The sequence below is a fragment of the Molossus molossus genome, unplaced genomic scaffold, assembly GCF_014108415.1.
Source record: "Molossus molossus isolate mMolMol1 unplaced genomic scaffold, mMolMol1.p scaffold_m16_p_17, whole genome shotgun sequence".
NCBI classification, from domain to species: domain Eukaryota; kingdom Metazoa; phylum Chordata; class Mammalia; order Chiroptera; family Molossidae; genus Molossus; species Molossus molossus.
In genome coordinates this window covers 2907070-3048293 of record NW_023425352.1, presented here as the reverse complement: position 1 = coordinate 3048293, position 141224 = coordinate 2907070, and the positions used below count along the sequence as shown (strand labels likewise).

At 50.7% G+C, this 141224-nt stretch overlaps 3 protein-coding genes and 1 non-coding gene across 9 annotated transcripts in view; 2 read left to right on the top strand and 2 right to left on the bottom strand.

The window, feature by feature from the left end:
* Nucleotides 1-36976: 36976 nt before the first annotated feature.
* On the bottom strand, nt 36977-71643 carry ABRAXAS2 (abraxas 2, BRISC complex subunit). Of its 3 annotated transcripts, none has more exons than XM_036265844.1 (9): nt 71557-71643; nt 64741-64831; nt 56854-56890; nt 54632-54698; nt 47521-47711; nt 46215-46334; nt 45653-45737; nt 44065-44179; nt 36977-38079 (listed from the first exon to the last, which is right to left on the bottom strand). In XM_036265844.1, the coding sequence occupies exons 1-9, from the start codon at nt 71626-71628 to the stop codon at nt 37613-37615; spliced, it is 1245 nt and encodes a 414-aa protein (XP_036121737.1). In that variant the 5' UTR covers nt 71629-71643; the 3' UTR covers nt 36977-37612. The 3 variants fall into 3 exon arrangements, with proteins under 3 accessions (XP_036121737.1, XP_036121739.1, XP_036121738.1); XM_036265845.1 differs by lacking the exon at nt 71557-71643 and adding an exon at nt 68137-68152 and having other exon boundaries at nt 37419-38079; XM_036265846.1 differs by lacking the exons at nt 64741-64831; nt 71557-71643 and adding an exon at nt 63020-63036 and having other exon boundaries at nt 37411-38079.
* A 1734-nt stretch (nt 71644-73377) lies between these two features.
* LOC118632847 lies at nt 73378-73519 on the bottom strand. Its single transcript, XR_004960097.1, has one exon. It is a non-coding gene; the product is annotated as a U4 spliceosomal RNA (small nuclear RNA).
* A 2276-nt stretch (nt 73520-75795) lies between these two features.
* EEF1AKMT2 (EEF1A lysine methyltransferase 2) lies at nt 75796-102219 on the top strand. Of its 4 annotated transcripts, none has more exons than XR_004959995.1 (7): nt 75796-75929; nt 77509-77574; nt 78780-78894; nt 84811-84918; nt 88325-88541; nt 93232-93420; nt 102108-102219. XR_004959995.1 is itself a non-coding variant. In XM_036265272.1 (6 exons), exons 1-6 carry the CDS (start codon nt 75796-75798, stop codon nt 93324-93326), a joined length of 735 nt encoding a protein of 244 aa, XP_036121165.1. In that variant the 3' UTR covers nt 93327-93990. The 4 variants fall into 4 exon arrangements, 1 of the variants encoding a protein (XP_036121165.1); XR_004959994.1 differs by lacking the exon at nt 102108-102219 and adding an exon at nt 94010-94347; XM_036265272.1 differs by lacking the exon at nt 102108-102219 and having other exon boundaries at nt 93232-93990.
* Nucleotides 102220-138962: 36743 nt separating this feature from the next.
* The window catches only part of LOC118632670 (protein FAM53B-like), a 24656-nt gene continuing 22394 nt past the window's right edge, over nt 138963-141224 (top strand). Inside the window, exon 1 of the mRNA XM_036265902.1 lies at nt 138963-139224. Within this exon, the coding sequence (XP_036121795.1) occupies nt 139147-139224 (78 nt within the window). The 5' untranslated portion in view covers nt 138963-139146. The remainder of the gene's footprint in view (nt 139225-141224) is intronic.

Sequence of the window (141224 nt, the reverse complement as noted above, 5' to 3'; positions counted from 1 at the left end):
CTGGGGCACAGAGCAGGGCAGGATGGGTCTGCAGGGACAGACAGAGGCTCTCAAGCTGACAGACACCACGGCAGAGCAAATGTAAAAGAATGGACATTTCTAGCCCTGGCTAGTTTGGCTCAGCAGTTAAGAGCACCGGCCACGAACCTGAGTCTTAGGTTCAATTCCCGGTCAAGGGCTTGCACCTTGGTTTCGGGTTCGATTCCCGGCCCTGCTCTGGGAAGGTAACCAATCGATGTATCTCTATCACATTGATGTTTCTCTCTCTCTCTCTTTGTTGCTCCCTCCCACTCCATCTGGAAAAAAAAAAAAATCAATGAAAAAATATCCTCAAGTGAGGATTTAAAAAAAAATTTTTTTAAAGTATGGACATTTCTCCCTGACCAGTTTGGCTCAGCGGTTAAAGCGTCAGCCTGCGGTCCTGAGAGACCTGGGTTCGGTTCCCGCTAAGGGTGCGTACCCCGGTTGCAGTTTGTCCCCGGCTATGGTCAGTCGTGCGGGTGGCAGCCACTTGATGTGGTCCTTTCACATCGGTGTTTCTCTCTCTCTCTGGTCCTCTCTCTCCCTCCCACTCTACCTGAACAAAAAAAAAAAAAAGAAAGTGTGGATATTTCCAGAACCATTACCTGGAGGCAACAAGTCCCACCACTGCGCCCCTTCGCCCACGGCACCGGCCCCACTCAAAGGCGCTTTGTATCCAGAGACGATGCTTTTGGAACATTCTGATCTTCCGGTCAGCACTGCGGCCTGCTTGTGCGCCATACAGAATACTTATGCTAATCCACTCCACAGCTAACACTCAGAAATGACGGGCGTCAGAGGTGCCATCGCGACATGGCTCCCTCTGGCCACAGGAAGCAGCTCAAGGCCACGACCCGCAGCTCCCCGGCTCGCCTCCGGCAGAGTCTGGGACGGATGACGGGCGGCCGCAGGGGCGAGCGGAGCCCACACTGAACGGAAGGCCAGCCGCCCGCGCGTTAGACCAGCGGCCTCCACCGCCTCCGTCCCACGGCTCCCCTACCAGTTACTACCATTGCACGGCACACGGAAAAACACAGCTTTCCACACATTTGTACAAGGATAACTTTGATTCATTCACACCAGGCCACTACTGCTGTGTTGGCTGTTGTCATTTTTTAATTTGACAGTCTAAGGGAAAAGAGGCCAGTGCCCTGACTAAACAGGTATTGCATATTTTTAAAATTCTTTTGGTGCCCCTCCGGTGTGGCTCGGTGGTTGAGCGTCGCCCCAGGCACCAAGAGGTCCCCAGTTCGATTCCCAGTCAGGGCACATGCCCAGGTTGTGGGCCCGATCCCCAGTGGAGGGTGTGCAGGAGGCGGCCAATTGATGTTCTCTCTCATCGATGTTTCTAGCTCTCTCTCCCTCTCCCTTCCTCTCTCTCTAAAATCAATAAAGAAAAAAAGAAAAATTCTTTTGGTACAATGGTTGAAAATCACTGTGTTGCCCTGGCCGGTTGGGCTCAGCGGTTGGAGCGTTGGCCCATGGACCAGAGAGGCCCAGGTTCTGTTCCCACTGAAGGCACGTACCTCAGTTGCAGTTTGTCCCCGGCCCTGGTTAGGGTCATGTGGGTGGCAGCCACTTGATGTGTTTCTCTCACATCAATGTTTCTCTCTCTCTCTCCCTCCCAGTCTATCTCAAGATAAATGCAAAAATGTCCTTGGGTGAGGATTAAAAAAAAAAATCACTGTGTTAAACAATTAAACTTTCCCACAGCTAGGATACATTGTAGTTTTTCCTTTTATGATTTTGTCTTACAGCACAGTTTTGCGTCTGTCTAAAGGATTTCCATCACTGAAATCAGTATTAGAGACAAGAAACCTCTTATATGATGAAGTACGAAAGAAATACATTAAGAAGCCAGCCCTCACTCCGATATAAATAAATTGCAATAAAGCTCAGAGAGTCATAAACAACATGTAGCTTTGTGTTAATGTAATATTCCTGAAGTCTTCTCCGATCGGAAGGGAAACCCACCTCGAGGGAAAGATGAGCAGTTTAGCGGCCAGGTTGCCATGGTCAAAGGACAACTGACCTGTAGTGGCCATAGTCATGGTGACTGCAGTAGGACTTCTTCCCCGTGCTGTGCTGGGACGCTGGCAGGCATCTGTCACCCATAGGAAGACAGACAGTGAACCCTCGAGAGGAAGGCATGCTCTTGCTTCAGAGCTAAGAGAGCCCCTCCGCCCCGTTTTCCATCAAAAAGCGGAGTATCAACAGCGCCTGAGCAGACACTGCATTCGGTCGACAAGAAAGAAGCTTGCTTTGTTGGAGATCATTTTCAACAGAAGAAAAAAGTAAAATGCCCATTTGGAAATGCATTTTTAGAGCCTAGAACTTAAACTAACAGCACTGCAATCACGCCATTATGATTTTCTTTCTCAAATGCATGTGAAAAAATTGTGTCCTATAAAACACAAAGTTTTGAGCAAGCACAGAGAGACCCCCCTTCATCTGACTTGCTTACCTGTGCGATTCCAAAGCAGGTGACCTGGTGGACGACAGAAGTAACATATGCAAAACATAATTAAGAGGCCTTGGCCGGTTTGGCTCAAGTGGTTAGAGCGTCGGCCCGTGGACCAGAGAGACCCGGGTTCGATTCCCACTAAGGGCACGTACCTCGCTTGCAGTTTGTCCCCGGCCCGGGTGGGGTCATGAGGGTGGCGACCACTCAATGTGTCTCTCACAATGATGTCTCTCTCTCTCTCTCTCTCTCTTCCTCTCTCTGTCCCTCCCACACTATCTGAAGATAAATGCAAAAATGTCCTCGAGTGAGGATAAAAAATAAATAAATAAAAATAATAAGAGGACAGAATCTAACTTAATACCCCATTGGAGTTTCTCATCTGAATTTAAAAAAACTAGAATGAAGAACACTTAAAAATGTAGTTTCTCAAGGTCCTAGAGCTTAGGTATTGATTTATTTTCCTGAGATTTATAGCCTTCTTAAACTTCAAAAGAAAATGAGGTTAGCACCCTGGCCGGTTTGGCTCCATGGTCAGAGCGTTGGCCTGCGGTCCAGAGAGACCCGGGTTCGGTCTCCGCTAAGGGCTTGTACCTCGGTTGCAGTTTGTCCCCGGCCCTGGTTGGGTTGTGCGGGTGGCAACCACTCGATGTCTCTCTCTCTCTCCCCCTCCCACTCTATCTGAACAAAATATGGAAAAGTGTCCTCGGGTGAGGATAAAAAAGAAAAGAAAATGAGGTCTGCAACTGTGACAGAAACTGCTAGAAACTCTTGCCAGCGTCCATTCTCCTGTCTCCCCCAAGCAACAGAATGTTGGTTTCTAACAAATGTATCATTTAACTGAATGCCTCCACGGAACTTCAGTGTCTGTTACAGGTGCGTGTGGCGATGTGACTGAATTGTAGTCATGATGGATTTGTAGGGGAGAAATAGACGAGAGTGTTTGAGGGGCTTTATGGAAAGTTTCCTTAAAAAGGAGGGAACAGGGAGATGGATGAGATGAGCAAAGAACTCATATGCACGTATGCATAACCAATGGGCACAGACAACAGTGCTGGGGTGGGGGAGGGGGCCTGGGGGGGGGGGAGAAACATCTGTATAAAAATCGGAGGAAAAAAATGTAAAAAGGAGGGAACAGAGCGTTCTGGTCACCCTATCTTCGTTCCTGGAGTAAGGATGTGATGGCTGGGCCTCCTTGGGCCATTCCGAACCACGAGGTGACTTTGGGGACGGCAGAGCAGTAATGTGGGCCCTGCGGGGACTGCCTCCCCAGACCTCTTGTCCAGGGGAAAGGTCGCCTGCCTTCTTAAACCACCACTGTCTGGGGATTTCCTCTGTCCAGTAGCCTGGCGGAGCCGCAGCCTGCTTCCTGATGTAAAGGATTGCTCTCTCCTTTACATTTTCCTATTGAACACGTTCCTGTGCTTTTGTGGGAAGGAACCTACTGAGCAACTACAGGAATGAGAGGGAAAGTGTTTAGTCCTAAAATGTTAGAGATAACTTTCCCAAGCCTCTAAAAACGGGATGATAAATGAACTACGCTTCAAAGGGAGCTGAATTTATAAACATGACAGTAAAAGGAGGGATTCTAACCAGCATGTTTTTACATGACATTTCCAATGTTTGAAATAACTTATAACTAAAGTGGAATATTATGCAGGCAAATTTTGACTAAAAAACGTTCTTCTATTGCATAACACTCCCAAGTCCTTACGACTCTGAGAGACCCTTGGGTGGTGCTTACAAGGAAGAGAACAGAGCGGAAGGCAGGAGCTGGGACCTGGCGTCTCCCTCCCTCACCTCAGGTTCTTGCTCAGTGAGACCTTCCCAAACCCCGACATTGAATATTTTAACTCCCCCCCCCCCCGTCCCGGCAGCATCACCCCCAGGGACACTTGCTCTCTTCCATGATTTAACTTTTCTTGTTAGCCGCTCCCAGTATTTGCCACACCACACATAGTGCTGTTTTCCTGAATGTGGGTACCGTATGAGTGGCCGGCCCCTCCTGCAGAAGGTGAGCTCCCGAGGGCAGGATTTCCCTCTGCTACCCTCAGGCTGAAGGAGTGCCTGGCCCATAGCATTTGCTCAATAAACGTGTGCTCAGAGGAGGACCATGAAAACACACCTGCTCTCTGACTGCAGCCTCCATGGAGTGGAGTGTCCAGCTTCACAGTGCTGGAGCCCAGGGCGGGGCTGGCGGCCGGATGCCACGCAGCACTGCAGTGCCCAGGGCACAGGGCACGACCCGAGGCCGCACCCACGGGCTCTAATATGGCTTGCTTCTAATAGGAACCCAGGTGGCTTGCGTCTCTGCTGGGGACTGGGGAGTGACATCCAGCAGAGTGATCAGGGGAAGGTGGGTTCAAAGGCCAAGGTACTTCTGTGTGCTCCGCAGTCTGCTTAGTTTAGGAGGAGTGTCTCCATGTCCCCGGGGACATTGTTCCTGCTCCCTACCAGACACAGCAGGCTGAAGGGACCGATTTTGAGGTCACATCGAATCTGTGCTGGGTAATCAGCTTAATGGATAATAAACGATGCTTACACACGGTGCTTACACACTCCCGTGTAGGTAGGGGTTGCTCATCTCCCCATGTCTCCCTGGAATATGATACGTTATCACCATTGTTGGAAAACATGTGCCTGATAAAGTTAACAAAACACCAGCTGTCTAAGTAACCAGACAAGGGGCTTTAATGACAGTGGCCCTTGCTTGCTAAATCCACTCCCAGCTCTAAAATTCTGTCTCAGCCCTGACGGGTTTGGCTCAGTGGTTAGAGCGTCGGCCCACGGACCACAGGGTCACAGATTCAATGCTGGTCAAAGGCACGTACCTGGGTTGCAGGTTCGATCCCTGGCCCGTCAGGGTCGTGTGGGAGGCAGCCAATTGATGTGTCTCTCTCACATCGATGTTTCTCTTCGTCTCCCTCTCTCCCTCCCTTTCACTCTCTCTAAAAGTGAATGGATAAATACTCTCAGGCGAGGATTAACAAAAATAAGTAAGTAAAAAAAATAATCAAATAAAATCCTGTCTCAGTGTCATATTTCACGCTGGAGAAAGTTACGCCAACAGCCGTCACTGTCCAGGTTGTTTATCCACACCAATGAAAATAATTCCCCTTTCCAAATTTCTGCTTGGCTCTGTGCTTTGTGGAAGGGGCTTTAGAATTTCATTTTAATCTGAAAATAAACGGGCCAGAGATTAAAAAGTGGAACAGGGAAAATACGAGGCGCTTCGACATTTCCGAGACGACGCAGCTAAGCCCCAGTAAACGCTCTGTACTGCGTCTCCCAGCAGGTGCTAGCAAGCTTCCAGAACACAGACAGAACATTCTCTCCACGTGGAACGTGGCTTCATCATACCAACACCCTGCACACAGTTCCTCAAAGCTGGTTCCTTATGGGCTTCCACTCAGTAAAAGGTCATTGCTGACTAATTCGATCTTGAGCAGCGCGGAGCCGGTGGGGAAGGGAGGAGAAAGTTAGACAACAACTGGCCGGTGTGGCTCACTGGTTGAGCGTCGACCCTGCACCAAGAGGTCGCCAGTTCGATGCCCGGGTTGTGGGCCTGATCCCCAGTGGGGGGCGTGCAGGAGGTGGCCAGTCGATGTTCTCGCTCTTCGATGTTTCTATCTCTCTCTCTCTCCCTTCCTCTCTCTCTAAAAATAATTAAATAAATAATAAATAAATTTTAATAAGAGCAAAAGCACGGTGGTTGGCTGATTAGACATCCTATAAACCTACCTTTGCCCACCCCTGCACCCACACACACACATCCTGGCTACTATTATAAACACCACCAAAATGAACATCTTTGTGCTGAAATCTTTCTCTGGACCTGCCTTGTCAAAGGTCCTTTATCGACATCCAAGCTCTGCATGTGTGACTCTGCTCTGCCCGTGCCCGCCTCTTGCCCCTTGGACGTTCCCATAGGCGGCAGGAGGCGGCAGAATCCACGCAGAATCCAGACCCAGTCTCCCTGAGATGGCTCGGCAGCATCACCTGCTCCCGGTGACTTGGGCAAATCACTTCCTTTCCCCACCTTCCTCACCGGTAAAATGCAAACTGAGTGATGCTAATGGTCCACTGGGCCTCCCACACCTCGGGGGGTTATAGTGAGAAGCAGACATGGTCACAGCTGTTATGAACTTTGTACGGGTGGGTGATCGGGCCCATTGCTACACTTTGAGACAGCAATGTACATGTTTTTCTCTATTTTTGCTCAGAACTTTGGTCTCTTTTTTTTTTTTTTTTTTTTATCCTCACCCGAGGATATTTTTCCATTTTTTTTGTACAGATAGAGTGGGAGGGAGAGAGAGGAAGGGAGAGAGAGACAGAAACATCGACGTGAAGGGACACATCGAGTGGCTGCCACCCGCACAACCATCCAGGGCCGGGGACAAACTGCAACCGAAGTACGTGCCCTTAGCGGGAACCGAACCCGGGTCTCTCAGGACCGCAGGCCGACGCTCTAACCGCTGAGCCAAACTGGCCAGGGCTGGTCTCTTTTTTTTTTAATCCTCACCTGAGGATATTTTTCTATTTATCTTCAGATAGAGTGGGAGGGAGGGAGGGAAAGAGAGAAATATCGACATGAGAGGGACACATAGACTGGTTGCCTCCCACATGACCCCGACCAGGGCAGGGGATGAACTGCAACCAAGGTACGTGCCCTTGGCTGGAATCAAACCCAAGACTCTTTGGTCTGCGGGCCAATGCTCTAACCACTGAGCAAGGGCAGAACTTTGGTCTCTTGAAAAGGTGTGAAATGTCTCCACACACACAAAAAGGAGTCCAAAAAGCCGAAAAGAAGAATGATTCCCTCTTCATCCATGGGACACGGGGGCTCCCTATTCAAATAGGACACGAACAGAATCCGGGAGTGAATGTTGAAAGCGCACGATTCCCCTGGTCTTCCTCTGTAATCTGCTCTGGGCTCTTCTTGGCAATTAGGGCTCCGATTCCTCGCACCCCACGGGGCCCCCGCTTGCACTCTGATTCACGACAAACATACGTGACTCAGCAGTGTCCCCTGAACCTCACACAGGAAAACCCAGTGAGAATGCGCCTGCTCTTCTAGCCGACAGCCCGGGGACGGCCTGGGACGGGTGGGGGTCCTTCCGTCTGCCGTCGGGGCTGCTGGGTGGCTGGCTGGAAGCCGGTGTAGAAACGAGTGCAGAAGCGGGCTTGCAGCCTGAGGTCTAACACCATCAAGAATTCTCTTCTACAAACTCGCCTGTAAATGTCTCCTCCGGACAAAATGCGGAGACAATAGTGAAGCTGTTTTGCTAGAACTTACCTCTAGACGACCCTGTTACACCCCCTTCCTTCCTGTATTAACACGACAAACATGGCTGAGCAGTCCCATGGGCCAGGCTCTGCGCTGGGTGCTGGGCTGAGGCCCGGCCCTGGCCCTGGCGGCCACAGGGGACCAGGCCAACCCCTGCCCCGCAGAGTGAACGCGAGTCCAGTGTCCTGAAAGGTTGCACAGGGCCACACAGTCCTCGCCTGGGAGGGCTCCTGGGGGGGGGGGGCTGAGCTGAGCTGTCAGGATAGGCAGGAGGGCTGGAGGGCTTTCTGGCACATTCTCTCACAGAGGTGCAACCCACTTCTTGAGCAGGACTTGCTGCGATTAGGAACCAGCTGTGTGCTCCTCCCCTCAATGCCTTGCAAACCTCCGGCTGGTTCTTCCCCTCCTAGATGACATGTCCCATGATGCGCACCTTCTCAGTTCCTTCCAGGTACGACCAACAGTCTGCACTTCCGGTCCTCATAGAGTGTGGTCCAATGTAAGTCAGAACCTCAATTTTTATAATGAACTAAACAAACTGATGAACAAAACTGACCCAGAGACGGAGAAGTAGGGTACAGACTGACAAGCCTCAGAGGAGGGGGGTTTGGGGGGGAGGATAAATTACAGAACTTACATGTATGTATGGACAGACAAAAAAGCTGGGGATGGGGCGGGGGGATGGGGAGGAGGGTGTCAATGGGGGAAAAAGGAGAAACATCTGTAATTAAAACAAATTAATAAAACAAAAAAAAAAAAAAAAAACAACCCTCAATTTTACTTCCAGTTCAAAGCTTCTGCCCCCTCCCCGGGTGAGCCTGGAGAGGGCGCTTCCTTCTGCCCCCCACCCCGCCCCCTCCTCCAGGTCCTCTGCCCACACCGAGAACTGCGCCTGCGCTCCTCCAGGCTCAGGGCAGGGAGGAGGGGGATGGGAGGGACCTGACCTGCGCTTTTACTTCCCTTGTTCCTCTCCTCCGAGGTGGAATGCCTCTGTTCTGGTAGCTGTCTAAATGCTACTCCATCTCTCTTGGGGTACCTGCGGTGGGGGTGGGGATGCGGGTGGGGGTGGGGTGGGGCTAGAGACCCGCCCACCGCTCCAGTGCCACCCCTGACAGCACCCCACCTGGTGCGCAGGTGAGGCCCCGTGAGGCCCCCTGGAACCCACCCACGAGCTTTTCTGTTTGCCGCTAGGACCACGGCGGGGGAGCTCGGCAGGATCACTCGGAGGGCTGAGCCGGCAGTCCCCCTGTGCCAGCACCCCACTGCCCGGGGTGGTCTGCTCAGTGCCCCTCCCCGGCTTGAAGGGGCGGGGTGGAGAGACCCCGTGCGGCTGGGTGGCACAGGCAAGCGTGCAGAGCCAGTTTGGCCCTCTCTCCGAACTGCTGCTGTGAGGTCCCCGCTTCCTCCAGAAGGTGGGGACACGTGTCACTCGCTGACCTCTCTGCCTGGACAAAAAAAGTCACATACGCAAATGAGACTACGTTTCAGTCAGCTGCTGAGGTCGCCCAGCTGTGCCCTCTGCAGAAAGAGGCTTTGTTCTGCTATCATTTTGAGGCTGTTTTAATAACTGTGCGTGAAACACAGAGGACAGCCATACATTCTTGTTTAAGTTTAAGGATGTAGGGCATCTTAATTTTAATGGGTATTGCCAAACTGCCCTCCGTATAGGTGGGACTGTCCACAACCCCACCTGGAGATGAGCACTGCCCTTACTCTTACTAATGCATTGCATTATTTTTATATTTGTCAGCCTGACTGGTGAAAAGCACTACCTGCCATTGTATCTTAATTTTGATTTCTAAAATAAGAGAATTTGAAGTTTGTAAAAGTGTTTTTGTGTCAAATATTTGAAAACAACATGAATAACAAAATAAATAATATTGGACTATAATTCAAAGAATGAAATAAATATCCACTCATCCATATTGATATAAATTAGTAACTGAGTAAGTAAACAAGTGGGAGAGAAGTGACAATTGCTCTTACAGAAACACTCCAGTCAATCAGTGTGGAGGAAGTGGGGCCCTGGACCTAGGTCGCCATCACAATGCCATCACGTCCGCCCTGGCCGGTTTGGTTCAGTGGTCAGAGCGTCGGCCTGCGGTCCAGAGAGACCCAGGTTCGGTTCCTGCTAAGGGCACGTACCTCGGTTGCAGTTTGTCCCCGGCCCCGGTTGGGTCATGCAGGTGGCAACCACTCAATGTGTCCCTTTCACGTCAATGTTTTTTTTTCTCTCTCTCTCCCTCCCACTCTATCTGAAAAAAATATATAAAAATGTCCTTGGGTGAGGATAAAAACAACAACAACAACAAAAAACCCACAATATCATCAGGCCCCCCTGCCAATGTGCTGAGGTGGGAACTGGTCCCGGGTCACCATCACGACATCGACATCACGCCCTCCTGCCGATGTGCTGAGAAGGGCACCTCACCCTGTGTGTCCTTCCCAGTGATGCATGACCTCTACCTCACCAGGAGAGGACACCAGACAAACCCACATGAGGGACATGCTCCCACACATCTGACCTGTACTCTTTGGACGTGCCCCGGACACGAAAGGCAAGGACAGATGGAGGAGCTGTCATGTGACATCGGTGGCCTGCCCAGGGTGCTTGAGCACAAAGCAGGTGCCAGGCTGCTCAGGAAGGATACAGGGACTGGAGAGCCACAACTCTTCCGGCCGGCACTCCCTCCCAGGCCTGGTGCTCTGTGCCACAGAGCAGAACTGCCCTTTGGAGGCGAGGTTCTCACTCAGTCGACATGCTCACAGCTGTTAGGGGAGAGGGTGGTGCCAGTGCAGTGAGCATGATGGTGGACATTAACATCGATTTCAACCACGGTAGCCAAGGAGCTACAACTGGTGGAGCAGTTCATCCTGCTGCCACCTCTTAGCGGACTGACCGGCTTGAGAGTGGTCTGGGGTTCTGCTAGGACCGTCTGACTCCTCGGAGCCCTCTGACTAGAACGAAAGACTAAAAGGAGCCCTGTCTGGTTTGGCTCAGTGGTTAGAGCGTAGGCCCACGGACCGAAGGGTATCGGGTTTGATTTCTGGTCAAGGGCACATACCTCGGTTGTGGGTTCGATTTCTGACTCTGGTCAGGGTCATGTGGGAAGCAACCAATAGATGTATCTCTCTCAAATTGATGTTTTTTTCTCTCTCTCCCTCCTTCCCTTTCACTCTATCTAAAAATCAATGGAGCCCTGGCCGGTTTGGTTCAGCGGTTAGAGCGTCGACCTGCGGTCCTGAGAGACCCGGGTTCGGTTCCCGCTAAGGGCACGTACCTTGGTTGCAGTTTGTCCCCGGCCCTGGTTGGTTGTGCGGGTGGCAGCCACTCTATGTGTTCCTTTCATATCGATGTCTCTCTCTCTCTGTGTTCCTCTCTCTCCCTCCCACTCTACCTGAACAAAAAATGGAAAAATGTCCTCGGGTGAGGATAAAAAAATAAAAAATAAAAAACTAAAAATAAAAATCAATGGAAAAATATCCTTGAATGAGGATTAACAACAACAACAACAAAATGACTAAAAGGAAACGGTGTTTGGGAGAATCTAGAAGTGACTATTTTCTACTTTTTAAAATTTTTGTAACTTAATGTACATTATTTTTATCATGAAATAGTATTTTACTGTGTGATGTTAGAAGACACAATTTTTCATCTTCTCTCTATTTTCCATCATTGTTTAATTGACATAGTTATTAACCAGTTAGTCATACTACATTGGTTTCATTTGCTAATATTCTTAAGGAAATGTTCTTAAAGTCCTTGGCTTTTATTTAATAATTTTAAAAAGCTTCATTTATCAAAATGACACATTCATTACAAAAAATAATAAAGAGCCCTGGCCAGGTAGCTCAGTTGGTTGGAGCGTCATCCCATATACTGAATGCTTTTGGGTTCGATCTCTGGTTGGGGCACGTACAGGAGACAACTGATCAAAGTTTCTCACATCAATGTATCACTCTGTCCCTTCCCTTCTCTCTAAAGAGAGGGGGGAAATTCCTTAATAATCTTATTCTACAATTAACATTTTTTCTCATCTGGTCCCATAAAAAAATAATAAAATAAAAAAGGGGGGGGATCGATAAACATATCCTCAGGTGAGGATTTTAAAAAATAATAATAATAAAGAAACATACAAAGAGGAATGTGGAAATTATCCAAAATTCCATAACTAGAGATGACCTACATGATTGTTTCAGTGGACATCCTTCGCTTGCACAAAGCTTGTCACTTTCTAATTGATTTTATTATATTTTTTAATGAATTGTTTTTTGAATTGGTTATATATTCACACGACTCAAAATCAAACTTCAAAGTGTACAAAAAAGTGCATCTTCCTTAACTATACATCTTGCTACAGATTGGTAACTATGTAGATGTGCCTAGTTCTTTGGACAGGCGGAACGTATCCCTGGTCTGGGGCGCCATCCCTCATTTAACTCGTGCTGGCGAGAGGACACTTTGCCCGTATCGCGTGCGGATGGCAACCTCTCTGCAACCCGCCATCCGGGCCTTTCTTTCCAAACCTGACTGAGGATGTCCTATCCACTCCAGCCCCGAAACTTCACCAGGCCCGGCCTCGTGCATGCCAATGAAATGCTGTCTTTCACGGGATTTCCATATCCGCTTTCCAATCCAGCACTACGTTGGGCAATAAGTTGGCAGGAAAGACAAGGTCCATCGTGGACACACATCAAAGTTTTCCTCTCTCCCCATGTCCTGCTAGGTCAAGGCCAGTGAGCAGCCCCTGTGACAGATGGTCCCAACGTACATTTTCGTTTTGCCAGTTCATGACAAAGTGGATGAGGGACAAATCCAGTTGGGACTGGGTGTGCCTGACATTGCTCAAACGTTTAGCACGTCCGTGACCATCTTTTTGGAATGCTGGCCCTCTGGTTCAACAGCGTGGGATGCTGTGGCTTTTTTGGCCTCCTCTTGTTTTTCGAGCTGATTCTCCACCAGCACCACCACCCCCAGGCAGCAATCTCAAGTGTTTCCTTGGCTATTTCTTCCTTGCTTCCCCAAGGGTACATGTATCCACACACATTTGTATTTGAGGGCACTCCTGTGCCCAGGCTGGGTTAACTGTGATCTGGAAGGATCAGATGAGAACAAGAATAATAACGGGCGCAAAGATTCCTTGAACTTTCCAGGGCTGATAAAGGAGCTGAGGGGGCCTTGGCCGTGCACAAGGTCTCCTGCGTGGCTGGCACAGCAGAGGTGCCCTGCCAGGACCAAAGGCAGGACCACGGGCAGGATGCGGCTGAGCGACAGCTGCCTGGCCGAGAGACAGGAAATGACAGCCATGCGTCCACTTCTGACGACTCTGTGATGTGACCAGGCTCCTGTCTCCCCTCTCCCATTCCTGCAGCAGGTGCTTTCTTTTCTTTCTTTCTTTTTATCCTCACCCGAGGACACTTTTCCATTTTTTGCTCAGATAGAGTGTGAGGGAGAGAGAGAGAGAGAGAGAGACATCGATGTGAAAGGGACACATCGAGTGGCTGCCACCCGCATGACCAACCAGGGCCGGGGACAAACTGCAACCGAGGTACGCGCCCTTAGCGGGAACCGAACCCGGGTCTCTCTGGACCGCAGGCCGACGCTCTGACTGCTGAGCCAAACCGGCCAGGGCTGCAGCAGGTGTCTTCCAGAGCCACGGGGAGAGGGACAGGTTGGGGGACCCCCCACTGAGAAGGAGCTGGAGGTTCAGTCGCGTGGTTGGGCCGCAGACTGAGAGGCCCCCACACGCCTTTCAGGACGCCAGGCTGGGAGCGGGAAGGGCCTGCTGCTTTGGGGAAGGTCACTTTGCAGCTCTCAGGGCGGCCCCTGCCTTTGACTGGAGGATGGAGTAGCTCAGGCCACAGGCTTGGAGCCCAGCTGACCGAGTTCTCATCCTGCCTCCACCACTTTGGAACCCTGCACCCTGGTTCTTGCCGGTCACTCAGTCTCGTGGTTTCCTTCACCGGACGCAGGGCTGGTAACAGGAGCTGCTCCTAGTCTGCTCCGAGGGTTGAGTGAGGAAACTGCACGGCACGAGCCTGACCCTCTGACAGCGCTTCGCGGGCATCAGCTGTGGTTACTGTCCCGCGCACCGCCCACGGACGAACCAGACCCTCTGACCGCGCTTCGCGGGCATCAGCTGTGGTTACTGTCCCGCGCGCACCGCCCACGGACGAACCAGACCCTCTGACCGCGCTTCGCGGGCATCAGCTGTGGTTACTGTCCCGCGCACCGCCCACGGACCAACCAGACCCTCTGACAGCGCTTCGCGGGCATCAGCTGTGGTTACTGTCCCGCGCGCACCACCCACGGCACGAGCCTGACCCTCTGACAGCGCTTCGCGGGCATCAGCTGTGGTTACTGTCCCGCGCGCACCGCCCACGGCACGAGCCTGACCCTCTGACAGCGCTTCGCGGGCATCAGCTGTGGTTACTGTCCCGCGCGCACCGCCCACGGACGAACCAGACCTGCTGCGATCACGACACACCGGGGCGAAGTGGGCCAAGCTCGCAGGCCAGACGCCCCGCACAGCCAGGGGGCTGCTCTTTTCCCCCAGGCGGGGTGTCACCGCGAGAGGACTGCGCTCCGCGGAGCTCCCTAACCTGGTGCGCCTCAGAAGGGCCCGAGGAGCTTAGAAAGCCAGCGAGCCAGAGCAATCCAGGTGATCCTGATGGGTGGCCCGGCTCGTGGATGCCAGGGTCCAACTCGCTCCCCGGACAGCGGGGCACGGAGGCACCGGGTGGGGAGGGCCTGCCTGTGCAAGGTCCTAAGTCAGTCGGTGGCCAGGCTGGGGCTGGCACCTGTGGTCTGGTGGTAGGAGCCCTGTGGCCTCTCCTTTGCCGCAGGGATCCCCGAAGCCACGAGGCCACATGGGAGAATCCAGGAGGAAGGTGGAAGGATGCATCTCCTGCCGACAGAGTCAAACGCTGTCCTTTCAAAGAGCCACCCTCGTGATGCCCAGACTTCGAGGAGTCCGAGTAGGAGCCTTAACCAGCCTGTGGACAGAGGGCCCGGTGGTTGTCTGGTAGGCTGGGTTGGTCCCTTTTTAATTGGAGGATTGTCTCCCTGCCCGTCAGGGAGGGCGTTCTCAGCTGTCGGTTTTAGAATCCGCTCGTTCCTGGAGGGTAAACATCAGTCTGTTGTTTTGAAAGGGAACATATGGGCATCAAATGACCATCATTTTCTTTAATGGCAGACATGTGTTAATGAATATGTAAATGGCCAGAGGTCAGGCTGCTAAAGCTGGGCAGGATTTCTTCCAATTCTTTTTGCACTGGGGACTGGATGGCACTCGGGCTGCCGGAGACGAAGGCTTGTGGGAGCCGCCCCCCCACGAGGACGGGGGCTGACTTCCCGAGGCAGGAGGGTTAAGAGGACACACGCAGGCTCTGAGCCGAGACGATTTCCCTCACGTGGCCTCGGCCAAGGGGGTCTCCCCAGCACCACCACGGTGTAGACGATGCCACCTCTGTGGCTCATGTACACGCCCAGAGCCCGGCGAGCAGTGGGCATGCTTGAGTGACAGCAACTGTGGTCACCCAGACCTGGGCCCCGCCCACGGCTGCCTGGTTCGGGGCCCTGCTGGCTGACTGCCATGCTGTCCCTAAAACGGGAATGTTCATCAGGCCACAGCCACAGAGTGGCCAGCGCAGGGGCAGAGCCTGCTGGCCACCCTGTCATTACCGGTCCACGTGCTCCTCCCGGCCTCCGTGTCCCCACATGATGAGGGCTGGACAGGGGGACCCTACGGCCCCTCCTGCCTCACCCACCACATATGTGATTGGGCAGACTTGGACTGGCCCCTTTAACCCTGGTGATCACCCAGTGAGGTCTTACACCAGACCAGGGGCCCCGTCCCACTCTAGGCCAGCTAGATGAGAGCCCAGACACGGGGCCTGGGTGTTGGTATGTTGCTAAGGCCCCCAGGAGATGACAGAGGACAGCAGGAGAGAGAGCTACTGATGAGAGGAACATCCAGTCATGGACTTGATACTTTAGCCCACAGGCCTGAGGCCATTGGCTTTACATTCAAACTCAGCCCAGCCGAGCGAAAGGGTCTCTCTCAACTAGTCCCATGCCCACCACGGGGCCAGGACCTGCTCCACCACCCTGTCTGGAAGAGGCAGGACATGTACGCCAGCATCTGTGGGGTCAGAGGTCAAGCCTGACCTGCCATGCCTGAGAGAGTCCTGGTCCAACAGCACATCCCCCAGGGGCTGGAAGGGGCCCGCCTCTTTCTGACAGCAGCTCACACCCTCCCAGGTCTCGGGTGGTCTGTCAAGGGCTGAGGGCTGAGGCCCAGTAATGTTAACAACTTCGTCACGTTTCTTCTGAGCCACCTCAGTGTCCGGCTGTACTACCTACTCGGTCTGCATCAGCCAAATTCCAATTCTCACTGCGTCTCAGTGAGGTAGGAGGGATGGTCCCCATGTCACAGATCAAGAAGCTTGGGCCCTGGCCGGTTTGGCTCAGCGGTTAGAGCGTCGGCCTGCGGTCCTGAGAGACCCGGGTTCGGTTCCCGCTAAGGGCGCGTACCTCGGTTGCAGTTTGTCCCCGGCCCTGGTCGGTTGTGCGGGTGGCAGCCACTCGATGTGTCCTTTCACATCGATGTTTCTCTCTCTCTCTCTCTGTTCCTCTCTCTCCCCCCCACTCTACCTGAACAAAAAATGGAAAAAAAAAAATGTCCTCGGGTGAGGATTAAAAAAAAAAAAGAAGCTTGGAAAGTAGCTCAAGGTCTTACCGGGAGTGAAACTGTTCAGCCAGAATTCACTCTCTAGTCTGACGGGCCCAATTGGCCTGATCCTTCTGCCCAGTCCCACTGCCCCCTGCTCTCCACGTCGGCCCAAGACTGCGGGTGGGACCCGCTGCGCAGACTGCATCTGCTCGGTGCACGCGGAGCTGGGGTCCAAGCTCTTTGCCTCTCATCTTCCAGCCCTGATGCACTCGCAACAAACCTGTTCAAGACACTGCGGGGAATTCTGCTTCCAGCTAGGGTGCAGCACCTTCCAAGACACCGATTTTCCCACTGGAAGCAACCAGAAAAAATGGGTCGAAAACACACACACACTCCAGGTGCATTTGGCTTCACCAGAGAATTCTTTCGAACGATCTAGGAAGAAATAACTCCAATCTTGCAAACACTTCCAAAAGATAGAAAAAATGGAACACTGCCCAACCATCTTGTAACCTGGATTCCAAAATCTGACGTGAGCATTACAGGAAGGGAAGATTACAAGTGAATCTCTGTCATGAGCACAGATGCAGAATCCCTTAGCAAAATATTAGCAAACTAAATCCAGTGATATTTGAAAAACATAATACCGCACAAGAAAATGAGCTGGTTCTACAAATGAAAGAATTTTTTAATCCTCACCTGAGGATGTTTTTATTGATTTTAGAGAGGAAGGGAGAGAGAGAGAAACATCTATGTGAGAGAGAAATATCAATTGGTTGCCTCCCGTATGTCCCCCCGACCCAGGATCGAACCCAAAACCTAGGTGTGTGCCATGACTGGGAATCAAACCTGCAACCTTTTGGTGTATGTGACAACACTCCAACCGATGATCACAACACAAGTCGGTACAGTCGGCCCTCGTTTATTGCGGTTAATCAGTTCCAGACTCTACTGTGATAAATGAGTTTCTGCGAAATAGGATTATTTATTCAAATACTAGACTATATTTGAAAAGGCCGCGTTAGAGTGAAGCCCCGAAGGTCGAAGCGCAAAGTGGCGAGGGACGACTGTATTGCAAGAAATTAGTAGAGACCTAAATATAGGGACAGACATATCTGGTTTGCGGATTAGAAGACTTCGTATTGTAGAGGTGTCAGTTCTTCCCAATTGACCTATACGTTCGTGGCTGTTGACAAGCTGATTCTAACATTTTTATGGAAATGCAGAGAGCCAAGACTGTCCAAAGAGAACAAAGCTCAAGGATTTATGCTACCAGACATCAACAGTTATTATGAACTTACATTACAATAAACAGGCCACTAGAACAACAAAGAGCTCAGAAATCGACCTGCACTTAATTTATGGCCAATGTGACAATGGGGTGCTAGTCAACTGGATATTCAATAGAGAAAAAATAAACTTTGACCCGTAGATCACACAAATGCAAAAATGTTGGCCCTTTCCTCACACTATATACAAAAATCAAAACACAAAAAGTGCCCTGGCCGGTTTGGCTCAGCGGTTAGAGCGTCAGCCTGCGGTCCACAGAGACCTGGGTTCGGTTCCTGCTAAGGGCATGTACCTTGGCTGCAGTTTGTCCCCGGCCCTGGTTGGGTCGTGTGGGTGGCGGCCACTCGATGTGTCCCTTTCACATCGATGTTTCTCTCTCTTCCTCTCTCTCCTTCCCACTTTGTCAGAGTGAAAAATGGAAAAATGTCCTCGGGTGAGGATAAAAAAAAACCCCCAAAAACACAAAAAGTAAAACAATGAAGCTTTTAGGAAAAAACTGAGCAGAAAATTTTGATGACCTTGGAATAGTTAAAAATTTCTTAAATAAAATGCAAAAACACTTAACCATAAAGAAAATCAGTAAATTGCATTAGATTAAAATTTTAAATTTCTGTTCAGCAAAAAACATCTTTAAGAGAGTAAAAATATAAGCCATTACGTGGGAGAAAGAAGATATCTGGTTATATATAGGTGTATATTCACACACACAGACATACACACATGTGTTTTTAAAACTCATGTCTGGAATTATGTATACAGTCTTACAAACCAGTAAGAAAAAGGCAGCCAACATCCAGGCCTACCTCAGAGACACTGTGGGCTCGGTTCCAGACTGCCACATCGCAATAAAGGAAGTGGTCATCTTCTTGCTGGAGGGTCTGGCCTTCAATTTGCAAAGAGCACCTCAGCGGAGCGTCATGAAGCCGGACGTACCTGTGACAGAAACAGGCTCAGACAGGAACTTGACAAAACAAGTTATTCGGCCGATAAACACACAAAGGTGCTCAACCTCATTAATTCCCACAGCAGCCCAACTTCCAGTCACAGTGGTCACCACTCACGCTGACCAGATCGGCTGAAATGTGTTGAACAGACAGCAGGACACCACCACGCGCGGGGAGCATGCGCGCCTGGAATGCTCCTACTCCGCCGGGGGGCGTGTGAACTGGTGTACCAACCGGGGGAAACTTTGTAACTAGTAAAGCTGAGCACTTGCACACCCGGAGACCAGCAATTCACTCTGAAGATGTGTACCCAAGAGAAACCCAAACACACGACGCACGTCCAGCCTGCCTTGCCTGCACCCCTTCTCCCATCCACAGTTGAACAGTTGCTGTGCTCAAAAACCTGGATGAGTCTTAGAAACATAACACTGAGTGAAAGAAGCAAACAAGTTTATAAACAGACAAAATGAATTCAGGGTGCCAGAGCGTGGGCCGCTGAAGCACAATGCCATAGAGTGGGTGGCTCGTGAGCAACAGAAATGTACTTCTCACGGTCTGGAGGCTGGGAGTCTGAGATCGGCAGCGGCCGGTCAGGCTGCGGAGGCCCCTCTTGCTGGTCTGCAGACAGCCGCCTTCTTGCTGGGCCCTCTCGTGACAGCGGCTCCTCTTCTAAGGGCCCTAATCCCACGGCGAGGGCTCCACCCTCATGACCTCATCTAACCTAATCGCCTACCAAAGCTCCCCTCTCCAATCCCATGGCACCGGGGGTGGGGGTGCAGCATAAGGATGTTGAGAGGACACGAAGGAACGAAGGAACGGCCAGTGCTTCCCAGCCAGGGGTCTGAAGGGTGGGTCATGACTGGGAGGGGCTGGGGAGGGGCATTCTATGGGGCAAGTATGTTCTACTTATTCTTGTGCTGGTTTCATAGGTATGTTTGCTTTGTGATTTGTTTTATGATTTGTTCCCTTTTCTGCGTGTGTTACACTTTGATAAAAATTTACTCAAATAGGCGTCATCCTGTGCACCGAAATGTTGCTGGTTCGATTCCCAGTCAGGGCACGTGCCCGGGTTTCCGGCTCTATCCCCAGTGGGAGGCAGGCAGGAGGCAGCCTATCAATGTTTTGTTCTCAAACTTTTTCTCTGTCCCTTTCCCTCCTCCCTCTCTTTTTTTTTTAAAAAGAAAATCAATAAAAAATATTTTTTAAAAAATATACTCAAACAAAAGAGAAAGAAACAGAAAAAGAGATAGGGAGGAAGGAGAGAAGATGCCACAGCCCCCAGGAGAGGAAATCGGCTGACAACTGGTCCCACCAGGTCTCCAGGTGCCTAGAGCAAGATTTCCCAGCATCAGCTGCGGCCAAGCACACTCCTACTGGATCAGGTTAGGCACAGATGGCCAGAGAAAGATGCCAGAGATCTCTCCCGCCATCCCCTTCTCCGGAGGGCTTGGATGTCGCTCAGCCTCACTCGGAACTCTGTGCCCACTCTCCCTGGGTGGGTGGAAATTTGAGTGCCAGCCTCCAGAAAAAGAATGAGGATTAATTTGATCCTCCACCTGGGTACCTGCAGTGGGCAGGCCTGGCGAGCGAGCAGGCGGGATGTGCTCACAGGCTGCGGAGGCATGGCTGACCTCCACCTGGATCGGGCCGGCAGGGAGGGTGGAGGGGTGGGTAGCAGAGCGTGCTGGTCAGGAAAGGGGCCGCTGAGACTGGGCGATCCTGTCCCTGGCCGACTCTGGCTTGCCTGCATCGGTGGTGCAGGACCCCACGAAGGCTTGGGTTGCTGAGCCGAGGACAGTCAGGGCTCCCGAGCTGGGTGCCCAGCCCCGTGGGGGCTCCGGAGCCCGTGCTCCAGCCTGCTTTTGATTGTAGTTTGGGACCAACGGTGCCTGAGATGGTCTCCAGGGGGCTAACCTTCTCTGAGTCTGCCGTGGTCTGGAGCAGACGCGGCTGAGACAGGAGGCAGGAGGCCTGGACTCTGATTCTTTCACAGGCTTTGCCACCTGGGGCACGTCACAACGCTGCCCTCGCCTCAGTTCCCTCTTGGGGACGTCTGGCTTAGCACCCTGAGCTGCCTGACACAGCAGCCACTGGCCACGTGGTGTGTGGCCCTTCACATCTAGATTCAGATGATTTGAAAAGCATGCAATCTAAAACGCAGTGTTCCAGCCCACACTAAGTGCTCAGCAGCCACACGTGGCCAGTGGCCACTGTATGGGCGGTGTGGAGGCGGGGCACGCGCACCGTCACAGAACGCTCAGCGCACAGTGCTGGGCTAGGCCAATCTGTGCTTTCAGGACTGTGCCGATTGGAGATGGCTTTCTTCCAACCACCGCTCACCCAAAGGCCCATGGTCAGCGAGTGAGGTAGGTGGGACCTGAGCCCCGAGGATCTTCAGTTCCCACAATGGCCCTGTTCCCCCTGGGGCCGCATCTATGCCAAAGCCCCCACCAGCGCTTTCTGGCCTATTCCGGACCTGGTTCTGGGACGGAGGGAGCTCTCGGCCCACAGCAGCCACAGTTACCAGTGTCTGCTTTCTCCGGGCTTTTTTTTTTTTTTTTTTTATCCTCACCCGCGGACATTTTTCCATTTTTTGTTCAGGTACAGTGGAGGGGGAGAGAGAGGAACAGAGAGAGAGAGAGAAACATCGATGTGAAAGGGACACATCGAGTGGCTGCCACCCGCACGACCAACCAGGGCCGGGGACAAACTGCAACCGAGGTACGCGCCCCTAGCGAGAACCGAACCCGGGTCTCTCAGGACCGCAGGCTGACGCTCTAACCGCTGAGCCAAACCGGCCAGGGCTCTCCAGGCTTTATTCTCAGGCCTCACACTCTCGCACGAATCCCCACAGTAACTCACCTGCAGGCGGGGAAGGTATTGCTGCTTCTCCACCTACAGATGAGGCTCAGACTGAGTAACGCGCCGCAGGGCGGACAGTTAAGGAATTCAAACCCGGGTCATTGTAATTCCAAAGGCTGGGAGAGGTGGCCAGGAAGCCCCGAGGTCATCACTCCCGGTGGCTCTCCATCACCACCGGACACGGACACGAGTGTGTGTGCAGGAGGCCTCCCTGGGAGAGGGAGCTCAGGAGAGGGGTGGGGCGGAATGGGCACGGACTCCTGCTAGCTGGACTAGAACTGACGGCCTGGGCGGGTGGGTGACGGCAGAGATGGTGCCCGCCTCAGAACAGAAAGGTCCCTGGACGGAACACCACAGGCAGATGACAGCGTCGGCCCCTGGCTGCTTGGAGAACTCCAGCTGGCTTAAGACAGCCCTGCTGGCCAGAACTGTTGTGTGCACTGTCATAGCCCTCGGCGGGTTCTCACCGTGGGCTCGTCTTGAACTTAATCCACGTGTGCTCATTTCTTTTTGCCTATGTGCAGCCTACAGGTGAATTATTCAACGTCGTGTTTTACGAGCGCAGATGGGCCCAGGATGCTCCGAGCTTTGCCAACTTCTCCCCGGGAAGAACAGGCTATTCCGGTGGGCAGGGCGCTTCCTGCACAATGACCTTCCCTCGAATGTCACTTGGAGCCTTGGGTTCAGCCTGGACTTGTAGTAGGATGACCAAGCATCTCGAGGAGTCCCCAGGATGCAGGATTTCAACGCTGAAACCTGAAAGTCCTTGGCAAACGCTAAGCGGTGGCTCCTCTCCAGGAAACTCGCCCTCACTCTGTAAATGCCGCTGGTCCCGTGTGACTTCAGCACCTGGAGGCACTTCGAGAATGTCAACAGGAGGAAGACCAGGGAGCTTTGGTTGGCGCACACAGGGGCGGTGAGTGCCAGGCCCGCCCAAGCCCTGGGGAGCTGTCAGCCTCCCGGTCAGTTGCTGAACCAGGAGGAAAGGGTGGGGCTGCGGGCCGCGCGGGGCTGGCTTGGGAATGGAGGCCCGGTGCTGTCTGATGGCAGAGGCCTTGCTGTTCTGTTCTGAGAGGCTGCAGGAGACACCCACTGACCTCAGGTGGAGAGGGACAAAGAGAAAGCCCTCGGGTAGACCGAGTCCACAGCTGAGTGGGAGACATTCCATCTCTCTCTCCTCTTGGAAGGGAATCTGCTCGGGATTTTGACCCAAACCCCCCCCATAAACTAGCGTAGCCTTCATCTCAATAACTAGAGGAGAATAGAGGGTGAGGAGGGGCGGGAAGGGGTTTGCGGGGTTAACAATTCCATCTGGGCTTTTCACAAGCCCTTTGTTGGATCTATTCAGCCAGTCTCGTGGCAACCCTGTGCTGCAGGCTAGGCTGGGTATTAGCCCAGGCCGTGCTAAGGGTGAGTAACTGAGGCTCAGAAGATTGCATAGCTAATTGATGGAACCCATACCTAGTGACTTGGTCCATGTGTGGTCTCAGGCCTGGTCTCCTCAAACCAAGACTCAACCCACATTACTCCCTCAAACTGAATCTCCCTGTCGGCTCCTTGCACCTGCTAGACAAGGCCCCATCCCACCCCACGCGCCGTGGAAGAGGCCTCCAAGTCCCAGCACCAGTGGGCCTTGCCCACCTCACTTTCCCCCTGCACACTGTCACAAAACGACTGGTCGCCATGGATACAGGAACGAGTACATCCGTGAAATGGAATATTATTCTGCACTGATTTTTATTTATTTTATTCTGCACTGAAAAGAGATAAGCTATCAAGCCACGAAAGACCCTTAAATGTTCATTTCAAAGTGAAAGAATCCGACCTGAAAGGCTACATACTGTGTGATTCCCGCTACAGCCAGGTGCGGTCAACCGCATATAAGAGGGTGGACCCATGAGATCATGATGGAGCTGAAGATTCCTAGGGCCTAGTGACATCCCAGCCATCACAGCGTCACAGCACAGCGTGCTCCTCACCTGTTGTGGTGACGCGGGTGCCAACAAGCCGATTGTTGGTCATGTAAAAGTGTGGCACATACAATTATGTGCAGGGTGCAATGCTTGGTAATGATGAGAAAGGACTGTGCTGTGGCTGATGCATTCACTATACTGTGCTTTCGTGGCTGCTTTATTTTTATTAATTTATTTTGTTACAGATGCTTCTCCTTTTCCCCCCATTGACACCCTTCTCCTGATCCCACCCCCACCCCCAGCATTGTTGTCTATGTCCATTGGTTACGCATGCATGCGTCTAAGTTCTTTGGTTTATCTCTTCCCTGCCCCCACCCGTCCCCCTCTTCTGATGTTTGTCAGTCTGAACCCTACTACTATGTCTCTGGGTCTATTTTGTTCATCAGCTTATTTTGTTCATTATAGTTCACAAATAAGTGAGATCATGTGATATTTATCTTTCTCTGATTGGCTTATTTTGCTTAGCACAATATTCTCCAGGTCCCTCCATGTTGTCTCAAAGGATAAGAGATCTTTCTTTCTTACAGCTGCATAGTACTCCATTGTGTATATGTACTACAGCTTTTTTATCCACTCATCTACTGATGGACACTTGGGCTGTTTCCAGATCTTAGTGAGTGTAAATAGTGCTGCTCTGAACATAGGGGTACATATATTCTTTCTGATTGGTATTTCAGGCTTCTTAGGATATATTCCTAGAAATGGGATCACTGGGTCAAAAAGCAAATCAATATTTAATTTTTTTAGGAAACACCATATTGTTTTCCATAGTGGCTGCACCAGTCTGCATTCCCACCAGCAGTGCACTAGAGTCCCCTTTTCTCCACACCCTCACCAGCACTTGTTGTCTGATGATTTGTTGATGGAAACCATTCTGGCAGGTGTGAGGTGATACCTCATAGTCGTTTTAATTTGCATCTCTCTGATGATTAGTGACAATGAGCATTTTTTCATATGTCTCTTGGCCATCTGTATGTCCTGTTTGGAGAGGTGTCTATTTAGGTCCTCTGCCCGTTTTTTAATTGGATTCTTTGCCTTCCTTTTGTTGAGTTGTATGAGCACTCTATATTTTAGAAATTAACCCTCATCTGATATATCATTGGCAATTATGCTCTCCCATATAGTGGGTTCCCTTTCCATTTTGATGATTGTTTCTTTTGCTGTGCAAAAGCTTTTTAGTTTGATGTAGTCCCATTTATTCATTTTTTCCTTTGTTTTTCTTGCCTTAGGTGTATCTAAGTGAACATTCTGTTGCGTGTGATGTCTGAAATTTTGTTGCCTACATTTTCTTCTGGCATTTTTATAGATTCATGAGTCACCTTTAAGTCTTTTATCCACTTTGAGTTTATTCTTATGTATGATATAAGTTGGTGGTCTAGCTTCATTTTTTTTTCATGTAGCTGTCCAATTTTCCCAACACTACTTATTAAAAAGGCTGTCTTTACTCCACTGTATGCTCTTGCCACCTTTGTCAAATATTAATTGGGCGTAAGTCTTGGGTCAATTTCTGGGTTCTCTGTTTTGTTCCATTGATCTATCTGCCTGTTCTTGTGCCAGTACCAGGCTGTTTCATTACTATTTTAGAGTGTACTCTTTCTACTTATTAAGAAAAGCGTGTGTTGTAGGTCAGTAGGCTGCGTGACAGACATAGACACTGCCAGCAGCCTCCTGTATCTTGCAGTGACTGCAACATTGTATCATGTGCTTGGTTTTACTCTTGTGTGGTTTTGCACAGGAACAGGCTGTCCAGGCGTGTAGCCGTGTAGCCCGGGAGCAAACAGCCAGGCCATAGGGGTGGGGAACCTTTTTTCTGCCAAGGTCCATTTGGATATTTATAACAGCATTCTTGGGCCATACAAAATTATCAGCTTAAACATCAGTCTGCTATATTTATTTGGTCAGGCTAATTTGGTGAGGCGTGTGATGTTAGGGGTATTGATTTCTCAGGCCTTATATGGCCCATGGGCCAGACGTTCCACACCCTGCCTGGCATAGAGCCCAGGTGTGTAATAAGCTGTCTCATCTATGTCTGTGTAAGTGCACTCATGATGTTCGCACGATCTCCTAAGGACTCCATTCTCAGAACACTTCCCCATCCCCCCTTATCCACGGGAGATACTTTCCGAGACCCTCTGTGGATGCCCAAAAGCACAGATAGTACTGAACCTTCTACAGAGGTTTTTCCCATACACACATACCTATGGTAGTTTAATTTATAAATATGGTACAGTAAGAGATTAACAACAATAATTAATAATAAGTTAGAACAATTAACAATATACTATAATATTAGTTATGTAAGTGTGTTATAAAGTTATGTGGTCTTCTCTCTCTCTCTCTCTCTGATTATTGATCTGATAACCAAGATGGCTACTAAGTGTAGATACAATGGACAAAGGGATGAGTTGGTTGTACAAGAAGGAAATGTTTTGGTTATTGAAGCTGATGAAATAATAACAGACATCAAACATACAGAACTGATAACGAAACCATGAAGCCCTGGCCGGTTTGGCTCAGCGGCTGGCGCGTCGGCCTGCGGACCAGAGAGTCCCGGGTTCGGTTCCTGCCAGGGGCAAGTACCATAAAAAAAAAAAAAAAAGAAACCATGAAAAGGAGCACAGGTATTAGAAGAACAGAGACATATAAAATGCCTTTTGAAACAACAAAGTGGCAATTCCTAGGAAAAAAATCACTGCCCTGCCTAATAAACTACATGATGATGTTTTGCTGTTTTAAACATAATAAACTTTGGTGTCTTTTAATTTATTTAATCCTAAGAGTAGACTAGTTGATACTTGCCAAACTCTGTGGATTTTAAATAAATAAAAGTAACAAAATCTAGCTGACTTATGAGATATTCTAACAAAGTATTTTCAAGATAGTTGCTAATAGGTCCGGTGTGGCTCAGTGGCTGAGCATTGACCCCTGCACCAAGAGGTCACCAGTTTGATTCCTGGTCAGGGCACATGCCCAGGTTGTGGGCCTGATCCCCAGTGGGGGGCGTGCAGGAGGCAGCCAATCGATATTCTCTCTCATTTATGTTTCTCTCTCTCTCTCTCTCTCTCTCCCTCTCCCTTCCTCTCTCTCTAAAATAAAAAAATAAAAAAATAAAAGGCTAGAAAAATTCTACTTGCAGGTGCTCTGGCTTCAGAAGCCGAGAGAGACTCAGGGCCCCAAGCAAGGCGGATACTGACGGTGACTGTGCTCGCGGAGGCTGTGCCACTCACGGCTGCAGCTGTAGTGAGAGGGCCACTGAAGAGCTCGCTGCAATTCCTAAGTCAGGTCGTGGCGTCACTTAGCGAGTGACAGCTGTCCCAGGCAAAAGACCGCACTGACAATGTCTAAACACCAGGAAATGACTTGGAAGTTATTAGAATAACATGATGAATCATTTACACTACGGTCCAAACCCCCTTGTTATGTGTGAAATATCGTTCAGTTATTTCAAGAATAAAAGAAGATATTACGTTCGTTATTTCTATATTAATTTATATTCCATAGCAGTCACTGATGTTTTTAACACCACCCGGCCCGTGAAACAGTGACTCGAGTTCGTCAGGCTGTAGATTCTCAGACACGCACAACAGGGGGGAGCAGGGCGCCGCCCACCCCGAGGCGGCCTGGACCCGGCGCTCACCTGCGCACTGTCCCTGCGAGCCAGCTGAGCCATCTGAAGGTGCGACATCGCGACCTTCACCCATAAGCATACAGCCTGGATTTCCTAAAAATCAGGACATTCTCTCACATCACCATAATATCATTTTTGTGCCTAACAAATCTCACAGCAGTTTCTTAAAACCACGTCCCTAGTCCCCAGTCAAGTACCCCCAGATGTATCGTTTCCCAAAGCCAAAGCCGGTCAGCGCTGTGTTTTCTGTAATCTCTCCGTCAGAATGACCCCTCCACCTCCCCAGCCCTTTTCTCTCCCCTGACACTGGCTCCTGGGAGAAACTAGGCCACTTATCCCACAGAACGTCCATGTCCTGGATCTGTCTGCTTCCCCATGACACAGTTTAACTTGTGCCTGAGGCCTAAAGACCCGGCTGGGTTCAGCCAGAAGGCAAGAGGAACACTTCCTGGGACGTACGCTCGTCATTGTGTCACATCAGGGGCCATGACACCATCTGTGTCCCTGTGCATGATGCCGAGACCGACTGCTGGATTACAGGGGACAGTGAGACTCTCCCCCGTAACAGACATTTTTGAGAACCAAGGAGAACGGAAAGTGGACACAGTACTAGATCATATTAAGAAATTATTCAGACTTCCAGTCACAATGGCGGGTAGGTAAACGCGGTATCACGTCCTCCCACAACCACATCAAAATCACAACTAAACTACAGAACCAACATCATTCAGAACCCCCCGATATCGACCTTAATGAAGTCCTACAACTACGAAATTAAAGAAGCCACACAGAGGCTGGTAGGAGAGGCGGAGGCGGACGGGCTGGTCCCACACCCACGTGAGGGTCCTCCCTGAGGAGTGAGGGGTCCCTGTCCCACACCAGGCCCCCAGCTCAGGGTTCCAGTGCCAGGAAGAGAATCCCCATCACTTCTGGCTGTAAAACCAGCGGGAACTGAGGCTCAGGGAGGCTGAGGCTTCTGGAACCCCAGGCAGCTCCTCTTAAAGGGCCCGTGCACGGACTTACTGGGACTCGCTCCCTCTGAGCACCAGCATGGGGGAGGCAGCTCGAAAGGCACCAGAGACATACGGGGAAGAACTGAGTTTTTTGGCATCAGGGCAAGGGTTGGAGAGACAGCTTTCTCCAGGACAAACATGCTGTCGGAGGCCTTTGTTCCTTTGGTGAGCCCTTCCCTGGGCTGGCAGACAGCCCCCATATCTGGGACTCCGGCAACCTGGCTCACACTGTTTGCCCCTCCCTGAGGCCCTGCCCCACCCAACCTTCGGGCCCACCCAAGCTTTTACCAGTTGCTTTATCATAGGATTGGCCTGTCTTGGATCCTGATTCAGATTTTCCTAAATTCTCTCAAACAAGCAGCATCTGGTCTCAGCGAGCCTCATACTTTTCCTTAAGTGGCCCCAGGCCTGGTACTAGAAGCAGCCTTGGTTCACAACTTGGCTTCACCTGGGTACCTCCAAGCCCAGCACAAGAAGCAGCCGTCTGGTGGCCCTGGGTAGAACACAGGCAGTGGCTGACCTTGCCCCAGAGCCAGCACACCCAGTGGACAGCTTCAGACCACGTCGAAGCATCACCACCCAACCACCTCCACAAGTGACACACTTAAGGAGTGGACTCAGTGGGTACCAGAGCCCTGCTGAAGTAAGTCTTGCTCTGTGTGGTGGGCCCTGCACAGCTGATCCTCCAAGGTAGCCAGAGGCCAGTGGTCAGTGGGCACAGCCAGTCCTTGCAGCTGATCAGCCTGAGTAAAACCCTGTCATTGACGTGCCAACAGCAATCAAGACTCAATTACAACAGAAGGGCGTAAAGTACACATGAGGGGTGCACCTTGGGGGTCCAGCTGGGAGATCAGGGAGGCTGTGCCACTGGCCCTACAGGACACCTACTGCAACAGGCCACCCTAGGAAGCCCAGGAGTCATAGCAACTCACCTAATACATAGAAACAAACACAGGGAGGCAGCCAAAATGAGAAGACAAAGAAACATGTCCCAAATGAAAGTACAGAACAAAACTCCAGGAACAGAACTAAACGAAATGGAGATAAGCAATCTAACAGATGCTGAGTTCAAAACACTGCTCATAAGGATGCTCAATGAGCTTAGTGAGAACTTCAATGAAATTAGTGAGGGCCTCAAGAGTGTAAAAAAGGACCAGTCAGAAACAAAGGAGGTGCTACCTGAAATAAAGAATAATTTATAGAGATTCAATAGTAGAGTAGGTAAAGCCAAGAAACAAACCATTGATTTAGAATATAAGGAAGCAAAAAACACCCAATCAGAACAGCAAAAGAAAAAAGAATCCAAAAAAAAAAAAAAAAAATGAGGATAGTGTAAGAAGCCTCTGGGACAACTTCAAGCGTGCGAACATTTGCATCATGCAAGTGCCAGAAGTAGAAGAGAGAGAACAAGAAGTCGAAAACCTGTTTGAAGCAATAATGACAGAAAAGTTCCCTAACTTGGTGAAGGAAACAGACATATGAGTCCAGGAAGCACAGAGAGTCCCAAACAAGATGAACCCCAAGAGGCCCACACCAAGACACATCATCATCAAAATGCAAAAGGTTCAAGACAAAGGGAGAATCATAAAAGCAGCAAGAGAAAAGCAGTTAGTTACCTACAAGGGAGTTCCCATAAGGCTGTCAGCTGATTTCTCAAAAGAAACTTTGCAGGCCAGAAGGGAGTGGCACGAGATATTCAGAATGATGAAAAGTAACAACCTACAACCAAGATTACTCTACCCTGCAAAGCTGTCATTTAGAATCGATGGCCATATAAAGAGCTTCCCAGACAAGAAAAAGCGCCCTGGCCGGTTTGGCTCAGCGGTTAGAGCATCGGCCTGTGGTCCTGAGAGACCCGGGTTCGGTTCCCACTAAGGGCGCGTACCTTGGTTGCAGTTTGTCCCCGGCCCTGGTCGGTTGTGCCGGTGGCAGCCACTCGATGTGTTCCTTTCACATTGATGTTTCTCTCTCTCTCTCTGTTCCTCTCTCTCCCTCCCACTCTACCTGAACAAAATATGGAAAAATGTCCTCGGGTGAGGATAAAAAAAAAAAGAAAGAAAAAGCTAAAGGAGTTCATCACCACCAAACCGTTATTATATGAAATGTTGAAGGGTCTTCTTGAAGAAAAAGATAAAAAATATGAATAAATAAAATGGCAATAAATACATATCTATCGACAATTGAATCTACAACCAAAATGAACAAGCAGAACAGAAACATTCTCATCAATATAGAGAACATTTTCTTGGTTGCTAGATGGGTTGGGGGAATGGATGAAAAAGGTGAAGGGATGAAGAAGTACAAATTGGTTGTTAGACTGACAAGCCTCAAAGGGAAGGGGGGTGGGGGGGTGGGAAGAAATAAACCAAAGAACTTATATGCATAACCAATGGACACAGACAACAGTGTGGGGAAAGGCAGGGTGGGGGGGGAAGAAGGGGTCAATAGGGGGAAAAGGAGGAATATCTGTAATACATTCGACAATAAAGATAAGTTTACTTATTTATTTATTCTCACCTGAGGACACTTTTTTTTTTTTTTTTTTTTTTTTTGCACTTCTCTTCAGATAGAGCGGGAAGGAGACAGGGAGGAAGAGAAACATCGATGAGAGAGAGACACATTGAGTGGTTGCCACCTGCACGACCAACCAGGGCCGGGGACAAACTGCAACCAAGGTACGTACCCTTAGCGGGAACTGAACCCGGGTCTCCCTGGTCTGCAGGCTAACGCTCTAACCACTGAGCCAAACCGGCCAGGCAATAAAGATAAGTTCTTTTTAAAAAAAGAAATTATTCATTTCATTAGGGAATGACATTGCTGTGATTGTGTACGAAAATGTCCTACTTTTTAGGCATATCCACAGAAGTACTTAGGAGTGAGTGAAAGAAAGAGATGTTAAGAGTATGGATTTTTTATTTATTTTTTCCTTTATTGATTTTAGAGAGAGAGGAAGTGAGAGGGAAAGAGAGAGAGAAACATCAATGAGAAAGAACATCAATTAGCCACCTCCTGCATGCCTCCCATTAGGGATCGGGCCCACAACCTGGGCATGTGTCCTGACTGGGAATCGAATTGGCAACCCCTTGGTGCAGGGTCGACACTCAACCACTGAGCCACACCGGCCAGACAGGAGTATGTTTTAAGAGAACATAACAGCCTGGCAAGTGTGGCTCGGTGGACTGAGCAATGTCCTATGGACTAAGAGGTCCTGGTTCGATTCCTGATCAGGGCACATGCCTGGGTTGCGGGCTTGATCCCCAGTAGAGGGCATGCAGGAGGCAACCACTCGATGTGTCTCTCTCACATCTATGTTTCTTTCTCTCTCTCTTCCTCCCTCCCTCTCTATCTGAACATAAATGCAACAAAGTGTCCTTGGGTGAAGATAAAAAATAAAATTAAATTAAATGGAAAAAAAAGAATGTAACACCGAACCATGCTCAGGATGGGTGCACGGTCGGCCTGGAGAGGATGAATCAGACAGCTGAGTGCTGAATGGGTCTGGTCACTAGCTCAGACCCACAACCCGAGATGACTGTGGCCGCGGTCGTTGTCAGTTGTCTTCCTGCTCACTCAGCACACCGAGCAAATGCCGGTGCAGACGGCTTTCTAGGACAGCAGAATAGGCTCCAACTTTTTTAAAGGGGAAAAGACTTCACTTTCTAAGGTTCACTCACACTTGTTTGCCCAAGTAATAGTCACAAATACTTTTCCAGAATGGCCAAAGGATGGAGTCGGAGACCACAGCTGTTCGTAGCAGGTGGCTTGTGCCGAGTGACAGTCCACTTCCTTCGTGGGCACTGGTGGTCCTGCCGCCGCAGGCCGTGCTGTGCACAGCAGGCTCCGGTTCGAACGCGGCGGGCAGACGTCTCCTGGCCTTGGAGCTTGGAGGAAAACCCAGTCACGGAAAGAAACGAGGCTCAGGGGACTGCTTTCCAGGCCCTTCCCGGTTCCTCCACGGGACCGCGTGTAACTCTCTTTAGGGCACTTTACCTAGGAAGACAGTAGAATGAAGTCTGGCCGGATGCAGGGTGATGGCCTCTGTGGTGCTTTCCAGATTGCAAAGATGTTTTTGTTTTCCAGCAATTCCCGCAGCCACCGTCAGGACAAGCAGAATCACCCTCAAGCCCATTTCACAGGTAAGAACATGGAGGTCCTAAGGCGAAGGGACTTCACAAGACCACACAGCCAGGACAGGGCGGAGCTGGTGCTGCACGGAAACCCGGCTCCCGCTCCTTTTCTGGCCTCTGCACGCGCTGAGTTTGTGCCTCTCCTGGCGAGCTGCAGCACAGCGCAGCAGGCCTGGCCTAAGAAATCGTTCACCAAGGTTTTCAGTACAGGGCAGTTCCAAGAAGCCAAACTTCTTTTGAGTAATCTCTCCAGACGATAATCTTTCTCTTACGGCCTAATTCTTCAGGAACAAGTATATTGACGGGGCAGTTTCATTTGGGTCCCTCTCCATTCATTCAACATTCAAGCAGCGAGCGTGTACTGACACCCCCCCCCCCCCCCGTGCCAGCCTGTGCTGGCGCCGGGAATTCTGGGATGCCTCTTCCCACCCTCGAGGGCTCACGTCCTACTGAGGAGGCAGACAGGTGAACTCTGTGCAATGTGCTGGGTGCTAAGCCAAGACATGCGCAAGGCGCCCAAGGTCTGAGCAAGGTACTGAGGCTGTACCACCTTTCCCGGTAAATCAGAACGTGTTCCTGAAGGGGACATTGCAGCGGGCTTTAAACCACGAGTACAACTGTGGTTGAGTGACAACGACCCTGCACCAAGAGGTCCCGGTTCGATTCCCGGTCAGGGCACATGCCCAGGTTGTGGGCTTGATCCCCAGTGGGGGGCGTGCAAGAGGCGGTCAGTCGATGTTCTCTCTCATCGATGTTTCTCTCTCTCTCTCTCTCCTCTCTCTAATATCAATAAAAGGGAAAAAAAAAAAAAACTCTAGTTGTATAAAATCTCCCTCTTAACTTCCCACCACACACATGCCAGGGATCCACCCTGGCCGTATTATTTCTAGAGCGGTTACTAGCTGTCCCTGAATTCCTCCCACACTTCCAGAGCCCAAGCTGTCTGAAAGGCCTTCTGGATGATCCACATCTGAGTACCGCGAGACCACATCTGTCTCTAATCAGTCGAGATGAATGGCTAATGGTCCCCAGCTCTACCAAGCAGTGCCCACAACTGGCTGGCCACAGCAAACATTCCAAGCAAGCATATATTTGCTTTGAAATCCAATACTCCCCAGACTTCTGTGTGTGTGTGGGCTGGACCATCACAGGTCCACACCTCCTAATGCGCCGTACTAGGGAACACGAGGAGGCAGAACACACAAACCTTGCAGAGTTATCTGCAAGATCAAGGAAATCATTCCTATATTTTAAGACTCCAGCATTCCATTTTGTAGTAGGCACTGTTGCCTGAGAGAAATAGCATCAACAAGTGCTCCAATTTTGAATCACTTCCAACCTCAGAAGGCATTTCTGAAGTGCTTCTTAGAAATTTAGGAAATGGATTCCAAAGTAAGAGAAGTTGACTTGGCTCTAGATTAGGGAAAAAAAACCCAGCCCAGCCAGTGTGGCTCAGTGGTTGAGCGTCGACCCTGCACCAAGAGGTCGCTGGTTCGATTCCCGGTCAGGGCACATGCCCAGGTTGTGGGCCCGATCCCCAGTGGGGGGCGTGCAGGAGGCGGCCAGTCAATGTTCTCTCTCATTGATGTTTCCATCTCTCTCTCCCTCTCCCTTCCTCTCTCTCTCAAATCAATAAAGGAAAAACAAAAGCCGTGTCAATGCAAAGCAAAACCGAAGCACATGGTTTCAGCTGGAAACAAGACAAACATGAACACAGGGAAGTTGGCAGCGCCAAGGCTGGTCTAACGTTGCCCACAAACCTGAAAAACTGAAGTGTGGTGGGGAAGACACCCCAAGAATCAAGAATGTTTCCAGAACCTCCCCTAGGGTGGTGTGCATGAACTAGTTCATGGAGCCGATGGCCCACCAGTTCTGAATCCTTTCCTTATACAAACACACTGCAGAAAAAATGAGAAAATGTGAGTACACGGTAGAAAAAACCAACAATCACCCGCACTGCCATGACCCAGGGACAACAGTGTTGACACTCTGGTGAATATCTTTCCCGATGGTGTTCTACCAACTGCAAAGTTACACACAGGTCACACCTCATGTCCTGTTCAGAAACCAGGCTTTCCTCTCTTGGTACCTGGCAACCAGCCTTCCACGTCGAGAAATCTTTCTGACTCCACATGTACAGTGGCTGCAGTCTGTTTCTTCTGTGGGTGTAACAAGCGTCAATCCTTCTATCGTTACCATCAATTCCCAGGGTTTTGCTACCAGAACAAGGCCGCCATGAACTTTCTCTTGCTGAGTCTGCACACACAGAAAGCTCCCTCGGAGCACGACACTCGGGATCCTGGGTGGCATCTGGCATCCAAGAGGACGCCTCCCTGAGGACATCTCGGTGCTGGAAGCTGCCCCTCCTCCGACCTCTGGGGATCCGAGTGCCCTGAGTAACCCAGTTCGGATGTACTCTATGTCCCGACTCTCCTGCCTTATTTAGGAACCACAAAAATCACGGTAAAAGGCAGGCAGTGAAGCTAACTCCCAGAACGTTCCCCCAACCTTTCTGTTGCAAAGTTGGAAATAAACATTCTCTGTCATTTATGAGTGCCACACCTGCAGAACCAGCTGCCTCCAGGCTCCCCGTCCAGCAGAATTAAGGTTTGTTGTGGGAAAGGATGAAGCGGAACCTTGTAAAAGAGGGAAGATCTTTTAGTGACTGAAATGAGACCTACGGTCGAGGCAAACCAGATCCGGACACCGTTCATGACCATTACTTCTCCTGCCTTTTTACTTTATATTCCTCGACATTTGACCACCTTGACGTATGGATTCACAGACTGTGTAAACCTTTTCATTAAAGCGTTATTGTCAATACTGTGTCTGGAGTTTTATTTATTTTATCCTCACCCGAGGACATTTTTCCATGTTTTTTGTTCAGACAGAGTTGGAGGGAGAGAAACATCGACGTGAAAGGGACACATAGAGCGGCTGCCACCTGCATGACCCAACCAGGTCTGGGGACAAACTGCAACCGAAGTACGTGCCCTTAGCGGGAACCGAACCCGGGTCTCTCCGGACCGCAGGCCGATGCTCTAACCGCTGAGCCAAACTGGCCAGGGCTGTGCCTGGAGTTTTAAATATATATCCTCAGGGTCTGAATGTGTGGGGATGAGATTTGTCTTTATGTTTTGACCCTTCTCCAAAAAAGCCAATTACATGTAATTAAGCACATCTAGACTTCGAAGTCAAAAGAATCCAGTCTTCTTCTCCCCAAACAGTTAGAGACGTGGCGTAGATTCTTAAAAGGCTACAATTCACATTTTAAAACCCTCCTAAGACAGACCGTCCCCTGGACTTGGGAAGGGATGCATCACGCTCCTGCAAGGCTCCCAGAGAACGCAGAATCCACGCCAGCCAGCAGCTCCCCGCCCCAAGGCGACCCGGAACCCTGGGACCCTCACTCGAGGAGCGCCCCATGCACTCGGCGATCCGGGCTGCGGAGTCTCTTCCAGCGAGATCAGCTCTTCCGTGAAGCTGCCTCTGGGGAGCGGCCTGAGATTCGGTTTAGCCTCCCGACACCCAGCGCTCGTGGTCACTCGATACTCAGCACTTCCCCCTCGACATCAACAGGGATGTTTCAGTAAGTTGTGTTCCTGGGTTTCCCGAGTCCAGTCTCACATAAACAGTCTATGCGGAGATGAATTTTGATGCCCTTTAAAAACCTGTAATAAGTCTACTGAGAACTACCAAAAAGGGTAAACTGAGGCCAGACCTTGTCGGGTGCTGAGACAGACATCAGAACGATGGCGCCATGATTAAATAAGTTTTATTGTCACATTGAACTGCTTTGTCAGATACACAGTGTAGGTTTCAGTATGGCATGAAATAAAAATATATTCCTGAATGTCAAAACATGAACAGAGATGGCAATGGCACTTTAAAAAAATCCACACGGGGCTGAGGCCACTGGCGGGGGCGGATCAAACGGAACACGGCCGCAGCGCGGCACTGGCCGAGGCCAGCAGACAGGAGAGGACAACCCAGACCTCAGGACGGGCACCGAGGCCGTCTCAGCCTTTCTCTGCAGTCCAGCGCCGAGCTCAGGACTGGAGCTGGAGCTCAGTGAGCAGACTTCTCCTGCACCGCGGAACTACGTTCCAAAACCTGGGTTTCGAGTCCCTGACAGCTTCCTTGTTCTAGGTTTCGCTCATCCGCAGGCAAGGCAGCTATGTTCCCAAGCGTTCTCGGGGCTGACCTTGTCCTGCACAGTGGGTCTTGTCATTCCCAAACCAGGAGCCTAAAATGCTCTTGAACGTCATTAGTGGTTTCACACATTCTGGGCAAAACTGGAAAACAAGCAGGAATTAAATAAAAACAGAGGTGCGCCCCAACAGGAACGCTCTGCACATTCCGCAATTACCTCCAGTGGCAGCTTAAAGAAAAGTACGGTTATTCAGACTTAAAATAAATCTTTCTCCTCCAAGACTCTAAATCTTTCCTCCACAAACAGAACTAACAGTGGGACCTGTCAGATGGTCTAAGTGAGCTCTGTCCCTTCTGCGTGAGATCAGCCGAATCCGCTCTGCCCCGGGTCTGGAGCAGAACTCCCTGCTGTGACCCCCTGTTGCGTCCTTCACCTAAGACCAGAACAGAGACCATAAGTGCGGTTGGTGCAACACAGCAGTCACTGTAATTTCACAAGAGAAAATAAGTAGTTTATTTTATGACATACTTATTTGGATGATTACTTACTGGTAATTAGTATTTCTACGTTTTTGTTAAAGGCAACCATTTTAAGTGACAATACATATCGGGCTAGTAGAAAAAGGTTAAAACAAAGCCCTCTCTTTTGATCTTACAAAGTCATGCAGACGAGAGAAGGTACATCCGATTTGTTCCAATCAGGCTTCTTGGAATTATCAAAATTTCTTTTCTGGCAAAGATGAATTTGGCTCATCATAGAAAGAAGGTTCTTTGAAGGCTGCTGCTAAACTCGTTTCCCTTTGAGAAAGTAAATTTCAAGGCATGATAGTGCAAGAGGTAAGTTTTGATTTACAGAACATTTATAGACTAATTGTGCTTAGTCTCTGATTTCCAATGTATTTTAAAGAACAGAAACTATGTTGATAAGTTTCTCTTTGCCTAAATTTACCAGTATATCCATGAATCGCACCAGAATTAGGACAATTTGATTATCTGAATGATTCTGTCATGAACCTGCCCACGGCACCCAAGGGTGAGGCCAGTGGATGCGAGGCCTCTACCAGGCTGTGCCCGGGACTCTCGGGAGTCCAGCAGTTCTCCCTCCAGATTAAATCCTCAAACAACTCTCTCAATACGTGATTAAGAAAACAGTGCTAAGTGAAGAGTGTCTTCTGCCTGTTAAATCTGGGAGGTCTGCGTGTCCCTGGAGCCCCCGTCGGGCTGTGCCGCGGGCCGAGAATCCCTGGAGTGTGAGCGTTCCCTATTCGAGGGCTCTGCAGGGTCGATCAGATCTTCACAGTCGCTGTCGTCTGACCCCTCCACGCTGTCTGCAGCCGCTCTCTGGGGAGGAAGGTCTGCTGCGCGTCCAGGACGCTTGAGTCCAGCGCTGCTGGGAGCGAAATTGGAAGAGCCCACAGCTTGAGGTCGAGGCATAAAGACGCCCGTTTCCATGCGCGAATGGCTCAACGTACTTTCTTGATTGTTCGGGTGAAAATCAGAGTAAGGGGGAGGGGGCCCAGAGGCCTCTGCATCTCCCAGTGTACTTCTACCTTCAGCCGCAAACCCCGAGCAGGGCGTCCGAGGGCTGCACGCGGGTTCCAGGCTTTCAGGTGGCACCTGTCTGCTCATCACTGCCTGCTGCAATCCTGGGCGAGAGAGGGAGGAAACGGTGACCCCGTCTGCATTTTCCCCTCTGTCATCAGTGCACTAACTGTGGCCCTGTCTGCGTTTTCCCAGCTGTCATCTCAGTCCACTAACTGTGGCCCTGTCTGCGTTTTCCCAGCTGTCATCTCAGTCCACTAGCTGTGGCCCTGTCTGCGTTTTCCCAGCTGTCATCTCAGTGCACTAGCTGTGGCCCTGTCTGCATTTTCCCAGCTGTCATCTCGGTGCACTAGCTGTGGCCCTGTCTGCGTTTTCCCAGCTGTCATCTCAGTCCACTAACTGTGGCCCTGTCTGCGTTTTCCCAGCTGTCATCTCAGTGCACTAGCTGTGGCCCTGTCTGCGTTTTCCCAGCTGTCATCTCAGTCCACTAACTGTGGCCCTGTCTGCGTTTTCCCAGCTGTCATCTCTGTGCACTAGCTGTGGCCCTGTCTGCGTTTTCCCAGCTGTCATCTCAGTCCACTAACTGTGGCCCTGTCTGCGTTTTCCCAGCTGTCATCTCAGTCCACTAACTGTGGCCCTGTCTGCGTTTTCCCAGCTGTCATCTCAGTCCACTAGCTGTGGCCCTGTCTGCGTTTTCCCAGCTGTCATCTCGGTGCACTAGCTGTGGCCCTGTCTGCGTTTTCCCAGCTGTCATCTCGGTGCACTAGCTGTGGCCCTGTCTGCGTTTTCCCAGCTGTCATCTCAGTCCACTAGCTGTGGCCCTGTCTGCGTTTTCCCAGCTGTCATCTCAGTCCACTAGCTGTGGCCCTGTCTGCGTTTTCCCAGCTGTCATCTCAGTCCACTAGCTGTGGCCCTGTCTGCATTTTCCCAGCTGTCATCTCGGTGCACTAGCTGTGGCCCTGTCTGCGTTTTCCCAGCTGTCATCTCAGTCCACTAACTGTGGCCCCGTCTGCATTTTCCCCGCTGTCATCAGTGCACTAACTGTGGCCCTGTCTGCGTTTTCCCAGCTGTCATCTCAGTCCACTAACTGTGGCCCTGTCTGCGTTTTCCCAGCTGTCATCTCAGTCCACTAGCTGTGGCCCTGTCTGCGTTTTCCCAGCTGTCATCTCAGTGCACTAGCTGTGGCCCTGTCTGCATTTTCCCAGCTGTCATCTCGGTGCACTAGCTGTGGCCCTGTCTGCGTTTTCCCAGCTGTCATCTCAGTCCACTAACTGTGGCCCTGTCTGCGTTTTCCCAGCTGTCATCTCAGTCCACTAACTGTGGCCCTGTCTGCGTTTTCCCAGCTGTCATCTCAGTGCACTAGCTGTGGCCCTGTCTGCGTTTTCCCAGCTGTCATCTCAGTCCACTAACTGTGGCCCTGTCTGCGTTTTCCCAGCTGTCATCTCAGTCCACTAGCTGTGGCCCTGTCTGCGTTTTCCCAGCTGTCATCTCAGTCCACTAGCTGTGGCCCTGTCTGCATTTTCCCAGCTGTCATCTCGGTGCACTAGCTGTGGCCCTGTCTGCGTTTTCCCAGCTGTCATCTCGGTGCACTAGCTGTGGCCCTGTCTGCGTTTTCCCAGCTGTCATCTCAGTGCACTAGCTGTGGCCCTGTCTGCGTTTTCCCAGCTGTCATCTCAGTCCACTAACTGTGGCCCTGTCTGCGTTTTCCCAGCTGTCATCTCAGTCCACTAGCTGTGGCCCTGTCTGCATTTTCCCAGCTGTCATCTCGGTGCACTAACTGTGGCCCTGTCTGCGTTTTCCCAGCTGTCATCTCAGTCCACTAACTGTGGCCCCGTCTGCATTTTCCCCGCTGTCATCAGTGCACTAACTGTGGCCCTGTCTGCGTTTTCCCAGCTGTCATCTCAGTCCACTAACTGTGGCCCTGTCTGCGTTTTCCCAGCTGTCATCTCAGTCCACTAGCTGTGGCCCTGTCTGCGTTTTCCCAGCTGTCATCTCAGTGCACTAGCTGTGGCCCTGTCTGCATTTTCCCAGCTGTCATCTCGGTGCACTAGCTGTGGCCCTGTCTGCGTTTTCCCAGCTGTCATCTCAGTCCACTAACTGTGGCCCTGTCTGCGTTTTCCCAGCTGTCATCTCAGTGCACTAGCTGTGGCCCTGTCTGCGTTTTCCCAGCTGTCATCTCAGTCCACTAACTGTGGCCCTGTCTGCGTTTTCCCAGCTGTCATCTCAGTGCACTAGCTGTGGCCCTGTCTGCGTTTTCCCAGCTGTCATCTCAGTCCACTAACTGTGGCCCTGTCTGCGTTTTCCCAGCTGTCATCTCAGTCCACTAGCTGTGGCCCTGTCTGCGTTTTCCCAGCTGTCATCTCAGTCCACTAGCTGTGGCCCTGTCTGCATTTTCCCAGCTGTCATCTCGGTGCACTAGCTGTGGCCCTGTCTGCGTTTTCCCAGCTGTCATCTCGGTGCACTAGCTGTGGCCCTGTCTGCGTTTTCCCAGCTGTCATCTCAGTCCACTAGCTGTGGCCCTGTCTGCGTTTTCCCAGCTGTCATCTCAGTCCACTAGCTGTGGCCCTGTCTGCGTTTTCCCAGCTGTCATCTCAGTCCACTAGCTGTGGCCCTGTCTGCATTTTCCCAGCTGTCATCTCGGTGCACTAGCTGTGGCCCTGTCTGCGTTTTCCCAGCTGTCATCTCGGTGCACTAACTGTGGCCCTGTCTGCATTTTCCCAGCTGTCATCTCAGTCCACTAGCTGTGGCCCTGTCTGCATTTTCCCAGCTGTCATCTCGGTGCACTAACTGTGGCCCTGTCTGCGTTTTCCCAGCTGTCATCTCAGTGCACTAGCTGTGGCCCTGTCTGCGTTTTCCCAGCTGTCATCTCAGTGCACTAGCTGTGGCCCTGTCTGCATTTTCCCAGCTGTCATCTCAGTGCACTAGCTGTGGCCCTGTCTGCGTTTTCCCAGCTGTCATCTCGGTGCACTAGCTGTGGCCCTGTCTGCGTTTTCCCAGCTGTCATCTCGGTGCACTAACTGTGGCCCTGTCTGCGTTTTCCCAGCTGTCATCTCAGTGCACTAGCTGTGGCCCTGTCTGCATTTTCCCAGCTGTCATCTCGGTGCACTAGCTGTGGCCCTGTCTGCATTTTCCCAGCTGTCATCTCGGTGCACTAACTGTGGCCCTGTCTGCATTTTCCCAGCTGTCATCTCAGTGCACTAACTGTGGCCCTGTCTGCATTTTCCCAGCTGTCATCTCGGTGCACTAACTGTGGCCCTGTCTGCGTTTTCCCCGCTGTCATCTCGGTGCACTAGCTGTGGCCCTGTCTGCATTTTCCCAGCTGTCATCTCAGTGCACTAGCTGTGGCCCTGTCTGCGTTTTCCCAGCTGTCATCTCGGTGCACTAACTGTGGCCCTGTCTGCGTTTTCCCAGCTGTCATCTCGGTGCACTAACTGTGGCCCTGTCTGCGTTTTCCCAGCTGTCATCTCGGTGCACTAACTGTGGCCCTGTCTGCGTTTTCCCAGCTGTCATCTCGGTGCACTAACTGTGGTCCTGTCTGCGTTTTCCCAGCTGTCATCTCAGTCCACTAGCTGTGGCCCTGTCTGCATTTTCCCCGCTGTCATCTCGGTGCACTAACTGTGGCCCCGTCTGCGTTTTCCCAGCTGGCATCTCGGTGCACTAGCTGTGGCCCTGTCTGCATTTTCCCAGCTGGGCATCTCAGTGCATGAACCAGCCAACCTGACAGTTCTGGGAAACAGCAACAAAGCAGTGAAACTGATTATTACTATTAACTGTTTTACATTTGCATATTGCATCATAATTTACAAAATATTTTCAGACACATTAATTCATTTAAGCTTCAAAACAGCCTTCTGAAGTACTAGCATCATTATTGGTATTGTTTCCATTACATAGGCAAAAAAATCCCCCAGAGTTCAAAAAGGTTGTGACTTCACAAAGGGGAAGAGCTAGAAGTGGGCCACACACTCCAAGTGCAGGTCTTTGACCCCTAAATCCTATTTCCCTCACTTGCTGCTCACTGCTCAAGACAGTGTGGACACAGGACGAAGAAAACAGTCCTTACCACCCTCGGCAGTCACCAGAATGTGAGTTTTTTCTTTGACAAATCTCACATCCAAAAACATACCTCTGCCCTGGCCGGCGTGGCTCAGGCGGCTGGGCATCATCCAGGGCACCAGGAGGTCGCTGGTTCTATTCTCAGTCGGGCACGTGCCCAGGCTGAAGCTCGATCCCCACTATGGGGTGTGTGGGAGGCAGCTGAGTGAAGTTTCCATCTTTCCCTCTTCCTTCCTCTCTCTCTAAAAATCAATAAACTATTCAAAAAAGAAAAAAAACACTTCCTTTTTTCTTTTAGAGAGAGAGACAAACATTGATTTGTTTGTTCTACTTACTTGTGCATTCACTGGTTACTTCTTGTATGTGCCCTGACCGGGGATTGAACCTGCAACCTTGGCGTGTCAGGACAATGCTCTAACCAACTGAGCTACTACCCTGCCAGGGACAAAAGCACTTCTGTATAACCGTCTGTCACAGCACACACATATACCACTTTCTCCTCGGAAACCAACACCCTGTCAGGTGGCCAGTCTTCCCAGGTGTCGGGCCAATCACGAGCACTCTGAACAGCCCACATCAGAGTTTTCCAAATTATACCTTTTATATTCTAAAAATGATAAATACTTTAACAAAATTTAGAAAAGAACAAAGAAAATTAAAATTCTCCACAATTCTATCACCCAGATAATACTTAAAATTTTGGTGAAAAGATCCCAAGATTTGGTGTTTAAAGAAAGATAAACTTCAGGGGTCAGGCCCCCACTTATTTCCTGAAGCCCACTTTGATCGTCCAGTTGGATGTGTGTGTTTTGTGTATGTGTATATTTTAACGTAGCTAAGACCATCTCTCCCCCACCTCATACCCAGTGTTTCGCAGGGGCTGTGTCCTGGGCTCGCCCATGTCGCCGGAAACCACCCGGGCGGCTGCGCAGTGCCCAGCACAGACCACGCTCGCTCACTGTTCTACGGCCGTTTGTTCGGCTCCTTGAGTGGCTGCTTCCGAGATTTCAGAATTATACAGTTGTGGCTAACATTCTTGTGCATAAACCCAGCTGCGTTTCTAACTATTTCTTGAAAACTCTAATAGTAGAAATGAACCAGTCATCATTTACTTGGAAATATAAATTACATTTTAATTGATTTCCAAATATTGTATTAAATTAGAAAAGGTTGGCCACCCTTCTCTCTGACACGTGACACTATTTGCCATGCATTCTATGCATGTTATTAACAAACGCGGAATCTGGTGGCATTTCCGCCAACGTGTCTGTCACCATGCCGGAAGTAAGATTCTCAGGCCTGATTCTCATCCAGCAGCTGGCCCTTGAGGGTAACGGTATCCATCATCACAGCTTCCAATAAACAGACATTTCAATCCTTTGCTGTGACCCTGACTACGAGCTAAACATCAAGTTAAAAGCATTTGCGTGGCGCCTTCACGTGCTGCAGAGCACGGGCCCGGGCCCGCGGGGCAGGCCGGCGGCTGAGCACAGCGGCCAGCGTGTGCAGTCAGCATCGATCACATCCTCGGACTTATTCGAACCTGGGCACCCTTTCTACCTGGGGCCTTCTTTTTCCTCCACTGTCAGAGACTGCAGCAGGTACCATGAAAAACAGCACTTTTCTTCTGAAAAAGCTTGAAGAAAAGTGGATGCCCGCTCCCAAACAGCCTACCTTGGGGCTGAAGGAGAGTAGGAGGATGTGTGTAATTCATAGTATAATCTGCTGTTTAAAACCACACCCTTGCCCTGGCCGGTTTGGCTCAGCGGTTAGAGCGTCAGCCTGCGGTCCACAGAGACCTGGGTTCGGTTCCCGCTAAGGGCATGTACCTTGGCTGCAGTTTGTCCCCGGCCCTGGTTGGGTCGTGTGGGTGGCGGCCCCTTGATGTGTCCCTTTCACATCGATGTTTCTCTCTCTCTCTCTCCCTTCCACTCTATCTGAATAAAAAATGGAAAAATGTCCTCGGGTGAGGATAAAAAAACAAAACCACACCCTTCCCCGACACTGAATAGTAAGATCAACAGGAAACTCACTTCTCTCTTGTTCCTTTTCGTTTCTCCTCTGAGTGACTTGTCTTCTCAATCTGCTCACTTCCGCCTCACAAGATCCGACCACGCGCTCGCTCTCCTCCACGTCGGCGCACACTGCCTGAGGGGACAACGACAAGACGCTGGGCCTCGGCCCGGGCACCCCGGGAACCGGGTCCTCATAGCCCGATCGAGGTTAGGAAGCCGACTCCTGAGGGAGAGCACACCCACGAGGGTCCGAGGGACCAGGACTCTTATTCATGGACTTGCTTTAATTTTGTTAAGATGATTATGCTATTTAGCTTACAGATTCTTGAACAATAAGGGTAAGCTGGGAGCTATATTTTCCATGGATTATTAACTTTTATTGAAATGCAAAGCAAATTTTTGTATCAACCTAGCATACAAAGGATGAACAAAAGAGAAGACAGGAATGAGATGCTTTCGACTTTTGTTTATGACACAGTCACAAATCGGACGACAGAATGTTTGTGATTCGGGAGAGCTGAAAAAGAAAAGCCTCCGGGTCAAGACCGGATCGAAGAGAACTGTCTGCGATCACGTCTGTGCACTGAGCCCCTGCGCCAGCGCCCTCGTCCTGCCGTGCTGCAGCGCAGGCCGTATGCAGGCGGCAGTGAACGTGTGGCGGCCACTGAGGTCCGCGGGACAGTGCTCAGTCTAAACCAGCATGGTCAGGGCTCAGGACGGACGCTGCTCGCACGGCACGCCCCTCCCCAGCAGAAACCGCAGAAAGGAGGCCAGCACCAGTGGGCCGTATAAGGTTCCCCACACTGCTCGGTGCTCTGTGACCCTAACTGGGACATGGACACTGGAAACTGCCTGTTGGATGCTTTCTTGCTTTGCCCCGGCTGAACTCAGTCTGCTTTCCTCTTTCTCAGTGGCTGCCCTCCTTCTCCCTCTACTGCTGGGGTGTTGTTCCCCAAAGCGAATCTTTCTTCAGGCCCGGGAGGCTTCTTCAGCTCCACCACCCTCCTCCTCGTCCTAGTGCCTCTCCTGTGTCTAGGGTTCAGAGCAAACTGCTCGTCTGAACGCGTCAGGGGTGATGCAAAGAAGTGGGAAAGCGCAGCTAGCGCCTCGCTCAGCATTTGGCCGGTGGGAGTTGTTTGCATAAACACCTGCTGCATGAACGACTAGGAATGAACAGGCTCCGCTGTGAGCCTCCCACGGACGGAGGCGGTGGGCACAGTGCGTGGACTGAGAGGGGAGGCAGGGCTGTTCCCAGCGTGGTGCAGCCTCTACTCAGCACGCAGCTGATGAGAGCTGTGTTCGCAGCAGTCCTGCTGTGACCTCGGACACACTTCCCGAGAGATGACACTGTTAGAACTGGGTCACAGCACCGAAACCAGTGATACTAACACCCTGCTCAGAGTGCACCGCAGGCACGGAGGGCGCAGACAGGCCTCTGCAGGCTGGCATGGCAACTGCTCCATGCTTCTGATACTATTTTGGGAAAGTACATTCTGACTTGTGGACCATAATTCATTTCTCAGTTGGAAGAATATAAAAATTAAAGTAACATTAAAAGCATCTGGGCAATGCAAATAAGATCCAAACTAGGAAAGAAGTCAGTTACCTGTACTTTCTCCTGAAGTGCATTATAAACCTGATAAATTGCCCTGATGTCTTTCATTACTCCATCCTTGTCAAAGAAGTCAGTACTAGAAAACAGAAAGGAAAGAGATGTCACAAAAATCACAACTGCTTTGAAACTGAAAGACATTTTCCTAACCCTTCTACCTCCATCTAGTACTTAAATACTGCAGCTCCAAGGTGACAATGTCTCAGTAACAATATTCACACTGCTACAATGAAAAAAGAACCCACGTGACTAAGACAATTTTAAAAAGAATAAAAGCTACCCATTTCTTAGTGATCACCGTTCGTTTTTAGGATCTCAGAAATACACATACTCTAGCCAAACTTTTACATCAATTACAAAAACAATTGCGGCAAGTGATTAAAAAAAGTAGTTGTAAAAATAAACTATCTTTTCAATAAGAATGAAATGTTGATATAGAGAGATTGACCTCACTGCATGTTTCCATTTCAAACACATCAAACTTGATTTCACATTTCTCCATAAACCTTTCAAATCTTAACAAAAGGAAGAACTTTCATTTTACCTTCCCACTTACCCATGTTCTTTGATAACTTTGGCATAACTCTGAGAAGTATTTGGCACTGAAGAGACTTTATACTCTTGCTGGCTGGTGTTGCCTAGGTTGGGAATGGCAAGGGATACCCTCTGATTATACCTGCGGGGAGATTTGGGAGGGATCACGTTAACCCTGCTGCTCAGGCTGAGGAATGGCCATGGCAACAGGAGTCCAAGCCTCTGCACCGGGGAACTGCAGGTCTCACCAAGCACCTGCTTCCACAGACAACCCGAGGACGCACGAATTAGGGATTCTGTCCTTCCCTTGAAGTAGACACGTGACTGTAGACTCCTTGAGGGCAGAGGCCCTGTCTTCTGCATCCCCACAGTGACTAACAGGGTGCTGGGGAGGGTGTGAGTGCTCAAGAAATGCTACTGATAAATTAATGTAATCTGCCCTGGCCGGTTTGGCTCAGCGGTTAGAGCGTCAGCCTGCAGTCCGAAGAGACCCGGGTTCGGTTCCCGCTGGGGGCATGTACCTTGGTTGCAGTTTGTCCCCGGCCCTGGTTGGGTCGTGTGGGTGGCAACCATTCGATGTGTCCCTTTCACATCGATGTTTCTCTCTCTCGCTCTCCTTCCCACTCTACCTGAACAAAAAATGGAAAAATGTCCTTGGATGAGGATAAAAAAAAAAAAAAAAAGAAGCTCACAATGCAAAACCCTCATTAACCAGTAGGTGGGTCAATCTTACAATTCTGTCTTTGAAATCTATACTTTAAAATTACAATCAGACTTCCAGAGCAATAAAACTGTATTTCTACATAATGGATTATGGAGAAGCAAATAATGATTTCCAGTTATTTAGTCCTATAAGAATTTGTACATAATTAACAAGTTTTGCTAATGCTTCTTTTTTATTTTATTTTTTTTTCTTTATTGATTTGAGAGAGAGAGGAAGGAAGGAGAGAGAGAGAGAGAAACATCGATGAGAGAGAACATCAATTGGCCACCTCCCACATGCCCCCAACTGGGGATCAGGCCCACAACCTGGGCATGTGTCCTGACTGGGAATCAAACCAGCGACCTCTTGGTGCATGGATCAATGCTCAACCACTGAACCACACCGGCTGCACTTGCTAATGCTTCTTGACTCAAAAACAATTTTATTTATACAACTAACTAACAGAAAAATACCTTCTCTAACTACAAAGAAAACTAGCTAAAAGAGAATTATAAAAACTCTTCTTTAAAGATGCTATCAAATGCACACTTCAAAGTCATAAATCTCAGTTACTGTACCAACATGTTTCCTGTTTAGGTCAGATCGGTGGGAACACTTCCTCTACCTTCGATTTGGTCTGAAGAGAACGTATTCTAAAGCATGAGTGGAACTGTTGGCAGTGGAGATGAAGCTGAAGAGGAGGAAGACGAGGTCCGGCACCCCAAGGATGCGGGTGAGCTGCTTGTGGAGAACCTGTTCCCTGTACGACATCTGCTGCTGTGTGTTCCGCCGGAACCTGTACCACCCGATGACTTTCTGCAAAGGAAACAGGACAGAAGTATTCAGTTGCATGAAATTTTATCAGTTTCATTCTGAATGTATCCATACAAACACCTGTACACAAATGTTCAAAGCAGCTCTACGTGTAAATGCTCAAAACGGAAAACCACCCAACTGTCCATCAACAGGGCAGACCACACACTGAATGCCTACTCGTTAATAAAAACAACAAATGACTGGTGTATACAACACAGATAAATTCCAAAATAATTATGCAGAGTGAAAGAAGCTAGACACCCCCCAAAAAAAAGAACAATTTATGCTCTAGGGATAGGGTTCTGGTTCTAGATAATGAAAAATAATCTCTAGAGACATACAGCAGCTCGATGGCTGACTTGGGGTGGGGGGTGGGGGTAGAAAAGGGCCCAAGGAGACATGGTCATTAGCTAAGGACGATGATGATGGCTTCACAGGTGTATATGCACCTCCAAGCTCATCAAAGTGTGTTCTGTGTGTGTGCAGTTTATTGTATGGCAAGCAGACCTTGACACAGTGCTGTTTCAAGTGTAGCTTTGTCAGCTCTAACTATGGGTTGACTAACCTGGCTAAGTGAATTAAACCAATGTTCTCTGGAAGAACAGTTCTCCTGATGTGATCTGCTGGACATCTGGAGGACAGGCGACCTATGAGAATCTGGGAACCTGCTACACTGTTCCCAGGCCCCACCCAGACCTGCAGAATCAGAACCTCTATGAGTAGAGCCAGGATTCTGAAATTAAGATAAGTTCTTGAGTTTTATCTTGTGCATACTAAAGTTTGAAATCTCTGTTGTAGAGACAATTAATGTAAATTTTTTATTAGAAAAATAATCTTCATATAGCTTCTGTCTTTGAAATAAACTGAGTGACAATCCTGTTTTAAGATGAAAAGGTAGTTTAAAATTATGCCATTTTCAAGTTAACGGTAAATTTAGATTAAGTGCTGGCACTTTTTCCCATAGGAAGGAAGCTGTGCTGAGCCCCTGGGCCAGGCCTCCAGCTAATGACATTTTAACCAATGATCACAACAACCTGGGAGCTGAGTGATGTTTTTTTCCTCCCCTGAGCTCGAATCACTGCCAGGAAATGCGGGGACAACAGTGCTCCCCTCATGTAGTCCTGCTGAGCATAAGCACAACTTCAGGTCACATTGAAGCAAATAACTCTGACATTCTTTGTTTTAAATTTAATTAATTCATTTTTATATCCTCACCTGAGGACATTTTTACGTTCTAGACTGGGGTGGGGGGCGGGGAGGAAGAGAAAGCGACAGAGAAACATCCACGTGAAAGGGACACATCGAGTAGTTGCCACCCGCATGACCCAACCAGGGCCGGGAACAAACTGCAACCAAGGTACGCGTCCTTAGCAGGAACCGAACCCGGGTCTCTCAGGACTGCAGGCCGACGCTCCAACCGCTGAGCCATACCAGCCAGGGCTTAAATTTTATTTTTTTATCCTCACCTGAGGACATTTTTGCGTTTATCTTTAGATAGAGTGGGAGGGAGAAAGGGAGGAAGAGAGACAGAGAAACATCGATGTGTCTTGAGTGGCTGCCACCCACCCAACTCCAACCGGGGCTAGGGACAAACTGCAACCCAGGTGCGTGCCCTTCGCGGGAACCGAACCCGGGCCTCTCCGGTCCGTGGGCCAATACTCTCACTGCTGAGCCAAACCAGCCAGGGCTAACTCTGATATTCTTTAAATAAAAAGAAGACCCAGTCACTCCAGACAGCCTAAATCTCACAGAGATGTCTGTCCAAGGTCAGAGCTCCTGAGCGACAGCCCAGACCTGGGGCCTGTCTCACCCCGCTGCACATTCACTGTGAACTGTCCCACAACGGCGATCGTAAAAAAGTAAGAAGCAGTTTTCCTTAAAAAGAAAAAAGAAGTGGTGTGGTGTGGCTCCCTGGTTGAGAATCGACCCATGTTCTCAGAGGCCGCTGGGTGATCCCCGATCAGGGCACATGCCTATGTTGTGGGCCAAATCCCCAGTGAGGGGCATGCAGAAGACAGCCAGTCGATGTTCTCTCTCACTGATGTTTCTCTCTCTCTCTCTCTGTAAAATCAATAAAGGAAAAAAAAGCGGATAAGAGAAGCTATCAATTGGCCAGAGCTATGGATATCCAGGAACATGACCTATTGGACTAGACAGCTCGGTACTCTGTTGAACGTGGGAGCTGGGGCCTGGGTAGGCCTGGTGTGTTGCTACTCCCCCTGCACCCCTGCAGAGACCCGAGCAGGGCGGGAACAGGGGCTGTCCTCATGAAGCACTCGCTGATTCACAGAGTACAGAGGAACATCTTTGTGGAAAACCGTGCAACTTCAGCAGAGACAAGGTTTTAGGGACAGATATCCATAACTTCTCATCACAGCCCAAACCTAGCTACTAAAGATGTGCTTTTCAGCATCAGCGACCGAGTGAAGCCTGCCTTGCAGAGTCAATTTGTGAAAAGTCCCCGTTATCACTTTCTTAAAGAGTGGAGAGTAATTAAACATCTTCTCCATGTCAGGTGCTGTTTAAAGTACACATGTGTTTTTAAGCCTAACATTTCAAATGTGCCTTCCCTGGGGGGTTAAAAATCCAAACTAGATTCAACTATAAAGCTTCTTAGTCATCTAAATATTACATGCCATCTTTGCTTTTATGCTAGAAGACTGGATTTTTGAGAAAATCCTTAAAGAGATTTTATTATACATATGATGCCACAGGAAATGCAATGAAATATAAAATACAGTTCTTGCCCTTAACAAATAAAACAAAATTTCCAAGGAAATTGAATTAGAAAATTCCTATCTTTAATTGCAAAGGAATACATAAATGTTTATTTTATTATTATTTTTTAACTTTTTATTTACTTTTTTTTTTATCCTTACCTGAGGACATTTTTCCATTTTTTGTTCAGACAGAGTGGGAGGGAGAGGGAGGGAGAGAGAGAGAAACATCGACATGAAAGAGAAACATTGAGCGGCTGCCACCTGCACGACCAACCAGGGCCAGGGACAAACTGCAACCGAGGTACATGCCCTTAGCGGGAACCGAATCCGGGTCTCTCCGGACCGCAGGCCGACGCTCTAACCGCTGAGCCAAACCGGCCAGGGAGCAAATACAGTTTTTTAAAAATATTTTATCCTTATTGATTTTAGAGAGAGAAGGGAGAGGGAGAGAGAGATAGAAACAGTGATGAGAGAGAACACAGATTGGTCACCTCCTGCATGCCCCCCACTGGGGATCGGGCCCACAACCTGGGCATGTGCCCTGACCATGAATTGAACCGGTGACACCTTAGTGCATGGGTGGAAAGTCAACAACTGAGCCACACCAGCTGGGTGCGAATCCAGTTTTAAAACTCCCAAATTGATTTGGAAATGTGTCCCTATCTACTACTAAAAACCTACCTAGCAGTTTACATAACAGTAATTTTTTTTTAGTTTCTTTTCTTTTTTCCTTTTTAATTAAAAAAATTTTTTTCAATTACAGCTGACATTCCATATTGTATTAGTCTAGGTATTCAGCACAGTGGTTAGACATTTACATAACTTATGTGGTCATCTCCTCAAAATAAATGTACTTTCAATTGTAAAATACATTACAAAGAGCCATCAAATAGTCTCCCTCCGCCAGCAGGGCTCCCTCTCCCAAAGCAACTACTTTTAGGTCTCGTGGCTTCCTGCCAGATCTTTATCTGTACATTTACACATTCTCTCCGACTTGTTTTAATAAGCCCAAATTATACTATTTCCTTTTTCATTTAACATTAACTTAGAGACCTCTCTCTGTCATTACATGAGAACCTCTCTCGTTCTTTTTATTTATTATTTTAAAATATTTTTATTGATTTTTTTAAAGACAGAGGAAGGGAGAGAGAAACATTTATGTGAGAGAGATACATCGACTGGCTGTCTCTTGCACGCCGCACTGGAGATCAAGCCTGAAACCTGGGCATGTGCCCTGACTGGGAACTAACCCGTGACCTCTCAGTCCATGGGACAACGCTCAGCCCACTGGGGCCACACCAGCTGGGCTCCCTCGTTTTTTGTTTTGTAATTCCTCACTTGAGGATACTTTTCTATTTATCATGAGATAGAGGGGGAGGCAGGGAGGGAGAGAGAGAAAAATATCAATGTGAGAGAGTTGCCTCCCGCACGACCCGACCAGGGCTGGGGATGAACCGCAACTGAGGTACATGCCCTAGACAGGAATCGAACCCATGACTCATTGGTCCACGGGCCGATGCTCTAACTGCTGAGCCAAACCAGCAGGGCTCCCTCATTCTTTTTAACAGCTGCTTCATATCCCATCGTATGGAGGTAATTCACTTAACCATTTCCCACTGGGAGACAATTAGATTGCTTTCAAAATTGTCACTATTAAGCCAAGATGCAACAAACATCCTTGCCCGCTGCACCCAGAGGCCAAACTGCTGGGTCTGAGCCTTGGCTCCACGCTTACTGTGGTGGCCTTAAGCAAGTTACGGAACCATAGCTGCCTCAGCGGTAGCGTGGGGCTGATGATAGCAGCAATGTACCTCGAGGGCTGCTGCAAGGCCTACATGGGCCGCTACCTGGAAAGCCGGAGAGCCTGGCCTGGCGCAGAGTGATGTGGCAGTAGTGCCAGTCTTTCCTATCTTTGTGCCTAGATGCTAGGATTTACTTGGACCAGATTCCTCGGGTGACACTGCATGTTTAAGACTATTATTACAACACTCTCCTTCTACATGTCCGTATCAGCTTACATGCCCACCAGCTCCAGCTCCCTGCCCACAGCCTTGCCAACACTGGCTGCTAGCAACCCTTTCACGCTTTGCCAATCTGATGGGCAAAAAATAGTGTCACATTGTTGTTCTTTTTTCCTATCCTCACCCAAGGATACAGCTATTGATTTGAGAGAGAGGAATGGAAGGAGGGAGGGAGGGAGACATGGATGTGAGAGAGAATTATCGATTGGTTGTCTCCCAGACACCCTGACCGGGAATCAAACCCGAAATCTTTTGGTGCAGGAGACGGCACCGCACCCAACGGAGCGGCCCGGCCAGGGAAGTCTCATAGTGCTTCAGTCTGTGCTTCCTGATACAGGTTAAACACCTTTTCATTTATTTCCTGGCCGTGTGTGGATTTCTTTTTTCTTTTATAGATTTCCTCTGGATAATCTTCATTCATTTTTCTCACTTTAAACTTTTTAAACTGTTTTAAAAAAAGATTTCCTGGAACTTTTAATACATAGTGAGCGCTCTAGAAACTGTGCTCCCGTAAGAATTAAAAGAAAAAAACACTTTTATTGATTTTTCTAAAGAGAGAAAGGGAGGGAGTGAGAAACATGGATGTGAGAGAGAAACACTGACTGGCTGCCTCCTGCACGCCCCGACTGGGGGTCGAGCCCGCAACCCGGGCCTGTGCCCTGACCAGGAATCGAACCAGGACCTCTCAGTCTATGGGATGATGCTCAATCCACTGAGCCACACCGGCCAGGCTCCAGAATGTTCATGGAATACATTTTAGTTTTAGAAAGTATAATACAGATTCATTATCTACAATATAAAAGTAAATGGAATGAGGGGGTAAGGGGTAGCTGGGAGAGGAAGGATAGGCTAAGAGATTCTAGCAGGTGTGCTCCTGGGCCAGTCACTGCAAAGGGAAGAGCTGGCCCAGGATGCCTTCGGTGCTCTAACTCCTCCCCCCAGGTGGGCAGGCCACTGGGTCCGACTGCCCATACCGAGCACCTTCTGAGCTTGCTCTCACTCAGAGCTGCCCGCCCTTCCTTCCAGCCTATGCCCACACCTCCCATTCTTCCCGTTCTCTCCCCAGCTTTGCTGTCTCCCTTTCCAGCCGCCCGAGGTGCTGAGACCAAGCCGCTCACACACCTGACCCCTGCCGTCCTCTTCAGACACCTCAGGGACCAAGTCCCACGATGCCATGATTTCCTATCCACAGGTTCTTTCAACAGCTCTTCTGCACCCTGGCCGGTGTTGGCCCATGGACAGAAGGGTCTTGGGTTCGAGTCATTCGGGTGGCAACCAACTGATGTTTCTTTCACATCAATGTTTCCATCCCTCCCTTCTTCTCTCTCTCTCTCTCTCTATATATATATATACACACACATATATATACAAAAAAAAATCAATGGAGCCCTGGCCAGTTTGGCTCAGCGGTTAGAGCGTCGGCCTGCGGTACAGAGAGAGCCGGGTTCGGTTCCCGCTAAGGGCACGTACTTTGGTTGCAGTTTGTCCCCGGCCCTGGTTGGTTGTGCGGGTGGCAGCCACTCGATGTGTCCCTTTCACATCGATGTTTCTCTCTCTCTCTCCCTTCCTCTCTCTCCCTCCCACTCTATCTGTACAAAAAATGGAAAAATGTCCTCGGGTGAGGATAAAAAAAAAAAAAAAAAATCAATGGAAAAATATCCTCGGGTGAGGACTAAAAGAAAAAGCTTTTCTGCAATACCTGTTTCTAAACAAAGGCATTCTGTTTTCTGTTGAACAAGTTGAAAACTTTTATTGGTACTTTTTTTCTTCAAGTGATAGTTTAATAACCAACCAGTCCTTTTTTCTGGAGTTTATATACCAAGGTAAAAGTCATATAATTAATGCATTTTGTAAAATACTTACAAAATTATTTAAAAATTTACAATATAGGGAAAAAAAAGACCCCACCCAGACTCAACTATTATTAATTTTTGGATTATAGTTAATTTTTCCTTCTTCTGATTTCTACATAACAGTCATATTATGAACACCTAAGCTTTTTTCTAGTGACATAGTGTAAACATCGTCTCACAGCTGTAAGTTCCCTTTCAGCTTCACTCAGGTAACGGAGTCACATGCATCAACATCAGGCTACACTGCCCGCTCACAGCCTCCTGGATGCAGGCTCGGGTGAGGAGAGAGGGCGACTGCCCATCGCAGTGGCCACCGCAGAGCTTACCTTCCTCCGGTCCTTGAGAATCCTGTCCAGACTCTCCTCGTTAACTTTGCTCGCGTAGTCATAGAAACTGTTGTTTTTAAAGAGAAAAAAAATTGTATTAAAATCGCATGGTATTGTGACATGGATACACTTAGCAACATGTGTCTACAGGTCATCTGACCCAATTCTGTCTTGGCAATAAAGACAGAATTGTCTTTAACCGGTATATAAAGAGAACTCAATCTAAATGCTTCGCTGATAGGAGGTATCTCTGGCATCAAAGAATACTCCAGAGACTGTCACAATCAAGGGGTATTACTTCCACATGTGGGAGGTGCAGATAGCAACTAATTAGAAAATGTGGTTTCAAACGGCTGTGACATCTTTTCCTTGTTTCTAAGGATCAATTACTCACGGGAAAGAACTCAGAGCTCATTTTCTGAGAAATGAGAAGGGAAGTGAACGCTGGCCGACTGCTCAACCAGAAGCCAGCTGCGCGCTTTCTTGCGTCATTTTCCTCCACTCTTGCCTCAGTGCTGGAGGCACTGGTCTAACCCGACAAACCAACAAGTACTATTCCCAGTTTTGTAGACACAGATACTGAAGATAGAGGACTTGGCCCAAATCGCAGAGCTGGTGGCTGGAAGGCTGGGATCTGGAAGCCAGGTCTGGCTGGCTTCAGACAAACGCACCCTAAGCAGCCCAGTCTGACGCGGGTCCTGTGCTGAGCAGGAAGGCACCGTGAGCTGCGGGCCTGTCTACCACTGGTCTGGGTTCTAGCAGGCGGCCCTTCCTCCCCTCCGCCCACACCTCGGGCCCAGGCCTGTACGGCAGGAAGGAGTTCGAGGCGCAGTGGAAACAGTGCGGGAGTCAGGAGACACCAGCCGCGGCTCAGTGCTGCTGCTCCCTGTGTGATCTCCAGCACGGCACTTAACCATCCGCTCTCGTTTCCTTTCTGGAAACACAGAGTTTGGAGCAGAGAGATGATTTCTACGGTTTCTTTCAGCTTTAAGAATTACGAGTCTGTGATGGAAACTAAGTCAATTCTTGCTCTGGTAGGACTTTGCCGACAGAGCATTAAGGAATTCCTCAGAGGGAGGGGCAGGCAGGGCACGCCCAGCAAAGCTCTGGACAGTCAGGGCCACAGGGCACTTTCACGGACCAGACAGAGGCACTGTGTGGACTGGGGCCCGAACCATTCCGTTTGCTCTGCGATTCTTCTCCGAGCGACTGCTGCTTGCTCATCTCGCTCCCCACCCCTCTCAGCTGTGTGTGCACCTAGACCAGGTGGGCTCCTTGGCTCCCGAGGCCTCGTCCACAGGCAGCCGTCACGCCCGAAGACAAACTCTGCAGTGATGGGGATGGGGTGTGTGTGTGTGTGTTGGGGGTGGGGGAGGGTGAACTTGCTAAAGTCCTCAGGGCTCTTGGTGCATGGGGCTAGTGGCCCCCTTAAGTGGCAGCAGCATGCAAGCTGCAGGGACCGCACAGCAGGACAGCCAGGTGCAAGGAGCTGGCAGGTGCTCAAACAAGCAGGCGCAGACCAGGGCACTGAACTGAACGTGTGCGCAGCACTGCCTGGCTTAGGGAAGGTAGAGCAGGGCCTCAGGGACTCTTAAGAAACACGGGATAACATCACCATAGAGCCCGCCTCAGGCAGAGGGTTCGGAGCTCAGCAAGAAGGCAGAGGCCTGGCTGGGGCTTCGGGAGCAGAAGTCGAATGTGTGGAAATACTGGCCTTTTGCTCCCTCACCCTCGCCCCTCCGATGTCTCTGCCATTTGCTGTCTCCATCTGAATGTCTTTCCACCCATGTTTTTCTCTTTCTGTCTTTTAGTTGGTCATAACATGCAACTGGTGTATATTAACTAAAATAAACACAAAAAGAAAGTTTTATGTTTTCTTAGTTACTATTTTTTTATTCCCCTTAAAAACACCTTTAACTTAGTTTATCTGCATGTGCTGCTGACTGCCTTCCTTCTGTGTCTGACGAGCTCCTGCTGGGAGGCTGGCGGGCAGGCTCCATCCCAACGCACTGAGGCGAGGCTGACGCTGGCCTTGAGCAGAGGGGGTCAACGAGGCTCACCCAGTGCCACACGCACTTGGCACTCAGTAAATAAGTGAATTTGGATGCCCTCAGTTATACTTCTGACTCTCTAGCCATAATAGCTACAGGCATAAATTCACCAGTTTTTAATCAATTAGTTTTTAGTAAGAGCTGAAAACTACAAAGAAGGATGTGGCTTACCTAAAAAGTTTTGAACAAGGCTGATGATTATGGATTTCTGTAATTAGAAAGAGAAAATACATTTTAGTTAACCATGTAAAATGTAGGCAACTATAAAATAGCCCAGGAAATATACATATATATACAAATACAATTTTGTTTGTTCGTTTATCTCATTTTTTAAAATCCTCATCCAAGTATATTTTTCTGTTTATCATCAGAAAGAGTAGGAGGGAGGGAGGGAGGGGGGGGAGAGGGGAAGGGGGGGAGAGAGAGACACACACACATCAACTGGTTGCCTCCTGCACAACCCGACCAGGGCTAGGATGAACCCAAACCAAGGTGCGTGCCCTTGACTGGAATCAAACCCGTGACTCATTGGTCCACGGGCCGACACTCTAACTGCTGAGCCAAACTGGCCAGGCTGTTTGTTTTAATCTCAGACAATATAGTTTCCTGTCTGGCCAGGTGGCTCTGCTGGTTGAGCATCATCCCGTACACCAGAAGGGCTGTGTGTTTGATTTTGATTCCCAGTCAGGACACATACCTAGGTTACGGGTTCAATCCCTGGTAGGGGTAAGTACAGGAGACAAGAGATCGTTTCTCTCTCCCTCTCCCTCTTTCTTTCTAAAACCAACAAAACAGTATCCTTGGGTGAGGATTAACAAAATAATAATAAAAATGAAACAAATAAATACACAGTTTTCCTCTTTCAAACAGGTGCCTCCTGTACACTAGTAAGGCACTGTATCTTTTTTTTTAATCCTCACCCAAGGATATTTTTACATTTATCTTCAGGCAGAGTTAGGGGTGGGAGGGAAGACATCGATGTGAGAGACACATTGATTGGTTGCCACCCACTCGACCTCAATTGGGGCAGGGGATGAACTGCAACCGAGGGATGTGCCCTTGGCTGCAGTCGATCCCGGGACTCCCTGGTCTGCAGGCTGACGCTCTAACCACTGCTCAGGGCAGCACTGTATCTTCTTAACATTCCAACTCAGGGCCATTCTCAGAGCCAAGGAAACGCGAGTACACAGCTGTGTGTCCATTAGCGTGGGTGATGAGCACACGCCTGGAAGCTGGATTCAGGAGCGGGTAGCCAGTGTGCCCTCCTGGAAGCTCACCTGGGTAAGGCATCAGGAGAAAAAGTAACCACTGCCTGGAAGCATTTAATCAAGTGGATAAAAGCTGTGAGGACAGCTTGGAGAGAGGGCCTTAACCACCCTACCACCAACAACCTACTAAGGCCTCATGACAACTCGGGCCAGGTGTTTCGAAGGAGAAAGGAGGAAACTGGGAGTCTATTAACCCTTTCAAAGATGGTCAGCACCAAGGGAAACCGTTATTTATAAGGCAGCTCTGAAAAGATTGCTGTGATTAACCAGAGTGAACAATTTCTTCAAGCTCATCAGGGGGCTCAGGGTCTGGTTTGCTTCTTTAAGACCATGATACTAATTACCATTCAATTCTATACTTACGTTCTCCTGGACAGCGACTCGTTACCTGCTTTTTAAAATGTCACAGCCCAGAGTTACAGGCTGCAATTTTAACTCAATTAAAATGAAACCACAACCCTAAAAGATGGGGCTTAGCTCCGTCCTGCTGTTACTGCTGCCCAACACACGCACAGATGCGAGACTTCCAAAGGAGAGAAAAGCTCATTCGCCCAGGAGGCTGCTGCATAGCGATACAAACAAGAAAACCTCCTCTAGAAACTTGCCCTTCTTTTATCACCAAAACGATACAGTGTACCGTGATACAGTGTTCCTTCCTAAGTTACTTCAGAGATACTTCTAGTAATTAGAATGTGAAACATCTGTAGCAAAAACGTTACTTCAGGGAAAAGAGAAAAACCAGAAACCCCTGCATCTACAGGACAGGAAAGAATATTTTGTTTAAGAAAACCCCTGGAGTAAATGCTGAACTCTGAGTACACCTCCCGTCATCAATCCTCCCCAGCAGACTTCTTTCATGATTTACAGCCTGGATTAGAAGCGCACTAGAGATGCGCTCTAGATAGCGTGTGGTATTTCTCAGAGAAGTTAAACAGAGCTTTTTTGTATAGGATTTTTTGCAATTACTTAACCAACCACTCGATGGAGAAAACGGGCGATGGTCTCCAGCATGATAAAGCTGCAATCAGAATGAGGCTGGCAGACACATTAGCTGACAGGTGGGCCTTTGGCAGGGCAGCCTCACGAGGGATCCTCGTTTCCCAGGCCTCCAGAGCGCACCCACATGGTAGACTTGTCACATGTGTATGGCGTCTCTGCACACAGGTCCTTACAAATCCCTAGTGGGAGACACTGTTGTCCTTGATCATCCTGTCTCTGTCTCTTCTCTCCTTCCCCTCCACTCAATAACTGCCACTGCATCACCTCATTAACCAGGGCGACTCTTCTGCTGTCTAGGATCTGCTGCCAGTGAGTTAGCAACAGTTAAAATTAATAGGTATTAAAAACAAGACAGCCCTGGCCGGTTTGGCTCAGCGGTTAGAGCATTGGCCCACAGTCCAGAGAGACCCGGGTTTGGTTCCCACTAAGGGCATGTACCTTGGCTGCAGTTTGTCCCCTCCCTGGTTGGGGTTGTGCAGGAGGCAGCCACTTGATGTGTCCCTTTCACGTCAATGTTTCTCTCTTCCTCTCTCTCCTTCCCACTCTATCTGAACAAAAATGGAAAAATGTCCTTAGGTAAGGATAAAAAGAAAAAAATCTGTATTTCTAGGTCAGAAAATAGTAAAAAAATAAAATAAAAATAAATAAAAACAAGACAGATACTTCATGTTCAAAATGTGATATTGTAGTCCGGCCAGTGTGGCTCAGTGGTTGAGCGTTGACCCATGCACTAAGAGGTCCCTAGTTCGATTCCTGGTCAGGGTACATGCCCAGGTTATGGGCCTGATCCCCTGTGGGGGGTGTGCAGGAGGCAGCCAATTGATGTTCTCTCTCACCAATGTTTCTCTCTTATCAATGTTTCTATCTCTCTCCCCTGCTCCCTACCTCTCTCTCTTTAAAATTCAATAAAGGGAAAATTTTTTTTTAAAAAACCAAAAACCAAACTGTGATATTGTATATAAAGTCCCCCTTACTGTAGAGTCAGGTAAAGATGTCTGTGCATGGATTCACACATTTTCAACAAATAATATATTTGGTCAATTTATTTTACTTAAAACATCTTACTCTGGAGGTTAAGCTATGCCAGCAAATGTCGTCTCGCTGTTACTATGAAAAACTACTCACGGTGCTCTGCTTCCTGTTTGCCTTTCAGCACAGGTTTTCCAGAGTCCCTGGTTCACATTGTCTAATATGACTTTATTCATTCATTTGAAAAGTATAGTTGACATACAGTATTATAGTGGTTTCAGATTACAACATAGTGATTCAACATTTATATACCTTACCAAGTGACCACAAGTCTAGTAACCACCTGTCACAGTACACAGACATCTTATTATTGCCTATATCCCTATATTGTGCATTACACCCCCATTACTTACTTTATAACTGGAAGTTTATAAGTACTTCTTAGGCCCCTCCCCTTTTCTGCCCATTTCCCCACCCTCTCTTCCTCTCTGGCACTCATCAGTTGTTCTCTACATTTGTGAATCTGTTTCTGTTTTTTATTTGTTTGTATTTGCCTTTTGTCACTTTACATAATACTCTGTAGATCCATCAATGTTGTCGCAAAGGGCAAGATTGCATCCATTTTATTTATTTATTTATTTGCATTTATCTTCAGATAGAGCCGGAGAGAGGGAGGAAGAGAGAAAAACATCAACGTGAGAGAGACACATCGAGTGCTTGCCACCCACATGACCCCAACTGGGGCTGGGGACAAACCGCAACTGAGGAATGTGCCCTTAGCGGGAATCGAACCCGGGACTCTCTGGTCCGCAGGCCAACGCTCTAACCACTGAGCCAAACTGGCCAGGGTGATTGAATCCTTTTCCCATGACTGCATAATATTCCATTTTGCAATATGTACCACATCTTCTTTATCCATTTGTCTATCAATAGACACAGATTGCTTCCAGATCTTGACTATTGTAAACAATGCTGCAACGAACACAGGGATGCATACATCTTTTCAAATAGATGTTTCTGTTTTCTTTGGATAAATACCCAGAAGTGGAATTGCTATTTCGTGCAGCAATTCTACTTTAAATTTTTGAGGACCTTCCATGCTGTTTTCCATAATATACATTCCAAGGGTTCTCTTTTCTCCACATCTTCATCAACACTTGTTCTTTGTTGTCTTTTCGATAATAGCCATTCTGACAGGTGTGAGGATATTTTTGTGGTTTTGATTTGCATTTCCCTGGATAATTAGTGTCGAGCGTCTTTCCATGTGTCTGTTGGTAATGTACATCTTCTTAGGAGAAATGTCTATTCAGGTTCTCTAACCATTTTTAAACTGAATTGTTTGGGTGGTTTTTTGATGTTGGATTGTTATGAGTTTTTTATTTTTATTTTTTTTATCCTCACCCGAGGATATTTTTCCATTTTTTGTACAGATAGAGTGGGAGGGAGAGAGAGGAAGGGAGAGAGAGAGAGAAACATCGACGTGAAGGGACACATCGAGTGGCTGCCACCCGCACGACCAACCAGGGCCGGGGACAAACTGCAACCGAGGTACGTGGCCTTAGCGGGAACCGAACCCGGGTCTCTCCAGACCGCAGGCCGTCGCTCTAACCGCTGAGCCAAACTGGCCAGGGCTGTTATGAGTTTTTTATATGATTTGGATATTATCCCCCATTGGCTATATCATTAACAAATGTCTTCTCTATACTCAAGGTAGGCTGCCTTTTTGTTTTGTTGATGATTTTCTTTGCTGTTTAAAATGTTTTAGTTTGATGTAGTCCCGTGTGTTGATTTTTGTTGTTGTTGCTGCCCTTGACCGAGGAGACATATCGAAAAGGACGTTGCTAAGAGAGATGTCACAGAGTTTACTGCCTATGTTTTCTTCTGAGAATGTTATGGTTTCAGGTCCTACATTTAAGTCTTTAATTCATAATATGTACTTACTTTTTTTTGATTGATTTTTATTGTTTTAGAGAGAGAGGAAGGGAGATAGAAATTTCAATGTGAAAGAAAAACATCGATCTGCTGTCTCCTACATGCCCCCCACCAAGGATCGAGCCCACAACCTGGGCATGTGCCCTGACAAGGAACTGAACAAGAATCAACTGGGACCTCTCAGTCCATGGGACAATGCTCAATCTACTGAGTCACACCAGCCAGGCAATATGTACTTACTTTTAAAAGAAAAAGATAACAATACATTTAAGCTAATATTAGCAAACACTTTGTCCATGAGATCCATAATCATTTCAAATAATGAACTGAATATAAATGATAAATTAAAGGTTGTCATGGCACTATATTAATTAGGCTCTATTGACTGGTACACCTCCATTCCATACATGGAAACTGGTACCTACTGCAAGAACCAGAAGATTTATGAATCAAAGAATTGCTACATTATGCCGTAGAATTTGAATTACTTGACCATTTTATTTCTTTTCTTTTTTTTAATTCTCACCCAAGTATATGTTTTCATTGACTGGGGAGAGGGAGCAAGAGCCGGGGGGGGGGGTGGAGAGGGGAGGGAGAGAAATAGAGAGAGAAACATTGATCAGTTGTTTACTGTATGTACCCTGACAGGGAATCGAACCAGCAACCTTTTTGGTGTATGGGATGATCCTCCAACTAACTGAGCTGCCCAATCAGGGCACTATTCTATTTCATTAAAAGTAAACAGCCAGAGCCCTGGCCAGGTAGCTCAGCTGGTTAAACCATCATCCCAATATACCAAGGTATTGGGTTCTATCTCTGATCAGGGCACACATAAGAAGCAACCAATGAATGGATACATAAGGAGCAACAAATCGATCTCTTTCTCCCTCTTTTCCTCTCTGGCTCTAAAATCAATAAAGAAAAAAGTTGATACTTTATGTAAATAAATAAATATGGACAGTGAGACTATTCATCAGAAATGCTACTTTTGTGATCATGCCGACAAGAGAGGTCTTTCTTGCACAGTTTGCTGTCAGTTACGTACATGTGGCATTTTCACCTTCATCTACCAAATTAATTTTGAAAACCCAAATGCCACAATAAATAATTGCACAGATGTCAAATGAAATCAAATTCTACATTTCAGGATTTTTTTTTTAAATCCTCACCTGAGGACATTTTTGCATGTATCTTCAGATAAAGCGGGAGGCAGAGAGAGAGAGAGAGAAACATCGATGTGAGAGAGACACATTGAGTAGCTGCCACCCACACAACCCCAACCGGGGCCAGGTACAAATTGCAACCAAGATACGTGCCCTTGGCGGAAATCGAACCCAGGACTCTCTGGTCCGCGAGCAGACGCTCTAACTGCTGAGCCAAACCGATCAGGGCTCCATTTCAGGATTTTAAAGAATTAAGCAAAACAAACAAACAAAAACCACAATGAGAGAACAGCTAACCCACACATATCGAGTCTTCATTTAACAAGTCATTATTGTGGGGGTGGGTGCTCCAGTTTCGGTACTTTAGGAGCTCAGTCTCTCCACCGCCCTGCCCAGTTCTAACCTACCTCAGTCCTCACCCTGGCGCCCCGCCCATGGACTCGAAGGTGGTCAGAACAGGCTTGAAATTGATGACTTGGCCTCAACAGGACCTGACCTTCCAGCAGTATTTCAAACCACTCACCTTCTCACAAACTGCATTTTGGTCACAGAAAGAGGCCAGGCCCCCTGTGTTTTAGGCTCCTTGCTGTTTCTCTGAGTGCATACCCCGGCCTGACGTCACCTCCATCAGTTTTCACTGATTCCACCTGCTGGCAGGCACGTGCGGGTGCGTGTTTCCCAGTTTCCGGGGTTTCCTTGGTTCCCTTCTTACAGCGCTCACTCCCCTGCACTGCCCAGTACTTCTGTGTACTTGCTTCGCCCTCCCCACACTCCTGGGAGGCAGGAATGAGAGAGAGAGCGCACGCGCGAGCTTGGTTGCCCTCCGCAGGACCCCGACCGAAGCTGGGGACTGAACTGCAACCAAGGGACATGTCCTTGATGGAAATCGAACCCGCGACTCTTTGGCCTGCGGGCTGACACTCTAACTGCTGAGCCAAAGCAGCCAGCGCAGGACTAGGATTCTTATTTATGAAAAGGGGACTAGTCCAAAAAGAGTAAGTACATCTATAAATTCTCCTTCATCCTCCCTAAGAATCTCCCTCAAACTGACTCACTGACTGACTGACTCCTCAAAAGGCTGCACAAGCCCTGCCAGGTGGCTCCGTGGGTTGAGCATTGTCCTACGCAGTCAAGGGTCACCGGTTTGATTCCTGGTCAGGGCATATGCCTGGGTTGTAGGTTCGATCCCCAGTCAGAAAGCATACAGAAAGCAACCGATTGATGGTTCTCTCTCACACTGATGCTCCCCCCACCCCTCTCCAAGCATGTCCTTGGGTGAGGATTAGAAAGAAAAAAAAAGGCTGTACAATTTGGCAAATATCTCATGTAAACAAGGGTGAACAACCGTGCCAGACCCTTCAGAAAGGACCTGCGTACCACACCCATTCATTACAGGAGGCGATGCTGGCACTGGGCCAGCCTAATTACAAACTCAAGGTTCGCAGTGGTTTTGAAGAGACTACCAAGTGCACTAGCACACAGAAACCCAGTTGAAGTCCGATTACTTCGTGGGTTAGGCGTACCTACACCTACAGCTACGCACTGTAAGTTTACATTGACTTGTGAGGACATTCATATTGTTTAGCAGTGCAAATAACTGGTACTGTGATTTTAGTGGTTGTCTATGCACTTTTCTAATCTTTTAGATTAAAATCAGTTAAGGGCCAAAGAACAAATAGAATATATTCAAAAAGAGAATTTCGGAGGTCGGTGATAAACTTACTTACCAATGACTTGCAGAAATTCTGTGTTGCTGATTTGTGAGTCACTGATGCTAAAGGTTTCCTCTTGTCTTACCTCTCCCAGCAAAAATCCTTCCTAAAAGTAATTAAAAGAAAATTATTGCAAACAAAAAATAAAGATGATTTTTTACTGGAATTAAGAGAAATTTAGGACATAATACTTTTAACAATAATAATTTAACAAATAAGCTTGGAATGCGAACCACTACCCTATAAACCAACAAGTAAGACCAAAGCAGTATGAGATACCTATTAACTGGATAGTTTGAAAAAAGGATTCCATACAAGATGAAATATATGGTCATCCCTTCAAGTCTTCCCTGAAGTACCAATGAGTACAGTGAATCCATCACCTAAATCCTAATAAGTAGAATAACCAATGTTGGGTGGATAGAGGTAGAAGAGGGTATACGGGGGATAAATATTGATGGAAAAAAATAAAGAAACAATTACCCCAAAATAAATAAATAACAAATGTCAAAAAAGCTCAGGAAGCAGAAATATTCCAAGTTTGTTTTCTTGAAACAGCATACAATTTATTCCATTGTATTAAAGACATTGCTACCCTGGCGGGTTTGGCTCAGCGGTTACAGCATCAGCCCTCGGACCGACGGGTCTCAAGTTCGAATCCTGATCAAGGGCACGTACCTGGGTTGCAGGTTTATTTTTATTTTTATTTTTATCCTCACCCGAGGACATTTTTCCATTTTTTTTTTTTTGTTCAGGTAGAGTGGGCGGGGGGGGGGGGCGGGGGGGAGAGGAACAGAGAGAGAGAAACATCGATGTGAAAGGGACACATCGAGTGGCTGCCACCCGCACAACCGACCAGGGCCGGGGACAAACTGGGTTGCAGGTTTAATCCCTGCTGGAGCCATGCGGGAGGCAGCCAATCAATGTGTCTCTCTCATATCGATTTTTTTTTTCTCTCTCTCCCTCCCTCTTCCCTGCTTCCACTCTATCTAAAAATCAATGGAAAAATATCCTCAGGTGAAGATTAACAAAAAATAAATAATTAGTCCGGCCTGCATGCCTCAGTGGTTGAACGTTGACCCATGCACCAAGAGGTTGCCGGTTCGGTTCCTGGTCAGGACACATGCCCAGATTGTGGGCCAAATCACTGGTTGGGGGCATGCAGGAGGCAGCCAGTTGATGTTTCTGTCTCTCTTTCCCTCTCCCTTCCTCTCTCTAAAATTAATAAAGAAAATAAAATAATTAAACAAAAACACTGCTAACGATAAAAGGATAAGTTAACACCACGCACAATTATTGCCCTTTTATAAGTTGGTGTGGGAAATTAGAATCTAAGCAAATAAATTCCTATCACTCACATGAAAATGTTTCCTCTTTTTTTTTTTAGTGCTCATGCAAGGATATTTTTCTGTTTATCTTCAGATAGAGTAGAGAGAGGGTGAGAGAAACATCGATGGGAAAGGAACACATCGACTGGTTGCCTCCTGCCTGACCCCAACCAGGGCCGGGGACAAACCGCAACCAAGGTACGTGCACTTGACTAGAATCAAACCTGTGACTCATTGGTCCAGGGCTGACGCTCTAACCACTGAGCAAACTGGCCAGGGTTGAAAGTGTTTTTTGTTTTTTTTTAATCTTCACCTAAGGATATATTTTTTTCAAATATCTTCAGATAAAGTGGAAGCGGGAAAGAGAAAGAGACAGAGAAACATCAATATGAGAGACACATCGATTGGTTACCTCCCACACAACCCCGACCTGGGCCAGGGACAAACCGCAACCGAGATACATGCCCTTGACTGGAATCGAACTCAGGACTCATTGGTCCGCGGGCCGATGCTCTAACCGTTGAGACAAACCGGCCAGGGCTGAAAGTGTTTCTTTAATAAAGGTTCTTTGGAGAACAGATGCAACCACAATCCATTCTGGATTACTCCGCACATAATCCACTGTTGGAGTACTTGCAGTTGAAGAACATAGGCCTTGACTGTCAAAAGAACTTCCCTGTAGAGGGTAAACAGAGAGGCAGTCCTGGAACTCTCCTCCCAGACCCCACATGGCTTACTCCTCCCCTCCAGTAGGCTCTTTACTCAAATGGACCTTATCCGAGGGGCCTTCCCTGGCCAATGTAAGGGAAGAGACCATCTACCAGGCTCTCCGTCCCCTGTAGCCGGCATTATTTTTCTCCCTCGTCTTCTATCTGCCACATTACACATTTATATGAAGAAATGCCTATCCCCCACGAAAACGTAAGCTTCCTGAGAGCAGGGACTGTGTGCTGCTATATCTCAGCACCTAGCACAGTGCCTAACACCTAGTAGGTGCGCAATAAATACTGGATGAATACATTTGTTTAAACAATGCCCTGTACTATATACCTTTCTATCCTAGGTTGATCCTTCAAATCAATCACAGAAGGTCCCTAGTTTAAGAATATTCCTATTGGGAAGTGAGAATCTGTGGGGGTGAGGAGAGACAGATGCTTTATAGCATAGCTTCTGTATTGGATTAGGGGAGTAGAGTGTCCTAAAACTCCAACGTATCATGTAAAGGACATTTCTCAAACTTGAGTCATATGGAGATTCCTGTAGAAAAGAATTTTCTCAGACCTAAAGGAGGGTCCAAGACTACTAGTTTGAGAAACACTGACTAAAGAAGCCTGTTTTATCTTATAAAGGTCTTTCATGCAGGAGGCGTCCAATCTATGTTCTCTCTCACTGATGTTTCTATCTCTCGCTCCCTCTCCCTTCCTCTCTCTCTAAATATCAATAAAGAAAAAAAATTTTTTTGCCCGACTCGTGTGGCTCAGTGGTCGAGCATCAACCCATGCACCAAGAGGTCCCAGTTCGATTACCGGTCAGGGCACATACCCAGGTTGTGGGCCCAATCTCCAGTGGGGGACATGCAGGAGGTGGCCAAACAATATTCTCTCTCATTGATGTTTCTATCTCTCTCACCTTCTCCCTTCCTCTCTCTCTAAAAATCAATAAAGAAAAAAAAAATTTTTTAAATAAATAAATAAAAGTCTTTCAGTTAAGAATTCTCACTACAGCCCTGGCCGGTTTGGCTCAGTGGTTAGAGCATCGGCCTACAGTCCAGAGAGATTCAGGTTTGGTTCCCGCTATGGGCGCATACCTCGGTTGCAGTTTGTCCCCAGCCCTGGTTGGTTGTGCAGGTGGCAGCCACTCAATGTTTCCTTTTCACGTTGATGTTTCTCTCTCTCTCTGTCTCTCTCTCTCTTTCTTCCTCTCTCTCCTTCCCACTCTATCAGAACAAAAAATGGAAAAATGTCCTTAGGTCAGGATAAAAAAAAAGAATTCTCACTACAGCCCTGGGTGGTTTGGCTCAGCAGTGAGAGCGTCAGCCCAAGGGCCAATGACTTGTGGGTTGATTACAATCAAGGGCATGTACCTTGGTTGCCATTTGTCCCCGGCCCTGGTCGGGGTCTTATGGGAGGCACTCAGTCGATGTGCCACTCTCCCGTCGATGTGCCACTCTCCCGTCGATGTTTCTCTCTTTCTCCCTCCCTCCAAGTCTATTCGAAGATAAACAGAAAAATATCTTCAGGTGAGGATTTAAGAAAAAAAAAAAAAAAAAGAGTTCTCATTACAAAAGAGAAAACTTTGTAACAGGTTAAAATATTTTTAATCAAAGTAAAAAAACAAATGAAAATTCCTACAGAACTTTAGACCTTAAGAGCACATCTGTAGGTTCTTCAAGTCCTGGTCCAGAGTCGCCGGATTCAGCAACTGAAAGTACAAGACACCAGCCCAGCTGGTGTGGCTCAGTGGTTGAGCATCAACATGCACCAAGAGGTTGCCGGATCAATTCCTGATCAGGGCACATGCCCAGGTTATGGGCCCAATCCCCAGTGGGGGGCATGCAGGAGGCAGCCAACCAATGGTCTCGCTCATTGATGTTTCTATTTCTCTCTCCCTCTTTCTCTAAAATCAATAAAGGAAAAAAAAAAAAGTACAATACACCCAGTTAAATTTACATTTCAGACGAACAGCACATTTTATAATATCTGGGATATACGTATACTAAAAAGTATATTGTTTATCTGGAATTCAAATTTAATTGGGTGTCCTATATTTTATCTGGCAACTCTACCACCGTTCTCAGTTTCTAAAAGTCAACAGTGATGTCAAGACATTCTAAAGCCAAGTATAAATGAAATACTTATTTATCTACTAGTCTGGGATTACCTGAGTCACTGGTACTTTATAGCAAGAGTAGGCAAACTATAGTGTGCAGGCTGAATCCAGCCTAATGCTGTTACTGTATAGCCCAGAAGCTAAAAATAATTTCTATACTTAAAAATAAATTTTTTCTTTATTGATATTAAAGAGAGAGAGAGGCAGGGAGAGGGAGAGAGAGATAGAAACATTGATGAGAGAGAACATCAAGTGGCTGCCTCCTGCATGTCCCCCACTGGGGTTCAGGCCCACAACCTGGGCTCTGACCAGGAATGGAACCAGTGACCTCTTGGTGCATGGGTATCAACACTCAACCACTGAGCCACACCAGCCAGACTGATTTCTGTACTTTTAAATGAGTGAAAAAAGAATTAAAATAGCATTCTGGCCTGTGTGTCTCAGTTGGTTGGAGCGTCATCCTGTGTACTGAAGGGTGGTAGGTTCAATTCCCAGACAGGGCACATATCCAGATTTTGGGTTCAACCCCCAGTCAGGGCCAGCATGATCGGGATTCATGCAGGAGGCAGCCTATCAATATTTCTCTCTCACACGGATTTTTTCTCTCTCTCTCCCTCTCCCCTCCTCTATGTATAAAATCAATGAAAAAATAAATTAAAATTAAAATAGAAATATTTCGTGATGTGAAAATTATATGAAATTCAAATCTCAATGTCCATAAATAAAGTTTATTGGAAATAGTCACCCTAATTTATTTATTGTCTACAGTTGCATTCTCCCCACAACAGCAGAGCTGAGTGTTGCTACAGACACCACATGGCTCCCAAAGCCTTAAATATTTACTGTGGCCCAGCCCTTGCAGATCTGTTAGTTTGGGCAACCTCCCCTGCACCAAGAGGTTGCAGGTTCCCGGTCAGGGCACATGCTGGCGTTACAGGCTTGATCCCCAGTAGGGGGCGTGCAGGAGGCAGTGGATGGATGTTCTCAGATATTTCTGTCTCTTTCTAAAACTCAATAAAAACATATTTAAAAATTTTAAATAAAATATTTACTGTGTGGCCCTTTATAGAAAAAGTTTGCTAACCACAACTAATTTCGTACGTGGGCGAAATACGAATGTACTACAAAAGCAAATTCTTGGTTCTCTGACTTTAAAATACATAAAATTGAAATAATTTTATTCCACATATATAGTTATGGCAAGGTTAATCTAAATAGGTATAGCCATATCCAATACAGTTGCAAACTACTGTCACGGTGAAAGCTTCCATGAAGTCTAGCCACCATCCCTGGCACAGTGGAGATATTAAAGAGGTGTCTCTTAAACTAATTTAATAACAGTCCAAGTAACATGGCCATCTCACTGCCCTGTGTAGAAACACATACCCACTTTTCAACAGGTAGCTGCTGCTGCTTACAATAATCTTGTCCTACACATAAACTGTGCTATTGCTAGGCACTCCAAAAATTAGAGGTTAAGAAGCATTATATAAATAGTATTTAACACTTCCACGGACCCTAGGAGTATCACAAACCACCTACATATGGAGCTGTATTACCTTATTAAAAAGCTGGTTGTGGCATCAAAGGCCTTAGTGTCAAAAGACACTGGAAAAACCCATGCTGTGTACATTCTTATCATTAATCTCTACCGTTAGCACTGGAGACATGAAAGGTACATTAACTCAATGCCATCCAATTTACTAATGGAATCACCTCTCCGTAAGATTTTATTAATGGAAGCTAAGACTGCAGACAGCAAACCAAATCCAATTCCTTCTTCTGCAGTGTATCTGCTTTGTAATGACAACCACAAAAAACCAAACCAAAACAAAAACACCCCACACTTACTTGCTGAATTTGAATCATTCACTCCTAGCATCATTTAAAATAATCTCCCAAACTGGTGGGCAAATGAAAGACGTCCTTACAGATAAAAATTACCTAAGAATTTCCACTCAGAGGCCAGTGACATGAAAAGACAATCCGTAAAATCAAGACAACCGAAGCAGACAGGCTCCGCTCGCTCTGCTGGCGCCCGAAGCCTGTGCAGGTTCCGATCGCTCCCGCGTCGGCCTGTCACTTCCCCATTTCACCGCGACTGAGTTCCGCGGCCGCAGAACATCTGCCCAAGAACTAGACGCGCGATTCCAAGTCAGGCCGACCCCGCACCTAACACTCCCGTTTACGTTGTCTATGTCCCAAAGCGCAGAAGGAAACGCACGACCCCATCTAACGAGTACGGAGAGTGACAGTCACGGTGTCCCGGGTCGTGCCCCGCGCCGACCTGCGAGACGAGCGGCGGGGCCGGGGGCCGGGGCCCCTTCCCGACCCGGGCTCCCCTCGCTCGTCTGCGAGCCTGACACTCAGGGAGGGGCAGCCGCTCGGGCTCCACGAAGCGACCTCTGACACTGCCAGCGGCCGGCCGGGCCAGCTCCGTTACACCGGAGACCGCTGTCCCGGGACGGTCGGGCGGAAGGCACCGAGCGAGGGGGCCCAGCCCAGGGGCGTGGGAGCCCTGGGCAGCAGGAGCTCGCCCGGCGCGGGAGCAGCCCGGGTCACCGGCTCCTCGGACCGGCCCGAGAGCACGGGGAGCGAGCCGCAAGGGGCCCGAGCTTGGCCCAAGGCGGGGGCTGGAGGCCCCAGTGGCCGGGGCTGGGGGTCCGGCACCTACGTGGTCGGCGTTGCTGTTGGCGCTGTGGAAACACACAGCGCTGAAGGTGTAGCCCGAAATGGAAGCCGCCATGATGGAAATCTCCAACTCCCCCATCATGCCCCGCGGAGGGCACGCAGCCTTCCGGCCGGCCTCGCCCCTTGGCATCCTGGGAAATGAAGTCTTCGGCCAATGAGGCTTGGAGGCTAGAGCGCCTGCGCGTGATGGCTGAGACGTGCAGGTGTGTGGGATCAGAACGACGCCGCTCCGTACCCACGCGTGGGTCTCGCGCCCAGCACACCCCAGACATTGCCTTTTCTGTGTAGACCTTGGTAGTTGTGTAAACCATTTTTTTGTTTTTGCAAATGTAATTATTAGTGTTCAAGTCCAACATTTGCTGTTAAGAAGGACGAACGCAGGGAGATGATTCAGGCAGTTGCATGGTTTGGGGTTTGATGGTGAAGTAACATGATGTGATTTCAATTTCCATATGACCATTCTGGCTGCGATGTCAAGAATATAGTGCCAAGAGAGTCCCAGGTTCCGTTCCTGCCAGGGGCACATACCAAAAAAAAAAAAAAAAGAATATAGTGCCAGGAGAGAGAGAAGGAGGTATTTCAATAACCCAGACGTGGGATGACGGTCACTTGGGGGTGGTTAGAAGTGACATGGTGGTAGCAGGGAAGGTGATAAGCAGCGATCAGAGTCTGGGTACAAGGGAAGACACATTTAATGTGAAAACAAACTATAACAAAGGGAAAGAACTTTAGAGGAGAAACTCACTTTCCCAATCATTATTCTTCACTTTATTCTATCTTTCTGGTTCAAAACTAGGTTCTTGATCTTACACAAAACTCTTACCACACTCTTTCCAAGCAAACAACTGGTTTCTGATAGTTGGGCAGAAAACCGTGGACTCATTCCTGACACCCCACCTTGATCGGTCAGCAATCTTCAAATGTATCAAAATATGTGGCTCTAGTGAGCTGTTAGTCTGAGCGGCACAGAAAAAGACAAGGCAGTGGTGGCAGGATTGAAAAATGTCCCTCAGCCCAGGAACCAAGAGGAGACCTGGAGGAGCTGTGTGGGGAGGGGGAAGGAGGACAAGAATGATGGTAGGATGGTAAAGGACCAATGAAATAAAGGACACAGGGAAGAGAGGGTTGGAAGACATGGGGCTGTGGGAGCAGGTTTGAACAGGTTGAGTTTAATGTAGCAAGGGACATCTAGGCAACTGCAATAGAAGCCTGGAGCTTAGGGTAGACAATGGGATTATAAATTACTAATAGTAAAAAGGATAGCTAACATTTACTGAACATTGAGTATAAGTCAGGCCCTGGTCTTGGCTCTTTTTTTTTTTTTATCCTCACTCAAGGATATTTTTCCATTTTTTGTACAGATAGAGTGGGAGGGAGAGAGAGGGAGAAACATCGACGTGAAGGGACACATCGAGTGGCTGCCACCCGCACGACCAACCAGGGCCGGGGACAAACTGCAATCGAAGTATGTGCCCTTAGCAGGAACCGAACCCGGGTCTCTCCAGACCGCAGGCCAACGCTCTAACCGCTGAGCCAAACTGGCCAGGGCCTGTTCTAGGCTCTTTGCATGAAGAGTGTGTTGACATATTTAATCTTGCTAACAACGCTCTGAAGTAGACCCGTTATACTTCATTTTATGGTTGAAGAAGGTGGTGTAGCATTTATTGAACATTTATACATCAGGCATGTAGGATTTTATGGAAATTATCTCATTTAATCTCTATGGCTGCCCTATGGCACAGGTGCTATTATTATCCTTGTTATGAGGATGGGCAAATGGATGCCCTGAGAAGTTAAGGAACTTGCCCATAGTCACAGGGGGGAAAGTAAAGGCTCAAATTCTGGCAGTCCAACTCGAGCTGGGTGCCTAGTTCCCTTTTTTCAATTAGCAATAATCGCGCCTCGGATAAACCTCATTGGCTACGATACTGCCACTGCGCAAAACTTAGTTCTCTTTTTTAAAGGCTCACTTAAGAGCAGGTGGTGCTGGGGAAAAAGCAGAAGTTTTGAAAAAGGATGTGAATCAATCAAGAGAAGTAAAACTTTCCCCTCTGGTGTGGCTCAGTGATTGAGCATAGACCACTGTTTTGATTCCCAGTCAGGACACATGTCTGGGTTGCAGGCTCCATCCCCAGTAGGGGGCGTGCAAGAGGCAGCCAATCTATGTTGAGGCTTCTCTCATTGATGTTTCTATCTCTCCCTCTCCCTTCCTCTTTCTAACGAGTAAATAAAAACATTAAAGAGAGAGAGAGAGAGAGAGAGAGAGAGAGAGAGAGAGAGAGAGAGGTAAAGCCTGGAACTTGACCCTTGGCTTGCCAACCAGGAAGCTGCTGAGAATTCTTGAAAGCACAGTTTCAGATATATTGTAGGTGAGCAGGGTACGGTGCTCCCAGAATTGGCAGAGTGAGAGGGAGACAGGCAACCCAGAGTAGTTGCAGAGCCTCCCTCCTGCCTCATGTAACAGGCAACAGTGGGAGGGCCTGTGTTCCTTGGCACATTCCCGCTTCTCCCTGGTGATGGGCAACTCTGCTGGGACTAAGCTTCTCTACCCCCCACCAAGAATCCCTGTTGCCCTGGGAGATCAGAGGTGGTGCCCTACACAGCCTTCAGGACTAAACAGCCAGAGTAATTCTGGAGCCAGAGAAGGGACTCTGTATAAACCGTGGGTTTTTCCAGGGCTCCATACCAACAAGTGTTTATAGCATTCATCACACACAGCAAAAACAACTTAAGCGTTGGCAAGACATCAGATTGCAGATGGCCTTATCTTTCATGGGTGCTTCTTAATTATAACCTAAAACTTTTTAATACCCACTCAGTCTCATTCAAGCTTGCTTTCTCTAGCATCTAGAGTCTAGAAAAGATGAAAACAACCATCTGCCCAGGGCAGCACTAATTGGCTATGGCATCCAGTGGTTTTATTACTCTGTAATAAGGCTATTTGTGCTCTTTCGTGGGTTCTTTAATCACTACACACAGGCACTCCCTTCTGTCTTTTACCGTATTCTATCACGTATTGCCTGAATATCTCGGAGCGTCTTGTATAGGACATGTACATTGGGTCCTAATCGGGATTACTGGGAGCTGGAAAGGCAACCCTTGGGGTTGTTTACCTCTCACAGCGGTTCTCAACCTGGGGGTCGAACGACCCTTTCACAGAGGTTGCCTAAGACCATCGGAAAACACATATTTCTGATGGTCTTGGAACCCAGACACAGCTCCTTTATCCGTCTCCAGGGGGTCCGCCCACATGCAGATATGTCCATAGACAACACGAGGAACTCTATTAAAGGGTCTGGCATGAGGAAGGTGGAGAACCACTGGAGTCTAGGGACTCGGTCTGCAGAGTCAACAGAAACGTGGCCTAGGAAACATTCCATTTGGTTGGAAGGCAGCCTTGCTAGGGACCTTTGAGATCCTTGCCTAGGACATTGAAGGACCAGTATTTCATCGCTGCTGCAGAATCCCCCCTTCCCCAGACCTTGGGCGAGTAAGCTCTCGCGAATTATACTGCACAACTACCAAGGGCAGTCAGATGAGGCCCCGGAATGGCAAGGTCACTGGTTGGGGGCAATCTCCTGGAGCAGCCAGGCACAGGTGAAGACACCGCTGCACACAGCGGGAGGAGGCTTGGACGCGGCCACGGGCCTGGTGAGGGCCAGAGCTGGGACAGGCCTCCGGGCGTCCTGACTCCCACTCAGCACTCTTTCTTCCACACCACCCCGATCCCCGGACCGGTGTATTTGGAGACAGGGTGGGGTCGTAAGGCATTCATTTTTCTCGGGCCTGAAACCTCCATGTCCACCTAGTGACGTGCCGTCAGAAGAGGCCACATGTTATTTTCAAGGCAGAATCCCAGCCACTAATGAAACTCGCCGGAAGCCGAGTAATGATTCCCAGACCTGCCCAGGACGGGAGAGGCGGTGCTGTGTGCGGCCGGGCGGCGCAGCGTCGGCTTGAGGCTTTTAGGGTGGCTCGCCCGCCGCAGCACCTTCAGCAATCCCTTAGAAACAGCAGCCCCCAAATACGGCGGCGCTGGGCCAGCACCTCGAGGGAGGGGGTGCATACGACCCTGGACGCAGCGGCCCAGGCCCGGACTGGGACCGCGACTTGGGACGAAGGCGGAGCCCGGCTCCAGCGGGGGCCGGGAGCAGTCGAGAGGGCGGCCTCCCACTGCCTAGAGACGCCCCCGCGCGGTCCGCTCTGCCCGCGCCACGTCTCTATGGCGGCCACACGGCCGTCCGGGGCGCGGAGCAGCATGAGCGCGGGCGGAGGCGCGGGGCTCGCGGCGCGGCCCCGGGAGGGCAGTCCCGAGGCGGGTGGCTTTGCCCCGTCGGCGCTGGGAACCCGAGAGCAGTGAGTGTGGCGCAGGGCGGGGTGAGCGGCGCTGCCCCGATGCGCCCCGGGGCAGGGGACGCGGGGATGGGGCCCCGGGGTCTCCGAAGCCGGGCGAGCCTTGGGGGCGTGACGCGAGGAAGCCCGAAAGGCCACCTCGGGCGAGGGTGAGCCGGGTTGAACGCAAGGGACCCCGAGGGCCCACCTTGGGGGCGACTAAGACCTTGAAAGGGGCTGACACCTGGTGGGCTCGTGGGTTTGGGGTCGGGGCCCGAGATCTTGGGGGAGGTCTCAGGGGGCTGATCCTGAGCGGCAGGCTCGGGGGGCGGGGAGAGGCCGGGGAGACGTGCTGCGCCGGGGGCGCGAAAGGCCAAGGGGGCGAGGTGGGCGTGTGGGAGCTCCCAGGCCTGGGAGCAGGGTGACCCGAGGAGGCAGTGGGTTACCCTGGGGCAGGAGAAAGTGGACTGACCTGCAACATATGGGCAGTGACCATTTGATGAGTAATTAGTAGGCGAAGGAATGAGTGAGTGCGGAAAGCTAAGGAGGAGAGGTACCCCCAGGGGTGAGAGGGAGCAGGGGCCTAGAGAGGTGGAGCAGGAGGAGGCTGCAAATGATGGGGAGGGGAACTGGACTTAGACGCACGGAGAGTACATCTGAAAACGTCCTTTAAGCAGAGCTTTTCTTTGGTGAGTTCCATTGTTGAGTACCCACTGCTTTGGTAGAAAAATCCTCGTTCCTGCACATTTTAAACTGAAAGCTTGGACTTGTGTTTGGGACTAAGGGATCCTTGAACAAATACTTTTAAAAAAATTTAAATCCTTACCCGAGGATACTTTTTTACAATTAACTTCAGATGGGGGGAGGGGAGAGAGAGAGAGAGAAACATCCGTGTGAGACACATCAGTTGGTTGCCTCCTGCATGACTCCAATAAGGGCCGGGAATGGAACCTGCAACCCAGGTACACGCCCTTGACTGGAATAGAATTGGTGACTTTTTCGTCTGAGGGTCAGTGCTCTGTTGCTGAGCCAAACCGGCCAGGGCTACAAATATTTCTTTGTGTTTTTAAATATATATATTGTTGACAGTACTACAGATGTCCCCATCCCCCACCCTTTTCTTTGTGTTTCTTTAAAGCTAAAACAGCATTTTATTTGTCAGATTTTGTTCTAAGTGCTTTACATGTGTAAGCTTATTCTGCTTGTCTATGTCTTTTTTTCCTTCTTTCTATCCTTTATTAATTTTTAGAGAGAGAGGAAGGGAGAGGGAGAGAGACAGAAACATCAATGAGAGAGAACATCGATTGGCTACCTTCAGCAGCCACTGGGGATTGGGCTCACAACCTGGGCATGTGCCCTGATTAGGAATCAAACCGGCCACCTCTTTGTGCATGGGTCGATACTCAACCACTGAGCCATACCGGCCGGGCTCTGTCTTTTTTTTAAACACAAAGATGTTGAGATTTGAGCTATGTGCACTTATTGATAACACCAATAATGTTTTAAATGTCTATCATAAATCTCTGATATATTAGAAATATACATTTAATTCATAATACAGGTTAACTCCAGAATCTTGCTTTGTATTTAATTATTTATATAGTTGGGATGCGGTCTATGAGAGAGAACTGCACAGTTTCCAAGAATATGGAGATACAGGAGAAATCTGGTGAGTTACAAAAAATAGTGGAATTATGATCCCAAAGATGGTGTGTGGGTGTGTGTCTTTATCTTTTAAGTGCATATCCCAAAGAAAGATGGCCTGAAAATCATGGCAACCTTGAACTGATTCTGGCTTTAGTGGGTACATTTAAAGAACCTGTCTCTCTCTCTCTCTTTTTTTTTAATCCTCACCTGAGGATATTTTTACATTTCTCTTCAGATAGAGTGGAAGGGAGAGAGGGAGAAAGAGAGAGAGAGAGAGAGAAACATTAATGTGAGAGAGAGAGAGACATCGATTCGTTGTCACCTGCACAACCCCAATGGGCTGGGGATGAACCGCAACGGATTTACGTGCCCTTGGCTGGAATCGAACCTGAGACTTTTTGGTCTGTGGGCCGATGCTCTAACCTCTGAGCTAAACCGGCCAGGGCAGAGCCTGTCTCTTTTTTTTCTTCTTTATTTTTTAGAGAGAGAGGGAGAGAGAGAGAGAAACATTGATGAGGGGGAACATCAACTGGCTGCCTCCTGCACACCCCCCACTGGGGATCAAGCCTATAAATGGGCATGTGCCCAGACCAGGAATTGAACCAGGACCTCTCAGTTCTTGGGACGGTGCTCAATCCACTGAGCCACACTGGCCGTGCTACAATTGTCCTTTTAAAATAAGCAATAGATGCCCTGGCTGGTTTGGCTCAGTGGTTAGAGCATTGGCCTGCGGTCCAGAGAGACCCGGGTTCGGTTCCCGCTAAGGGCACATACCTCGGTTGCAGTTTGTCCCCGGCCCTGGCTGGTCGTGTGGGTGGCAGCCACTCGATGTGTCCCTTTCACATCGATGTTTCTCTCTCTCTCTTCCTCTTTCTCCCTCCCACTCTATCTTAACAAAAAAGTGGAAAAATGTCCTCTGGTGAGGATAAAAATAATAATAATAATAAAATAAGCAATAGAATCTTGAACCATTGATATGTATAAGTGTTAATGCTGATGTAGAGAAACGTTAATAAGTAATTTACCAACCTTATCTATTCTATTTTATTCTTGGATGTGTTTTTTCCTAAATAATAGTAGAGATGAAGCTTAAACAGTCACAGATGATATCTTTTACTTTAAAAAAAGGCTTAATTGAGCATATTGAATAATCTGCTTAAATGGAATATAGTTGTGACCTTTGTGCTATGTCCCGCTGTTGTTTGATGAACCGACTCTTTCTCCTAGGTTTGGGGAAGAGAGCATGAGCCGACTAGTCAGGTGGATGCAGGAACACGAGATCCCACTGGGTGCTGCAGTGCTGGACATCGGGACCGGAAATGGTGTTCTCCTGGTCGAACTTGTTGGTGCTTTTAGTATTCATGTATTAGAGCCAGATTTTAAGATGGAATGAAAAAAAACGTGCACTTGATGATACTAACCATCTCCATTAAAGTAGTAAAGTAACCATACCACTTACTTTGGGAAGTCACACGGTAAAAAGGAGGCTGCATGGATTGGGAGAGGAAATTAAATGAGAAGCCAAGGGATCTGAGTCCTGGTCTTGGCCCTTCCCACTAGAGCCTTGACTTCGACCAAACCACTTTCTTGTGCTGTCTGTCATTTGTCAAAAAGATTATCCTTTCTCCATTACATTGAGTTTTGTCTGTTTGATTCAATGTAAATGGTTTCATGGTATCATTGCATATGTACTTTTTTCCCATCTGACTTCTTTTGCTGATTTCTTGTGTGTGCACTAAATTGCTTCATTTCATTGTGGCATAGTATTATACTCTGTGGACATGACCATAGTTTACTTTAGTCATTTTTTAAAAAAACTTTTACTTTTTATTCTCACTCGAGGACATTTTTGCATTTATCTTCAGATAGAGCAGGAGGGGGATGGGGAGAAGAGAGAGAGAAACATTGATACGAGAGAGACACATCGACTGGTTGCCACCCACACGACCCTAACCGGGTGGGGACAAACTGTAACTGAGGTATGTGCCCTTAGCGGGAACCGATCCCGGGACTCTGGTCTGCGGGCCGACACTCTAACCGCTGAGCCAAACCGGCCAGGACTATTTAGTCATTTATTCATTAATTCATTCACTCTCCTGTTGATGGACTAGGAGAGATTCCAGTACTGTGTTGTTATGAATTCTGCCAGTTTCCAAAATGGTTCTACTAGTTTGTGCCACTGGAAGTATGGGAAGATCCCAGTCGCTGCCCCCTTACCAGCACCGGGTCTTGTCCGTTCATGCAACTGCAGTGATTTTGGTAGGTGTATAGTAGTGTTTTGTGGTGTATCCTCAGTCCCTAAGGACCAAATATGTTGAGCACATTTTCATGTTTTTTGGCTATTTGGCTATTCTTTTTGTGAAATGCCTGTTTAAGTTTTTAGCCCACCTAAAAATTGGATTGCCTGTCTTTTTCTTACTGATTTACAGGAGTTCTTTATATTTCTGTATATGTGACCTTTATATTGCAAATACCTTTATCTAGTCTGTGGCTTGCTTTTCACTTTTGCAATACTTTTGTTATTTTTTTTATCCTCACCTGAGGACATTTTTACATTTATCTTCAGAAAGAATGGGAGGGAGAGAGGAGGAAAGAGAGAGAGGAAGAGAGAGACAGAAACATCGACGTGAGAGAGACACATTGACTGGTTGCCACCCACATGACCCCAACCGGGGCCAGAGACAAACTGCAACTGAGGTCCATGCTCCTAGCGGGAACCACACCCGGGTCTCTCTGGACCGCAGGCCGACGCTTTAACCGCTGAGCCAAACCATTATATATATGTCCTTGTATAGCGTTTTTACTTTTTAGTGGTTGCTGTAGGGATTTGCGTGTATCTCTTTGTATGGCTTTTTATTGGTTGCTGTGTGAATGACAATAGACATACATTTCACAGTTTACTTAAATCGATGTTTTACCTGTTCAAGGGGAATGTGGAAAACCTTACCACCTTTGAGTTTGCTCTTCCCCCCTTTGTATTTCAGTTATCTTAAATTCTACCTTTATGTACACTGAAAGTTCACATAATGCTAGAATTTTTCCTTTCAAACATTAAACATATTTTAAAGAACGCAGCAGGAGAATAGTAGCTAATTGTGTTCACCCAGCTGTTTAATTGGCCACTCTTCCTTCATGGTGCTCATATAAGTTTGTTTTGCTTGCTTTTTTTTTTTTTTTTTAATTTGTTTTTCCTTTATTGATTTTTAGAGAGAGAGGAAAGGAGAGAGAGAGAGAGAAACATTGATGAGGACATCAATTGGCCACCTCCAGCATAGCCCCCACTGGGCATTTGGACCACATCCTGGGCATGTGCCCTGACTGGGAATTGAACCAGCGACCTTTTGGTGCAAGGATCAATGCTCAACCACTGAGCCACACCAGCTGGGCTGCTTGCTTATTTTTATATTATTTCCCTTCTGTCTAACTTTTTGGAATTATTATAGAGAAGGTTTCTTGGTAAGGAATTTTCTTAGTGTTTTCTCATCTGAGAATGTCTTTGTTTTTCCTGCATTCCTAAGGGATGTTTTAGCAGAATATAGAATTCTTAATTAACTTCTTTTCTTTCAGTACTTTGAGAAGTTATGCCGCTTCTTTCTGACCTCCATGGTTTCGGATGAGAACTCTGCAATCATTTGAATTGTTGTGTTCCTATAAGTAATGCGTCCATTTTTTGGATGCTTTCAAGGTTTTTTCTGTGTGTTAGTTTTTAGCAGTTTGCTTGTGAAGTGCTGCTGCTTGGACTTCTTTATGCTTACCCTGACTTCTTGGGGTTCACTGAGCTCTTTCCAGCTGAGAACACTTTTGATGTACATATATGGTATATGCTTTTAGATTGGCATTTTTCTTTCATTGTCTTTGGCTTTCATTCTTTTTTCTTCTCTTTTAATCCTCACCCGAGGATATTTTTCTGTTTATCTTCAGATAGAGTGGGAGGGAGGGAAAGAGGGAGAGGTGAGAGAGACACATCAATTGGTTGCCTCCTGCACTACCCCGACCAGGGCTGGGATGAACTGCAATCACGGTATGTGCCCTTGACCAGAGTCGAACCCGAGACTTATTGATCCGCAGGCCAACACTCTAACTGCTGAGCCAAACCAGCCAGGGCTTCTTTTTTTTTTAAATATTTTTTCTTTATTGATTTTAGAGAGAGAGATAGAAACATCGACGAGAGAGAACATCAGTTTTCTGCCTCCTGCATGCCCTGACTGGTAATCAAATCGGTGACCTCTTGGTACAGGGTCGACGCTCAGCCACTGAGCCACACCGACCGGGCCAGGACTTCTTTTTTTTTGTTACTCTTCGCTTGAGGATATTTTTTCATTGTTATTTTTTAAAGATAGAAGTAGAAGGGAGGGAGGGAGGGAGAGAGAGAGAGACAGACAGACAGACAAACATCTGTGTGAGAGAGACACATCCATGGGAACCTCCTGCACAACCCTGACTGTGCCTTTGACTGGGAATCAAACTCATGACCCTTAGGTCTGTGGGCGGATACTTTACCTGCTGAGCAAAACTGCCAGGGTATGGTTTTTATTCTTTTTTTTAATCCTCACCTGAGGACATTTTTCTTTTTTTTATTCAGGTAGAGTGGGAGGGGGAGAGAGGAAGAGAGAGAGAAACATTGATGTGAAAGGGACACATCGAGTGGCTGCCACCCGCATGACCAACCAGGGCCGGGGACAAACTGCAACCAAGGTATACGCCCTTAGCGGGAACTGAACCCGGGTCTCTTGGGACTGCAGGCCGATGCTCCAACCGCTGAGCCGAACCGGCCAGGGCTATTCTTTATGACTTCTCGTCAGCTGTCCGTCTTATTGGCTGTCAGTTTTTTTTTTTTTTTTTAATATGTTTTTATTGATATTTTTTTAGAGAGAGAGGAAGGGAGAGCGAGTTAGAAACGTCAATGAGAGAAACACAGATCGGTTGCCTCCTGCACGCCCCCTGCTGAGGATCAAACCCAAAACCCAGGCATGTGCCCTGACCGGGAGTGGAACCTGGATCTCTCAGTCCATGGGATGCTGCTCAGCCACTGAGCCACACCGGCCGGGCAGGTTTTCCTTTTTTAAAATCATGCCCTGGGTTTACAGAACTTATTAAATTTGTGACTTGGGGTTCTTTGTTGATATTAAAAAATTCTCAGCCGGCCCTGGCCGGTTGGGCTAGCGGTTAGAGCATTGGCCTGTGGACCAATGAGTTGCGGGTTCAATTTTGGTCAAGAGCACATACCTCAGTTGCGGTTCGTCCCTCTCACCTAGAATTTTCTCCCTCCCTCCTACTCTATCTGAAGATAAATAGGAAAATATCCTCGGGTGAGGATTAAAAAACTTCTCAGCCATATACCATTTTCTCCTTTTAAGATTCCTGTTATATTAATGTTAGATATTACACTTTGTCCCATATTATACCCTTTATGTTCTTTTCTGTTTTTAATTTTACATTTCTTTGTCATTGTATACTTAGCAGGGACATTTACTTCTGACCTTTTTTCCAGTTCACTAATTTTTTTCTGTCTGATCTGCTGTCAAGTTCACCCTTCAGTTTCTTAACTTAATTATTGCTTTTTTCATTTCTGTTGTTTGTTTGTTTTTTGGTATAGTTTTTAGTTGTCTGTCAAAATTCTCCAAGTTGTTATTTATTTCAGTTGTTTTAAAATCTGTTTCTCATCATTCTTTCATTTGGGTCTTCTGTGGGTCTTTTTCCAGTGTCAGTTGTCTGCCTTGCTTTGGTCATTTGTTGTACCCTTCAGTGTCTGCTCATCTCATTGAGCGCCAGAAACTGAACGTGAAAATTGTTGTAGATATGTTGAGGCTTCGGATGATTATACTCGAAACCTAAACTATCTGTTTATGATTTTCATAAGTTCTGCTGGAAGAATACGCAGGCATGGGAGAAGAGTCAGCTGTCAGTCATCCCGTGTCCTGGGTGTGATGGGGAAGGCACTGAGGGGCGGCGTGAAGGCCTGGGAGAGAGTGCAGTGAGACAGCTGAAGGAGTAGGAGGGTGGCGTCAAGGACAGAGACTTGAAGACTGAAAATAATCAGCCCTGGCCAGTTTGGCTCAGCGGTTAGAGCGTTGGCCTGCAGACCAGAGAGTCTTGGTTTTGATTCTGGTCAAAGGCACATACCTCAGTTTCGGTTCGGTCCTCGGTCCAGCTTGGGGTCGTGCCGGAGGCAACCAGTCGATGTGTCTCTCACATCGATGTTGTCTCTCTCTCTCTCTCTCCCCCTCCTATTCTGTCTGAAAATAAATGTAAAAGTATCCTCAGGTAAAATGCTCTATGGAAGTAATTTGTGCATACTTGAGTTTGGATTAGGAATCTGTCACTTAGGGTTAAAAGTCTGGGTAAGTCTTGATGGATGGTGTTGGAATAGGTTAAATTTTGAAGGAAGTAATCATTTAGTAAGTTGTGAGGAGCAGGAAGAGAATTGAAGGCTACGCTGTACTTTGCAACTTCTTTTCTTCTTCAAATACCCTTTGAAATGACCTTTAGCCTGGTTGATCTAAAGAAGTTTAGCATGATGAGGTGGTGGGGGTGAAGGTCAGAAGCCATCACGCTTTTGCCACAGGTGCCCATGTTTCTTGCATTTATATTTCCAGCTTAGTTGGGTTCTCATGGCTCGTCAACAGCTAGCACTGTAGCTTTCTCTCAGATCCTAGGTCCAGTGAGCTTCTTTGACTCTTCGGCCCAACCGCACAGGTGTTTTGTAAAGATCTGTTCGAATGTATGAAATATTTCAAAAACAAAAATTACTATACAAGTGTAAGGTGATTAATAGTCACTTGGCTGTTGGAAAGTTGCATAATTTATATTTACACCGAAGGAATTTTTAATCGAGAGCTTCACATGCATTTAATTTATTCATATAACTTAATTGTGTAGTAAAGTTTATGACAGAATTACGTGTGAATTAGAGCATATCTGCATTGGAAGTTAATTCTACATTTTTCTGCTCGAGGGCAGAAATATTATACACATAAGTATTCTCATTCTCTTGGAGAAAATGAATTTCCTTTTGAAAAAGAATTCAAATATTATAAAAGCAAATGAATTGTCACAGTCTATAAATTTAAAATTTTAGTTTCTGTTTTGATTCTGTAATGACATTTAAACATTATAGATTATTGGATGGTATATGATACTTGATCTATTAAAAATAAATAAAACAGTCACAGTCCTAAAGGAATATTATAATTCATAGGCAAAACAGTATGTTAAAACTTTTTAAAACTAAAGTATAAAATTACTTCTCTGTCTCTAGGCAAAATTCGGTTTCACTAATATTACTGGAATTGATTACTCTCCATCTGCAATACAGCTTTCTGGAAGTATTATAGAGAAAGAAGGTTTATCTAACATTAATTTGAAGGTAACTATTCTTTAAATTACTATAACTTATCTTTATTTCTTTTTTTTTTTGTTGTTGTTGTTTTTTATCCTCACCCGAGGACATTTTTCCATTTTTTGTACAGATAGAGTGGGAGGGAGAGAGAGAGGAAGGGAGAGAGAGAGAGAAACATCGACGTGAAGGAACACATCGAGTGGCTGCCACCCGCACGACCAACCAGGGCCGGGGACAAAGTGCAACCGAAGTACGTGCCCTTAGCGGGAACCGAACCCGGGTCTCTCCGGACCGCAGGCCGATGCTCCAACCGCTGAGCCAAACCGGCCAGGGCTAACTTATCTTTATTTCTAATAAAATTTATATAAAATTTAAATATTTCTAAAGTATATCAATCATAAACAACCCAAGATGAAACATTTTTAAGTAACTGTACTAAAATCCTCAGTCAGCTTGGGGAAGTTATTTTCTTTCTCGTGTGCAAGTGTATTTACTTCCTCCTCTGTCCCGCCATGTGTACAAACACACACAAATAATGCCCAACTTTGAGTTAACTAGCTGGAGAAGTTGGAAATGTGTCAGGTGGGATAATGGCACCAAAGGTTACTTAGTCTATTTTTGTGATCTATGAGGAGACGATGTTTCTTGCATTTATATTTCTAGCTTTGTCTTCTCCTTTGAGCTCTAGAATGATATAAAAGCTGTGTGTCTTACAGTTCCACTTGGATAGCTAATTGTCTCTCAGTTAGTCCAAAATGATACTGTTGGTTTTCTTGTTTCTTTTTTTTTTTAATCCTCATCCGAGGACATTTTTCCATATTTTATTCAGATAGAGCGGGAGGGAGAGAGAGAGAGAGACAAACATCTATGTGAAAGGGACACATCGAGTAGTTGCCACCGGCACGACCCAACCAGGGCTGGGGACAAACTGCAACCGAGGTACGTGCCCTTAGCGGGAACCGAACCCGGGTCTCTCAGGACCGCAGGCCAACACTCTAACCGCTGAGCCAAACCGGCCAGGGCCTGTTGGTTTTCTTAAACCTGTGCTCCTCAGCCCCCTTCCCGTCTCTTTAATGATACCACCATTCATTTACAGGTTACAATGACCCAAGAAATCATCCTTGAGTCTTCTCTTTTCTTTAAATCCTATATCCAATTCTGTTTGTTTTATCTTCAAAGCAAATCAGGAATATAATCCTTCCTTGATATTTCCACTGCTTCCTCCCACATACGAGCCACCATCATTTCCTGTCCAGGCAAGAACAGTCGCCTCTTATTTGGCCTCCCCATTCCCATTCTGGCCACCCGGCTAATATTACCACAGAGCTACCAGAGCGGTCTTTCAAAATGCAGATGAGTGCTGGGCCTGCCTTGTTCATCAGCCTTCAGTGGCTGCCCTGGTGTGTGCAGACTAGAACCCGAACCCCACCCTGCCTACAGAGCCTCATTTCTTACCTCTCTCCCTCTTCATCACCACTGCCGCAGTCACGTCTCTGCTTCTGAAACATGTCCAGTCTGTCTTCTCCAGTCTCTGTCCCTGCTGCTCTGCCTGGGATCCTCTGCCCAGACGGAGCTGGATCGGCTCGCCCTTGCCCGAGGCCTCTGCTCGAGCTCGCCTCTCAGGCCATCCCGATTCCCTTCTCCCGTCTCTGTCCCTGCTGCTCTGCCTGGATCGCTCTGCCCAGACGGAGCTGGATCGGCTCGCCCTTGCCCGAGGCCTCTGCCCGAGCTCACCTTCTCAGGCCTCCCGATTCCCTTCTCCCGTCTCTGTCCCTGCTGCTCTGCCTGGATCGCTCTGCCCAGACGGAGCTGGATCGGCTCGCCCTTGCCCGAGGCCTCTGCTCGAGCTCACCTTCTCAGGCCTCCCGATTCCCTTCTCCCGAACTTTCCTTTCCCAGTCTTTCCTGTCTTCATTGTTTCTGTTTTCTTCATTGCATTTTACCTGAAATTATTGTTGAGCTTATTTATTATTTGCTTTTCCCTTTAGAGAGTATAAGACATTCTTTTTTATAGAGCGGGAAGGAGAGAGGGAGGAAGAGAGAGAGAGAAACATCGATATGAGAGAGACACATCCAGTGGTTGCCACCCACACGACCCCAGTCGGGCAGGCACAAACTGCAACCGAGGTACGTGCCCCCAGCAGGAACTGAACCCGGGCTCTCTGGACCACGGGCTGATGCTCTAACTGCTGAGCCAAACTGGCCAGGGCTGAGACATATTCTTATACAGTGAACTTTGCTCTTTTGTTTGCTGTTACATTCCCAGAGTCTGAAAAATTTCTGTGTTTAATAGGTGTCTACAAAATACTTGTTGAATAAATGTGTACTTAGCATAGGAACTTCTCTAAACTTCGTACTTGAGAGTGTAGTCATTTTTCTTCAGGTACAGTGACTCCTTGGGTGTGAGGGAGGGGGTAGCCCATGTCCCAATGTACACAAACATTAGATCCACATTTCTAAGTCAAACAGTAAGGGAGTTTTGGATAACACATTATTTATGATTCTCTATTAAGTCTGTATGAATAATCATCAGCTAATTTGCATAATCTTTCAAAATAACTTTTTAGAATTGTATTGGCAAATTATTTTGAATATTTTATAAAATTGGGTAACTCACTGTTTCAAGTGTTTATAACTTTAGGGGTTATTGAAAATGATGTATAACTTTGAAATTCTAAAGTGAATGATATTTGTGAAGTGCAGTTATTGCAGTGTAAGCAGCCATCTGATTTCTTAAGCCCCGCGCCAGTCCCTGTAAGCACGAGCTGCCAAGGCCAAAGAGCCTTTATCTACTGGTAATCTTAACTAAAAATCATCTTTAAAAAAAATTGTTTTTTCTTTATTGATTTTAGAGAGAAAGGAAGGGAGAGGGAGAGAGAGAGAGAGAAACATCGATGAGAGAGAACATGGATTGGCCGCCTCCTGCACGCCCCCTACTGGGGATCGGGCCCACAACTTGGCCATGTCCCCTGACCAGGAATCGAACCGGTGACCTCTTGGTGCATGGGTCGACGCTCAACCACTGAGCCACACTAGCCGGGCCTAACAATCATCTTATTTCCAGTGACCTGTTTGAGTTTCAGATAATTTTTTGTCATTTTTAAGAATATGTCAAACACTACTTTTCAACAGAAATAATTGTGAGCTCTATGTGCTGGTCTTACATGTAGGCAGTACACCTGGCTTTGATTTGTTTCCAAATTTGTAAAGATTTGGAATGTCTAGGAAACACTGTCTCTTACTAATCTCAGCTTTAATGATCTTGGAATGAAGCACCTCACAGTTAGCTATAAAGTTGAAAATATGTTTGTTACATGTAAAACGCCGTCATAATGAATGGGTCCTCTTCTCTCTAACTTTTTACAGATTGTCACTTAAATTCTGTAAAGATTGTGTGTTAATTGTTCTCACGTAGGCATTGATTTCTAATATAGGTCGAAGACTTTTTGAATCTTTCCACAGAGCTGTCTGGATTTCATATTTGTATTGACAAGGGGACTTTTGATGCCATAAGCCTGAGTCCTGACAATGCGGTAGAGAAGAGGAAGCAGTACGTGCGATCTCTCTCCAGGGTGCTGAAAGCGAAAGGCTTTTTTCTAATAACCTCATGTAATTGGACCAAGGAAGAGTTGCTAAATGAATTCAGTGAAGGTAATTGGCTGGATGCTGTTTGTGCACTTTCCTCGGGTTTAATGCACTTAAATAGGTTTTTCCTTGGTGTTATAGTGTTCTACTTTCCTATTTGTGGGAATTGCCTACTTTTCTCCTCTGTTAATAACCTTGGTAATACTTTTAACCATATATGCAAAGCACAAAGAAATAATATTGGTTGAGATCCAGAGTCCTGTCTAAAAATTTCCAAGAAATCCTGGTAGTTAAGTACTAAAATTTATGAGCCTATAAAAATTAAGCTCTTTATTTAAGCTGTGTGATCCGTTCCTTCGAATCGAATGAAGAACGCGCTAGACGGTGCTTCTGACGGCATGTGCCGACCCTGGTGGCGAGAACACGATGCCGGCAGTTTTTCTGAAGTCTTGCATGATGACAGATTTAACTTTATAGGCGCTTTATATGTCTTTCTAGTGGTCATCTAGACATCTAGGATCTGCCTTATTGTTTTCAGTGTAAATGAAACAATTATTTTTCACATTGCACAGAAACAAACGTAGGGACTTGACAGTAGAAATGCTGCCTATTCTTGAGGAAATCTCTACCTTTTGCAAGATTTTTGGTGCCAAGACAGGATCCTCTTTTGCCCCACGAGCAAAGTATATAATAGGTGCCGTGTCTGTCAAGTGGGGATTTTGTGAGACTTGGGAGGCGATAACCTGTTCAGAAATGGTTCAAGCGCTCGGCACATGCTCCTTTGCGTGTTCTCAGGAGGGTCGTGCCTGCCGGTTCATGCATGCGGGCACAGGCAGTTCCGGGAAGGCACCTTGAGGATGGATAGCTGGACATCTGCTTGTTTTTTCCTTAGAGTCCTTTCAGATTAGGATGAAGTGTTTTCAAGGGATGGTAGGAGTTTTCAGGATGGAGTATTAATAAATGATTGCTGAATTTGTGGTTAAAATTTGAATGTCAGTTCTCACAAGCCAATGGGAAATGAGTTTATGACTGTGTCGCGTGTACTTTGTCTTAGGGATTTTTTTTTTGGTGACGAGGGACAAGGCGGTAGGAGACACTTAACACATTCTCCGTGTGTGTGCAGGGGCTCGGGCAGGTTGTAGGATGCAGAACCAAGTGCGTGAGGCTTGAAACCCGAGCCTGTCACTTCATTACTGTTGCCTCTGGAAAACAAGAACTACATGTGATTTATTGTCTTTTATTTCGTGCCATTAATTTTATTATCTTCCATGTGAAGTGTGTATTTTTTAGAACTGTTGAGGCCGTACGAATAGTCTTTTCCTCTTCCCGAAGCTTGACAGTTTTAATAAATGCCCAGAGTTACGCTGCGTAGAGCAAGGTCCTTCCTGGTGTTTAAATACAGGTGTTCTCTTTTACCCCTGGAGCCACAGACAAAAACATATTTGTCTGTTTTTGATAATGAGGAACAGACTGTAGCCTGGTAAGGAGTGCTTAAAAATGTGTCTGTGTCTGAGAACTACTGACTGAACCCTTTAATTCAGGTTCAGTTTGAGAGCGAAATATGGAATTTAAATAAGCGAAATGCTTCCACAGGAAATGTTAAAGAAATAATGACATACCATTTTTAGGCATGCCTCTCTTAGAAAACGGTCCTTGGAGCTCTAAGGACTCCAGCAGAGCTCACTGCCAGGCATCACCGCTGCGGGCTTGTCACCGGCTTCTCAAGATCGGCCTCCCTGGCCCCCTTTGCCTAGGATGAAGCTTGCTCACCCATCTCTCAGATTCTCTCCTTATTTGAAACAAATATTCATAAAACTGTTGAAGTGAATCTTACATTTTTCCTTTCTAGCCCTATCGATACAAATATTTTGTGTTGTCATTTGTTTGGTGAGGATTATTTGAAACATTTGCCAGATATTAGGTTTTCTAATTTGCTGTCCAAGGCACGTGTCTTTCTTACAACTACTGAAAAAAACCCCCACTAAAACCTAGAAACCTGTCTTACTACAAAGGTAATCCAGATTCATTATGGAAAAAAATAGAAAAATATTAACCCTAACACATAAGCATATAGATGAAAATAATTATAATAATTTGTTATCTATCTCTGGAATACAGTCACCTTTAATAATTTGGTGTATTATCTATTGAAATATAATAACTTCAATTCTGTATGGTTAGTCCAGGAAGTTAAAAGATTTCTCCTGGATAATTCACAGTTTAATTTTCTCTCGAAGATTATGAAATATTTTAATTGTAAGTAAAATTTTAGAAACAAATATGGGTGTGTACCCACGTATCCACCATAGTGGCTTTGTTTTCCAGTGTTAAAATATGTCATGTTATTAAATGGCCTGTCCTTCTTTGGAAAAGTTTTCTGTGATCAGTTTGTTTGTTTTTGATTTTTTCTTTATTGATTTTTAGAGAGAGAGAAACATCAAAGAGAGAGAACATCAGTTGTTTGCCTCCTGCACGCCCCCCACAGGGGATTGGGCCCACAACCTGGGCATGTGCCCTGACAGGGAATCGAACCAGTGACCTCTAGGTGCAGGGTCGACCTCAACCATTGAGCCACACTGGCTGGGCTGATTTTTTATTTTTTTATGTTTTTATTTATTTATTTTTGTTACAGACGTTTCTTCTTTTTTCCTCATTGACATCCTCCTCCCCAACCTCCCACCCCTTTTCATGTTTTTTTATTTTTTTCTTTATTGATTTTTTTTTTTTAAGAGAGAGGAAGAGAGAGGGAGAGAGACAGAAACATCAATGACAGAGAACATCGACTGACCGTCTCCCGCATGCCCCCCACTAGGGATCGGGCCCACAACCTGGGCATGTGCCCTGACCAGGAATCGAACCAGCGACCTCTTGGTGCATGGGTCGATACTCAACCACTGAGCCACACCGGCTGGGCCCTTTTCATGTTTTTATTGATTTTTTAGAGAGAGGAAAGGAGAAGGAGAGAGAGATAGAAACATCGATGAGAGAGAAGCTTAAACATTGATCGCCTCCTGCACGCCCCCCATTGGTGATCAAGCCTACAACCTGGGCATGTGCCCTGACCAGGAATTGAACCAGCGACCTCTTGGTGCATGGTTGATGCCCAATCACTGAGCCAGACTGGCTGGGCTGTCTTATTTTTTTTTAAAAAGTTTCATCTTATTTTATAGTTTATGAAAATGGCATATTATCTTATTTTGAACTTGACAAAATCACGTGAGTTAGATCAGTGCATTAGTGTCTGTAACGTCTTGATTGGAACTGAGGAGCCTGGTTAAGGTCATGTGACCAGCATGTCTTTCACCCAGTATGTGGTAGAGCTGGGACTTGAACCCAGACTTTTTTTACTTTTATCCTCAACTGAGGACATTTTTGCATTTATCTTCAGACAGAGTGTGAGGGAGGAAGAGAGAGAAACATCGATGTGAGAGAGACACATCGACTGGTTGCCACCCACACGACCCCAACCGGGGCCAGGGACAAACTGCAACCGAGGTACGTGCCCTTAGTGGGAACCGAACCCGGGTCTCACTGGTCTGCCGGCCGGCGCTCTGACCGCTGTGCTGAACTGGCCAGGGTGAACCTGGACTTTTCAATACAAGTTATTATTTTTTAACACCACACTGTGGCTACTTTGAAAGTTACTAATTTATTGTGTTGATCTCGATTACAGTTTTGTTTTTATTGGGTAAAATAATAGGGGCGGGCAAAAGTAGGTTAATAACAATAGTAAACAATACAATAAATAAATAATACAACTGTACTTATAGCTATAAGCCTACTTTTGCTCACCCCTGTATATTATAAGATTTACCATTTAATCATTTTTTTCTTTTTTTGTTAATTAATGAATTTATTTTTGTTACAGATGTTTCTCCTTTTCCCCCCGTTGACACCCTCCTCCCTGCTCCTGCCCCCCTTCACAGTATTTTTGTCTATGTCCATTGGTTACACATATATGCATATAAGTTCTTTGGTTCCATTTTTCTGTTTTTCAAAAAAAATTTTTTTCTTTATTGATATTAGAGAAAGAGAGAGAGAGAAAAGGAGAGGGAGAGGGAGATAGAAACATCAGTTGGCTGCCTCCTGCATGTCCCCCACTGGGGACTGGGCCCATAACCTGGGCATGTGCCCTGACTGGTAATCGAACTGGTGACCTCTTAGTGAACGGATCAACACTCAACCACTGAGCCACACTGGCTGGCTCCATTTATTCGTTTTTAAGTGTGCAGTTCACTGGTGTTAACCATCACCACCATCCGTCTCCAGAACTTCGTCATCTTACAGATTCATTTTTATCTCCACGTTATTTAACCTCTTTGTATTAACTTCTTTGTATGTGTGATGTGGATCAGTTGCATTACTACATATAAGCACTTAGAACAGTGCCCAATACGTGGTGAGGACTCAACACGTGGGAGCTGCTTCCCAGGTGGGAGAAGTCGGCTGAAGGAGATGCAGAGCTGAAGGGATGGTAGACAGGAAGTGGGGGGCATGGGGCATGGATGAGCAGAGAGCCTCTTCTCTGCAGTTTGTTTCCCGTCTTGTCTGCTCCTTGTTCAGTTGCCAGTGTTTGGGGCGTCCACATGTTACATACATGCATGCACAGTGGAACTGAAAACCCAGAATGAGAGGCAGGCACAGTGTGGTTTGGAATCGCGTAGCTTTAGGCAGCGTTTGAAAGGCACTGTTAGGACAAGCTTCTTTGACTGTGGGGCTGAATCCCTCATAAGAGACTTTGCCTTTTGTCGGACAGGATTTGTACTTTTCGAAGAACTGCCCACACCCACGTTCAGCTTTGGAGGCCGATCTGGACACAGTGTCGCCGCGTTGGCTTTCCAGAAAACGTGAGACTTTTCCTTGGACAAATTCACATAACTTCTTCCAAGAAGCTCTACAGCCAAGCACACCTGACACAGAAAATGCAAGTGCCAGTCAGTGCTTAGTAAGTACACAGGCCGCACACGGTGGACAGACATGAAAAATCACGGCCTGTGCGCGGTTGAGTGTGAGAGATCAACCAAGAATAGGTTGAAATATTCTTTTGTATTTGAAATGTCAGTCTTTTTTTCCTGTTTGATTAAAAACAATTGTCTATACCTGCTGAACAGTTAAAAACTTTCAAAGCAGTAAATGAGTTTACGGAAAGCATGCGTTCCTGACCTGGGCTGTGGTAAAGTTGGATTGAATATAGCTGTATATTATGTTTCCGGACTATTCCAGGGCCAGGACAATAGCAGAACAACTTTCTTAGTACATTATTAGCCTGTTTATGAAACATAATAAGCCTACTATTTTGGGTTGTATGGTGGTTATTTAAAAAAATTATTTAATAGCTGAGAAAATTCTCTAGCCTTCATATATATAGTTAAACAAAATCAGGTAAATATATCAGTTGACCAGAAATATTAATTGAGCTTGTACTTGGTGGCTGGTGGCATTTTACACCCTGAGGGATAAATAGGAAGTAGAACGAAAGACAGCTGAGAGAGACTGTCGCAGGCTAGCACGGTGCTATCTCTGAACCTTCCCAGTACCCTCAGGCGTGGATCACCTGCACTGTTTCTCCGCATCAGACAACCTACTGCTGTTTCTACCTACCAGACAGCTGGCACAGGACGGAGCCCGGACGGCTCCCTGGTGCTGGCCCTCAGACCACTCCCTTCCCCTGGCACATTCTGCTGCTTCACCTGGGGTTGGCAGTTACTTCTGGGAGCCCTGCAAGCCCTCGTGACAGTGGCTCTGCAGACTGCTGGTGAGCGAGTCATCCCCTCTTCCCACCCTCTCCCCGCCTGTCTGAAAGACTGGCCTATCCTCCGCGAAAGGGGTGGAGTTACACTTACTCTTATACATGGGCCCCGGGGGGTATGAGGACAAAGGCGTTCTACTTAGGGGCTAATTGGTAAGAGAAAGAGTTTATTAAGAGTTTTGAAAAGATAAGGTATGTTAAATATTTAATGCTGTTTTGTATTTGGGCTGTTTAAATAATGAAGTCACAATGAGTTGTGAGTTGTTTGTTGTTAATCCTCACCCAAGGATACTTTTTCCATTAGAGAGAGTAGAAGGTGGAGAAACATCAACGCGAGAGAGACACATTGATTGGTTGCTTCCCGCATGCCCCCAGGTCGGGCCCAGGGATTGAACCCACAACCCAAGTTTGTGCCCTTGACCAGAATTGAACTTGAGACCCTTTGGTTCTTGAGGCCATCGTGCTAATCATTGACCCACACTGGCCAGGGCACAATATGAATTTTTTAAAAAAATGACTTGATATTTGATGATTTTCATTTTTAGGCCGTTTGGGTTACAGAATGAGGAGAATTTGTTTGTTTGCAAATGTTAGTTCTAGTGAGAAGTCTCGCATTGCGTCCTTTTCCCCTTCATTTTTGCCCCAGAGTGGGGGCAGGGAGGGTGGTTTGATTTAGACCAACATTAATCAGCCATTAAGATTACTACCTTGCCCTGGCCGGTTTGGCTCAGCGGTTAGAGCGTCGGCCTGCGGTCCGGAGAGACCCGGGTTCGGTTCCCGCTAAGGGCACGTACTTCGGTTGCAGTTTGTCCCCGGCCCTGGTTGGTCATGCGGGTGGCAGCCACTCGATGTGTCCCCTTCACGTCGATGTTTCTCTCTCCCTCCCTTCCTCTCTCTCCCTCCTGCTCTTTCTGAACAAAGAATGAAAAAGTGTCCTCGGGTGAGGATAAAAAAAAAAAAAAGATTACTACCTTGCCCTGGCTGTTTTGGCTCAGTGGTTAGAGAGTCAGCCCGAAGAGTCACGGGTTCGATTCTGGTCAAGGGCACACTCTCCTGGGTTGTGGTTTGATAACCGGCCCTGGTTGGGGTCATGCAGGAGCAACCAATCGGTGTGTCTCTCACATCGATGTTTCTCTCTCTCTCTCTCTCTCTCTCTCAACTCCCACTCTATCTGAAAATTAATGGAAAAATATCCTCGGGTGAAGATTAAAAAAAAAGATTACTACCTGCCTTGCGCAAGATAACTGAAGACATTTACGTAAACTTTAAACATAAATAAAATTTTTGTGAAAAGCTTTAATTTTTAACCTTTAAAAAGTGAGAAATTAAAATATGTGTTTTTAAGCTTAAACACATTGTGTTGATTTTGCAGACTTGCTGTGGGGTCTACACCATAGAGGCAACAGTGTCTAACTCACTAAGCCGGTCTGGTCTTTGTTGTTTTTCCACATAACTATTCCTTGATTTAAAATATGATAACAGTGGATAAGTACCTTCTTAGCATTTTGAGCTGTTAAGTCTGTGCTATTTTAAAGCACGAATCTAACAAAATAGGTTTTCTGTGTGACCAGAATGAGACCGTGGGTTTGATTCACTAATAATAGCTTGGAAGGGGCCCTCGTTGCAAGCTCCTTGAGTCGCTGTCACGGGGTATGTTGACCGTGTGCAGAGATGCAGGAGGTTGGGGGATGGTGCAGCATCGGTAGGGTTAGGGAAGGGACTCGTCTCTTCCCACCCCGGATCCCGCTGGCCACCAGCCTCTCAGAGGCTGGAGTGAGAACAGTGGGAAGGTCCCGACATGCTAACAGCAAATCAGTATTTTCGGATAATGCCATGCTTAAACGCCAGGCCAGTGAATGTCGCTGAGTTACCGAAATAAGTACAAATACACGACTGTTCAGCATAGTTCTGTTAAATCACGGGACTGTGTGGGTAACCGGGAAAGAAATGACATAGTTCTAGAGAACAGTGAGTTATGTAGTGAGCGCTGTTTTCTCTGGATAAGAAGTTGGAATTGTAATTTCATTTCATCAAAAGACACTCTTATTTTGGGGAAACTTGTTTGAAATGCAAACGAGATTTCTCTGTGGAGTCTGTACAGAATTGCTGCTTTTCATTATGATGTTATTACCGCACAACAGCCACTTCTGTGGGGAAGAAGTGCACCAAGTCCGAAGGGGTCTGAGGCCTGAATGGGCCGGTTGCACCAATGAACACATAGAGAGTTTTTCAGAAGATTTGTTTTAAGCCAGGTGCACAAGTTCGCGCTGCTTTTCAGGACTGGCTTATGCACATGAGAATCAGACCTGACACTGCACTTGGCAGCTTGACTGAAGCCATTTTAAAATAAGCACGAACTGTTCTGCAGTGATTTTTCCCCCCATTGCAGGAGCCACGAGTTGGCCTTTCATCTGTGACATGCATGCAATTTCTGTCTTGGGGGTTCGGAAGGGAGGTAAACAGATACAAAGACTTTTAGTCTTTGTATGAATAATGTGTCTCAGTTCACAGTTATTGTTACATTTCTGAGATACTGTAACGCAGTACTACATGTTGACCTTATTCTTTCACATTCGTCCAGAGTATAATAGAAACCTTTCTTTTTCAGGAACCTGTATTAGTAATTTAAGTTTTATATGGCTTTGGAATGATTTTTCTTAAATTGATATGAAAAGAAATACAGTATCACCGCTTATGTTGTTAGACTTTGATTGATGTTCTCTTAAATCATTTTATTTTCTATATGTGTATGTGTGTGTCTGGTAGCCTACAATGAAAACATACGAAGTCTGTGAGAAACCTGTCGCTCTGCAGGCCAGCACCCTGCTTGGGGAGACCTGGATTTGGTCTCCTGTGTTTGGCACCGTGAGTGGCGTGCGTGTGCCCCAGAGACAACCGTCTGCTGGGGAGCGAAAGTGGCTCGGGTGCCACCGTGGTCCTCTGCGGCTGATGGTGTGTGGGGCGTCGATGGCTCTGAGTCGTCTCACCGGGAGCACTTCCTGGGAGGCGGCTGGCACCACCCCGAGCCGGATTGCGGGAGACGAGAGCGGGATGGGTTGGGGGACAGCTGCACAGGGGAAAGTAGGAAACCCTTGTCGTTTCTTTGGTGAAGCAAGAATCAGAGATGTCCGTAGAAGAAGGGAGCACATGAGCATGTTTTATTAACAGTTAATTCAAGAAAATGAATGCTAATTTATTCTTCATACACACCATGCACTTTGTTAGAAAAGTAGAAGAATAGTTTGAAATTCTTTGGTCAATTGATGGATTCCTATGTTAGGGGCATAGAAATGAAACTCAACATTAAGCAGACAAATACCCAGGCCCACAGGCTACGTAAATGCTGAATAAAACCAGCTCTACAATGGATCTCTAAAAGCAAGGGTAAGGAGCCTAATGAATGACTGAATATGACCTTAGTAAAATCCCTGGAGTGTTGTTGAAAGATCATTTATTTCCAGCTTAGATGTCAGGATGGGCTCCAGTAACCAGAAAAAAAAAGAGCTTGAGTTGGTATGTACCGAGTTTTAAAAAATCTTTACAACACAGTGCATTAGACTACTTATTAAAAGGACTTCTCTGACTGAATTTTGAGCTGTCTCTGTAGACCTATAGTTTGGGACCAGGGAAACCAAATTCAAAAGTAGGAGTAATTCCTGAGACGTGAATGTATCAGTATCCTGCTTTATGGAGAATAACTAGGAAACTGGGAGGTGGAGGCTGCCGAGTGTACTTTTACCCTGCCGATAGCATTGTGGGGCAGACGGACCACCAAGGGATCAGTGCGTTTTAAAGTATTTGCAAATTACTGGCCTAGTTTATTAGAGAAAAGTATAAAAACAAAGCCTTTTCTCTTTTCCATTTTTACATGGTCTATCTGAAGAAATTATGCATTTCTTTCTGCTATATTTAAAAATGTGTATTGTTATTACTGCATCAGGAAATACACGTGTTAGTAAAGTGATTTTTATTGTACATGCTAAAGAGCTTTTTAAGAAAAGCAAATCTAATGCATTTCTTTTTCCAAATACCTAAACATTGACCCATGCACCAGCAGTTAGCATACCCTGGATACTATAGAGGAGCTTAGGAAGAAATATGAAAACGGTCTGGTTGGGTAAGGAGACCGTGAACTGTATTTATCACTGTTCATTAACATTCAGAAGAAGCAGTTATTATCATCAGCGAAGATCGCAGAATAGAACCGCTGTTGCTGGTGTGGCCCAGTGGCTGAGCGTCCACCTATGCACCAAGAGGTCGCTGGTTCCATTCCCAGTCAGGGCACATGCCTGGGTTGCGGGCTCTGTTCCTGGTAGGAGGGGGTGTGCAGGAGACAGCCAGCCGATCCATGTTGATGCTTTTCTCTGTCACTGATGCTTCTATTTCTCCTTCCCTCTCCCTTTAAAAAATCAGTGAAAGAAAATTAAAAAAAAAAAAAAAAAAAAAGGCGCCATTGGGATGGTTGGGGTTCCCCTACTGTTGCCTCCCACTGCCCCAGAGAAGGGGACAGGTCCGGAGGAAAAGCTAAATGTGGATGAGAGGGGTTGCTGCCAGCTCACATTTCCCTCCTAACCCTCCTCTCCCATGAAAACGTCAGCCCTTTGTTCCCATCTAATTTTAGTACATCCTGGCTAAAAAAATGTTAGGATGAAACCCGTTAAGATGATTTCCAACCCTGGCTCGGAGCAGGGAGGGCGAGGGAGGCCGTGTGCTCTCCCTACCCGGCCGCCTCTGTAGCAGCACCGAGCTCTGCGCTGCCGGTTCTGGTGATGAGATAGATTTCGATGCACTGAAGCAGCAACAATTCGGTTTTCCTGCCATGCCCTCCACAAGGAGCCTCGCCGGATCCCGAGTGGGGAAACGTCACACGGCATTTAATAAAGTACCCTGGGCTGCGTCGAAGAGCTGTGTGCAAGTCTCCGAAGAAAGGCCTGCAGTTGTGAGTGAAAACTACAGGTTGCGTTATTGATGAAAGAACCCTTGTGGTCCATTTGTGCTTCGGCGAGCCTGCTCTTACGCCACGTTTTGGATGAGAATAGTATCTGTTGGTTTTTGAGAAGCAGTCGGAAACAAGGCGCGTGGGTCAGTGGTGGGTCCCCTCGGGGAACCCCAAGGAGTCTAGAAGGAAAGCTCCGGTTCCGGTTCCGTGGAGAGAGCCGGTCGGGCTGGATCGCGATGACAGTTTGTTCAGGAGCGAGGACGGCATCGCACAGGCTCGGTCGGTGCAGGGGGCCCAGAAGGCATTTCATCCCTGGAGAGACGGGAGGGGAGTGCTCGGGAGGGGAGTGCTCGCCAGGCCAGTGAGGGGCGGCGAGGGTCGGCCTTGCAGGACCTCCAAGCACTCCTGCTGTGAGCCCCTCCTTAGTCTCCAGGTGGGGCTGGTGCTGGTGCTGAAGCTCCTTTTAGTTAGTTACGAAGTGGGGACGGAAATCCTGACGCCCGGTTTTCCCAGAACGAGCTTTAGGATTCCCCTCGGGCAGACCGTTATCTGTCTCAGTGCTGATGACTTAGTCCTGCATGTAGGTCAGATGGGAAGTGTTACTGCCAAGGCCGTGGTCCTCTCCTTCTCCAGGTCTGGATGCCACGGCATCGTTTCCAGCAACGTCAAAGAAGCTGGATGCTGGTCCCCAAGCGACCGGCATCAGGTTCAGTAGCAGGCGTGGAGTTGGATCTGGCCTCTGACTGGTGGTTTGGGAGCAGTGGGTGAAGATTTGTCATTGAGCTCCACCCTGCATCTTGATTCATTCTCTCTGATCAGCGAGTCGCATTTCTGTGCCCGGCTCTAAGTGGAGGTGAGGGCGCCGTTCACAGTGGCATCCAAGTTTGATGTTGGGGACTACTTCAAGGAGTGTATTTGATTTGACCTTGGTTTATACTGGAACTGACAGATAGCATGTAAAGTACAGGGGGTTCGTTGTTTATGCTAGTCTAGAAAATATTTGGTTTTCAGATTTGTTGATTTAGCCATTTTATTGGTGGTTAAGTGAATAATATCTCAGTTTCTGGAGTGCTTAGTATGACCACAGAAATGTGGCCAGACCGGTGTCACTCTGTCGAGCTAACCTCAAAGAACTGAACTCTCTTAACCATTTTGAAAGGTTCTGTAGAGATGAGGTCAGTACGCAGTGGTGTTCGTCGTTAGGACGGACATAGTCAAAGCGTCACCTTCCGGCCGGCAGGTTAACAGTGCAGGGCCTGCGGACCCTGGCTGTGTCCAGCTTTGTTGCCCTGGTTGTTGCTGCTGTTCCTTGTGAGAGTTAAGAGGATCTGTAAAATAGTATTAAAGTAATAAGCCAACTTCTCATTCATAATAATTCTCTTCTATTCCAGGTCAGCTATAGTGATTGCACGTCCAGAATCGGCAAGGTCCGCCCCTCTTAGAACAGTGGTGGACTCGATGAAACCAGCATCCTTGCTCCTGGTTAGTGTAGATGACAGACTGCTGCAAACTGCAGGGCGGTGAAGGGATCCGTGGGCTGACGGAGTATGTGGGGCAGATGTTCCTTCCACACTGCTCCCAGAATGCTCGGCCCAGCGGAGCCGGAGACTGATTCCTTTTCTTGGTGTTTCAAACCCGAAAGATTCAGTCTTCAGACCGGGAATGTAAACTGTGGCATCATACACTGTATGTAGTTTAAATTTCCTCTCCACCTGATGAGAATGAAGTCACTTGGTTCCTTTTTATGGGGAGAAGCAGGGTAGCAGCAGCTTTGAGCCTATCACTAGGGATGAGTTAAAAATAGATGTTTCTTGAGGCAGTGACTTCTATGGCAGATTGTTGACAGAAGAGAAAAATTAAGTTAAAGTTTGGACTTGTGTCTCATACTAAACCTGAATTCTACTGAAGAGTGTATACATATATTTTCAAGATTTTTCACTGGTTTTGAAAGTGTGGGGAAGGGAGAGAGAGAAACATTGATGTGAGAGCGAAGCCTCAGCTGGCTGCCTCCTGCGCGCCCCACACCGGACAGTGGGCCCGAAACCCAGGCATGTGTCCTGACCAGGTTGGATCCAACCCGACAACCTTCAGGGCACGGGACGAGCCCCACCAACTGAGCCACACGGCCAGGGCTAGAGTATTTTAAGAAAGAAAATAAAATTGTTTTCATTTGAGGGTAGTAACGAACGTTTAGTCTGGGTGTGCTGTTGAAATATTTTCTAGATTAAATTCCGTGTATGGCAATGTGAAAACATTGTAACTTGTTTTTAGTTAATGTTGTTGGTGGAGTAAGTGAGGCAGACTCGGGTGAGTAACCATCTTACGGTGATGGATGATAATTAGAATCAACATTAGCTAAGATCATACGTACATCAGGGAAAGGCCAGGAAGTAGTTATGCTTTTGAGTCTTGGTATTAAAACAGTAAAATCATTTGATTAATTGTACAGTTGTCACTCGTTTATCACGATTAATCCGTTCCAGACTCTAGCGGTTGCACCTGGCGTTGAAGGATTTCTGGGGTGCTCGAATACATAGCCCTACAGTCCATATGTACAGTAATTTTAATTTCAATTCTAATACAGGGGTATATAATTGACTCAGACAACTGAGCGCGCGCTGTATCATTTTCACTGTCTCGATCAACTTTTTAATGAATATATTTGGAAAAAACCGCGATGGAGTGAAGCCGCGAACGCCGAAGCGTGGCGTGGCGAGGGGCGACTGGACATGTACCAGTGACTGAATGCACATAGTGAAAAGCCTTCGGGATATTTATTTTTGCTTATTTATCATGCATGAACTTTTTGATGTCTGATTTTTCATGGTGTGTGTTTTCTTGTAGCACCTAACACCTATTGCTGCTGTGAACTTTGCAAAAAAAAAAAAAAGAAAGTGGTATCAAGCTGAACTAAGCTTTTTAACTGTCGCTCTGTTCTCTTTAGCTTGCTTTACCCAGAGCTCCTCCGTCCCGTGAGTTTCAAGCGTGACATTGGCTGTGTTTTCAGCACCTGCCAACTTGGAAACCAGGGTTTGTGCTCAGGACTCAGGCTCACAACCCACGCCTGCGGCACACAGAGCCGTCCCGGCTGGCACGCTCCGCGCCTCGGCGGCTCGGCGTTGGGCACAAAGCTGTGCACATCGCGTGTGCCCGTTTCGGTAGGCATTGCCCTCCCAGCCGCTTCCAACTCTCACTTTGTGTCCGAGGTTAGATTGGGATCGATAAACCTAATGCTGGGGTCATGTTTCAATGAAAATAAATTTGTTTTATTTAGTTCTTGAACCAAAAAGTAATTTTGTCTTCAAGAACTGAAGTACCTCTCACGAAATGTGTGTGTACAGATATGACACGCACACGCGCACGCGCACACGCACACGCGCACGCACTAGACTGCAGCCCGAGCTCTAACTCATCTTCCTCAGTGGAAAGGTTTCAGAACACAAGATCAAGGAAAGAAAACAAGGTTCAGGATGTCATACGTGCTTATGGAGGCAGGACGGCTGGTTGTCGCTGGGTCACAGATGTAGGAACAATTATAGGACTTTTTTTTCCTTAATAAGATCCACGTAAGAAAATTGCCCCCATAGTAAGTACAGAATTTTGGCTTCCATCTATAATCAAAACTTTCCATATTTTCCAAATAAGCATGTTTTGCTAACTTGTTTTCAGTAGCCAATCTTGAAAAATGCTTTAGGTGCTCTGGCTGTCTGCCTTCCCATGATCTTTTCTAAGAAATTTTAAGATTCTGTTTTTAAAAAGATCTTTTCAGATGTAGAAAGGACAGTGTGAAATGTGAATGACTGGCTTCTCATGCAACGGTTGTGACAGGAGGCACGGTGGCTTCTGGCAGCCGAATAAAGGAGTCAGTACACCCATCTGCACACTGCTGTTGGTCAGCGTACAGTAGAACGTGTTTGATGTTTGCTTCACTGACTGTTCGTCTAAAAATAATGTCATGCACAGAGACAAAATAGTTTATTATTTTTTAGTGGTGAGCTCTTTTAAAACTGTAGGTACAGATAGAGTTGATGGGAAAAACTGAACACTGACTGGTCCTTATTCAAACTTCAAAGCTTAGTTTGAGTATCACATTTTCTGGTTCTAAAGGCACAAAAATGAAACACCCACCAACTACCTAGGACACTCCTTTGTGCATATCAGAACCCAACCTTTACCCTCCTCTGCAGAGAGCTTAGGTGGATACTTTTATTAGCTTGTTGATACAAGTTATAGTTGATCACACCCTTTCTTAATAAAATACACCCTTTTGTCTCCTGTTGCTCAAGAGCTTCAAACTTGGAGTGGGGGAGCTCTTTGTGGAGAAGGGTGCTGTTTAAATCCCCCAGGCAGTGCGAGTGGACATGTGATGGACACGGGCATGAGGGGAGCCCGGAGAGCCGGTCCTGCTGTGTTCTGCCTCCGGTTTCATACACTGCTCTTTGAGTGAGACTCATGTTTATATTTCCCAAGATGTTCTGTGGTTCAACCAGATTCGTGTTGGTCAGTTATAACAGGAAAGTTACAAGTGATCATCTTGGATTACTTATAGATTTATTCCTAAATTGGCCTATGAGTTTGTGTTGATATGTCTGGTTGTACTGTAAATCTGTTTTTGATTGACTTTGACCTTTTAGAATTGAACAAAGGTAGACAGCTTCCCCCCCTTCCCCTGATTGCCACTTACACATTGTCTTCCCTCCAGAGTTCAACTGAGTTTATATTTACTGTTCTGAATTGAGCAAAATTGTAATATACAGCCTTTTGGATATATTTTTTTTTTTTTTTTTTAAATAATGAACTATGTAATATAGCCCTAAAAAGTGGGTGTGTTTTATATCTATAGGACTTACACTGCGTGGGAAGAGTCTTACCGTGTAGAAGGTGAAGTGACTCGGTGACACGGGCCTTACTTAATGTATATATTTCTAGCTCTTGGAGATTCAAATTAAGTACACGAGAAGAGCTATTCATTGGTTAGTAGCACAGCTCCTGAAGCATGTATTTTTGTTCTGTACATTCTCAATAAACTAAAGTCTCAGAACCAGAAAAACAGGCTGCTTTAGGTTGGAAAGGAGGCTTTACGGCGGAGGAGCTTGCTACAACCACAGTCCTGAGAGTTTGTGAGACTACAGTCGTCCTGAAAGCAACAGGAATAATGGCTGCCGTAATTGTTTCCAGGCTCTGGACCCTGCATTTTGTTTTTTAAGTTGACCTGATGAACTGGTAATTGCAGGAATAAACTGAATGTTTGCCAGCAGGAGTCACTCTAGGCCTCCTAATAAAAACTAAATTAAACTACATCCTCAAAGCTCTCAGAGGCTGAGGTGGCTGTGATAAGGTGGCATTAGGGAATGTGGCAGCATTCCCAAATTGTCCCTTGTACCTTTCTTTGTTCAACCCAGGAAGACTCGGTTCTCGATCCCCTCAAAACTAACCCTCGATCATTTTTTTAAAGTGATGTTTATGGATAAGGAAATCAGTATCTTCGTATTCTGCATAGTAGCTCGTTTGGGCTTCCTTAGGGTTATGTCCCACATTGTCTGCAAATCCTTCTGATTTGCTGTGCATCCTAATCCTGGAGCAGAAATCACTGGAGTGAGCTGTAGTTAGTGTGAAAGGAGATGTTAGCTCATGGTTTTCTGAAAAAGAATGGGTCTAGTGTGATGAGAAACTGAAATATTTCAGCAATAGCCATGAAATATAATAGTTTCCCAAGTGCACACAAGCTCAAAAAGTTAATTGTTCATTTATGTTTGATACTGGGATTGAAACGTTGGATTAAAACCAATTAAATGTTCCTAGAAGCAACAGAAAAAGTTTCCTGATTTATGAATAGAACCATTCAAATGGCTCAGACACAATCCATGTAAAGTAATGAGGTGTTTTGTTTTTTTGGCAAAGGAGAACACAAAACAGGCATAGGGAGTCCTTTTAAAAACCCCTCTCTTTAAAAATCTCTTTTTGGATACAAGGTCAATAAAATAACATACACCCATAGGCAGGAGTGATGGGAAATCTAGGACTTCGCAGGGAAAACAATCCCCTCCCCCAGGTGAGCCGCACAATGAAAATACTCTGCTTATTCTATCAGGGTTACATTCCTGAACTTAAGTCAACATCCTAAGTTGCAGAGCTAAACATGCTCTGCCTCTGCTTAGCAACCGCAAATCCTTCCTCCACCAGTTGCATATATTTGGGATGCGGCTTCTGAGGTGCACATTCCTTTATTCCGATCAACGCCCGGCGTGAGGAGAGGAAACGCGCTCTATTTCCCCGAAGTGTGAGAACCGAACTCGCTCCCCCACCCCGCCGGCCGGCCGGCAGCCACGCAATGCCCGTGGCGAACCTCCACCCCAGCCACCCGGAAGCTGGGCTTCCGAGGTCCACGCGGCCCGGCCCGGGTTTCGGTCCCGGCTCGTGCGGGGGCGGGGGCGGCGCCCACGGGCTCCTGGCCGCGGCCCGAGCAGCCGCGGTGGCCGCGTCCCGGCCGGGCAGGCGCGAGCGCGGCTCGCAGGACGCCCTCCGGCCCGCCGGGCGCCGCCCCCACTCCCCGCCCACCGGCGGCTGCGCGCACCGCCCGCCCCCCGCACGCCGCCGGCTCCGGCTCGGCTCCGGCTCCTGCCCCGCCGCCGAGCCCGCCCGCAGCCCGCACCGCCGGCCCGGCCCGGCCCCACGCAGCCGCAGTCGGCGGCCCCGCGCGCGGCGGCGCGGGCGGCGCGGCCGGGCGGTTAAAGGGACGAGTGGAAACAGTTCAGGAAGTGACAAGTCGATTTCCTCCTCCCGGAGCCGCGCGGTACAAAGCGCTGGGCGCCGGCAGGAGCGCGCGGACTGCGGCGGCAGCCGGACCGGCCGGGAGCGCTGGCGGCCACCGCGCGGGGCCCGCGCCCGGAGCGCCCCGCCGAGCACAGTAAGCGACCCGGGCGGGAGGCGGCGCGGCCGGGCGGTCCCGGCGCGGGTCCTGCCGTGCGCCCGGCGGCGGGGGGAGCCCGCCCGCGTGTGCTGGGCTGGCCTCGTAATGTGTGTGTGTGTTTTTTTTTTAATGTTGCTGGTTTCCTTCTTTCCGCCGTGTTTGGCGTTGGGTCGGGGGTTCTCGGGGTGCCGAGTCTCTTCCTCTGGGGCAGGCACGAGACTTGTCAGAGCGCAGCGAGGGGGACGAGCGAGCCCGGCCCCTGCGGAAAAGTCCGCGCTGCCCGGGGCGGGCGCGGGGCCGGCTGCGCCCGGGGGTGTCTCCCTCTGCGACGCTCCGCTGGAGCCCCGGCTCGCGGCGGCGGCCAAGGCGCCGAGCCGGGGGACCCGGCGGCCCCGCTCGCCCCGAACTTCCCGCACCGTTTGCAGACAACTCTTTTGTTCGCGGAAGTTTTCGTCCGCCACCCCCGGGATGCGGGCGCTCCGCGGCGGGCCGGCTGCTGGACCGGCCGGGCGGTCACACGGCGGGGGAGGGGGTGTCCGGTCCCGGGCGAGCGAAACCCGCGGGGTGGCCGCGGAGGGGGCTTGCAGAGCGGGGGCGCTGGCGTGGCTTCTGCACATGGCGAGAAGGGCCGTCCGGCACGGCACACTGGTCCAGTCACATTTTTGCCAGTCCTTGATTTACACACCCGTGGGAGTCCGCTTCCCTTCTCGGGGTTTCACTTGGTGGGGCGGGGACGGAGGAGGCGAGGGCACCCAGAGTCTGGGGAGGGCCCTTGGTTTGCGTTGCCCCAAGTGGCTTCTCGGGCACCCCCCCAGCTCCCCACCCCCCGCCCGCAGACTTGGGGAACAATGCTCGTGGCGCGGGACAGGGCAGCAGAAACCCGGTGAGTCGCGTGAGCCGCCTTGCTCGAGTCCTTCGCCCCTGGACGCCCCCTGAAGCCGGGCTCCCTCCATCTGACCACCCGGGTTCATTAACACGTACTGTACTTCGAACGATGGTGAACAAAGAACAGCTCTTTGCAGCATTTGATGAATGGGATTCTGCCTCCTATAGGCCACACTCCGAGTCTTCCATACGTTATAGTCTCTGGACTCGGTGTTGGGCAAGTGGCCCCCGGCTGCATTCCTGGCTGGGACCCTGGGCAGGGCATTCCTGCCGCGCCACCGCCACCTCCTCCACCGCCACCGCACCGCGCTCGCTGTGCCAGAGCTGGTGCAGATAGAGCCAGGCTGACGATTGTTCAACAGGACCCAATGTTTGTTGAATAGTTGGGCGGTGGAGACCAGGGGCTGTTTTCTATTGACTGCTGCAGGAGTTGGAATGGCATTGTTTATTGGCCTAGGAAGCCAGGCAAACGTCTTGTCCTGCTTACAACATATTAGCAGACTTCCAAATGACATACTAGCATATGTGTTCCGAGCAGTTCCCGCCGGCTGGGAGGGGGAGTCCCCTCCTTGCTCCAGATTCTGGACGCCGGCCTAAAAGATGCCCCCAGGTTTCTCTTTGGAGGGCTGGCACCCAAGGACTTGGGAAGGAGTGGAGTTAGCAGAGGGGTGAAATCCACTGTGTCTGACTTGGCCAGGTTTTGGTTTCATTTTAATTTATCCACTTAACAGTAACTTATCTCCGTTGGTTACAGTTTTGATACTGAATTGCAGATCTGCTGGGTTCACCCTGCCCCCTCCCCTTAGCTGTGGACAACTAGATAAACAGAAAATGGCTACTTGTCCCAGGTGATAGAAAGGTCCATGTTAGTGGCAGAAGGTTTGGGTCTTAAGTTCAGGATTGGAAGCCCTTGACCTTGTGTGTCCACTTGGCTAGATGCTGCCAGTCATCCTGCAGTCCGAGGAGGGTGCCGATCCACTCCCAGAGCACTGCTCCAGTCTGGAAGACGGAGGGGCTTGGGGCAGGTCTGTGTTTTTCTCCCAAATGCCCCATCCGAAGAACAAGATGGTTTTAAGACGGTTCAGTGTCGCCAGGACTTCTTACTTTCCCCTGAGAAGGTGATATTGACGAGTAGTAATTTTAACTGGAAGACAAGCTCTAAATAAAAGCTGCTGCACCATTGCTGCAGAAGTGGACTTGACCGCTCTAAGGCTGTCAGGACAAGTAGGGCATCCCGCTGTTTTGATGGATAATGTTTTTAGTTATTTCTCCCTCCTCTTTTCAGCTGAGGGTATGTAGTGTGTATGTAGCATTTTGGAATTTCATGAAGTTCTTTTGGGAAGTGTTTTATGATACTTATTGACATCATGGTGGCTACACTGAAATTGACATTTGATGAGAAGCTCTGTTGTTATTTCTTAGGCTGATTCTATTCACATCTTTTAGTCTTTCTTTATTCCCTGTTGTTTCCTTTGCTGTCCCCTGGCCTCTCCATTTCTCCAGGTCTGTAGAAGCCTAGTGGGCTGGGTGTCCTTTAAGTGGGTTCGGGGAGCAGGCGCCTGATAGAAGCACAGAAAAGGCCAGCTCTCCTTCCCTGCAGGAGGCTGGAAATGAGGGCGCCTCGTGTAAAATCCGGGAGCTGGCAGCAGAGGACGCCTGGGAGCAATCTGGCCGCTTCTTTGCATTGCTCTTGGAAAAAGCACGCCCTTCTCACCCACTGCCTGATGCTGTGGGCCCTGCAGACCGAGGGCCAGACCTGTCAGGTGGTTCGTCCAGGCAGTGTGACTTTCCTGAATTTCATACTGCATGGAAAACTTTTTGTTCTTGCCCTAAAAAAAAAAAAAAAAAAAAAGTCTGAAATAAGCAACTACTCAGATCAGCACAACCCCCACCATCACCACCACCACACACACCTCTCTGATGTGTAATAAAAAAACCCTGCAGCATCGTTTGTTATGTAATATGCTGATAATACAAGTTTCGGTCTTAGATGGGAACCAGATGTGGAGGGGCTCTCTTTAATTGATCCGGCCAGGGGGACACTTTAATAGATTAGCTAGCCCTTGCAAACCCTGAAGGTGGGTTTTTTTTTTTTTTTTTTTTTAATTGGAGGGGAAAATCTCAAACTCAAGGCTTTTTCGAGGTTTTTGCCTCCTGGCTTCTCGCTTTGCCGCAGCTGTCCTTTTTGTCAGAGTCGACGCTCTTGAAAGAACCAGTTTGTTGCCAACACGAAGCACATGGCCGAGTCTGGCGGGGCTCAGAGCAGTTTAACCCGGCTGGGCGCCACTCTCCTTGCCTTGTCCAGCTGCCGCCCTCCACCCTGCAAGACAGAGCCTGGCCCAGGGACTTGGGTGCCACAAGGAATGCTGACTATTCTCCTGCAGCTCCTTTCTGAAACATCTGATCATCCCAGGAGAGCTGCTGTTTAAACTTGCCCAAGGAATACACTTTCCACAATCATTGACTCCCCTTGTCCGGTTAATTTCGGTGTGTGCTTCCTGCCCGACTTTACGAGGGTTCCTTCTGCACGGCTGAGTCACCTTTATTATGGCCCAAGGTCGGGGACTGCACTGTAAGAGCTGACCCCATTAACTGCAGTTCCATTGCGTGCCTGGATGTGAACTTTGGAAACAAACCCAGAGGCTTCGATGTGCTGATGTGCCCAGAGACTCGCTTAGAAAAGTTTTGTTTTAGCGCAGTTTACATTAACATGATTAATGACCGAGCCACTGAAAAGTCTATATTCCAAAGCAATTTACCGTCCCCTAGGGTTCTTCTTACGGTGAAGTAATTTTCTTTGCCTAACAACTTTGTGTTAAGGTAACTTCTTCTTTGATGTTTAATCCAAACCTCCTGTGCACACGGTTTTGGATCACGGTTGGGGCTTCGAAAATTGCGGGTTGTGGTTTTGGTGGTGCCTGTCTGAACCTTCCCCAACTCGGGTCAGAGGGCACCAGATCCTTGTCTCTGGAAAGTTGTAGGAGATCCGGCAGAGCTAGTGCGAGCGGTTAGGACGGGAGGAAAGTTGGCTTCAGGGTGTCTTGGAGGAGGGGATGCAGGAGGCTGGAGCCCAGGACAAGATTTTTTTTCCCCTGCAGCAACTGGAGATACTTGAGCGTTTTTCAAAAAACAGAGATGTCTTTGCTGCCGCCACAGCCTCCTCTTTTTTCCTCCTCTGCTTTTTTTTTTGTTAAATGTGGGTTGATTGAGAGGGGAAATGCTGATGGGTGGGTCTGAAAGCAGCCTTAGGAACCCGAGAAAATAAAAACACATTTGAAGGACTCGGAAGGATTTTGCATTTCAAAGGGTCTACCTTGTAGACTTTCACATCACGTCAGGGGTTACGGAGAAGTGTGACAGGCACCCCCGCTTCGTTAATGGCTCTCCTCCTCTCCTGCTGTGGGGGCTGCGCGGGAATCTGCCTTTTGCAGGGGGGATGGGGGTGGCGTGGCCAGGCCGGGCAGGAATCTCGAGGAAGCGCCCCTCGGGCATCCGTCATCCCTGGGGGGACCTTTTCCACAGGGCCACTCTGAGGGGGTGAAAACAGATCATTTTGGTAAACAGCCTGTTTGACCCCAGAATGCAGGGCAGGCTGACTCTTGACTGCTCTGGCTCTTTTTTTCCTTCTCTCATGAAACAAAGAAACAGATTTTCCTGCACTGGGGTAATGTGGTTCCCAAGATTCAGGACCTCAAAACGTTGGGTGCAGCAGGGTCCAGCTGCAGTGGGGGGCAGGTTGTTCAAAGAGGAACAGCAGGGCCCACTGGTGGTTGAAGGCCCAGCCTGAGCCCAGGGCTCGGCACTAATTCTCAAAGCAATCCTGCAGTGACAGCCGAAGACACTGAGGCTCAGAGAGGCCAAGTGACTGACCCCAGGCCACGCCGCTGGAAGGCCTGGAAGCTGGTCGGTCTGTCTTGCTTTGCATGCACCATGCTCTCCGTCATGTGTTCATAAGACAGAGACATGGGTCCTGTTTTATCTCAAAGCATAAATTTTGTTTAGTCTTGTTAACAGCACAGGGAAACTTAGCAGTTTTAACTGCCTCTTTCCCAAAGAAGCGACTGGTTCTGTGTCTGCCGGAGCACCAGAGGCGGTGCCTCCGCCGGGGAGACGGAAGCGTTTTGCTTCATCCTTACAAAAGATAGATTCGCAAGAAAATGCAATCGTTCCCGGTGACCTTCTGGGGGCAACGGGAAGCAAATCCGGCTGCTAGAAGCATCACCGTGTATTCAGATCCATTTTCCATTCAAAGAGATTGCGAAAGGGTCTCCGGCGTTTTGTTTTTTGCGTTTGTAGTTCAGACGCCTCCAAGAAAATCATTTTGTGGTGCTCGCCACCCCAGGTTGGCACAAAATCACGTTTTGTTTACGTGCCTAAAGTAATCAAGTAACTACACATAATTGTACACCCTCCAGCATGTGAGAACTTGGTACACCCCAGCCAGGGCTGGTCAGGTGCCCTGCATTCTGTCTCAGACAGATGGCTCTTTGCAGGTTGATCCTGGTTTGCGTGTGGGGGTGGGGCGAGGATGCCCATCTCCAGCAAGGCCTGCGGGGCTGGCTCTGCTGCCCTTTCTACCCCTACAGAGATGGCGGACAGGGCTGGGCCCCCTGTGTGCTAATATTTTAGAATCTAGCATAGTGGTTCTCAACGTGAGCTGCACATTGGGTTCACCTGGGGAGGTTTAAAAAAAACAAACCATAAGCCCAGAAGGCATCCGGGACCAGTTACATCAGAACCTTACGTGGAAGGGGTAGGACTCGGCATTGGTGTTTTTAAAGCTGCGGAGTTGATTGACTTGTGTGTCCAAGACTTAGGAGTGAGGCTGGAACAGACCCCCCCCCATCTCACTTCTCTGAGCAGAGGGGTAGGGACCCTCCTGTTCAGGGGTGCGTCAGCCTAACTCCACTGCCCTGTCTCCGTGAAGGAGGATCTGAAAGGTGCCCACCCCTGGTGAAGTGCCCGCTGTGGACATCGTGCAGGTAGTTCCTGTTTCTGCTGGGCCAGGTTGGGTGCACCTCCCCGTTCGGGACGGGCACGCCGCTCCGAGCCACCTTCTCTCCGGGACGAAGGTGGTGGGTTTGATTCAGCGTGTTGTCTCAGCGTTGTCCTCCTGCAGGCCTGTGTCCGCTCCGTCCTGCTGCCCTGTTCAGCCCCTCCTCCCTCCCGGGGTTCGGGATCACGGGAGGGAGGATGCAGTTTGGGTTCAGGGCGCATGTTGGTGATTCTCAGTGAGCAGTTGGTGCTTTGCTCCTCGCTGGGCAGAGACTGGCACGCCGTCGGCCGCCTGGTGACCTGACTGCTCTGTGACACGCTGGGATTGTGAGTTTAGGGTGAGCAGGGGCCGTGGAGAACACAGTCTTCTCTAGTCCACCGATGCAACCTTTAGAAGACATCTGACCCCCAGGAGGTGCGGGAACTTTCCCAAGGTCACCTGGCCAGTGCTCAGAGGGACCAGAGCTGTCTCCTGGGTCCCCTGCTGAGCGCTCTTCTCTCTGGGAGACTCTGAGACCGGCGCTTGGTCCGGAGGCCTCAGCCCGGAGACCAGTCACCTCCGTCCACTTGGACGGTCCGTCCCGGTTTTTACTTCCTGGGGGAGCCGCTCACAGGGCTCCCCAGGGTGCTGTGGTGCAGGCTCCTTCACCCTCAGTGCTGACGCCTTGAGCTTGAGAAGGGTTTTGGTTGTTGGCAAAGGTCTCTCCATCTGCTCTTCCGGGCGGTGGCGGGGGTGGTAGATCAGGTTCTCGCCTCTCCTGGCCCGGGTTTGGGCCTAATGAGGTAGGGCGGGAGGGGAGTGTCCTAATTTTCTATCGCCCATCATTCCTGCGGGCATTGAGCGGGCACCTTCGGACTGTCCCTCATGGAGCCGGACACTTCATTAGTTCATTGAGTCCTCAGCCCAGTCTCTGGCCAAGGGACTAGCTCTACCTATTGCTGAAAACAGTTCCGCTCAGAAGAACCACCTGCCTGGGGAGAGGGATGGGGGGTTTCAGCTTGTCCTGGCCGGTGGCCCCCACACTGCGTTCTTGCCACCACGCCATGCTTCCTCCCCGTCCAGCGCCTGCTCAGGGCAAGGGGGGCAGTTCCTGCCACGAGCAGGGCCAGGGCTGTCCCCAGCAGTGACTGACTGGGCACCATGCAGCTCCTTCCAGGAGGGGCTTGGGTGGCCGTGTGGCCGAGGCTGCTGGGTGGGCCCGAGGGCTCTGGGAGGGCAGGGCCCGTAGCGCCCCTCTGTGCCCTGGCAGTTGGCAGTGCCCTGGGTAAAGGAGGTGGCCCCTGCGGGTTCTAGGGCTGCTGCCTGCCCGTCTTGCACCCCAGGGAGGCCACCCTCATTTTCGGCTGCCCTTTGGATGAAGGGCCCTGATGGACAAGGCCCAGCTGGGTGAGGCCCGGGCCGCGCCTGGAATTCCCCTCGCTCTGGCATTCTTGTTGGCCAGAGGCCTGGGAGCGGAGGGAGGTTCCATCTGCTGGCTGTGAGCTGCCTCTGCCTGGTGGAGGTGGAAGACAGCGTCCTCTGCAGCCGCCTTGTCCATGCTGTGGGTGAGGAGAGGCCCGGGACTCGGGGACTCTGTGGCTGTGAGACGCAGCCGGGGTGTCGGCCCTCTGTGGCCTGGTCCGGGGCCGGGCTGAGGAGCCCCCTTCCGTGAAGCCCCTCGAGCAGGCAAACGAGTGGGAGCCCCAGCTGGAAGGTGGTGGGTGCACAGCTGCTCGGTTGCTGGACCTCATTTGCCACGGGACCCTCTCGGCCTCAGGTTTTCTTCTGGCGGGTCGAGGGCCTGCCTTCCATGCCTTCAGGACTGGTTGAGAGCCCGGCTGAGAAGCCCGGTGAAGGTGCGGGGCCATGCGGAGGGGTGCACGGGAGACGGTGGCAGAAGTTGTGCCGTGAGATCGGGGCAGGCTCCGTGCCAGCAAGGGCAGAGGGGGGGTGCACCCGGGCCTCGTTGTCTCGGGCAAGTGCAGCATTAAGCTCTGGAGTCAGGGCCTTGGTTCAGAGCTGAGGTGTGCCCTTCGCTGGCCATTGCTGTGGGCAGGTGACTGTCTCCAGCCTGGGCTCCGTTGTCTGGACTGTGGCCGTGCTGACAGACCCTGCCCATGGGCTTGGACACTGAATGGGACCGGGGCGGGACCCTGGTGCAGCCGGCACGTGGTGTTAGGAGGACAGATGGACGGCTGGAAGGACAGCGGCAAGGACAGGGTGACTGTGTTCGTGGCCCTAGGCGGTGGCAGGACGGACAGAGCCAGAGGGGCCTTCAGTTTGGACTGGCCTTGGCTGGACGGCTGGTTGAGGAGGGAGAGCCTTCTGTTACCTGCTCTCGGATGGCGGTGTGTGGGAGGGAGGCTGGGAAGCTCGTGTCACAGTCTAGTTGGCAGTGTGTCTCTTCGGCAGGATTACGACTGCAATCTTTTAAGCTTTTTCTTTAGGAAATAAAATCTCTGTTTACAAAAAGTGATGTACTTTAGGCCCAGAACCGAGAATAAAGTTCACGTGAGTGAGAGGAAGCAGCCTCGCGCGCCGGCTCCGCCCTGGCGGCTCTCAGGGGGTCTGGACACCGCGGGCCGCGCCCGTCTGCTGGGAGTGGAGGTCCGTCCCCACTTTGGATTCTCTTTAGTCTTCGTGGCTGATGTCTGTGTTTGGTGTCGCCCCTTCTTTCAAGTCGGCAGGCGCCTTCACAGCGGTGGTCAGTGTCCTTCGCACAGGCCAGGTGGTCACCACGCTCGCTCCCCAGCCCGGCCGACTCACTGCCCGATGTGATCCTAGCCGCCTCTGGGCACCTTCGTCACCTGAACATGAGCAGCGGCCCCTCTAGGAGCAGAAGCTCATATCTGATGAGCTTTTGAAACAAACCCTTGACCTGGATGAAGAGGGAAGGGCCTGTCCCCTGCCCTTGGTCCCTGGGGTGTGCCAGTGGGGTGTGAAAACTCAGTATAATTTCCTGGGTCCTGGGCGGGGCCCTGGCGGCAGGTGCAGCAGCCCCTCCCCTCAGAGGCTGACGCTGGTGGTGGGGCTGATGGTACGGAGCCCCGGCAGAGGGCCGCCGAGGTGGCCGGGCTTGGGCGGCCTGAGAGACCCTCTCCTTGGACATCATGAAGCGTGGTGACCGAGGGCTGTCTGAGGAAGGGGATCAGGCATCTGGGCTGCCCGTGGTCTCTGGTGACAGCGCTCATGTTCTCCGCCCTCTGCTTGGTCACATGTGTCCCTGTTTCTGTGCTGGCCCCAGGACTCTGCCAGGCTGGTGTTCACTCGTCAGCATCTAGCAAACACCTGCGGTGTGCTCAGGATTCAGAGAGGAGCAAGCCGAGTCCCTGTCCGCCAGGACCTGGCAGGCGGGGCTCAGGGACATCAGCGTGCCCTTGTTTCCATCCAGTTTCTCCTCCGTGCCAGGCCGTGCGCACAGGTACTGCAGGTGTGCCCGCCCGAGGTGCTGCTGAGACCGCGGCCCTGTGGGAGTCGCGGGGAGGTCATTGCTGAGTCTCCAGTGAGCAGGAGTTTAGTGGCTGAAGACTGGGGAGCAGGTGTCCCAGACCAAGGAGCGGTGTGTGCAGCGCGAGACCCCCTCAGGGGCCCTGGGCAGCGGGTGGCTGCGAGGAGCGCAGACCTGGGCATCTGGGGAGAAGAGGCCGATGGGCCTGGAGTCACACTGGCGAGGGTCAGGGTGGCAGTGGGTTCAAGGTGAAGGAATGTAGCCCTGAGGGGCTCGGAGCTGGGGGCCATGTGCTGATGCATGTTTGAAGGCCCAGTGTCCGGGGAGTGGCCCTGCACCGCCCGGGTGGAGTGGACAGCTGGGAAGCCACCGAGTGACCTGGGACAGAGGCGGCGGACCCGGGCAGGGCGAGGGCCGAAGTGGGTGACGGGCTGCTGGCGAGGCAGCACGAGAAGGAACTTGCTTCTCCAGTGGCCATCACTGGGATCCACCTTCTGGGGACACTGCCCAGCAGCCTAGTCCTTTTGACCTTGAAGTGACCTCCTTGGAGGGAGGGCTATTTCCCGGCACAAGGAATTTTCAAGTGCCCTCGACTTGGCCGGAGGGGTGTGGTCTGTGTATCTTCCTCGCAGCCCTTGCTGTAAGTGGGCACTCGGGGTTCCCAGAACTCCCCGGCCTGCGCGCTGTGACTGAGCGACCGGACTGACCAAGCCCTCTGGAATTTGGGCGTGAGTTGGAAGAAGTCCGACCCAGTGTGCAGCTACCTTTCCCCCTTCAAAGAAAACCCGGGAACCATGTTGTCATGACTCGGTGCCCTCTGGGCTCTGTCATGGCGTGTTCTCCCCGTGCCGCAGGGGGCGGGGGCGTTGCTGACACAGACACACGAGAATGTTCTGCCCGGGTCACCTGACGCCTGGCGCCCGGCACTCCTGTGGCCTCCACGCCTTAGATGCCAGCCCGGATTCCAGGCCTCGTTGGCTGTGTGGCATGCGGCTCAGCCCCGCGGGGGAGAGGAAGGGGAGCTGGAGCTGCGAGGGGGGTTCAGCAGCCCCTTTGGGTGTCTTTTGTGAGCCCTGCAGGGCTGTGCTCATCAGCATTTAGGCCTCAGGAGAGAAGTGAGTTGTTGTAAATGACCTTAATTTTGGCAGTAAACCTCTCTTCCTCCGAGTCCCAGGAGGTCAGCGGACACCCGCACGTACTAGATCTCTCCCCCTCCGAGTCCCAGGTCAGCGGACGCCCGCACATGCTATATCTCTCTCCCTGTGAGTCCCAGGAGGCCGGCGGACGCCCGCACGTACTAGATCTCTCGTCCTCCGAGTCCCAGGAGGCCGGCGGACGCCCGCACGTACTAGATCTCTCGTCCTCCGAGTCCCAGGAGGCCGGCGGACGCCCGCACGTGCTAGATCTCTCGTCCTCCGAGTCCCAGGAGGCCGGCGGACGCCCGCACGTACTAGATCTCTCCCCCTCCGAGTCCCAGGAGGCCGGCGGACGCCCGCACGTACTAGATCTCTCGTCCTCCGAGTCCCAGGAGGCCGGCGGACGCCCGCACGTGCTAGATCTCTGCCCCTCCGCGTCCCAGGAGGCCGGCGGACGCCCGCACGTACTAGATCTCTCCCCCTCCGAGTCCCAGGAGGTCGGCGGACGCCCGCACGTACTAGATCTCTCGTCCTCCGAGTCCCAGGAGGCCGGCGGACGCCCGCACGTGCTAGATCTCTGCCCCTCCGCGTCCCAGGAGGCCGGTGGATGCCCGCACGTGCTAGAAGAGTACCAGCCGGTCGGCGGAGGCTGACTAGGCCAGGAGCTGAGCTGGAAATGAGGGCAGGAGTCCCAGGCCAGGAACGGCGCTGAGACCGCGCGGGGCGGCCCCGGCTGCTCGGGTGTGATGGTCCACAGGTGAAGGGGTGCCAACTTGCCTTAAAAAAAAAACTATGAGGTTCAGGCATGTCCCTTGCGTGTTACAGAAAAAAGTCCAGGACGGATGTCGCTGCTCCCGCAGGGCTCTCTGCCGCGTGAGCGCGTGGCCGGCCGGTGCCTGCCGGTTCCCTGCACGGCTTTGGACCTTGCAGATGCCCGGCCCTGCCCGGCCCAGCTCGTATCCTGCACTTGAGAGAGAACCACCAAGCAGGCCGCTCCTGCCCAATTTCCAGGTAGACGCTTGGGGCCCGGGGGAGACCAGGCGATGTCCCCCGTGGAAGGCCGTGAGTGGCCTGGCCAGCTTCGGGTGCCCTTGGACAGAGGCCTAATTTCATCCCCGAGCTGTGGCAGAAGGACAGCAGGAGCCCAGGAGCGTCCTCGTCCTCCCCGTGGGGCTGGCGCCCGTTTCTGATTTGGCCTCTGCTCAGGTTACAACCTCTTGTTGCCGCGGTTACACCGCATGGTGGTCACAGCTGCTGGTGTCACAGGGCCCTGGAGGAGCAGATGGTACCCCGAGTGCCCTCTGCTCTGCTGGGAGCGGTCCTGGCAGGCTCCACCGAGGACATGGGCAGGAGGCCTCACGGCTCCCTTCCCGGGGGCGGGCTCTGTCCTGGGTGGAGGAAGAGAGCCTGCCATTCAGTTCACATCTGAGCCGGGCCTGCCTCCATGAAGAGCGTGCAGCTCTGAGGGACTGGGGAGCATCCTCCCTCCGTGGCCCCGTCCCAGGTGGGGTGGCGCTTCCTAGCCTGGGAGGACCTGTGGGGACACTGCTGTGAAGGGCGACAGGGATCTTTCTCTCTGAAATCAATGAAAAAAAACTGGATGGAGTAGAGAGCCAGCCCTCCGGGTGCACGAGTCGCGGGTTAGGGTGCGAGGCTGCGCACTGCCATACGGGGCGACACGGACGAGAACGTCACCGTGGTCACAGCACGTCCGCTGAGCAGGAGCGTCCTGGGCTGTCTCTGTGCGTGGGGGACCGGAGTGAACCAGGAGCGCAGCGCAGCTGTTTCGGCACGGGGGGGGGGGGGCACGGTTGTAGATGAGCTCATGGACTCGAGGTGGTGGGGAAATGTAACATGGGGGCCTGGGCCTCATGTGGAGAAGCTGTCCCCAGACCTTCCGTGTGACCCTGGGTGCAAGCCACCCAAACTGCCCAGGCTACAGCTGCAAGTGACCAGTGAGGGCCCCTCAGCCCTGTCACCCCTTCCTGGCTCCCCTGGGCAGTGGCCTCTTCGGCTCTGCTTTGCCCGTACTCCCACCCCCGTGTGTGTGTGCTCACCTTGCCCTGCGGAAATCCACGGGAATCCAAACTGTCCCGTGTTCGGGTGTGCCCCGACCCGGACCATCTGGACCCGGCGAACCCACAGTGGTCACACCATTGTTCCCGCCGTGCTGGGATGGAACATTCTTGTGTTGGTGGAATGGCCATGTTTTCCACGGGCAGCAGAGAAGGGACTGCTCTGTTCATTCAGAGCGGTGGCTGCTGCGGGCGGGGGAGGAAGGTGGTGGGTTCAGTCCCTCGCTCTCTGACCGCAGGGCTTTCTCCTTAACAAGCCACCTCTGCAGCCCCGAGGCGCCGCGGACGGCGGAGCAGGGCCGGACGGAGCTCGTCCTGCTTGGTTCAGGTTCTCTCCGAGCATCCCCTGGGCGGCTGGTGGGGCGGGGTCATTTTGAGGTCTGGAGGCAAATACAGAGAAGGTGGGTTTGAGTGCCGTTCATTGGACCCGACCACGATCCATCAGCGTGTGGTTGGGTCCAGCCCACTCCTGCTCTGGGGGCCCACTGGGCCTGTCCGTGTCGGGTTCACGTGGGTGTGTTTGCATGGATCTCCCCAGCGAAGCATTGCCCCTCCCTTACAGTCGGGGTGCAAACATTTATAACATGCACATGAGGAACCATTTGTTCCAGAGTCCCCCCTGCCCAGCGCCCGGTGAGACCCCAGCATGGGCGGGCTCCTCCGGGTGGGCTCCCCACTCATGTTTTTACCACGGCTTGTGGGCAGAGAAGCAGGTTGCTCTGCGGGTTGACATTTAAGACAACTCGTTTCATCGTGCTTTCCCTCAACGTGTTGTTGTGGTGCGAGAAGTCTTCGCTTGTCCCGGACTGTTTTGAACTAGAAGGCAGGAAACCCCCCTCTCGTTTCTGTATCTTGCATCGAAGTCGTCAGAACGGAATCCTGTGTTCTGTGCGGGACCCGCGATGGAGGAAGCAGCTGTTCTGTTCGTGGTGACCGCGCGGGGCCAGCCATCTGCAGGCGTCCGGGAGCCAGCGTCAGCTGTTCCATCTGCTGGCTCCACTTGCGTTTGTTTCAAGTATTTGGCAGGGAAACACTTTCCTTCCCCAAGCCCACGTTGTGGGAGGCCAGAGAAAGCCCTCCTGGTGAGGCGGGGCAGACCGCGGGCCCTCTCCGCTCGCCCTGCAGGCCATGCCGGGCAGGGAAGCCCACCAGGCCAGCACCTCTCCAAGGACGCGCTGGGAAGGCCGGCCCCACCCTCGGCGACCCGGAGTTGCATGGCACGACTTGGATGTGCGCAGGACTTCAGACAGTCTGCGCCTTCCAGGCGTGTTTAGGCCCCGGCTAAGTGCCCGGAGCGAGGGCAGTGCAGGTGGGCGCTCCTGATGGTGGGGCGCCGAGGCCGAGACTCCCCACGGCTGTGCAGACCAGGATGAAAACCACTCCGTCCGGGCAATGCCCGAGTTCTGAGCAGTTGTTCGGCCTCACGCGCGAGTTGTTTGGCCCCTACGATGCTTTATGAATTTTGCATTTCTGGACAACATTTAAAAATTAGGGGACTGTAGACAGAAGTTTGGATTTGCAGCTTCTCTGGACAAGTCAGAAGGTCTTTCGGGCATGCAACTGGACGGCGCAACTGGACGGCGTGAGCCGCAGCTGCGAGGTGGGCCTGTCGGGGGCGTGGTCTCTGCGGCCTTCCTAGCTCCCACCCAGCACGCGCTCTCCTGTCCCCTGCCTGGCTCGGGAAGGCCGTTGAGTTTGAGGTCCTGGAAGGGACAGGCGTTCAGAAGACAGATTCAGATGTTCTGGCTCTGCTGGTTATTTGGTGCCCGTGAGCAGCGGGGAGCAGCAGTTCCCGTGGGAACATCCTGCTGCTCCCCCAGCAGCCTAGGGCCCGACTCTGGGGGGCCGTCACTGCCAGGGCATCAGCCCAGGGTCCCTTCTCCCCGGCGCCGAGGGCTGGGATCCTCTCTGTGTCCCCCTCCCACCCTTCCACAGTCACTCGGATCCTTCGCCTGGTTTAATCGTCTTGGGCCAAAGGTGCCTCCCTGATTTTAACAGACACTACAGAATTTTTTTTTTTTTTTTTTTTTATCCTCACCCGAGGACATTTTTCCATTTTTTTGTACAGATAGAGTGGGAGGGAGAGAGAGGAAGGGAGAGAGAGTGAGAAACATCGACGTGAAGGGACACATCGAGTGGCTGCCACCCGCACGACCAACCAGGGCCAGGGACAAACTGCAACCGAAGTAGGTGCCCTTAGCGGGAACCGAACCCGGGTCTCTCCGGACCGCAGGCTGACGCTCTAACCGCTGAGCCAAACTGGCCAGGGCTACAGAATTTTTTTTAAACAAAGATTTAATCTTTAAATGATCTTGATGGGTAGTCTCTCTACCATGTAGCAAACAGATACTTTCTGTTGGTGGTGGAAAGAGAGAAATTCTTGGGGTGAACGAAAGCACGCCCCCCAGACTCTTCTAGACGGAAACCCAAATGAAGCCCGTGGAGGCAGGAAGAAGGCTCTCCAAACGGCACTTTATGTTATTCCAAGAACTGAGTTTTTTCTCCTTGTAGCCCTCCAAGTTTTTAACGTTAGTTACCCCTTGCATTTGCCTTTTCGCTCAGCCCCGTGTTTCCCTCCTTTTGGGGCAGACGTTCTGCAAACATTTTCATTTTCTTCTGAGCCTCACGCACCTCGTCACGTGGTCAGCCGTGGAGGTTCTTAGTGTCATTCCTGATTGTTTGCTGAGTCTGAGGAATGTGGGCCAGAGGTCCCATTGCCCGGAAGCCCTTCCTGCCTCCCCCGATCGGCAGCAGAACGCCGCATCCTTGCGCCACCTCGTCCCAAGGGACAGTCCATTCCCTGCCTGGGGGGTTGTCCAGCCCTGATTCTGCTGGGCCAAGACGTTTGAGAAGGGTCCCAGAGGTCCTGGCCATGCCCCTGTTCTTGAGTGCATTCCAGGAGCTGGGGGCAACTCCTTAGGGACAAGCACCAGGTCATCCTGGTCTAGAGCCCAGGCCCAGGCCCAGCGGAAGCGGTGGGACCAGGGCCTGGGCCTCCCACCCCTGCCTGACCGCACGGCCTTTTATGAGACTCAACCTTGGTGGACCCTGGTTTTTCCATCTATAAAATTGTCCCCCCAATTACCCAGGTTCTAGGTACCAGATACACTCAAAAGAGCATCTCAGCTTCCAAACTTTCGGGAGCACCCGACTCACCTGGAGGGCTTGTGGAAATGCTGGTTGCTGGGCCCCATTCCTAGGGTTTCTGATTCAGTCTGGGTGGGGGTGGAAACTGCATTTCTAACAAGTTCCCAGGTGAGGCTGCTGCTGGGGGTTTGGGGACCACACTGAGAACCACAGCACTAAAGAAAACCACATTGTTGAAACAGGTGCTGAGCAAGGGTGTGGGGTGCCCTGTGCAGGTCCCAGCTAGCAACGGGAACGCCTGCCCTGCTTGCGACCTTGACCCTCCACTGTGCAGAGGGACCCACAAAACTCGGCATCTTATTTTCTGGGAGACTTGACCCTAGATGTCCAAAGATGTTTCTTTTTCTACTTGCTATGGACTAAATGTGTCCCTCCCAAATTTGTATGTTAAGATCTAATGCCCAAGGTGATGGTACTAGGAGATAGGCCTTTGGGAGGTGACTAGGTCAGGAGGGTGGAGCCCCCCTGGATGGTGTTAGTGCCCTTATACAAGGGACCCCAGCCCAGCAGGTGAGGCTCAGTGGTTGAGCATTGACCCAGGCACCAAGAAATTGCTGGTTCGATTCCTGGTCAGAGCACATGTCCAGGCTGTGGGCCAAATCCCCAGTGGGGGACATACAGGAGGCGGCCAATTGTTCTCTCTCCTCAGTGTTTCTATCTTTCTCTCCCTCTCCCTTCCTCTCTCTCTCAAGTCCATAAAGAAAAAATATTTTTTAAAAAAAGGGGACCCCAGAGAGAGCCCTCACCCCTTCTACCATTGGGGAACCAATGAGAAGGTGGCCACCATCAAGGAGGAGAGCTGTCACCTGACACCGAATCTACGGTCACATGACCTTGCACTGCCCATCTCCAGAACAGAGACACACGTTTGTTTACGAGGCCCCAGTTTGCAGTGTTTTACTACAGCTGCCGGAGCAGACTGACACCAGCCGTGTCTCCGGAAGCTGTTTGTCTTCAGACGCACATTGTGTCAGCTGGGGAAACATTTACTTCCTACCTCTAAGTAATTCTTCTCTTCATGCATGCCACCCCCGACCACCCTGCCCCTCTCCCTTCCCGTCTGGGCCCTGGGTGCCGAAGGCGGCGGTGTTGGTGATTTTGAGGGTGAGCTTTGGTTTCCCAGGTAGGTTGACTACCCCGTCTCAGCCCAGATCGGGTTGAGCGAGCAGCGGGTGTGGAGATGCTGGCTAACCCTGCCTCAGCCGTAGTCCTCTTTCCGGACAGCCCTGTGTCCCCCCGACCCGTGTGCTCTCCACGTGCTTCCTAGGACTTCCCAGGTGTCAGTACTCAGGCTGAGGGGACCTCTGTCTCGGGCGCTGAAATCATTGTCCCCTTGTGGACGTAGGAACTGGGACACCCCTCGATGCCCAGAACCAGCTGCTCTATCCATCCTTTCCCTTAGCGAAGACGGGGGGACAGCCTGGGTTTCTGGAACCTTGTAACAGGGAAAGAGACTGTTACAGCTGGGGAAACTGAGGCACAGAGCCAGGATAGATGATGCGCCTGAGTGAACGTAGTCAGCCAGTGGCTGGACGGGCCTGGGCCATCAGTGGTTCGGCCTGCCTGCAGGTGTGGGTTTCGTCTCCCTCTTCAGTTGTCCAGCGTGAGTCCAAGCTCTCTGCCTGCCTCGTGTCCCGAGCTTCCGCGGACCAGCTGGGCGGCGGTGGGCAGCCTCGGGCAGCCGCCGGCTCTGCGTCGCTCTGCAGTTCCGTGTTGTGAACGAGCGGCCTCCTTCCGCCGACTCCTTGGCCACGCGGGTAACAGGCAGCCTTGGCCGTGAAGGAAGCGTTTCTGCGGTTCTGATCCTTCCTTGTTGCCAGTCCTCTGCGTCCCTGGCGCCTCTGCGAGCTTGTGACCACGCCGGCTCGTGGCGCGCGTGCTCAGCACATGCCTGGGTCACGTGCTTGTACTCGGGAGTCAGGGACGATCGTGACATTCTTGTGGGGGGCCGTGCGTGGCCACTCCCCCTCGCCGGGAGAGAACACAGGGCTCGCATTGTCCCTCGGCATCTGGGTTGGCTGCCTGGCTGGCGGCAGGGCTGCTTGTGTCCTGGGAGAGAGGCATGGTGGTTTGCGGTTTTGTACCTTCACGCCGCCGTTGTATGAAAGGGGAGGTTTGGGACTCTCTCAGGTCCCTGGGGTCACCTGACTGTTCAGCTCTGTAAACCAACCAGCCCGGGCCCCTTATGGCTGCTTGTTTGTGTGGTTTTCTTGCCGGCAAAGGGGACCCCTGAGATCTGGAGGAGTGGAGTGAGGCGGAGGCTGGGCAGGGAGCCGGGGTGGGGGCGGGCACGCTGAGGCTGCCCTGTGTGGCAGGGCCCCCGCCCTCCAGGACCTTGGGAGGGGCACCAGCCTCGGCTGGGCACGTGCTCACTTGGGCAGCATGGCGCTCCATCCACCAGACGCTGGGGAGGGGCCTTCGACTCTGCCTGTAGCTTGCTTGGCTGGCCCTTGGGATACCTTCACCCTGTCTGTGGCGGTTGGACTCCTACCTGGCTACGGCTGACTCGTGCCACCTGCTGTAGGACATCTCTCTCTGTCTTCACCTCCCAGCGCGGGATTGCCGCGCGCACTCTGTCCGGCAGCAGCCATAGTCTCTGGCACTGCTGTGCATGCGCTGTGGCCACCCCCGGTGGGCAGTGTGCACGTAGCTGGGAGCACCGCCTTCCTCCCAAAGTGCCCGGCACCGCCGGCCCAGGGCGTGTCGGACTCGGGACGGGCCTCTGACACCAGGAGACAATAATGGGGAACGAGAGGCATAGCCCAGGGTGTGCACAGGATTTTCCTGTGAAACTGAGGCCCCTAGCAAGTGCCCTTAGTTTAGGAGCACGGTGTCACATAGTCACCCGACCCCCTGGGCAGGGCCACCCTGCCCTTGACCATCCTTGCTCTCCGAGCAGGCTTCTGGGACCTTGGTCCCCCTCCGTGGTCCCAGGGGTGCGGGCCCTGACTGCGGGGGGCCAGGCTCTTTCCTGAAAACAGCGTGGGGCAGGACCTGGCTGAGGGTTTCCCAGGGTCCCTGTGAGCAGGGTGCTCACAGTGGCTCTGACAAGTGTGCACAGGTTTCCAGGAGGTGTGAGCGTCGGCAGATACGGGGTTTCGCATGACCGCGGAGTCTGTGGAACCCCGACAGCCCGAGCCCAGCCCCTGCGTGGACTGGGCGGTGCCACACGTGCTTCGATCAGCGTTCACAACACAGTCCTGACAGCTGTGGGGACCCACAGCAGGAGGGGCTTCGATAGCTCGGCCCAGGGAAGTCCAGACCTCACTCCGGGGGCGAGCGTGTGTTTCGGTTCGGCAGACATTTCCGGAGCAGCTCCTCGTGCCGGCGCCTGGGGACTCGGGCCCGAGGTTGGGTCGGAGCCTCCAGGAGCACATGCAGCCCACGGGCAGACAGACACACCACCAGAGCGTTTCGGCTCCTGTGGGTCACATTCTGGTGTGGGCAAGGCCTTCCCGGAGGAGGTGGCCTGAGACAGGATTCACCGGGCTGGAGGTCCAGGAGGCTGTGAGGGCAGCAGGGGGCAGAGAGGAAGCCAGAGGGACCCGCGTGAGCAAAGGTCTGGAGGCATGAGATGGCAGGGTACTTGGGAGCTACAAGCAGGAGTGTGCGCGTGTGTGCATGCAGGTGAATGTGTGTGTGCGTGTGCGCGAGCGGGTGTATGTGTGCGTGTGTGTGCATGTGTATGTATGCACATGTGCATGCGTGTGTGCACGCGTGCAGGTGAATGTGTGCGCGTGTGCGCGAGCGGGTGTATGTGTGTGTGTGTGTGTGCGGGTGTATGTGCACGCGTGCATGCGTGTGTATGTGTGTGTGGGTGTGCACGCATGCAGGTGAATGTGTGCGTGTGTACGCGTGCGTGTGTGTGTGCGTGCGGGTGTGTGCGCACACTTGTGGGTGTATGTGTGTTCACATGCAGGTGTATGTGCGTGCGCGCTTATATTAATTTTTAAAGAATAGACAGGCAACAGTGAAGAGCACCTCAGCCCTCATCTCAGTCCCCAGCCGCACACCCCCTTCCCTCTCTGAGGGACCCCATTACTGTTTTCTGTTTACCTTCCCAGAGATGTTCCGTTCATGTACGTTTTGATTGGAAAACTGTTTATTTGCATAGGTCATACCTTAGGTTTCAAAATGTACAAAATGGTATTCCTCAAAGCGCCCCGTCCCCTGTCCCCTGTCCTCGGCCACCCACTTCTCCTCCCTGAAGACCACTGATGTTAAGTTTCTTTTGTACCCTTCCAGAGACTGCTGTGTCGTCATTGGTTCTGACTTAGTGTCACCCAATGGGAGCTGACTGTGTCCACTGTTCTGATCTTGGCTCCTTCATGTCACCCTGGACCATGGGTGATTTCCTACCAGCACATACGGGGTTCTCAGCCTCTTGAAAGCTGCACTTGACCCTGGCTGGGTGGCTCAGCTGGTTGAAGTGTCGTCTCATATACCAAAAGGTGGCGGGATCGATTCCTGGTCAGGGAACATACCCAGGTTGCAGGTTCGATCCCCACTCAGGGCATGTGTGGGAGGCAATCTATCGAAGTTTCTCTCTCACATCGATGTCTCTCTCTCTCCCTTGCACCCCCTCTTTCTCCTCTCGAAGCGGGTCCCCTGCGTGGATGTCTGGGCACGTAGGGATCCTGTCCCTTCTGGTGGGCACTTAGGTTGCTTCTTGTGTTGCCCAGAGCTGCATGTTTTTCTGCACACAAGCAGGACTGTCGGTAGGGCGGATTAATTCAGCCTTCGGGGCTCTTGTGGTTCGAGGGGAAGGAGGAGGACAATGGAATGGCGTGACGACATTTGCTCAGGTTACGTGTTGTGTTCATCTCTCTAGAGTAGAGGTTCTCCACGTTCCTGATGCCGCCACCCTGTAATGCAGCTCCTCACAGTGTCTGTGGGCGTGTCTGCCTGTGGGCGACCCGCCTGGAGACCCGTAGAGGAGCCGTGTCTCGGTTCCTAAGACCATCGGAAATATGTGCTTTCCCGTGGTCTTAGGCGACCCCCCAAAGGGGTTGCGACCCACAGGTTGAGAACGGCTGCTCTAGTAGAGATTGACCCTCTTTGCAGAAGGCAAGTGACTCTTAAATTGGATTCTGCTGAGCGTTTTGGGGAAGAACTTTTATTTCTTTGCCAACCCCTCTGCGAAAGGGGACCCACTGTGGGCTCACGGGGTTGGCTGGCCCAGGGGTGCGGTCCACATTGCTCAGGGAGACTGCCTCCTGCTGGACCCTCTGACCACTCGGAGTGGCCGGGCAAAGCCAGACCAGGGGCCGAGAAGCTGCCAGCCCTGTGTGCTGGGGCCTGGGAGTGGATGCCACCTTCCGGCACCCGCTGGGCTTTGCCCTTCCTGGCTGTCACTGCTCTAGTGCGTGTTGTTGTTTTATTAATAATTGAAGTGGGCAGGCATCTGCCCAGGCAGAGAACTTACCAGAGAGTGGGAGGGGGAGACCCCAGGGGCTTTGCCCTCAGCCTGGAAAGGCTGTGATGCTGGGTCCAACCTCCCCGTTATGTTACTGTGTCCAAACCTCCCCGTTATGTTACTGTGTCCAAACCTCCCGTTACGTTACTGTGTCCAAACATTCCCATTATGTTTCTGTGTCCAAACCTCCCCGTTACGTTACTGTGTCCAAACCTCCCCGTTACGTTACTGTGTCCAAACCTCCCCGTTATGTTACTGTGTCCAAACCTCCCCGTTACGTTACTGTGTCCAAACATTTCCGTTACGTTACTGTGTCCAAACCTCCCCGTTACGTTACTGTGTCCAAACCTCCCCGTGACGTTACTGTGTCCAAACCTCCCCGTGACGTTACTGTGTCCAAACCTCCCCGTTACGTTACTGTGTCCAAACCTCCCCGTTACGTTACTGTGTCCAAACCTCCCCGTTACGTTACTGTGTCCAAACCTCCCCGTTACGTTACTGTGTCCAAACCTCCCCGTTACGTTACTGTGTCCAAACCTCCCCGTTACGTTTACTGTGTCCAAACCTCCCCGTTACGTTACTGTGTCCAAACCTCCCGTTACGTTACTGTGTCCCAAACCTCCACGTTATGTCAATGTGTCCAAACCTCCCTGTTACGTTACTGTGTCCAAACCTCCCCGTTATGTTACTATGTCCAAACCTCCCCGTTATGTTACTGTGTCATTTGTTTTTAAAAGGCACTTCACCTCCTACTGCAATTGACTGCTTTTTATCTCACCCGTGCCCCAGTCTAATGATCTGTACTCCGTGGGAGGAGGGCCTTTGGCTTACAGAGGGTTAGTTCTTCGCCCTCACCTTCCTCCCTGTGGGTGCCCAGGAAGCCTGGTCAAGGGCTTGCGGAGGGACAGGGGACGGAACCCAACTTTGCTCCCATCAGGCTGTTCACCCAGAGCACCTGAAAAGTGGTTTGGGTGCCCACATGCCGACCTCTGCCCGGTACCTGCTACCTTGCGTCCATGCTGATCCTATCCCCTTCTTCAGTTTGGCATCTTTTTCTTTTTTAACTGTGTTGTTATTTTAACTTGGGGGCATCGGCAGTCTCCGCCTGCCCCTTGGCCCGCTGGCACCCCTGGCGGAGGAGGCTGGCGTGACCAGCTCTCGTGTCGCCGGAGGCCTGGCCGTGGAGAGTTAGCTGCTGGCTTCGTGAGGGAGCCTCCTGACAGCAAGGCCCGCTGGACCGGGGGACGACAGCCACGGTGACAGCCGCTGCAGCCACGGGTGTGCAGGGCCATTTATTAGGCACTTCGGACAAACAGGGAGGGAATGTTTCTTCTGGGCCTGGGCCCTTCCGGAGCATGATCTGCTCAGCTCGGGAAGCCGGGTTGACACTCTCGGGACCTTCTGAGTGTCACTTGGAGCTGTCAGGATGTCTGCAGAAGGGCCGGAAGCCTTCAGCAGGGTTCCGAGGTGCTTTCCTTCAAGCCTGTGAGCCTGGTGGCCGTGTCATTTCCTCTTCAACCCCCAAGGTCTTTGCTGGTGGCATAGGAGGCCCGGTGTCATATCCCGAGTGCTTAGAAGGAAGTGGGGGCGGTTTGCAAGTGGGGTGCCCCTCCCTCCCCTCCATGCCCTGCCGGAACACGAGAGGGGCGCTCAAGCCCCAGGGCGCAGCTGCCCCCGCGAGCTGCTTGCATGGACTCCGTGGCCAGGCCTCCCAGCTCAGCGCAGAGTGCTGGCCTTGGCTTTCGGCGGGAGCCCGGGGGAGCCCTGCCTGCCCTGCCGGTGGCCTTTCTCTGCCGAGGGGCCCACCTTCCGGTCGCCTCGGTCTGTCTGCGGACAGACGGCTGTTGTCCATATGCAGCTTCCCCTCCGTGTTGCTGTGTCCGATGGCCAGAGCAATCCGAGTAGAGTTTGTCCTGCCCTTTAGACCCCAGAGGTACAGAGATGGCTTTGGGGACTTAGCTGAGAGGTGCTAGGAGTTCAGGGGGACCTGTCATCACGACAGACCTGTCAGGCAGCCGAGTCTTTCCAGAGGGTTTCGCTTGGCAGACGATGGCGTTCCCGAGCCGGGGGCCGAGCTGCAGTAGAGCCGGGTCAGGGGAGAGGGCGGCGGCTTGATATGGACAGTGAGCCTGGCTGATGCATTTCTAGCCTGGGCCCTGTGGGAGAGGCCAGGAGATGGGACTTGGTTGGATCTGGAGGGTGAAGGCCTGGTGTGCGAGCTGAGGTCAGGTTGTGAGCTCTGAGTGGTGGCAGATGGGAATCCTGGTGGCTCTGTGCTCAGCAGTCCTTAGAGCTCCTGGTCCCCTCCGGGCCCTTCCAGTTTCTAGCCGGATGCTGTGATGCTGCCTCGCGCCCCCAGCCCCCAGGCCCCGAGGTAGAGAGATCGCTGCCCTCCCAGCGGTGTTCCAAGCCCAGCTCCTGGAGGTTGCACCCCTCTGTGCGGTGGCCCCGGGGCCTGTGTGAGCAGCGCTGGTCTCTGGCTGCCCGGGACAGGATGCGACTCCCTGACCGCGGAGCTTCCAGAGCGGCCCGGGCTGGGGGACAGCTTTGCAGGGGGCAGAGAATGGCTGGCTGTGTGCCCCAAGAGGCTGTAAACATTTTGGGAAGGAACAAGGATATTCTTCATGCAGGAGGAGGGAGATGAAGGCATAAAAACGGGTGAGTGACTGACTTCCTGGCCCTCCGGGAAACTCCGTAATACAGAACTTTGGTGTCACTGAAAGACCCCAGGGACCCTGTGTGCTGAGGATGAGCTTGGACAATGCGTTTGTGCAAGTCCCCTCATTTCTACCCCACAGCTCGGTGTGAGGGGGGCTGTGCTGCACCCCCACCCCCATGTCACCTGCCCTGCACGCAGCTGCATGGGAGGTCACAGTCATGGCTCCTGATGGCAGGGAGTGAGGGTTCGGCTGTTGTCTGGTTTCCTGGGACCTTGAGCCCTGCAGGCTTGACCTGGAGTGGGAGGCTGACCCACACAGCCCGCCAGACAGCCTCCCGGGACACCTTCAGGTCCATGTCAAGCCTCACGCTCACTCAGGTTCCCGTTTGCCTGTTACAGATGAGGAAGCTGAGGCTGGGAGGGGCAGGTGGCCTGGCTGAAGCCCACAGCCCGTGTGTAGCTGCACCTAGATGCTCACTAGTCAGACATAGCTCGTCCGGCCCAGCCTCCCATTGGACAGGCAGGGAAAGTGAGACCCAGAGACGGGAAGTCACCTGGCAACGGGCACAGCTGCTCAGGGCTGAGCCAGGGCTGGGATCCGTTTCCCGTCTTCTGCCTCTTTTTTTCTGTCTCCCCAAGTCTTTTTTTTTTTATTATTTTTTTCTTTCTTTATCCTCACTCGGGTACATTTTTTGCATTTATCTTCAGATAGAACAGGAGGGAGAGAGGGAGGAAGACAGAGAGAGGAACATCAACGTGAGAGAGACACATTGAGTGGCTGCCACCCACATGACCCCAACTGGCACCGAGGACAAACTGCAACCGAGGTACATGCCTTTGGCAGGAACCGAACCCGGGTCTCTCTGGACCGCAGGCCGACGCTCTAACCGCTGAGCCAAACCGGCCAGGACCCGAGTCTTCTGTCTTTGCTTGCCCCTTGATTGGGCTTCTCCATTCTGGTTTTTGTTGTTAGTTGTTTCCACCCGCCTCTGTGTCTTTCCCTCTGGACTGGTCAGTGGGTCTGACGGAAGAGCAGGTCGTGGCCGTTTGCAGGCTGAGGGGCTCAGGGTTTCAGTAGATGATCTCGGGCCCCTCGCTGCGTCTCGCTGTCCTGTCCCCTGCCCTTCTCTCCCTCGCTCGGGGTGGGAGGAGGCGTATGGGGCTCTGCTCACTCTGAGTACTGTTCCCCCCCCCCAGACCCCGTCTCTCGTTCCCTCCCTTTGGGTCTGCGCAGCAGGTCCGAGTCCAGGGCGCGCCCTTCCTTGAGTGGCAGGAGCGGGGATGGGGGTGACGGGAGGCGGCTAGGAAGCCCGTCTGTCCGTGCTCCTCACTGATGAATGAGCTCCTGACAGGTCATGCACGCGGCTGGCTTCAGCGTCAAGGAACGCCGCGGGCTGCCCCCTCCCTCCCATGTTCAGAGTTGTGTTGTGCTGGGTCTCAGCGCTTTCGTGTCCCTGAGCAGTGCCCCCCACCCCGGGATGTTACTGGCTTAAAAACACAGAAAGTCCCTGTGACACGGAGTGACCGTGTAAAGTCCCAGAAAACAGAGGCTGACTTGGTCTAGCACACTGTTGTGTTTTCCTCCGTTAAGAGAGCCTCATGGGAGCCCAGGCCACCTCGTCAGCCCAGGGCACTGGGTGGTCCGTTTCTGACCAGGTGATGTGACAGCGAGTCTTTCTGCAAATGTGGCCCTTGGTGGCCTTTGATTACCTGAAGGACTAGGCCAGGGAGCAGTCACCTGGTTCCTGGGGAAATGGCCTTGCTCCGGGCCGTGGTACGGGACTGGTGAGCAGCCCCGTCTCAGGACAGCAGGTCCCTGACATGCAGCCGTGCGGCTTCAGCAGGTCCTCCAGCCTCTCTGAGCCTAGTTCCCTCCCATCACGTGCACATGGGGTCTCTGTGCGCACGAGGCTCAGTCCGGGATGTGAATGTGCTGCGGCCCATCCCCTGGGAGCCTGGCAGCCCAGTTCCTGCCCCCAGCTGCTCGGGCTGCAGGGGGAGACATCCTTGTCCGCCAGCGTACACGCCTTGACCAGGGGCCCGCTCTCTGCTCAGACTGTGCTCGCTGAAGGACATCAGGACATCTGGGGACGTTTCATAGGGTGCCCCCCCCTTAGAGGGTCTTCCCTCCTTAACCTTCACCTGAACTGCCAGGACAGGGGTAGCTTCTTACACGTTACACAGGAGAAGGCAAGCCTGGCAGGGTTCCAGAGGTGGCCCAGGGTCCCGCAGTCTGCCCAGGGTCCCCCAGTCGGCCCAGGGTCCCCCAGTCTGCCCGGGGCTGAGCCGGGCCTGGGCCGGGCCTGGAAGTGTGGCTTCAGGACGCGACTTCAGGGCTCTTCCCGTTTCGTCATTGACTCGCAGACGGAGGCTGAGCAGGCTTCTGGTGTGGCCGACTGTGCCGAGTGTGGGGGATGACAAAGTCCACACCCAGACTGCACATGTGAGCAGGAGGCAGAGGCCCGGGGAGGGGTGCTGCCCACGAGAAGCCAGCAGACGCCCCCAGGCTGGGCACACCCCAGCTTTCCCGGGAGACGCTTCACCTTCTGCCCGGACATGCAGTGCGGGCCGGAGAGCTGTGACTGGGGCCCACGCCCGCCTCGCCAAGGCGCCCCAGCCCTCTGCAGTGGAACCCCGAGGGCTGCCTTTCAACACTGAGTTCCAGAAAGTTCCTGTGCGGCCTGGGAGCTCGGGATGAGTGCACGGAGAGGGTGTGTTGCCGACCTAGCGTTGGCTCCAGGACCGGTCGGCTGAACTGAGGGGTCAGACCCAGGGCAGGGGGGTGAATCCGCAGACCCTGGAGTAGCTGTGTTCAGACAGAGGCCGGAGCTCAGCAGATGGGCCTCAGACGGTCCCTCTGTAAAATGCGCGACAGTGGTGCCCACACGCAGGCGTGTTCCGAGGATGCTGGACGCTTTGGCACTGTTGCTCTGGCCACGTTCTGTTACAAGGTGCCTCCTGTGTCACCTGTTGTTTCTGTAACTGCAAACCAAGAAGATACTAGGAAAATGGTAAAAAATGTATTTTTTTCTGAACCCTGACTCTATTGTGGAGTGTCCTTCAGTCAGTAACGTTTGGAATTGGGCTTGTCCTTGCTGTCAAGGGCGCCGGCCGGAGAGGTCTCATGCGTCTGCTTTTCTGCTGTTACCAAGGTGCTGGCTCTGCGGTCTTTTATCAGTGACTCTCAGTGGGATGAGGACTGGGAACCCGGGCGGGGGAGTTAGTTTAAACTTCCCTGTGCTTCTGGGACACGCACGTTCCCTGGGCATGTCCCCCTACTGGAACCCCAGGCTCTCCCAGCAGCAGCAGCTCGGTCTGGGACATGCGGGCTCCTGGCAGCTGTGAGCTCGTAGTTTTTAAACTCAGACGACTTAGGTGTGAAGACTGCAAGCGGAGGGTATCCCCAGGCAGACGCCGTGCCCTCTGGCGGCGAGGTGCCCTTCGCTGGCCCACCTCAGGGCCTGCTCGGCCTCCGGCGGCTCGCCGCGGGGTCTGGCAGAGACAGCAGGACCTGCCGCACGACAGGCACCCCCCAGTGTCTATGAGCTTGCTTCTGGGTCCTGCCTGTAGAGGCTTTTGTCCCAGCAGCTGGAGCCAGGCAGCTGGACCGTGCCCGCACCCTGTGGGCCCTGTCCGGCCCTTTCCTGTGCTGAGTGGGACAGGGAAGTGGACGCTCGGGGAGGGGCGACCTGCTGGAGTCCTCGGGAAAATCGCTCAGTGGCCGAGGTCGCGCTTAGCGCCCTGAGCCCTGCTGGGGTGGGGAGAGGCTCTGCTGCTGGAAGTGACTTGGGGAGCTGCTGACCGCAGGGCACGCAGGGCACGCAGGGCACGAGGGGACGGCTGGCGAGGAACGGGAGTGCAGCCGTCCTGCCGCGTCCCAGGGAGGCGGGTCTCCGGAAGGGAGAGCCCTTCAGAAGTGCGCGAGCCGTGGCCAGTTCCTGAGTCCACTTCCGAGCGATTCTGATTTTTGGAGGGTGCACTTTTCTGCGTATCCAGGTGCACTTGGCTGGCACCAGGCAGGGCTCCTCTCTGCCAGCCGCCGAGAGTCTCTGACCCTGGCGGTCAGACAGCGGGGCTCACGGGTCGCAAACGAATGGAAGACTTTGAAGGCTGCAGGTCCGAAGCAAGGAGGTTTCGCGTGTAAGGTCGTCTATGAGAGCAGAGCTGTCCCCTGAGCGGCCGAGTGGCCGAGGAGGCAGACCTGAACCCAGACCCGGCCCTGGCCCCTGCCAGCTGTGGAGTCTTGGGCAGCTGTGCTGTTTATTTCCTGGGAGCCTCTGGCTTCTCATCTGCAAAATGGGGATGGTCCTAGCAGCAAGCCCTGTTGGCAGGAACGTGTGCGCTCAGGCAGGCGGGAGGGGAGGCGGGAGTGTGTTGTGCGGGGCCCATGGGGGTGGAGGCGGCTCTGGAGGTACCATGGCGCTGGACCAGGCCTCTTGCTGGCCGTGGGCAGTGTCGCTTGGTGCCCTCCGACCGACACTGTTGTCCCCTTCCGCCCTGTAGGCCCTGCTGTGGGCACAGTGCTGGGGAGCTCGGGCTGTCCTTGGGCAGGCGCACCCTTGGGGTAAGGACGTGGGGGGCAGCCCGGGCCCTCTGCTACCACATCTGTGGCCAGGGAACGTGAGGGTGGTCAGGGAAGCAGATCACGGGTCAGTGGAAAGTCTGACTTTGCCCTTCCCTCTGTGATGGGGATCCTGAGGAAGTCGAGTTACTGAGCACAGCCCCGAGGTTGGAGTCAGTGTTCCCCTGACCGGGCCGGGCACCTGTCGAGGGGGGCTTCTACCTCCCGTGGGCGGCAGGCACCCCGGTGTGTGTGGGCAGGGCGGGAGGCCCTCGTCCGCCAGGAGCACCGGACAGGGAGCACCGTGGAGAGGTGAGGAAATGCGAGGTGTAGGTCCTCGCCCCTCGCACGGGTCCTTGGTGCAGGCGTGGCAGCCACGTGGCTTCTGAAATTTTTTTTGTATATTTACGTCCAGTGCAATTCACTCTTGGGGTTTAGGTTTATGTGTTTTTGACAAATGCATAGATTGGACTTTAAAAGAATTGTTTCTTTATTGATTGTTTTTAGACAGGAAGGGAAAGGGAGATAGAAACATCGATGAGAGAGAACACTGATTGGCTGCCTCCTGCGTGCCCCCCACTGGGGATCAGGCCCACAACCTGGGCATGTGCCCTGACCGGGAATCGAACTGGCGACCTCTTGGTGCAGGGTTGATTGCCAATCACTGAGCCACACCGGCTGGGCCTTTTTTTCTTTGTTTAATCCTCACCTGAGAATATTTTTCTATTGATGTTTAGATAGAGAAGAGAAGGAGGAGAGGAAGAAAGAGAGAGAGAGAGAGAGAGAGAGAGAGAGAGAGAGAGATAGATACATCGACTGGTTGCCTCTCACACGACCCCGACTGGGCCCGGGGATCAAACCTGTAACCCAAGTATGTGCCCTTGATCGGAATTGAACCTGTGACCCTTTGTTCTACGGACGGATGCTCTAACCACTGAGCAAAACCAGCCAGGACCGAATGGGCTTTCTTCATTGAAGTTTTAAGTGGTATGATCGTCGTAAATTCACACGTGGTTGTCGGATGACAGAGAGCAATCCTGTGTAGCATTTACCCAGTGTCCCCCAGAGCTCACTCGCTGCAGAACTATCACAGGCAGAAACGAACTCTGACGGGGCCGAGATGCAGGCCCCCCTGTCCCCTTTTCATAGCCCCTCGCCCCTCCCGTTCCCACACCCCGGCCACCCCTCAGCTGGTCGTCATCTCTGTAATTCTGTCACTTCACGAATGTCGTGTGAATGGCTCCGTGCAGGCATTAGCCTCTGGTGGCTGGGCCTTCTCACCGAGGGTCCTCCCTCTGTGGTGTGTGCAGCAGGGTGGGTTTGACCCTTCCCCCGTCGAAGGCCGCGAGGTCGGTCCCTGGCTCTGGCTGTCAGGGAGGAAGCTGCTCTGAGCATTCATGTGCGGGATTTTGTGGGACATTAAGCTTGCGTTTCTCTGGGGTAAACCCGAGGAATGCACTTGCCGGGTCGTACGGTCGTTGCTTGAATGGCTTTTGAAGGTGCTTTCGGGAGGGAGAGGCAGTGGGGGCACGGGGTCCGCTGCAGGAGGGCATGGCAGGAAGCACAGGCTGAGCACCGGGGCACCAGCTCACCCACCTAGGGAATAGGGAGAACTGAGCCTGTCATGTAGCCGATACGTATAAAGCACCTGGTATACAGTAGGTGCTCAATAGATAGAAGCTGCTCTTAATACGGGTTAAGAAAAAAACCCACCCGGTCAGAGCAGGGTCTGTGCCCCAGAGGTGGCCTCGGGAGGCCTTCCCCTTGCCAAGGAAGGGCATCGATGCAGCCTCTGCTTTTTTGTTGTTGTTAATCCTCACTTGATATTTTTCCATTGATTTTTAGAGAGAGTGGAAGGGAGGGAGGAAGGGAGATGGACAGAGAAACATCCATGAGAGAGAGCCACGTCGATTGGTTGCCTCCTGCACGACCCTGACCAGGGCCCTTGACCGGAATCGAACCCACAACTCTGGTCCGTGGGCCAACGCTCGAACCACGGAGCCAAACCTGCCAGGACTTCACTATTTTCTTTTCAATCAAAAAGGTTTCATGTGCCCTGGATGAAATATTCAAACTGCACGTGAGGCCTTCCCCCGCCCCAGAGCCCAAGCCCTTCCCGGGCTGCGGGACCAGCTGCACCCTCTCTGGCTGTTTCCACGTCAGTGGATTTCGGGGAGTGTTCATATCTGTGCTGCTAAAATTGCCTCGTTAAAGTTGTGGTGAAGGCGACCTGGTGTTCCTGTGCATAACCACAGCGTGATTTATGTATCCCGTTCCCTGTGGGTGGGCGCCTAGTTGTCCCCACACCTGGGGTCCTGACTCCCAGGCAGTGCTGGGTGTCCTTGGCCCCTGTGCAGAGGGGTCTGCTGTCTCTGCTCCAGTGTCTCCTCCCCTTCCTGCCTCGACCTTCAGCACTGGGGTCGTCTCTGGACCATCTCTTCTTCCAGTGTCTGCGTGTTCGCTGCCCAGGCCGTGCCCGGGGGCTCCAGTGTTCACCCCCTGCTGCTTCTGTGAGCCCAGTGTCCTGTAGGGGCTCCAGTGGGGACAGAGCTTTGAGAGCCCGGACGCCTGCATCCAGCTTTGTGCTTGGCGCCCAGGGGCTGCATCGATGGGCTAACCTGTCTCCATGGCAATAGACTCCCACAGCATCACCCTTCCTGGCCACCTCCTGCTTCACCAGAAGGATGGGCCTAAGACAGCTAGTCCCCTCTGGATGGAACTTAAGAACATTTGATGGCATCCACCTATAAAAAATTTGAGGGGACCGATGCTTGGGTGTCCGTTACTGAGAAAGGACCGGGCCCCACAGGCTTCCCCATGAGACAAGTGATCAGCGCTACTATTCATGGAGCATTTCCTCAAATTGTGGGGGCGTGTCACCCAGCCAGGGCTAGGGTTCTGTTTTCGTGTGACATGTCCCCGTCTGAGGCAGCCTCAGCTGTCTCTGGTCCACAGAGAGGGCGGCTGAGGCTCAGACAGTAACTTGTCAAGGTCACACGGACACTGCATCTCGAGAGCTGGGGTTCCAGCCCAGGTGTGCATGACGGGGACTTGGGTTTGTAACTGCCGAACCCCCTGCCCCGTCGGGGAGAAGAAATGGCTGATGGCAGGTCACCCACTGGCTTCTTGGGCCAGTGGCTGGCTGCCCCGGCATGAAGTAGAAGCTGTACCCAGAGAGATGGCCACCCTCAGGCCGCACCTCCACCACCAAGGCGGCACAAAGGGTCCCTTTGAGGGGATAGCCCATGAGCACCCCTGGGCACTCTCCCTCCCCGGCTTGCTCCCGGGCCAAGCGTCCAGGGCCTGGCGGGCATTTCTGGCTCGGCTCTCTGGCCAGAACTGGGAAGAGTGGTCTGAAGCTCCTTCCTTGAGCAGATCCCCTCGGTCACCTCTGCCTCCGTGGTGTTGACACTGGGCAGAGTCTCTGCTGAGCTGGGAGCCTGCAGTCTCAGACCACTGGGCCTCCCTTCCCAGTGGCCGGGCCTTTGACCATGTATTGATGTCCCGCCTCCCTTCCCTGCTCCTGCACTTTGGATGAACCTTGTTTTCGAAGAACAAGGAAGGTAATTTTCCGTGCTCGCCAGCAGGCCCGTAATTGAGCAATTTCAATAACACTCACTGTAAAGTCTGATCGAAGTAAACAGGAAAATAGGATTTACGGTCCGGACCGCTAGTGGATGCCAGGGCGCAATTAATTTTTACACGGAGCAGCAGATTCTAAGACGTTCTCCTGCGCCGAGCAGTTTGTTTTTAATTGCAGATTAGGAGTCGCCTTTCTGTGTGTTAATGATCATCACCAGTTTTTACATTTTGATGGCGATCTTCAGGGTCTTGGGATCCTGTGACTTTCTCTAAAGGTGTCACCGCGGAGGGTGAGATGGGGGGGGGGGGTCAGAAAGGTTCGTCGGTCAGGGGCGACTCTTGCAGCCTGAACTGGAGGCCGCGCGCTCGGCGTGGGCTTGGTGGGAGGTGGACCTCGGAGGAGGGGTGACAGGCGCTGCTGAATGGTGCCGCGAGGGGGTCTCCTTACTGCCGGGAGCTCAGAGCGGTACGGGCAGGCCCTCCCAGGGCTGTGACTTGGGTGGCCTCATTCTGGCCAAGGGGACAGGGCTGCAGAGGCCCCCAGTGTTCAAAGGTGTCCTTGTGGAAATGTGGTGCTTCTGTGGACAGGAGTCACGTGCCTTTAAATGGACCCTTCTGACTTTCCCAGTAGCTTCCGCTCGTAGCTGGTGCAGAAGATTAGCCACCTTGCTGACTGTGGGCCCGAGGGTGGGTGGACACTGACGCGGTGTAAGGTGTCACGCGGCTTGATCACCCCTGGAGCACAGCAGATTGTGAGACCCTGCGATGTGTCTGAAAGGTGTCACGTGGCTGAACTGAGACGCGCTGTTGCTCCTGTCAGGGCGTTGGCTTTGGGGCCCTCGAATGCTGGCGGGGAGGGCCTCCCAGGTGACTGTGGCCTTCTGAGCCCTCCCAGCATGTGTGCCCCTCAGCAGGGAGGCCGGTCCTGTGCAGAGCAGGGTGGGCTCTCTCTGGGCCCTGGGCTCCCCCAGGCCTAAATCCCTGTGCCTCCTTTTGTCTTCCCAGGGAGTTGACCGCGCCTGGCTGTTTCCTGCAAGGGACTTGCCGAGGCTGAGTGGCCGATGGGGAGCTGTCTCTGCTGACGCCAGTCGCCTGGGAGGTGCCCAGGAGATCGCCTCTGCCCAAGTCTGCCAGCTGAAGATGGCTCGCGCCCACCTTGGGACAGAGCCCAGCTCCTGAGGGCCTTACCATGGTGATGATCCTAAGTAAAAGCCTCGACACGCAGGGCGCAGACTCCATAGCCTGCAGGACCTTCAGCTCTCAGCTGGTAAGGGCCTAGTGGACTTGGTTTCTCTGATGCCCCTTCTGAGGCGCAGGCCCAGCTGGGGCTGCGGCCTGAGCGCCCGGGAGCAGGGCTCCGTGGGCCTTGGCCAGCCGGGCGGGGGTGGGGCAGGGAACCCAGAGCCATTGAGTATTTGCACGAAGGAAGGAGCAGCCCGGACTGGAGCCTCCTGGTGAGTGGGACAGCCAGCACCTTGTCAGTCAGACCCTGCGCAGCTCTGCTGTCCCTGCCGGACTCAGGTCCACATTCTTTCTGGTCTCCACCCGGTAAGGGAAGGTGGCGCCCCGAGGGGCCCGAGATAAGGCCATACCTCCAAAGGGCTGTGCAGGGCGAGAGCGGGGCCTCTGGAACGTCCAGAGTGGGAGATGTTGGAGATAGAAGTGCAGTCTGGCGGCCAGCGCGGCGGCCGTGGCGACCGCTGCCCTCCGCCGGCCCCCCGCCAAGTTGTCGTCTGAACAAATGGCCTGGTGGGCCGGGCCGAGGGGCAGACACGCCGGCCGTCCGAGCGAGAACAGAGCAGCCCCCTGCCTCTGCTCCAGCCCTGGTCCCTGGGGAGCGAGCGGGGCCGCTCCCCTGCAGAAGGAGCAGGAAGTCCCATCCAGGCGCGAGCACTCGGTGGATGGGACCGTCCCCCAGACTCTCCACAGCGTCCGTGGTCTGCGGGGGCCCCCTGTCCGGGTCACACCGCACCTCGCCACTCCCGGTGCCTCTCACAGCCCCTCGGGAGCTCCCACACCAGCCCCTCGTGGGCCCTCTCCACTATCCTCACCGGCAGCCAGGCTGCGGGCAGGCGGGCCGGCCCTGCGAAAGCCACTGGGACCTGTGTCCACTTCACAGGCCTTGACGAGCCCCGTGGGTGTGGCAGGCCCTGGGCTGGACGCGTTGCACAAACAAAGATGAGTCAGGGCTCTGCCCACGGCACTGCCGTCCCCGTTCGCATGTAGGTTCATCTGTGATCAGGTCCCTCTCGGCATCCCCACTGTCGTGTCCTCTCTCGCCAGGATTCTTGTGGGAACGGGTCCCCCGCTTCCGGCTCCTTCGGCCTGTCCCCCAGCTAGCAGCCAGAGAGCACACGAGTCAGGCCTGACCCTCCTCTGCTCAGAACCTGGCACCGCTCCCCGTTCAGGCCGAGCAGCCCCGCAGCCCTTCTTGGGATGAATGAGGCCCCACACCCTTGGGCTCCTTGCTCAAGCCCAGACCTGCCTCAGGGCCTTTGCACGTCTTCCCTGGCCTGGAAGCCTGCCCGGTAGCAGGACTCTCCCTCCCTCCCTTTCTTCTCCGGCCAGTCGGCCACCCTCCCCTTCCCCCACCACACACTTTCTGTCCCTTCCCGGCCTCTTCCCGCCGAAGCACTTCCCGCACTCGGAGCCTGGTGTCGGGTGGCCCCCGCTAGAATCTGGGCTTCATGAAGGCGAGGCCCTTGGTCTCTGTTGCTTGTGGCTGGGCACCCGGTGCCCAGGACTGGGGCCTGGTGCATGGCAGGTGCCAGGGGACAGTTGGAGAGCGCGTGGACGCGGGTTCCCGCAGCTGCCCGGGTCGTGGCGGAGGTTGCTGTCTTCTGTCGTTGGCGAGTGTTTTCCTGCCGACTCTGAAGCACGCATCTCGAGGAGCTCTGACCAGGGAGGAATGGCTGCAGGGTGAGGGCCTCCGGGGGTCCCAGGGGAGGCCCCTGCCCGGCTCCAGCTGTGCTCTTGGCCTCAGCAGCGGCCGCTGAACTCGGTCCCGGCTCAGGGAGGACCCGGCTGGGGCTGGCGGCGGAGCGGTTCCAGGGCACGTGGGCCGAGGTCAGCTGAGCCGCTCTTCAAATAGACGTGGTCTGAGCCCCTGCCAGGAGGAGTGTGGCCTCCCGGCCCGAGCCGCCGAAGGAAGGCTCAGCGTCTCAGAGCAGAAACGGGGAGAAAAGTCACGGGAAGGCCCGGAAAGGGCTCTGCTGTGCAGGCTCCCGAGCTTCGCAGACCAGGGCCTGCCTCTCTCCCCAGGCCCCC

What these genes read in the sequence shown, in the direction of transcription:
- ABRAXAS2 (XM_036265844.1), bottom strand. Translation starts at nt 71,628, where the DNA reads ATGGCGGCTTCCATTTCGGGCTACACCTTCAGCGCTGTGTGTTTCCAC. An exon ending in CCAACAGCAACGCCGACCAC is followed by an intron (nt 64,832 to 71,556) that starts GTAGGTGCCGGA and finishes AATTACTTTTAG; the next exon opens with GAAGGATTTTTGCTGGGAGA. An exon ending in CACTTCAGGAGAAAGTACAG is followed by an intron (nt 44,180 to 45,652) that starts GTAACTGACTTC and finishes TTGTCCCCTCAG; the next exon opens with GCAGTGTGCGCCGACGTGGA.
- EEF1AKMT2 (XM_036265272.1), top strand. Translation starts at nt 75,796, where the DNA reads ATGGCGGCCACACGGCCGTCCGGGGCGCGGAGCAGCATGAGCGCGGGC. An exon ending in TATCTAACATTAATTTGAAG is followed by an intron (nt 84,919 to 88,324) that starts GTAACTATTCTT and finishes TTTCTAATATAG; the next exon opens with GTCGAAGACTTTTTGAATCT. An exon ending in GCTAAATGAATTCAGTGAAG is followed by an intron (nt 88,542 to 93,231) that starts GTAATTGGCTGG and finishes TTTGTCGGACAG; the next exon opens with GATTTGTACTTTTCGAAGAA.